Source organism: Topomyia yanbarensis, chromosome 2, assembly GCF_030247195.1.
Source record: "Topomyia yanbarensis strain Yona2022 chromosome 2, ASM3024719v1, whole genome shotgun sequence".
Taxonomy (NCBI): Eukaryota; Metazoa; Arthropoda; class Insecta; order Diptera; family Culicidae; genus Topomyia; species Topomyia yanbarensis.
This window is the reverse complement of record NC_080671.1, coordinates 304,544,655-304,675,963: the sequence shown is the minus strand read 5'-3', so window position 1 is coordinate 304,675,963 and position 131,309 is coordinate 304,544,655. Positions and strand designations below refer to the sequence as shown.

Here is a 131,309-nt window from a genome sequence, read left to right as displayed (position 1 = left end):
CTTTTATACTAATACCTCTGAGAACAGAACATGACGATGTTTTGACTTTGAATTCTTGTGTTCACTGTGATCGTCCGATAGAAAGGAGCTCCGATAGAAAAAGTGTTCAGCAGTTTTTGCTTCAGGCGAAATGTAGGGTAGACGTTCTCTAATCCATCCTAGTTCTTTTATTTACCTTATTTTCTGATGGCAGAGTTTAATTAAAGTGTCTGCAATCACCACATTGCTCAGTAGGTAATTATTCGACAACAAAGTACGCTTGAGATTTTTGAAAAAAAATGGATCGATTGAAACCAAAGTTTTGTGAAATTAAAAAAAAATAACATCTTTTAGGTGAAAATGAGCATTTTTGGTAATCGAATTTTCCCAACGAACTGGGCTTGGGAGCAGAACAAATTCAAATGATGGGAAGGATTTAGGGTTCCACTTAAATCGATGTGAAGAAGTTTTTGAAAAAAATGGCTGTAAACTTCACAGTTTAAAACCAAAGTTTCAAGAAATAAAAAAAAAATTCCAGGTGAAAATGAATATAAACTTAGCGTTGGAATGAGTCATTTAAAAAATATTCAGTCAACTCAAGCGAAGTGCTTTAAACTCGTTTTTCTCGAAATCAATAAATTATCACTTAGTTCGGTCTGACTTAACACCGACCATATCAAACATGACAAAAATAGTTAAGTAGGTCAAAATCCATTACGCGTAATATTTTCTTAACATAAGCCATCGCCTATCACCGTGCAAACAAGCAAAGCGCACATGGTGTCAACGCTGCATGCCCAACCGATAGACAGATAGATGAATGTTTGCATTCTGCTTTGTTGTTAACATGAACATTTAGACTAATTTTTTTCAAAAATTTCTTCACCAGGAGTAGGTCATTGCAAATTAAATTCTCAAAGGCCTCCCTTCTCATATTGTGACAAAAGTAAGCTCAGATGCCAAATTTAACATCATTTGGACATTTCTAGACCCCCGCCCACTTCGCTTGAAATTTTTGAAATTGGAGCTATGGGAAAGTATGGAGGAAAAGTATATTAAATGCTATAACTTTTGAAGTGACACTTAGAAAATTACATTTCATACGTCTTTTTAAAGAAAATAACCATAGTATTTGAATGGAGATATTTATGTTTCTCGAAAAATACGGGAAATTGAGGTACTGGGTCAGTTTGTCCTCAAAGTCCCCTATTTTTATTAATTTTTCTGCTCCGTGATGGAAATTACACATATTTTGCGGTTTTTCTAATGTGAAAAAATCCCAAAAATCGAACGGAACCTTTTTGACATTTGTTCGAATACGAGAAGTTTGGATTATGGGGCCTTTTGTTATTCATCTCTATATCTCTATTATTCTTTACTAAATTTTAATAGACTTGTTGAACGTGAAAAATGTTCAGGAACACAATAAAAATAGATACGTTACCAGAAAAATTCATTCTTCAAAAGTTATAGCATTTAATATATTTTTCTTCCGAATTTTTCCATACTACCAAGCTCAAAAATTTCGACCAAAGTGGGCGGGGATCTAGAATTGTCCAAATGATGTGAAATATGGCATCTGGGCTTACTTTGACGTTTGTCACAATATAAGGGGGGCTTTTCAGAACTAAAAAAAAATTGCGATGCCCTAACCCTAACCCTAACCTGAGACCCCAAACATTCGCCAGTTTTTTTCGTTCTGCTCCCCGATCTGGCGTTGAACAGTAATTAACGATTCGAATCCAAAAAGTCTTTTCCCATTATTGGTTCTCTTGCAATTCATCCTGAAAAAAAGTATCTAGAGGACAGTCAAGGTAGGATTTTTCGGGAAAGGATTTTTATATTTCCTGAATCCCGGGAAACTGTAAGTTCTAAATAGAATGCAGCAGTGTACCATATTTAGTATATTTCCAATAATTATTCCGTCCTAGTTTGAATAATTAAAAACTGGGTAAATGATACGAGCTGTATCTGTACCAACACCAGGATTCAGGTACACGTAAATTTAAAAATTTCAGTGATATTTGTCAGTTAACAGTATTACGGTCCATTTATCACGTACACATTAATTATGAATCCATCTATCGTCTTATATTAAAGGTTAGCTAGTCTGTCGGTATAACACGAAGTGATTATGGAATGTGTTGTCGATTTCCAGGACCAACGGAGAACAATGACCATGCAGGCTTGTGCTGAGTGGTTCATGTACTATCAACAGCTCATCGTCTGATCCGGTAGTGTACTCATCTCTAGGAAACAAGCTTATCTGCAATTGCAGCAAATAGACCGATTATCACCGCTCTGAATTTCGGTCGTTTAAATGAACATGTTTTCCTTTCGAGACAAACAAATAGGTATTTGCACATCATCAGTCCTTGTTCCTCTTCTATTCCATCGTGCCATCGTTCGGTGACTAACTATAATTAATATGTGACTAAGTTAAGCACGCATATTATCCGCAACGCAACAATGTCTTGACGCATGAATTGTTTCAAATAAAATTCGAACGTCAAGTTTGCGTGAACGACACTACTTCTAAACGCATTTAAACACAAACATGAGTAGACGCTAGATGGCGACTATTTGATGGACAAGTGTTATCTCCCCAAGACCGGCTAAATATGTTGACGCTAAATCTCCTAGACTGACTGCGCAGATGAAAGAAAATTATCAGCACGCCTGTTACTACAGCCTGCTTCACATGGCCATTGTTGTACAATTGATGGATCAGTTTCTAATCCTAACGTAAATTTTAACTTTTCACAGCATGGCAACAAGAAAATAAATAACCATCATTTCTATTCTTATGCTACAGAAAATATATAAGTTTTGTTGAAGTTTTAAGTTGCAGTGTTTAAAAATTTAATACATATAAGCGAAAGTTAATTCTTTACTGGTCCGTTTATAGATAGGGTAAGGTGGGGCAAATCCGACCGTTGGGTAAACCCGACCCCCCTCTGTTACCAAAAATCAGAAGCACTACGCGAACTAATATCAATGTTGTCGTGTAGAGCATCGAAAATAACCATAATGGTGGTGTGACAGCATTTTATTAGTCTTTATTGAGATGCTCATACGACAAAAAGCGTGTTTTTACAACTTTTGATTTGACTTTTGTGCATCATTGACTACAGGATATTTCTGATTGTTAAAGTGATTGCATAATAAATGTAAGTGGATTTAAATTCTTTGATTTGAGTCCTACAAAGTGCATAGATGAATTTAGTTCAAGCTTTTTCATATATTTTTTAATTGCATCGTAATGAAAAATGACGCGGTGGGGCAAATCCGACCTCCAAATATTGGGGTAAATCCGACCGCTTTTTTACTAAGAATATTTTTATTTATCAAATTGAAATATGTTTTTATTGTCATTATTTATTTTTTTTATGCAAAATGGTTCATAATTACAAACGAAAGACACAAAAACGTGATGATTATAGTATTCGTCGAGCAATTGCTCCAATGCAAATGGGAATATCATTACGTGCTACTGCTCGTGATTTTAGCATTCCAAGATTTATATTGAGCTCCATTCTCTCCATGTTACACTTCAATAACACAACATTGATTGATTTATCATTGAAAAACCATAAAATTTGAGTAATATCTGCACTAAATCAACCAAAAACATAGGGGGTCGGGTTTACCCCACCATTTTTAAAAACAGCAAAAATGAACATTTTTGTAAAACGCTTGCATCTCAAGATATTCCGAAGATCCAAATAAAATGCTATATACAGAAAGTTGACCAGGTGTCTAGCCTTTAATTTGGTATATAAAACGATTCGATTCGATGTAAAATGAGCATTTTACAGCCAAAACCATTTACTAGGTCGGATTTGCCCCACCTTACCCTATATAATTCATGGGATATAAATTGACTTAACAAATAAAACTGAAAACTAAAACAAATTATCACGAATAACAACACGGAAAACGTCGAGTAACCGTCGATGAGAGACGTTAGATTATACAATTATCAAACTGATTTGATTTATTTTTTCTGCGTCCATATGTATCGTTCCAGTCATTAAAGTAACTGCGATCCATTTGGTAAATGTACATTACTATGTAGCACATAATGCATTTAGAAGTATCTCTCTTTTTGAAGAATTAATCTGCACAATGGTTACAGAATATGTTCTAAGCTCTCGGGCCCGTAGTTACAAAATCGACATTTGTTATGCTGATTTATTTTTTCGGGTGATACTAAGCAGGACAATGTTCTGTAAGAAGCCGTTCATATTGGATGCGAAAAGTAATTTTTTTAACCACTACTTCCGTCTCCGTAATGTTCAAGTGGATTTTTACGAATTTTCTTGGTAGGTAATTGAACAAAAGTGCATTTTTCTTGTTTCTTTACTAGAATGTCTTTTCAAATGAGTACATACCATTACACATTGTTAAGTATGTTCAGGGTGACAACTATTTTTGCGATATTGTAATTTTGACCATCGCCGGTCAAAAAATTAATCAAAGAATCAGTAAAAAGTTTGGGCAAAGCGCTTGAATTTTTTATGGGAAATGTATGTATTTCTTGGAATAATTTTTTTAAACCCTTAACTTTTTTCAAAATGTATGAAAAATTTTGTAACTCGGTATATTTCCAACACAACGCAAAAATACAACGAGAGAATATATTCGTAAACCTACTACGAATAGATTTCATGCAGAAAACTGTCTTTACGAATTTTTCGTAAATATAATGAATCATTCGTAGTTCTATGGATTTTTTTTTATTTTTATTTTCGTTTCGTAAAAACTATGAAGCAAATTTCGTAGGCTTATTGCAAATCGGTTTCATTAATCAAACAGATTTTTTGATAACGTACACGAAAGTTTTTCTAATACTAATACATCTTTCGTAATATGAACGATTTTTTCCGAATTTTTGAACAAAAAATTCATATCGCTGAACGAAATTGGGCTGAAATTTTCGTATTTTAAATATTTAGTGTACGTTGCACGAAATTTATCGTCGAAGACGAAACTATTTTTCATGATTGAAAGGAAATGTTTTGTCATTTTACTAAATGTGTGTGTATAGCTCCAATATTTCGTTAGCCACACGGTACATCACTACAAAAGATGCCTATAAAAATTCTCGCTTTTTTGAAATAGATTCGTAATCAACTTAAGAAGTTTGTTCTGCGCTAATCACGGTTTTTGTTGAAGAATCCCGCAATATTTATTCACAAAAAATAGTTACTACGAGAATGCATGCTAATTTCGTAAACAATTTCTGTAAATGTCAGGAAACAAAAAATATCACAATCATTTTAGTAATCAATAGTTCGGAGCACTTTGAAATGAAATCGCCATTGCCAGATCTGCCCCTTTCATATAAAAACAACAATCTAAACAAACAACGATCCTAAAAGATCGGATAAAGACTTTTAGTAGCATAACGAAACATTTCGTTTCTATCACGAAAATTAGTTTTGTTTTTGACGATAAATTTCATGCTGTGTACACTAAATATTCAAAATAACGAAAATTTTCGTTATCCATGTCGCGATTTTTTCAGTTCGTGAAATAAACGAAACCAACTATTTACAATGCCCGAAAATGCTTCGTTGCAGATAACGACGAACCAATTTGTGCATTGTATAATTATGTTCGTTCTATTCACGAATTTATTTGATACGTGTAACTGCTAATTTTGCATTAAACTTATAAGTATTTCTGTGATTGATTTGGAATCAAAACAGCAGAACCACACGAATCTGTAAATGAGAGCGGCTTGACTCATTTTTGCATCCTTTGTTTGTGAAACACGCAGGAGAAGACAACAAATACTATAGTGTTGGATAATAATTTGACATTACATTTGTCTGGATGCATAGTTAATTATAATGAGTTTTTCAGAATAAGATATCAGCTTAGCATTTTTAATACTGGTGTGCTGCGATACCAGAAAATTATCCGCTGGAGCAAGGCTGATCAGTTCGTTCAGTATTCCTTCATCCTTTTAGACACACTTTACATTACAGGACGTTAAAATTAACATCCCCTTATATATTTACAGTGATTCTATGAAGTTCGCTTACATTATTTTTCCCTTCGCACTCCTGACGTCCTGATGAAAAGATCTATGTCAAGATATGGAGAAGCTGATACTTGGAGGAACTTCTTTCCGGGTGTTCCAATAAATGTTCATGTGATGAGAATGCGACCCAGTACATTAATCTTTTCATACGTGACTATTTTATGCAGATCAACCGAAAATCAGAAAACGCTAGTCAAGCACCCATAGCAGATTCCTACGCGTCAATTTTGCAATGAGACACTGTGCCACGAACAACCCTGCGCAAACGCCGCTATGGAAATTCGCCTACTACAACCAAAAACAATACACGATCATCTTATGCTAAACTACAAACGACTGCAAAACCAATATCTAAGGAATTGACAGGATGCGTTGCGTTGTAACGATGGTTTTGGCGGATTGCAAACTAACTTCATCGTGTTTGATTATTTAATAAGAGTTGCTTAGGGTATGGTAAGTAGGAATTCATACCAATCCGACCCACATTAAAACCTCAACAGCATTATAGCCTCCATTACCGGTCGCTCTAATCTCCATCGTTCACGGGGAAGGTTAAAGAAGAAGGTAGACGGGAAGAATTGGTGCTTCATTTAATTAGCGACGACGATTCATTACACTCTTTCACAGGTTTCGCGTAGTTGGAGCTTAAGGAAGGTGTAAGGTCTTGGATTCGCTCCAGGCAAGCGATCCGACAGGTAAAGCATAGTTTATAATGTAGTTGTTCACTTCTTAGACTTAGACTTCGAGTACACGATTACTTGAGAAAATTGTTTAGATTTTGAGGTGTTTTTTTAACTCTGAGCAGCCGGCTACTGACAGTATCCTATGATTTCTAAACAAAAGCAACTTGTACTCCAAACAGCCGGCCGTGGAAGTATTGCCTAGAAAAGCTAATATTATCTGCGTAATTTACCGGATCACCGTTTTGGCAACATGTACCTACAAAGTGTTTGAAGGATTTATCAACATTTTCATCATAACAGCAAATTGCGCCCAAAAAAAGCATATTTCATGACGAATATAGCGTTGATAGTTTGGTTTTGAATTTTATATACCATGGAGAATGAAGAGAAGTTTTCTCAATTCACAATCCTGCAGCTGCCAATGATTCTAAGAAGCATGCTGTCGTATCCTCGCTAAAATTTCTAAAAGCTGAACGCAAAATTTTAGCAACCGTCGCTCTCGGAAATCGTTCATTGAATGAAGCAATATCCCTCCTTTACCAAGCTACCCGACTTCCGGCTAGGACTTTGCGTTTTATGTTGCGTTTCCCCTGCTCTTTTTCTGCCCTTCAGAAATATTTCATGTATGACAAAAACACGCAAATAGATTCAGCGTAGTACACTGTACACGTTAATCAAATAATATAATTTCTTGGGATATACACATATAATATTTTTACTGTCAATAAATTGCTAATATAGTTTTGAGTTATATGCCCACGAAAAGAAATTTAATTTTTTTTTAATGCTGATTTTGGAGTAACTACCCTGATACTTGTTAATGTTATTTTCCTTAGTGTTTCTAATGAATGCCTTTTCACATGACACCGAAGATTTATTAGAACGCTATCATTATAATTGTTAAATAAGTTTATTTATGTTAAATAATATTCAATAATATTTTCATTAATACTTTTTTTATTATTCTTTAATGCCAATGGATTCACTACATCCTTTCCCATCTGTACTCTCTGTGTGATATTTTGTAATCGGTAAACGGTAAAGTATAGGCCAGGCGTTGAGTTTGATGATATCACACCTTTATTGACTCTTCTAATTTGCGAATTAAAAAAACAAAGTAGTTCAGTTTTTTTTTTTCCAACATTTATTCCTTAGATAAATTTTCTCGCTACGGTTTCCATAGCATTCTCAAACAAGTTATAATATCATACCAGGGTGAAAAAAAATCATTTTGCGTTCAGAAGTCTAGTGGAACACACGGTACACGAAGTTATCGTTAAATCTGGAAGGACGTTTCATAGATTTCCGGCTACGAAGTGATCGTGGTTCATTCGACTGCTGGATTAAAATAGACTCGCCATCCTCTGAAGCTCCTGCAACGTTTTCCAAAGCTGGAAATCCGCCCTCATCTATTTGGTTATCAAGTTCCTCGTCGGCCAGCTCTGCAGCTGTTTCAAGAACAGGATCTTTTTTAACCTCCTGTACATTCCTTGCATATTGTACGCCTGTGCGACTAATTACCACCACTTTTGCTCCTTCTCTAGCCACTACCCTGAAGCGCTCTGAAGAATAAGTTGCATCTGTTTTGGTACGTTTAGGGCGAGCCAACAGGACCACGTCACCAATTTTGATGTCGGACTCTTAAGCACCCCGAACTGAATCAGCATACGTTTTACTCGAAAATTTCGATTCCGTATCTCGTTCTCGAATTTCATCACGGTCAAGTTTCTTGTTGGATGGACTACCCCATAGGCTGGGAAACGTACCACGATGCTTCCAGCCCACCATCAAATCGAAAGGTGTCACTGAAAGTCGAGAGTGAGGAACCAGTGTATTATGCCGGTGGACATATTCTTGCAGAGCATGACGCCAATTTCTACCATCCAACCTGGAAGCTGCCAGAGCTTTTGTGATACCCTGGTTTTGTCTTTCGACTGCTCCATTGGATTGAGGACTGAGAGGTATCGCCTTGCGTATGTCAATCCCTTTATCTTTCCAGAACTCGATGAAAGCTGCGCTTTGAAACGGCGGGCCGTTGTCGCTTTGCATTATAATAGGCAGCCCCCAGGTCTGAAATACTTCACATAAGGCGGAATTCGTGCTCTCTGCATCCATAGATTTCATCTCGATATCTTCACGTTATGTGTCAATTACAATCAAGAACTCTCCCGAACCAAAACTAGGAACCGATAAGAAATCAATCTGTAAAATTTCCCATGGTCCTTCTGGGAGCTCTCTTGATGTAAGTGGCACAGGAGGGTTGCGTTTGGACAACAACAAACACGTTTCGCAGTCCTTAACAAAACGAGATACTTCAGCCGACATTTTTGGCCACCAAAAAAATTGGCGCATAATGCGTTTCATAGCCACTTCACCCACGTGACCTCCATGAGCGGATTCAAGAGCTTTTCTGCGAAGGGCTCGAGGCAGAATTACACGCTCATCCTTGAACACTAAAAATCCGAGGCAGTGCATTTTTTTCTTGTGAGCTTCGTATGCACGTACTTCATGAGACCATATCTTTTTCTCTAGCGCCTCCCGTACAAATTGTAGCTCTTCATCACTTTCTGACATGCTTTCTATTTCGTTCCATGTAAGCTCCATATATCCAGAATCCAGCGCATACAGAAAATGTTTCTCTTCATCTTCTACAAACGTTTCGATTTTCTGCGTTTCGGGTATAAGCCTGGATAGTGCATCAGCAACATTTTCGTTGCCGGGTATGCGCTTAACAGTAAAATCATATGGCTGTAACCTCAAGGCCCAGCCTTCAGCACGCGTCACAGCTCTCCTGCCCAATCGGTGGTTGGTGTTGAATATATATTCGTTGGCCTCAGCATCGGTTCGAATAACAAACGATGTAGTTAGCAGATAATAACTGAATCGCTCCACTCCCCAAACGACAGCAAGGGCTTCTTTTTGTGTTTGAGGATAACGTTGCTCGGTCTGTGAAAGGACTTTCGAAGCGCAAGCAATGATTCGAGGATGCTCATCACCATCATATTGCGTTAGCACAGCTCCAAGGCCTGTGGGCGATGCATCGACAAACAGCTCGATGCGGTCCGATGGATTATAGTATCCTAAACGCCTAATAGTCTTTAACGCCTCGTCCTTAAGATATTTGAATTCTCTATCTTCATTCTCAATCCAATAGAATCTGTCCGAAACTGCTAATGATCTTAAGTGCTCTGTTTTGGTTGCTCTGTGTATGATAAATTTATCCACAAACGTTATTAAACCGAGGAAGCTTTTAACTTCAGAACAAGTGACAGGAGTCCGGAATTGCCTGATTGCAGAAATTTTCTCCTCCTCAACCATCCATCCCTTTGGTGTCAAAGTAAAACCCAAAAATCCTACAATCTGGCTACCGAAGACACATTTGCTTTCATTCAGTTTAACGTTGTGATTTCTTAGGCATGCAAGGACTGTTGCCAAATTCTGGTCATGCTCCTCTTTCGTCGATCCGAACACCAGAATGTAATCCAGGTAATTTTTGCATCCTTTGCATCCTCCCAGTATCTTTCTTTGCAACGTTTCTTGGAACAAATCCGGAGCATTGCATAGTCCAAATGGTAGTCGCACACATCGGAACATCCCAAATTCGGTGAAGAAGTTGGTTAGGTGCCTTGAGTCTTCATCCAATTCGATGTGGAAAAATGCATTAGAAATATCGATAACAGAAAACCAAGTAGCTCCTTTTAGTTCGGCTAAAATCTGCTCCAAAGTTGGCATTGAAAATGGAGTTCGGTAGATATACCGGTTAGGGCCTCTCAGGTCAATAACCAACCTGATGTCTTCTTTCCCTTTAGGCACAACCAACATGGAAGAACAAAAGGATGTGTCCATTCCATCGACTACTGGTTCTATAATATTTGCTCTTATCAGTTCTTGGATCCGTCTTTCCACTAGAGGTTTTACGGCCAGTGGCATATTTAAAAAAATATTTCGGCAGGGCGGTTTCGATTTATCATAATGGATCTTCACAGGTGGAACATTGAATTTTGGGAAAATCTCGTCCTTAGAGAGTACAGCGATCTCACCAGCAGACAACGATTGCTGGAGCCCAAGGCTCTGGGATTGCACAGGTACCTTCAGTCCAAGCATTAGAATACTGTAACGCGATGCCGTCGACCTACTTAGCAGAGCACGTACTTCTTTAACCACATAAAATTTTTCTAACATTACCGGTCTATCATCGGAGATGTACAGATATGCCAGAAAAGTCGCAGATACCTCAATATCTTCAGCGGATGCGTATGCTTTCAGTGGCCTATCCGTCTGACTGGTTACCTCGTATACTTGGTTTCTATGCTTTGGGTCTGAGATTAACTTTTGAAACAATTCCTCCGTGAATGTATTCACCTGTGCTCCAGAATCAATCAAGAATGCACAACGCAATCCACCCACAACTGCAAATATTACACCTTCATCTGATTTCTCAATCTGTGAATTCAGCGAATACAAAGCTGCGTCAACTGGTTTTGGAAATGAGCGGTCCAGCTGGTAAAGTATAAGTATCATACCATTAAACAATGAACATTATTTATATTGTACCAATACTCACAATATTAATACTTTTAGCATCAAATTCAGCGGAAATTGAAGATGATTGATGGGGATCTTGATTATATACGGTTTGTTTTGGTACCACTAAAGAAAGACCAATCGTAGAGGTTTGACAAGGACTAGTGTGAATTGCCAGCTCGTTGTTGCAATACGCTTCCTGTACGATAAAACAACAACTTAAAATGTTTATAATCTTTAATTCATTTATTTTTCTCTTCAGGGTCGATTACAACGAGATCTAATGAATGATTTCAGCATTTTCATTTTGTTTTGAAGCTAGTCTTCTTTTATTTGACTTACCGTATCTTCGGCGACCAAAACCTCCTCGATCTTCTCAACAGCAGCGATTTTGGCTGGAGCTGTTTCTATGCCTTCTTGAGCGATACGCTTGTGCGCACCGGCTGTACACGCTCGCTGAATGTGCCCAATGACTCCACACCTGTTGCAAGTTTTGTCCTTAATATTGCAGGTGTTCGCCGAATGGTAAACACTGTAGCATCGCCAACACCTTTCTCCAGAATGATAATGCAGTTGAGATTGAAGATGTGCTCTTGAGAATGATTGTCTGCCTCTTGGAGCACGCCAGCTGCCTCGACGAGCCGGATATCCACGGGAATTCATATTGCCACGAGTAAAACGATTAGCTTCCCATTCCTGTGGCGATCTAACCGGAGCAATCAATGCACGTGGTGGTGGTTTCTCAGGGTGCTTTCCATATTTCTGCATTACATACTCTTCATTTAATCTTATTGCTTCCAGTTCACGAACTTTGTCGACAAGGTCAGTGAAGTTACCTTTACGACTGAGCATTTTCAAAGCCGTAGTTCGAACGTCTCGGTTACTAGCGTGTTCTGCCACTGTAGCTACTATTTCTTCGAATTCTTTCACGTCGTCAAATTCACACAAACGCGCTGTTGAGCCGACTCTTATTATGAAGTTGAGATCGGATTCTTCGGGCTTCTGTACCATTAGTGCCAGCCGCCGCCTCATCAACATTATATCAGATCCAGAGCCAAAATAGGTTTTCAAGCGATGCATAGCGTTAGAAAAGGGCAACATATTCGCATCAGGTGTATCCGCATGAGACTTGGTATTTCTAAAAATCTCCAGCAGGCGTGGTCCAGCCTTGACCTTGAAAACCGTGAACATAGTCGCTTCATCTCCGATACCTGCCAATTTCATTGAGTCTATAAGCAAATCTTTCCACAGCTCAAAAGTTTGACGATGGATTTGTTCGTCGTCGGCTGTCTTGCACTCTGGTACATCGATCGACGCTACTGATAATTGAATCATCGAGGACAGAAATCTGGTTTCTTCCAGACTCCGAGATGTACTGGGAACGAATGCTGTATGCTGAGTGCTGCTAAACCCGGTCCGGACATCGAAGTCAAGATTCGGGATATCAGGATTACTCCCAGTGTCTTGAGCATTAAGACCAGCCCTCAGCTCTTCGTTTTCTTTGCGTGATTTCTCCAACTCGTTAGCCAAAAGCACTCTCATAGATCTTTCTTCGGCCAGTTGCTTGGCCAACTCGGTCGACAAATTATCTTCCTCCGTATCTTTCGGTGCACGCACGTATTTTCCTACAACCAACAAAAAAAAACATTTTTTGTAGATTATAGCATTACAAACTAGGGGCCCATTTCACAAGCTACGAATATGCTTATCTATTTACGTATTACGAAGGGTGTAATAAAATCGAAAGCTACCTCTATCTATTGTGTAACCATGTTGTACTGCATTAGAAAAAAAATTACACTATAAGTAGACAGAACCAAACCAATTTTAGCTTCCTTTATAGTCTTGCACTGTGCTACGGCGATGTAGCGTATAAGAGACAGACTGAGTACACCCTAGTTTGAAGTAGTGTAGCACGGACTACCCCGGAGCAGTACTATTTTAAAAATGCCATTAACGACTTGCATACATCGGTTTTGAACAGCTAGCTTCTTTTATTTTCATAGAGCCTCGCTCGTTTTTTTTTATTACGGCGATTTGTTTGCTACAGACTTAGAGACCTACTCGCTCTATACATATATTGCAAATACAGAGGCCTGCTCGCTCTGATTTTTTTTTATTTATGATTGCAAGAGTCCTGCGCGCTCTTGATTTAGTTTTTATTGCTGTCCATCGACATTCAGATATCAACTCACTCATTTTTATAATTTGTAGAGACCTGCTCGCTCTACTTTTTTGCGACATAATTTTTTTTTGTTTTCTACTCACCTGCCGACTGCGCCATGTCGTATCCTCGCTAAAATTTCTAAAAGCTGAACGCAAAATTTTAGCAACCGTCGCTCTCGAAAATCGTTCATTGAATGAAGCAATATCCCTCCTTTACCAAGCTACCCGACTTCCGGCTAGGACTTTGCGTTTTATGTTGCGTTTCCCCTGCTCTTTTTCTGCCCTTCAGAAATATTTCATGTATGACAAAAACACGCAAATAGATTCAGCGTAGTACACTGTACACGTTAATCAAATAATATAATTTCTTGGGATATACACATATAATATTTTTACTGTCAATAAATTGCTAATATAGTTTTTAGTTATATGCCCACGAAAAGAAATTTAATTTTTTTTTTAATGCTGATTTTGGAGTAACTACCCTGATACTTGTTAATGTTATTTTCCTTAGTGTTTCTAATGAATGCCTTTTCACATGACACCGAAGATTTATTAGAACGCTATCATTATAATTGTTAAATAAGTTTATTTATGTTAAATAATATTCAATAATATTTTCATTAATACTTTTTTTATTATTCTTTAATGCCAATGGATTCACTACACATGCGTTCAACTAAATTACTAAATTTGTTTTGGTTGAGTCCGATGAGAAAATATAATTCAGCTATCAAACTAAGCCTACTAGTTAGAAAAATTAACTAACTAATGTAGCAAGTTAAATCCACATACTAAACTTTTTCGTTTTTTTTGCTATCTTGCAATCACGCGAATCGAAAAACTTACCACATAAAAATCCGCGTGAAAAGTAACTTCTGTGAGAATAAATTCATTTATTTTAGGAATGAAGGAACATTAAATTGTTTTCTCTAATCAATGGGTTTTGAAGCCCGTCAAAAACGATCAAACTTAATGCTACGTTGCACAACTTCTTACCGTCACCCTCCCCATCATCGCACTTCGTCACAAATTTGGTGTACCCCCCTACCCCCCAAATGCTGCGTCATTTATACATGACCCCAAATCGACCCGGTATCATCCATAGGGGAAGATGGGGTAAAACGCACTCCCTAAGGAAATATGATCATAACTCAGCTATAGAACATCATTTGGTAGAATTTAATTAATGATATCGTCTAGCCAACATATTTCTCTATACGGGGCATAATGCACTACAACAACGAGGCAGCATGCACCGCAACAACGGGGCAGAATGCTCGGTGAACAAGCAAGTAGTTTTGTTTTCTGGCGGGAATTCACAAAAGTATGCCATTAAATAGGTTATGCAATTAGCATGTTTTCAGAACGATTTTTCTGTTTTTGATTAAAAAATCATCAAAATCAAAGAAGAGGGCATTTTGCCCCCGATGGAGCAGAGATATGAATTTAGCAAAAAGTGAACTATTTAGTAGACTTTCTATATATAGTGCGACATAATAATGCAACGGTATAAATAGAACTGGAATGAACTGATATAATAATAAAACAGTATTTATAAGAGCTGAAAATCCTTGTTGCACGAGCCACAATAATTACATGAAAAGAGCACGTTACTGATTTTTTGTTTATTTCTGGAGTTGCTATTGATGTACGGTTATCAAACTTTGATAGTGTAAGTTAACTATGACGGACTTCCGACTGGTGTTACCCCTTTTTAGAAATTTTCACCAGTTTTCGATATAAACAAGGGGTGCATTTTGCCCCGGGGTGCGTTTTACTCCATCTTTACCTACTAGTCAGATTAAAGTCGTATTGGAACTGATCGCAGATCAACTGTTCGTTTTTACGGTAGTGCTTTACGCCTATTATCTGTGTAATGCGTTCGCACCTTCTCATTCATATCGACAGAAGGTTGATAGCACCTAGTCGTAGCCGGTCTAAGGACCAAATGTCATATATAGACTAAGACTCGCGTAATGGCATGAGATAGGAGACTTAAACTATGTTATCTCACCATTTGACGACCCGATTTCTACGGAACTGACAGGATCAAATATTAACTCCAAAACAACTGTGCCCAATATCTTCAAGCCAATCATTAGTATCACCAACGAAGAAGCGAGCGCCGAAGAGGACGAAGTCACAATAGCAACCATTAAGAACAAAAAATAGTCAATTACATTCGACCGCAAACAGCAGTAGTAGCGATCACGGAATTGAGGTGAAAGATATCGCTGTAGAAGGCAAACTTATTAATCTCCAGTGCAATGCAACTTCACAGTCACGAAAAAATATCCCAACACACGGCAGTAAACTGTGTCAACAGGAAGTTTTTGAGCTGTAACTTATTCTTTTGTTTGTTTTTTTTTTGTGAAAATATAAGATCCGCAGCTCAGTTGTGCTAACGCGTTGGGCGGTGTCAAATAAACACGAAAAAAAATTAAATTACCGTTTAATGTTGTGTCCACAAGCTAAATCGATTATTACTTTGACGTAATTTCGTAAGCGTTCATTTTTTTTTTAAACAATTAGGTCACCATTTGTTACTTCTGGCGACACCGGATGGGTGCCGCTTAACGACCTCGATCCCTGGTCAAAGCCACGGGGATCTAGTGAGGGTGGGCTCTACAACAGCCTCTTTTAGGGTGGCTAGCCCGGCCGTGAGTAGCGTTCTCGCTCTCAGGGTCGGCTTTTACAGGGATGAACCGATCAAGAGATCAATAATCGCGGACGAAGTTCAATTGGACAGATTTTTATTAATTAAACTAACTTACAATGGGTGTGTGTCGTGTGTGGTGTGCCGGCCGGCGGGTGACGGGATGCTGATGCTGCTGCTGCTGCTTCTGCTGGCGATTAGACGGACGATGCTGATGCTGCCGACGTGTTTGTAGGTGACGCCGATGCAGTCACGGTTCCTGCTCTCGAGATTGGCTGTCCGAATGCGGACGCCGATACTGCCGACGCTTCGGCGGACGATGCTGGCGATGATGATCAGCAAACAGCTGCCCGTGCGGGGTGTTTTGCTGGTCTCAAACGATGCACCGGCGATGTGCTTGCGAATGGTGACGATTTCTCCGATCGTTCTTGCCACGTGCGGGGACCTTCGGGTAGCGCACTGTGTGCTATTGTGCAAACGCTCCAACGATACCTCTGCGGACAGGCGGGTGGAATCGTAGCGTCTCTGTTCGTGGGTATTGGGAAGCCTCATCCACGGTCATTTAACCACTTGCACGTGGTTACAGCGGTATACTGCGGCTTAGTTGTAGCTCAAAACTACGGGTCCTGGTAATAAAATGAAGCGAATTTCGGGGAAGGTGATATTAGAGGGCTACTGGGTCTTTATTCATAAGTTAAATTCGAGGAATTAAATCGTTAACCACGTATGGTTTTCGCTTGCGTTCATACCTGATTCGGGATACCTATAGGCACAAACTATTCTCTTCTCGGGATCACTATTGAACACTTTAAACTTTATCGTGTGGTTTACTTGACGTCTCAAATGTGAAAGAACTTTTACTTTCCCTCGACCCAGTAGCTTAACCTCTTTGCTCTTTTCCTCTCTTTTGATTTCCCTTTTTTTATCCTCGCGACAATAATCTCTTTTGGTAGCAGCATCAGAGTAGTGTGCAGTGTGATGTGTAGGATATAACAAATTTTGTTCTTGAAATTACTAATTTTAATCTGTCTTGGAGTGTATCTATTATTTATTAATTATTTTTAACCTAAGCTAAGCTCTTTTTAACGTATTTGTCTATTCAATATATTTATTTAAACCTTTTTTAAATATCATTCCTTAAACATGAGAGTTGTGCCACAACGGTAACACATTGCAGCTATTCAGCTTCAATTAAAATGATGGCGATTATTGATTACAGCTTTTTCTTTCCCGATTGTCTTAATGTTGACTGCACTGTTTACGTTCTACTTTCCGTTCTCATAAACTAGTTCACATGAATAATCTGGTTTATAGATGAAGCATTTCTGATTAGGTTCATAATCGAACTATTTTACAAAGTCCACAGGGTTAACATGAACTGATCTCACACAATATGAGAAAAAAATTATTTCTATACCTAGCAAGTAGGTACGTAACGATAAGAATTGCCCGTTGACCGTTGTTAGCGTTTGCATTAGCAGCATTTTAAAAATAATGTTGTTCGAAGACTTGCTACAAATGGTTCAACATGTACTGGAAATAATCTATTCCGACAAAAAGTTAGTGTCGGTTTCTGATGAGGCGAAGCCGAAACGCACCCATGTAATAAGTACTACTTACTTGATGGGCAACAATTCGCTACGTTGAATCTACGCCGAGTGAAGAATTCTCCTCCACTGGACCCGGTCCTGGGCCAATCTCTTCCAGTCACCCGGGACATTGAGTGCTTTAAGGTCCTTTTCCACTGCAAACAGCCATCGTCTACGCGGCCTGCCACGGAGTCGTCGGCCTCTTTCCGGTTCTCTACTGAATATTATTTTAGCCTGTCGTTCTTCCGGCATTCGTGCCACATGATAAGCCCATCGCAGCCTGCCGTTTTTTATTAGCTTGACAATATCCACTCCTTTATATACTTGGTTTAACTCGTGATTTATGCGACGCCGCCAGATGCCATTTTCTTCTTTACCGCCGAGTATTGTTCGCAGCACCTTACGTTCGAAGACACCGAACGCTCTACGATCAACTTCCTTTATCGTCCACGTTTCATGGCCGTATAAGGCGACCGGAACTATCAATGTCTTGTACAACGCGAATTTTGTCTTCGTCTGCAAACTACGGGACTTCAGCTGGCTGCGAAGTCCGTAAAAAGTCCTATTTGCAGCTGCAAGACACCTTTTCACCTGTAATAAGTAATGTACTGGAAATTGTGTTCAACATAAGTTTGAACCAAGTTTCAGCGCATCAAAATCATTTTGATTTTAATACAGATCAGGTTTATATCAATCTAATATTGGAACCATTGCACAATGGGAAAAAAACGAAGAAAAAAATACATTTAAATCAGTAACTTTGAAACATCTCATCGGAACATCATCACTTGTACCATTTTAGGAAGAACAAAATCTGAGAATTCAAATGGCTTTATTCTTACATTGGGCAAAATAAGGGAAGTTTGGGTTTTGGGGTATTTAAACCCCAAAATCTCCTATTTTTTAATAAAAAACATTATATCTCTGATCCACGCTGGAAATCGTACATGAATTGTACTGATTGTTACTTAAAAAACCTCAGGAAGCTAATGAAAGTATTTCCATCTTGGGCAGAATACGGGAAGTTGGGGATTTGGGACCTTTCGATTCAGAAATCTTATTGCATTAATAAATTTCTGAATCGCTATTATTTACTAACGAAGTCGTATGTAAAATATCACCTTAATTGAAAAAAAATCTCAAATTAACTGAGGTGGTTTGGGTTTAAATATAAAACAGGAAATTAGGGTTTTGTGACACTTGAACCCGAATTCACTTATTTTTTTATAAAACAGGTTACATCTCTGGAAATCCGATTATTACGTAAACAAACCTCAGAAAGCTAATAAAAGTATTTTCATCTTGGGCAGAATACGGGAAGTTGGGGTTTTGGGACATTTTGTCGTTCGTGTTACAGTATTTCAACTATTCTTGGTATTATCTCGACTATTCTTCAATAAATGTACATGCAATGCAATATTATTAGTGTTGAAACACTCAGTAACTGATCCAGAAGTTGTTTCATTATTAGTAAAATACAGGAAGTTTGGGATTTGGGACCTTTCGATTCAGAAATCTTATTGTATTAATGAATACCTGAATCGCTATTATTTACTAACGAAGTCGTATGTAAAATATCACCTTAATTGAAAAAAATCTCAGAAATTAACTGAGGTGGTTTGAGTTTAAATATAAAACAGGAAATTAGGGTTTTGTGACACTTGAGCCCCAAAATTACCTATTTTTTACATCTCTGATTCACGCTGGAAATCATACATGAATTGTACCGATTATTGCGTAAACAAACCTCAGGAAGCTAATAAAAGTATTTTCATCTTGGGCAGAATACGGGAAGTAGGGGTTTTGGGACATTATAAACTAAGGAAAGTATATTACATTGTATTTATATTCTTTGGAAAATAGCAGAGATATTTACACGAACAAATTAATAAACAAATTTCTGTGATATCGATGACAAAATCTTTCTAAACCCCGACATCCCGTATTTTTCCGAGAAAAAATAATTTCATTAAATTCCTGAGATTTTCAAAGTAAGAAATAAAACAACATATGTAAGATAAAGAGCGTGAATAAGTTTTATTTATGTTTTAAAAATTAAGTGACTGTTGAGGCAAAATGTCTCGAAAACCTAGCTTCTCATATTGTTTTTAAAATTAAACTATCCCATAACATGTACTATTTTCCCATTATATAGTTTTACATAATTCAATTGTGAGTAGAAGAAACCGACCAACCGATTCTCCCGCCTGGTCCAACTGAGATTTCTTTCCATTGTGGGCAATATTTTAGATATAATTTTGTTAACAGATGGTAGAGATTGAAGTATTGCGCAAACTAATGAGATTTGTGAATTTGTTAACCTATTTTTATTTCAGTTCTTGAGTGTTCCCACATTAAATAGTCCAGATGATAGCAAGAATACTATACTATCAACAGCTAATTGTCGCAAAATCTCCACTTCACCTATTGTGCCCAAGATGAAAATACTTCCATTCGCTTCCTAATTGTTTTACGTAATAATAGTTACAATTCAGGTTTTTTTTTACTTAATAGTCAGTAAAAGTCATGTATGATTTCCAGCGTGAATCAGAGAAATAAACTGTTTTATAAAAAAAAATTGGTGATTTTGGAGCTCAAGTGTCACGAAGCCCTAACTTCCCGTTTTAAATTAAAAATCAAACTACCTCCGTTAATTTACTTTTTTTCATTATAGATGATATTTTACATACGACTTCATAAGCAAATTATAGAAATTCAGGTATTTATTAATGCCATAAGATTTCTGAATCAAAAGGTCCCAAATCCCAAACTTCCTGTATTTCACCAATAATGAAACAACTTCTGGGGCCCTATTCTCACAGTCACGTCACTTAGTGATTAGAAGGAAATTTTGTTCTAGTCACTAGGTGACGTGACTGTGAGAATAGGGCCCCTGGATCAGTTACTGAGTGTTGCAACATTAATAATATTGCATTGCATGTACATTTATTGACGAATAGTCGAGATAATATCAAGAATATTTGAAATACTGTAATACGAACGACAAAATGTCCCAAAAATTTTGGGGTTCCGGTGTCACAAAACCCTAATTTCCTGTTTTATATTTAAACTCAAACCACCTCAGCTAATTTCTGAGATTTTTTTTCAATTAAGGAGATATTTTACATACGACTTCGTTAGTAAATAATAGCGATTCAGAAATTTATTAATGCAATAAGATTTCTGAATCGAAAGGTCCCAAATCCCCAACTTCCCGTATTCTGCCCAAGATGGAAATACTTTCATTAGCTTTCTGAGGTTTTTCTACGTAATAATCAGTACAATTCATGTACGATTTCCAGCGTGGATCAGAGATGTAAGATTTTTTTATTAAAAATAGGTGTTTTTGGGGTTTAAATACCCCAAAACCCAAACTTCCCTTATTTTGCCCAATGTAAGAATAAAGCCATTTGAACTCTCAGATTTTGTTCTTCCTAAAATGGTACAAGTGATGATGTTCCGATGAGGTGTTTCAAAGTTACTGATTTAAATGTATTTTTTTCTTTGTTTTTTCCCATTGTGCATTGTTATGGAGACCATGTACACCTTAGCATTTCCACGTTTGCCATGCGAGTTTTGTTAGTGGGGTGAAGTAAGGTGAAATAATTTTTGAAGGTTTCGAATTCTTATAATAGATATAAGACAAACAATGAAACATTATTTATATAGTATTTGCTAACAAAGATACCGAACATATAGGTTTTTATACTTATAAAACCGGTTTTTCGGTATTGAATATTAGGACGGTTTGACCGGTTTTCGGTAACGATTAAACCGGTACTATCAACCCTACTAATGACATCATCGTTTTAGACACAATTTTTTTGGTTGCATTGTACGCGATTTGAAAATCACGAGAATGCGACTAGTTTTTTCTTGTATGTAATTATAACACCAATGCACTAATCACGCTGCTATAATTATATGGAGCATGTTAGTGATAGTGGGTTAGCGTCATTGGTAAAATATCTTATTTAAAATTAAGGCAATTTAGCAATATTATGACTTCAGTTTTGTTCTAGGGTTACTGCACCTAAATACATCTTATGGCGTTTTCGTTTTCTACTTTGCACTACACCGGTGTATTCGGTGCTACACTCATTCAAATTTGGGTGTAATCAGGCTATCTCTTTTTTTTGCACTACACCGGTGTAGCACCAAATAAAAACGAAAACGGCATTAGCTCCTGTATTCATCCCACCCATTTAAACACATTAGTTAGAGCAGTGTCTGCTATCTCTATTGAACGCATTAGTTCAAATGGTAGCAGGCTTGTTATTTACTCATACATTGTGCACAAAGAGTGAAATACACTGATTAAAAATAGAGCAGCACCAAAACATCGCGGTCTGTAGACCAAAGAGAAACTTGAAAACGAAAAAGAGGAAAATCTGTACACCAAGAGGTGTACAATTTTGCCATGTTTTATGCCTCCCCTTGCTGGTAAATAGGGACGAAGGTGAATCAAGCTACAATTCATAAAAAGTTTGATTGGACGAACGTTTTTAAATAGTTTTTTTGGTTTCCTTCACTACTTTCGTGCGCGTGGGACCAAAATGCACACTATGAACCTCTTTATTTCTACTCTTTGTGTTGTGCAGCCACGGAGTAAAATGCACACATGGAAGCAACACACATCGGAGTGAAGAGGTATATTGGGAAAGAGAAGCGCAGCGGTTCGCATGCGAAGTGCAAAGAGCGTTTTTATTCTTCTCTTTATTTGCTCTAATGTGCATTCCATCCCTGAATGGTAGCATGAATAAGGGTACGTTGTACTCGACTTTTCGATTCGTTCAAACGCGAGCATTTTACATTTTCCAGGTAAAAACTGTATTGTTTCTTAGGAACGAAGCGAAATTTAAGCGAAATACAGTTTCTCTAAGTCGAGTTATCAACGAAATAGTGTGACTTTCTGACTAATGAGATGAATAAGGGCTCGTCTACCCTAGATGCTATACAACTGATCCCGATCCATTCCATCTGTCTTTCTGCTGCAAAGTTCTTTGTTTTGACAATTGTGATATTTTTTAAAGAAGATACTTGTACTCCTAGTATGTAGATAAAATATTCCCAAAGTTGAAATCTGATGATTTTTACATTCAAAAATTATTTAGAGAAATATTAAGACACTTATATTCCATAGCCTGTTTAGATGGCACACATTGAGATGCTATGCCACGGTGTTATTAACCTTCCGGAAGTCGCGCTAGTGCACTGAGTGCACGCTGCTTTGAAAATTCTGCGAAATCGTCTTAGAGCACCAGCGGCTGCTCGTTTAGTGGGCCATTTGCGCGACTTCCGGAGGGTTAACAAATAAAAATGACCATCGATTCGGCATACGATATTCGAAAGATACAGTATCCAAGCATCTTCTCAGTGGATTTCAAAATGATCCATCGAGAGATTCGAGAGATATGGCAATTTGAAGTTTTATGGCTCGTGTGTATTGTCGCACATGCGCATAATTTACTGTGGGCCTGCCGTACTTCAACATAACAAAAAAAGGCCGCCAAACACGGTCGAAACGTCGGGCAGTTTTAAAAACAACTCGTTTGCTCAAGCTAAATTGACTGAGAAAGCCGTAAATATTCACAGAAAATTTTAGTTCCAATCGGTACAATACTCGAAGATAACCTCAACATAACTTTTATTGCCACGTAGCAAGTACTCGATACCAGATCATGAAGCTATACCTCGATGTTCTCATTATCCGATATCGTGCTTTTTACGCTGTTACACACAACCACGGGTTTCAGATTCATATCTCAAATTAATTCTTTGGCTGGGTCGATTTTATGAACGTTGTCAATACTGTGTCCCTAACATGATGGTACTGGATAAAGACTTCCGTAAACCTATGCTTCATGTGCACCCCTCAGATCTGTTCCACATTGTGAATACTTGGTCTTATACGAAAGGATCAGAAGTCGATAGCCACCATGTTGAATTCTTTCAAAATACTGATGCCACGTTTCCAATAACAATTATTTTTAGTGTTTCGGATTATCCTCGTCAGTAACTAGCACCAACTGGGTGTCTAGTTAGACGATGTATCTAAACTAGTACCCAAATTAGCACTAGTTAGACACTAAAATTCAAAAAGTCACATGTTTTGCGTGAACACTAAACAACTGGCTTATACCGAGTGATGTCTCGATAGTAAGCACAGAAGTTCTGTTTACCAACGAGGAATATGAACCGAAACTGTCTTTTGGTTTGAAGAACTAAACGCCTGGAACTGTGTAAATTCCCAAATGGGAAAATTTTGGACAATGCCAATTTTTTGTGCATAAGGATACTTTACAAAAACCATACTTTATGTGAGGTCTTGTGTCCTTATGCACAACAAATTTGGCATTGTCCAAAATGTTCCCCATTTGGGAATTTGCATAACAATTATTTATCAATCTATTATATGTTACCAAATACTCAAGATATTTTTGAGCAATCGATTAATTGTGGTCAATTAATCGAACTAATCGATCAGCACGAAAATAAGATTCCATTATTGATTAATTGATTATTCTAAATCATCCCTAACTGACAAATCATACATCCCCAACTGGAAGAGATGAAATTAACTATAACAGCCAATAGAAGCTGTCCCCAGGGAGGTGTGTTACCACATCTACACTGGAACACCGATTACCTGCCTATAGAAAACAAATATTCTTCATTTACACTTTAAAGAGAGTACATTTTTGCATATCGCGTTCGAAGTGTTTTAAGTTACACACAGAAAAAAATGTTGGTAAAAATAAGAGTTTTTCACTCTTACAAAAAAAAACAACCAACGCATACTCTTAGTTTGAAAAAAGAAGTTTTATTTTGATTACTATTCTTCATTGGTTTAAAGTAAAAAGTATTTGATTTTTATTCATGATTGATTTAAAGGTTTACTTTCAACCTAACAGTAGGCGTTGATTGTTTTTGCTAAGAGCGGAACACTCTTACTTTTACCAATATTTTTTTTGTGTGTGTAGCTCGTGCGTTGGACATGGCTACAGTCTGGGCAGTGCGTTCATCAAATCCATTTTAGTGTATATTTCAAGTCTGTGAAGAGCCAGAAAAGTTTATGCTAAATTAATCCTACGTTTACCAAGCGCTTGTCTATTGAGGTGAATATAGTAACAAACACCCTATACATTTCATAGGAGTTGGGCCATGTTTTGAAATCTCTAGTGATCAGTTCATTGTCTCCATGGCACTGAAATTTCGTTTTCGAACAGTTTCGGTTGGTTCATGGTCAATCTGCACATTTTCTTATTACGCCCTATCTGGTATTTTTTGCAGTTCACAGGAGGAGCCCCTCGCCGCGCGTCAGCGAAGCGAGCAAGAGGTTATTGCGAATTATTTAATTGCTTATTTTTTGTTCAAGGTATTTATTTGACACAGCAATCAATTTATTAATTTATAGCACAAGAAAGCGACTTCTGTGGCTAACCATAAAGTGTTACGAATTAATCATACCGTCGCGGGTCGTGTATTGAATTAGTCAACCCAGTGCGCGTAGGTATGTTAGTGACTCAAATTCAGCTAGAAAATGTCCGCAAACCGATCAATACGGGTTCTACAATTAAAACTATATACAGTGTTTCCGGGTACGAATATTAGCCACCATTTCTTGCTTCTCATCGCTATTCGGTGTTTTCTGTATTTTGTAGGTATGTAATCTTGAGCATACCATGGTTCATGGAAACGGATAAGTATCCTTAAGGGGGCATACCGAGTATATTTTCACGCGCCCAATTTCACAACCATCAAAAGGTCTCAGCAATCCATAAATATACCAAAATAGTTTTATATATGAGATCTTCCGGACCATAGCGATGATATTTTTATGGGTGGAACCTATTTCAAACACTATTAAAATAAAATGTAGTGGGCACATATTTGGACCACGAGCATGGGGGTATTATAGGCTTTTCCTTTGCTCGGGATAGGAGTTTTCTTTTTATAAAAGGATCGATTTCTTTCTTTTCACATATAAAACATTTTAAAAATATATTTTTAAAATAGCCCCAGCTAGGCCTCCCTCATGAAGTAATAAAAGTACAGAAATTTTGGTTTAAACTCTTGCGAACATTTTAATCGTATAACGTGTGTTCCTCGAAACAATATCTTTAACTGTTATGTGTCCGACGCGGTACCCGCGTACCTTTTTAGGTTTCAATTAATGAAATTCCCATGTTTTATCCATAGCTGGAAATTGAAACCTTTGATTGAACTTTGAATTGAACTTCACTAAGCCAAGCTTTTGAGTTAATAATATTGTAGATATAGTAAAGGGGGGGGGGGGGGGGGGTAGTGAGGAGGAGCTCCTGTACACACAAAAAAAATAATTAAAATTAAACGACACGTAAATTAATACGAATGTAAACATACAAAGATTGAATCAAAACTTTGATTGAAAATTTCGTTAAAATCAATGCATTCAATTGGAGCATCAAAAAGCATACAATTTTACACTTTCATTCGTGTAATATGTAAAATGAATGATTTTACAGCAATCTGAGTATAAAAATACATTGAAGTGCATTGGTTTTCCGTTCAAAGAAACTGTAAATATATGTGTAAAATTATAATAAAATTCGTGTGGATTTTTGGTGAAACTTAATTTGACATTTGGGTCATTCCACGCGAAGTGATAAAAAAAGGTGCAAACTTGAAATCGACCTTCGCGGATTTGAACCAAATTTGGTGGAATTGTTCATCTAGGGCCAATATATAAAAACCCAAATTTTTGTGTTAATTGAACCACCACTCGGGTCATGAGGGTGCTCCTCCTTTTTGACAAATTGCCAAAACCCGTGATTTTCTTTTAATCATATCTCCGGTTCTATTGACTCTAGAATCAAACCGCAAGATGGCTTTTGAAGAAAATTATTCAAGGAGTTATGGGAAATTGTGATTTTTTCCCTTCAAGACGGTGTATCTTAGGATCTGATCAAATTATATTGAGATTATAAGTGTTTCTTATGCAAAATTGTCTGAGGAACATGATGGCATTAGAAATTTCAACATTAAAATATTTATATTGGGAGAAAAATTAATTTTTAATATTTAACTGAAAAAATCGCATAGTTGGCATCATTGCCGCCAAAAATCAATATTTTTTCTAGACACCTTGAATAATTTTCTTCAAAATCCATCTTGCCGTTTGATTCTAGAGTAAATAAAACTAGAACTATGATCAAAAGAAAATCAAGAGTTTTGGTAAATTGTCAAAATGGGGGGTGCTCCCATGTCCCAATGAGGGGAGGTTCTATTGACACAAAAATTTGAGTTTTTATATATTGGCCTTAGATGAACAATTCCTCAAAATTTGGTTCAAATCCGTGAAAGTCGATTACACGCAGTATCGAATGCTTAAGTGCAGAGGATATGTAAATTCCTTCATCAACCAAAGCATTCATTTGTTATTATGTGGACAGTTTGAAGGTAGAAGTTGGCATCTTCCACATTTTCGAACATAAGTGAACAGCGTAATCTATATCTGCTGCACTTTTGCTTAATAATCTCTCTCAAAGCTAGCATAGTAATAAAATTCAGTTTGCTTCTGAAACCGAACCGAACTGATCGAGTTCGTCCAGATCGCAAAATGTTGGTGTGTATGTACGTGTGTGTCAAAAAATGTCACTCAATTTCCTCAGAGATGGCTGGACTTTGGACTTAGTTTCAAATAAACGGTATAACGCTCACGTAAGATGCTATTGAATTTTTAGTTAATCGGACGTCCAGTTCTGGAGTTACGGGTTGGAGAGTGCGGTAACACAGCAAAATCCCATATATAAACTGGTAGCCCGATGATGTCCGAATTATATAATACATATTCAAATGGGTTCAATATTACTTGGATTTGCGGGTCGGGGAATTTGCCAAGTTCCTGAGCTAATGACACACCTATTTCCAAAGCAAACTCTTAACTTATTTTTACAAACTTGATTTTAAATGAAAGATATAATACTTCCATTGACTGCTATTGAATTTCATTCAGATCTGATTATTGGCTCCGCAGTTACAGGTTGGTAGGTACACTTACATAGAAATTTGCCATATAAACCGATACAATCGTAATATTTCAAAGGTTAGAAATCTATTGAAATGAGCATCAAATTACTGCAATTTGCAGGCCTAGATCAAAGAATATATTGTCCACTATCGATGATTCCAGAAGTCCCGATTTCCAACATATACCAGAACAAGCCACTTCGGTGATGACAACCAATTTTCACTAACCTAGTCGCAAAAGGAAGGTGTTATATGAAGTTGGGTGTTGGACCCGCATTTACCCCTCCACTCCTTTCTCTCACCTCCCCCCCCCCCTCATCAGACCAACCTCACACATGCTGACATGCTTTCCCTTCATCCCTCCCGTATAACAGAATAAGTTAGGTAGATCCTGACGCATCCTCCCGGAGCCAGACGCTATTGACTGATTCCCAATAATTATACCCCTTCCCTTTCTCACCACCCCGCATTTAAAAATATGGTAATATGAAGGCAACATTGAATTCACGCTGATTGAGAAAATTAAATATTATATTTTTGTTTCAAGTGTGTCAGCGTCGACATGGTGCTTATCAGGTTCGTGACAGTAGAGCAGTTGCTTAGCAAGTGTAATAAGAAGGTAATACAGTGAAAACCAGATTTTATCAGACCCCGATTTTGTCTACCCCCGATTTCATCAGCTTTTTGACCCGATTTTGTCAGCTTCATATGATATTAATAGTTAGTATTTTGATGGGCTCTAGACGACGAACCAAGTTGAATTCTAGTGAATCCTTTCGTGAGCATATTTTATTTATTTTAGAGATCTAAAATATGCAAAAATAAAAATTTTAAATTTTTATTCAAAGGGGGAAATTTAAACAAAATAATTAGAAAAGGTTAGGAGGCTATATCGTGGGACTAAAGAAGAATATTTTTTCGGCTACCTAAAAAGAAAAAAAATATATGTCACGATTTTGTCAATGTCCCCGTTTTATCAGTCTAAAGGGGCTGATAAAAACGGGTTTTAACTGTAGACATTTTCACAATGTTATATTGAAAGTAAACTGGTATTAAATCATAGTTTGAATAAATGAGAAAGACACATTCACACCACTAGGTTGATTAAAACGGGTTTTTTTCTATTTTTTTCCCAAAGTTTCAATATGTGCACTGTTTGGTCTACTTTGAGCGCTCCAAACTCTTTATTGAAACGGAAATATGTGTGCTTAAAAAGGCTTCTATGATTTTTTATTTACACGCAAAGATAAAAACAATCACAGACATTTTAAAAATATATTACAGATGTTCTTCAAAATCACTTGACACATCACCAAGAAATATTCTACACTCAAAAGTAAAAGTGCTTCAGTTAGTTGGGCCAACCATTAACTGTAAGAATTTTAATACTTCAACCCATTTGATTTAGTACCAGTACTATTTGATCGCAATTGTATAAATGCAGCCAAACAAGGGCACTGGAAGAAATCATCACATTATGGCATTACCATTGCCGATTGAATTGAAACGCATCTGAGATCGAAGCACTGTTGCGTTTTATTTGTTCCACCACGCAAAACAAACACACGTTATCAAAGGCAAAGGAACTCATCCGTTTCCTTGCGTGAGTTATTTTTAAAACGACATTCTTCGAGCATACATGACACTTGTATACGGTCCGGTTTGCATCCCAGCAATGTTTGTGTGCGTCTTGAACTTATGCAAAGCCGTGCTCACAGCATAAAGTCGCACACCCGAACCGGCAAGTTGTCAAGTCAGTTGCATAGGTACGAACTCCTTTCGTGCAAAAATTGTTATAAATAAATACATTGAATTAAGAGTGCAGACAAATTCTTTTGGCTTGTTCAACCAGTTTCGTTGTTAGTCTGTGCAGTTCGTGCGTAGTTCATACAGAAAAACCATTGAGAAAAAGTCTAATTATGTGGATTTTAGGTTGGGATGGGCTTGCACTGGATTGGAATCAAATTATGCAGATTCGTTAGGATGGGATTATACTGTATTTCAATTTAGCTGTTCTGTTGATAGCGTTTGAAAGGCCTTTGCGACCTTCGTTTGTGATAACCAACCATAACAAGGCAATTTGCGAACGAAAATAGCAAAGTAAATACAAATAGAAACCATGTTTAATAAATTAAGGGTAGTTAAATACATCGTATCACATGTAGCCTCGAAGCATCATTTTAAACTTTACACTAAATACATGATCATATCGTTAAATTCTATATTGTCTATATACACCGAGTAATAGTCGGTGTTGGTGTTGATTAGAATGATGAAGGTGATAATAATCTCTGTTATTTTTCCTTCACAGTCATTTTAAAATGGTTATAGATGAGATTTAAAAGAACACAATTGTGAAACAAAAACCACTAATACATTTTCAATAGTAAATAATTTATATTCATAAATCGATGTAATCCGCGTAATGAAGCATCTACGAAATTGTCGAACAGTAGTACGTAAAAACAAAACCATTTTTGAGGGTCAAGTGGGTACTGAAATACTTGATTAGATAGCCCAAGATTATGATGTCAATAGGCAACCGACGTTCGACTGTGTCGATTACCATAATATTAATCAATTTGCAATTGTAATAAAACCATATTGTGTTTCTATTTTGCTTTATTTCCGCACATCATTCAAACTCTTGGAAAAGATTAGCGCGCTCAAATCCCGGTCCACTCAATCATCCCATTGAAACCTACTGATAATGATGGAGTGCCAAAAATCATTGCTGAGACGGCCAATAAATCTGATACTGATAAGAATGTGGAGTATTGGCCCCCGGAACACGAAAATGCAACTAGCCATAAGATGCACAAATATGTGCATACTCATCGTGACCTAGGCCTGAGGGCATCTAGCGAGTGATCTTAATGCCACTCTCACGTGCATCGATTCAATGTTCGGAAAACGAAACCAACGGAAAGTTACCGAATCGATGAAAAACATGAAACGAAAGCGGATTCAAAAGCCCACGTGCATCTTCGGATTCTCTCAAAGAGAGAATGTTGAAAAGCGAGAATTATGATGCATAAATGTTGCATTCTCACATGAATTAAATAACAAAAAATAACGCCGAACCAAACCGATTGACCAAAGAACTACATAGATCGAGAACACACTGGGAACCGCACTCAGGAGTAACCGTGGTCGAATAATAATTTATTGCTACTATTGTTGGTATTATGGCCCTTTTAAAAACATAAAAGAGACAATGATTTTTTTGTGTTCTTTCAAGTACTTTTGTACAAATTTGATCTGTATGATCTGTATAAATATGTCTACTCAGTGGCAGCCAGTGGGGGAGAAGGAAGTGAAAGAAAACGTGTAACAATGATATCCGCGATCATAACAACCGAATATAAGCCTCAAATTGCTTCAACGGAATTTCGCGAATTTTATTAGCAATAAATTAAAACAATCTCAAAACCTAATGCGTTTACTTTTGAAGTTTTGAGGAGATGTTAGATGGATGTTTATGGCCAACTAATTTTGTATGCATATTTTCTCACTTATTACCGCATTCTTCATTGATAGGAAATATCCATAAATAGCTTTAAAAAATCTATTATTTATCACATTGTTTGCACTTCTTTATTTTTGAACAAAACTAGACTTTCTCTTAAAGTTGCCTCGATATGCTTTCACGTACAAGCGGAAGATATGCTTCCAGGTATGGTAGAAAATACAAAAATATCAAAAATAACATGTTTTGATTTTGGTGTTTTGGCCAAAAATCTGTTCTAGTTATACCTATGTGCGACACTAACTCGGTAAGCCTCTGTTACGCTATGCTCGTAAGAAGACCTTGCACAGTTTCCCGCCAGATCTCATTTCTCAGGAAACAAGATTTTTCCCTGGTTTATTTTGTCATACTTTAAAGTGATCTGGCGTCTTCGAAACGAAGCGATAAACTGGTACTGGCGGAATGCGCAGAAGCAGTAAAAAACGACCGTGAGGTTCGTTCACGATCGAGAACCAAAGTGAAATAGAGTGTACAAGAAAGACAAAAAAGAGCAACATGTTCGATCGCCAACCATTGCATACTCAACACATGCTCGGATTTATTTTGCGGCCTTCAGAGCACGGTTCCTGTCGTGGTTCATGAGTTCTAAACAGGAATATGCTTTCATTAGGCGGGTATTTTTTCTATTGAGATTAACGTTAATCTTCGTCAGATTGGTCAGTTTAAGGACTACAACTGAGAAAATTTATAAACAAAACTTTTGTGATGAGTCGTCTAACCTGTAGATTCAAATTTTTTAGTCTCCACTCAGTAGTGAGATAGTGATAGCACTGGATAAAGCATTTCTTCAGCTACAATCGACTTTTACCAAATTTGCCATATGTTGTTATAGTCAAGAATTCTAGCTTTAAACTTGTTTTTCTCGAAATCAATGAATTTTTCCTTAGTCCGGTCAGACTTAACACCGTCCAAATAAACGCGGTTGATTGTAGTTGTTACGTTGACGGTGAAAATATACCAATGCTGATAAGAACAAAATTAACAATATTGAGGAAAAACAAGTCGCAATCAATTTTGTATTCGTAATTTTATATTGCATAACCCAATAATCGTTAGATATGAATCAGGAATACAACTGCCGTGGGTTACAAGCAGCTAGATGCCACCAGCGAACGATTTGATCACCAAGCGCTAGTGGATGCCTTTGCTCCCAGGAAAAAGACGTTCGCAAGCAAACTGCGCGCGCAGGGCACATGTAATCACAGAAAAGATAAACTTCTCTCGGATCTAAAGTATATGTAGGTTATTAGTTATTGGATTCAATTCAGTTCGTCGAACTCGTGTGTCTATATGTATGAAAGTTAACCGCTTCAACACCATGTTCTATAGGCAAAAACGTTTTTAAACATCTATATCTGGTTGTGTAGAGCAGAACAATTTACAAAAATAAGTAAACCTAATAACTATAATTATTACCTGTCATTGGAGCGCTAACAGTTATAATTCTTATCCATAGAACTGATAGTTATTTCAATTAGGGTAGACGAGCCCTAATCATTAGTCATGGTATCAAACTATTTCGTTGATTACTTGGCTAACTGTAACTGGTATGCGCCTAAATAGGTTACAATATTTTTGCTTCGTTCCTAAAAAGTAATACAATGAAAAGTCTGGCCTGGAAAATGTAAAATATTCGCGTTTCAGCGAAGTGAAAAGTTAAGTACAATTGTTAACGCGTTAACAATTGATTTACGTTGGAGCAGTGCTCTCAGGGCCAGCTTTATTTTATGGTAAAAAATAGCGAATTGTATTGAACATTGAAAGGCGAAATTGTGTTGTGCATTGCTTGTGTCTTGATTCATACTGTTTTAAGGAAAAATAGTTTGCATTTGTATTTTGTATTTGTCTATGCATGAATTGTGATTTTATGGTCTTAATGAAAACTTAAAACTAAAAACTATAACTTAATTAGATGAATCACATTAGGTGACACATTATAATCGAAGAAATCAGCAAATTCGTTGAATCGCGAGCAAACGAATCGAAGCGGGTCAAGCTGACCGTATTGTGTATTCCATGCTTCCAGGAACAGGAAGTTTCGACGGCGAAGTGGTCTCTCAAGGTTCGTATAAATTCAAATGGCACGTTCCCCGTAGGTAGTCGGGGATTTGTGCCTTGCCGTGTCTTTTCACCGTATATTGGATTCCAAACTGAATAGGTCTGCTCATCTCTTGTGCAACTGCTCAGTAGTACCGCGATTGCGATTTCGAGTTTTTGGCCGTTCTTACATAGAGGACACCGCGTTTGGACGACTGAAACTCAGAGACATACTAAAGTTTCTTATCCAATGCGATAAAGAGCTTTCGGCTTATACTACGTTCACACTACGAGTTAAAACGTGTTTTAACGCTATCTGGATGACATTTTTCTTGTTGCTAATTATTACAACGTATTTTAACTGTGTAGTATGAACATAGTATTACTCGCAGGTGATTTGAGCTACTTGTGAATTCAACTTTCTTGTTGTTTGTTTTTGTGTTGTTATTTTTCCAACTCTTCCAATTCTACTTCCACCCTTCTCCTTCCTTCCTTCCTTCCGCTCATGAAATGGTGAAAAGACACGGCAAGGCAGAAACCCCCGACTACCTACGAGGAACGTGCCATTTGAGCCATTATTATGATTCCGATGGAAATAAATTATGGTGTATTTTGTGATACTTAAGCACTTAAAGTTCTTTGTACACGAGTCCTCAAAGAGATGCAACATTCTTCGTAGCTCCAAGCAGTCAAGCAGGCATTAAACTTTCGTATCGTCCGCATAAACTAGACGACAGCCCGATGGTAGCAGTTAGGGTTGTGGTACCGGTAATACCGGTACCGAAAATCCCGGGAATACCGACCCATTTTTGGTACCGTAATACCGGTACTGAATAAAAGCCAGTACTGGTATTTTCGGTACTATACAATTTTTCATGACAAATATGTTAACTCTGCAGGGGGATCTGTTTCAAAATATCGGTCTGCAAGATAAAGTTTAATTATATTAATTTGCCTTCTAGATAAATCATTGAGATAACACCTTTGTGTGGGAATGAGGTGGGGCCATCATCATAATAATTCTAGAAGTTAAAGTTTTATTAGCGACATTCCGATTGGTTTCCATTATTCACTGGGTGGCGCGTAATAAGACTATGGTCTAAGTCATGTCTGTATTTGGTTTGCTCTTAAACCTTTATCTATAATAGAACGAACAGCGTTTAGACTTGGTGAACTGCTTCAAATGGGTCGATTTGTAATGATTGGTGATCGAAAAATTAAGCAAAACTCCATAGTTTACAGGAAAGCAAGAAGCCTTGATATGCATTAGAGAATAGTGGGCAAACGACATAAAGATCGGAACCAATTTTCAGAAAAGCAAGAGAGGAAATGCGATTAACCTGCTCGGATTTACTGCCATTCTCGCTTTGATTTACTGTTGTTAATAGGGTTTCATACATTTACCTTTACCTATCATCTGAGAATAAGATCATCAGTTTGAGCATTCAATTTCAGTTTGAAGCTTTTTTCGATTTTTTTAAAAAAATATTCGAGTACCGGTACTGAGGGCTTCAGTACCGTAGTACCGGTTCTCGCTAAAAAGGGTCGGTACTGCGAACCCTAGTAGCAGTGAAGAGACATCGTTTATAAAAATTTAGAAAACTAGCTGGCAAAGTTTACTGCCTTGCGGCCTCCGGACTGGTTTCCGGTGTTATCGAGCCGATTAGGGCCTGTTCACAACGGTTCATCAGATAAGCTTTGACCCATGCCACACCCGACGCTGAGACGGAATTTTGTGTTGAAAATACTTGACAATTTTATTTACATAAGAACGGCACCGATGCCGCATTGTGTTTAGTTGTTCTGGATCACGTAGGAAGGAATATAATCCAGAATATGAAGGCATATAATCCAGAATAACAAGAACAGTAACTTGCTAGGATTTTCTTTTATAAAAATGTTATTACGATTTAAAATTTTAAACTTATCGCGGAAATTTATTTCTTTCTGTCAAAATTGCAAATGTACAAGTAACAGTTACATTTCAACCCTTAATATCACAGTAAAGAGTATGTTAATAGCAGAAATTTGAAATCTTCGAAAGGATTTTCCAGAATGATTATCTGAATTACAAAAACATAGCTGAGAAGTCAAAAAAAATCATATACTTTACGTAATAGTCAGCAGAAACGATGTATTGTAGTGAACTCGTGGTGACCCAAAATTCGTTTTAAATCATTCTGGGAATTGAAAAAGTTATCAGAAAAAATGTCTTTCAACAAAATTTTAAGAAGGAAGCTAAAACAATTAATGGGCTAATCATTTTTATGCAAACTTTCAATGTTTCTGCTAATGCTTAAAATCCTTTCTCTTCGAGATTCTACCAAATGACAGCTTCTTTACGTGTCACCAGCCAATTGATTGAGCAAATGCAAAAAACACTTATAACAAGTTATAGAGGAACCCGGGGCTACTAGGACCGTGGGGGTAATTTAAACATTTTCTCAGAAAATTGTAAGGCTTTCTATTCGTTGATGCGCCATTCTGCAGCTTTTTTAGAAAGGAGGATGACGTGTTTAATTTTTTGTCATCCTCAAAACAAAAATCATTGTAACAGCTAAATCGTGATTACAATAAAAGTGAAAAAAAAAATAAAAGATTAGTATTTCGGAAAGCTTGAGGCTCCTACTTTATGGAATGATTTTTGTTTGGGTGAAAACACAGATATTTCCAAAACGCTCACCACTTTTGTGCGAAATGAGCGTACGAGGCTATTCGGACCGCTAATTCCACCAATTACCCTTCAGTGACTTGCGTCTGTGTACACGATTGCACACGACATGGTAAACAAAATACATGATGCGCCAATCGACAGACAACCCAGATTAATTTTTAAACTCAATTTATTTTTTTGCTTCTTGGTGAGTTTATTCAACAGAGACTTTATAGGTAAATTTAATTCCATAATAAAAATGACGGTCTGAATTGCCCCGTGGGGAGATCTGAATTACTCCTACATTGTAAAAGGATGGAAAAACGTCAAATTTCACAAATCGTCGCCTAGCGCTACTATGGAATAGTGCAAATAGTTTGTATGGCTCTAAAATATACACACCTAGAAAAAATAGTGTAAATTTACGTCTCCTGACCCTGACATATACGAGCATCAAAAATGACTTAGTTTTACGTTTGATTTTAATTTTACATGACGTTGAATTTCGTAAATCATGTAATTTTACTGTGTCGTTGTTTTCCTTACCCCTAACCTTACCACTTCCCCAATCTTTCCCATCAGGAAAATGATGAAAAGACGATTCTTGGCAAGGCACAAATCTCCGATCAACATGGGGAACGTGCCATTTGAGACAGACGCTACTGAAAGTATATGTTTCATGTAAAATTAAACGGAACACGGTAATGTTCCGTCATTTCGTAAATTACGGTTTGTTGAATTGTGTCATGTTTGCAATTACGTCACCGATAAAATTCAGATTTTTTTGGTGTGTAGCTGAGGTTTCAAACTAACAATTAGGATCTTTGGCCGACAAATTCTTTCGTATCTTCCCACCCAAAAGGGCTATTTACTTAGGTAGGTCCGAATAACCCCGTGTTCCCATTGGTGCAATCTCACTGTTAGGTGAATTTAATCGTTTTTGATCCAAGAGATTCAGAGAATTATTCTGGACAATTCCTTTGAAGACACCAAGTTTCGGCCATGAACATGAGGTATTCACAACATTAGTTTACGTTTACGATTACGTTTGAAATACATGGCGTTGCCGGCGTCGGCGGTAAAACATGATGATGAGTTATGTTCTACCATAGACCATGCGGTAGACTTGGGTGGAACGCCCAACTCCTACTATGCAGAAGGCAAAAAATTCTTCACATTTCCTTTCGATCATGCCCATATGAGTCTGCCTAGTTCTAGTTTTCCGTTCTAAGTTTATAACTGATTCGCTCTAGAATACCTATCCGTCTTTCAATTTCATTGCTTTCGTTTCTCTTAGTCTCAAATTTGCCGAAAATAGCCAACAAAATCGATACAGTAGAACCTTGCGGCAATTAAAACATAGTAACACATAAACTATTTTTGTGAATAACTTTAACAGATATTCAGAGTGCATATAATTCACAGGATTAACACCATGCTCCTTGATCGTTCATTTTCGCCCAGAGAACAGAATTCTCACAGAATAATCTACTGTCTTCTTAAAAAATCGATGCCATAACAAAAGTTAAGCTTAAGCACAGCATGAACATCCAATATTTTCGGTCTCTTCTTCGCTCCAATTCGATACCCATCTTATGTACCTACCATTCGATCCGTCGCCGGTTCGCCCGGTCATTGTGCAACATACCAGTGATCGGCAGGTAAAAGTGGCAAACGCGAATCAACGCCCACAGTTTTTTTTTCGCTGTGCACATTCCACGTCTCGTGGATGGCGCTGCGGATGTGTTGAGCGGCGTTGAACATATTTATTTTTCCGAAACTTTATTTTCAGAACATTCGTTCGGACCCGACTTCGGCGCTCAGTTATGCTTTGATAGTCGCCCAGAGAAGTTGTCTTTCGGTGGGACTCTCGACTTAAACCTCGCGCGCGCATTTCTTGCTTTTCCCTTTATTGACTTTCAACTTCTTGCGGTTGCCGGTTCCTGTTGGAACATCGAATCACGAAGTTTTGCCCTAGTGAGATATTCGAAATTATTTGGTAGTGTGCTTGCTATCTTTCTATATATATGTAGTGATGAGCGTGTGCAATTTTTTTATTCAAACGCAAACTTGTTTTTGGTGATAGTGAATGAGCAAAAAATAATCATTTTTACGCTAAAGATTTGCGGTATATGTGAAAATTTGGTAATGTGTTCCAGAAGCTACGTTCAATATCACTAAAAGTAAATATGTAAGTGAACTCGTGCTTGGGCGAACAAGTACGAAATTTGGAGCCTTGCGCAACACGCTTCCGCTGGTCGAAAACAGAATAAACTGAAAAACCTACATATTCATTAGTTCGGCATTTCAATCCAAACGCTACCGACGAAAACGTGTTAGTTGGGTAACGTGTGAGTGGATTCGAATGATAAAACGTCACCAGCGGCGCCAGTTTACGCACATGTGCTTATACGCAAGTGAAAAGATTCATTCATAAAAAACTACCAAACATCAATCGGACTGCCCGGTTGGAAGCATTCTACGCAGAGAAAAGGTCCCAGAAAGGTAATATGCCTGAACTCACACTTATCGTTATTTGCCAACACAATTTTCGATCGCTCATTCTCTTTTACCCACACTTGACTCACTTGAGTTGACTTGGCACTAAGTTACCAATAATAGCTCTTTTGGAAAGCAATAACATAGGAAGGCTAATAAACCAAAATTTGAAACTAGTTTCTGTTCGTTTTCGCCCCGTTTTTGCAGTTTTTTCGTCGTGGCTCGTAATAAGAGCAACTCACACTGAGTGAAAATTGAATTAATTATCTGTAGGTGTCTTAGCCTTTTGCACATGGGCGATCGTTGTACAGATATTGGGCGATGGTTCAGTTTATTAGTGAATGGGCTCATCGTAGCTCTGTCGCAATGATCAATCAATTGGAACCATATATATTGAAGGAATAAAAGAAGAGTTGGAGGTCATCAAATTGCACAATTTATATCTAACTTGTATGTTTTAAAGATTTGCCATATCTTCAACGTTGTATTATAAAAAGTTTAGAACGTAATTTTATAAGAAGAAAAAAACTATAAACAAACTATAATCATTGATTGGTAAACCATTACTTGACCCGACGTACATATTTCCCACAAATTCGTTTTAAAAACACCAATTGTTTCTTGGGTATATTGCTATCGATAATATTCCGTCGCATAATTATTCAATTGAGGTTTTATGAGATGCCAGAAGGTTGATATTACACTATTTTGACCTGATCGGGTTTCAGTTGTCATGTTGGTTATTCATTGCCTATGCAAGGCGTACCACCTCACATATCCAGCATTTCTGACATATCTAATTTACGATTGAGAAATTTAGGAAAGTTTAAGTGCCGAATTTTGCAAACTCATTTCATAACATGGTCCATTTGTCAAGAAGTGCGAATAGTTGGACAAGATGCACCCTTCTTAAAACAATAACTATAGCTTAGTCTCTTCGAATATTTAAAGAATCGATTTCATCTATAATTGTGTTTGCTACGAACAATGCTTGGTGCATTTCTTTGTGTTGTACCAATTTATCACTGCTGTGATATTTTTCAACAAACACCATTTAGCACTTCTCAAGACAAGCGAATTAAAAGGTTTAAATATTTTCTAATTTATAAATGTTTGGAAGCTTTTGGAACAATCGATGCTTCTATTTTGTCTACAGTAATCAGGGCCGTAGCATGGTCTTCTGGCGCCCTTGTATAGGTCTTAGTTTTGCGCCCCTTTAGTGTTTACATTGCATTACATTTTCATTTGTTTTTCAATTCATCTTCCTAACAATAATTTAATATGTATATGGAAATGGAACATTTAGCTTGATTAATACAACAATACAACAAGATGAATAACATTCCATTGAAAGAAACTGGAGACTGGATGTTTGTCTCGAATCAAAACTCATCGAATGAAAGCAAAGTTCAAAATGGAGCGTTCACTGATCATTTATATTTTCAGTTAACTATAAAATACCGATTCTGGAACATTTGTCCAAGGTTTCCCAGTAGATACGGCTTAGTCGCATAACCGATGCCTAGGAACCAATGCTGCGCAAAACCGCTGACGATCCGTCGGACTAGGTGACCGCCGACCCAATGTCGGAAGCGGCGGTCTACAAAGCCTAAGAAACCCGCCTCTGATCTTAATAATTCTAGATCAAACGAGGCGCTTCCAGGAACACCAGAAATCTCTACTTTTCAACCGGAGATTCAACTTTGCGCTGGACTGGTTTAGCTTAGGATGGCCTTCGGCCACCTTGTTTTTTTTTCGATTATAGATGTTTTAACCTTAAGGCCATTCGCCTCTTCGGGTTAGAAAAATCTCTTATGAAAAATTTCTAACCCTATGTGCGGGGTTGGGATTCGAACCCAGGTGTGCGCTGCGTACAAGGCAATTGATTTACCAACTATGGTACGCCCACCCCCAGGCCACTTTGTGTTATTACGGAGCTCCTCCCGATACCAACGAGACTTAGTTTCTCATATGATATGGAGTTGTCATCTCGATTTTTCATTTCGATTATAGTAGTTTGAGCTTTAGAGTCAATCGTCTCTTTTTTCGACTTAAAAAAATCTCTAGAAAAATTTCTAACCTGATTTTCTATTTGAATAAATCTGGATGGGACGGACTTAGGCCCCTTCGATTTTTACATTGGCTTCCGTTTTCAGTTCGACTTGCGAACAATAATTTAATGTGTACTCAGCGCCCTGGGTGGGGGCAACTCGGCCAACTGCACGCTACGGGCCTGACGGAAATCTCTCGATTTATGCGAAACTCGCTTGATTATAATGAGATTTTTACTTGAAATGTAAAATTACCTATCTAGTTAGTATTTTTCGGCGCAACGGAATATAAGGCATTCCGTTTGAACCGTAGTTTTTTTATGCTGTGATAGAATGCACAGAATGGAACATTTATGTTCGTTTATGCTGAAAAGTGCGAAGCTAAATAAATATTATTTGGATGTTTAAGAAACAGTACCAAATCTAAAATGAAACTTTTTAACGAGATAGTCATTCAACTTGGAAATTCACTTTCAGATCCTTTCGACATCACATCACATGAACCTCAAAGGAGTCACCTCGTGCCTTTCCTTTTCGTGCTTTTCGTGAATGATCTTTGCAGCGATTTGACGTTATGTAATGTGATGTATGCAGATAATTTATTGCATCCTAGTAACCCTGCTAGATAATTGTGCATTTTAAGTAGAAATGACTGCTAGGCCCCGTGCAAAACTGACTTAGACATCACTTCTCTAAAAGTTTAATATTTTCTTTTAACAAAGCCAGATTGATTAGCAATCTTCTACAAAGTTGTAGACAGTTAAATTATCTTTCTTAATTTCACTTACAATGATAATACGACGCATACAGTGCCGTCTAGCGGCGAAAATGCAAGCTAGTGGGTTTTGTCCATGCAAATTGTCGAAAAATCCCACAAAAAACTTCAGGCACAGTGGTCCGATAGCTTGACTTATCCGATTTGCTTCAAATTTGATACAAGTACTCCTGGTGGGACTAGGGTGGGCCGATGGATTTTCAAAAATTAATTCTTTTTCTAGGCAATTAATTCTTTCTTCTACTTTGCAAGCTAATAGTCAGAACCACCAGCAATGAAACAAACGCCAATGAAGACGAGAACACTATCATAATTCGCAATAGTAAGAAGCAAATAGAAACATGTCAGTAGTGATAGTAACTGTTACGAATGGCACGACAACGATGGAGATTAAGAAGACAGTCTCAAATACGATACATTCAGCAAAGTTGCTTTAAAATCGTTGTGCTACAATTATGCTGAATACTGGATTACTCTATCTCATCTTATTTCGAAAATAATTTTCGGATCATATAAAAAATTAGGATCGCCCTAATGTCATCCATCTCAAAAGATGCATCAGTTAACACAGACTTTTTGTTCCGAAAATATAAAAGCTCTAGAATCAATAGTTTAGTCACAAATATTCTTGTCATCCTGAATTCTGGATTCGGACCATTACACAGAGGAGTAACTAGAGCAAATTCTTGGCCAAAAACCAAAATATTTTTTTTTCGATTTTTTTGTTTCGTTATATTTTTTTACATACCTAAGAACCTACTGTATAACGTGGCAACATTAGGAGTATATCAAACATTGTTAAAGAATGTTTGCATGTATGCCCAATGGTGATACGTTAAGGGATATTTTAATCGTTTTCGTTATATATTCAGCAAAATCGCTTTCTAGTGAGACAATATTATTACAAACGTAGTTCAGCACAGCCGTTTGTTTAACTACAGCTTAAAACTAACTAAAAAAGTAGACTTGCTGTGTATTGCACCAACTTTAAAAAATACCTTTTTTAAACATTTTATTCCAAATTTTAATGATAAAAAAGTTACATTATACTGCTAGATCCGGCAAAGTTGCAAGATTTGCAAGAAAACAAGATTTCAGCTATACAAAAAATATTCGAAGTCTTCCGATCTTGTCCGATCCACCAATCCCAAGCGATTTGAAAATATTGAAATTTTTACTAATTTGAGGTACACCGAAATGCTGTAGGGCCAAATATTATGTTTGCCAAAATGTATCTATGAAAATATGTGCAGGCGTCCCTTTTGTTCTCCCATTCCCACTGATCAAATGTTTATGCAACTGGAAAAACAAATGTATTCACAATGATCACCTAGAAAATACTAGTATTCGAAAGGATGTAGAAAATTGGCCTCTGCACTGGTAGGTGGGTAGATGCCAAATTGTCCCAAAACTAGTAATTATCTATTTTTAGTTCATATTAAGGCATAATAACAATAATTACAGCAGCAAATAATTTTGGCTAGGATTCGACCCTTATTACTCCTCTGTGGCATTGTGCAATGTTCGAAGGTACTTTTATCATTACAAATTACGCAACTTTTCCAAAGAAACCAAATAGTTGTAATACTTTGTGAAGAGTTTTGGCTGATTTAGATTTTTTTGTCTTGTTGTGGGCCCATATAACTATGCTATGGGCAAAAATTGTAATTATGTTATAAATTATTCTCATAGGACTGGATTTAACCAACAAAACGAAGGTGAACAGATTGTCCGTTAGAACCCGTTCAGAAGTTATACGTTGTTGAAATCTTTATATCTGGCCCTCCTGTAGTCGCGTGAACGAGTAGGCGCTGGTGTTCAAAGACAGTTTCTCTTGATTTACTAATGGCGTTTTTCATTGAAAAACCCCGGGGCGGTGGATTGCACTGGTGTTGCATTTTCTAGCAGAAGAGCAGACAACTAGACGTGTTTCATTCCCACTTCTGCTAGAAAGTGCAAAACCAGTGCAATCTACTGCCCCGGTGTTTTTCAATGAAAAACGACATAAGTGGCGCGTACTCTGTGTACTAGCGCTTCTGCCGGAACGTTAACAATCAAGCAACGTATCATATCTAACTCAGTTTATCCCAAAATAGTTCGATCTCATTGTTAGGTGAATTAACACAACACAGGGTACGAAATTTCATACGCAAAAACAACACTGAATTATTATTTTTATTATTCATTTCGTTTATTTGATAGGCACAAATGCGTTAGCTTGGCGGTGCCAAATTCTTTTGTTTTTACATTTTGGATATTTTAAAACCAGGAGGTTACAATGTTGAAATATTTTTTTTATAAATGAGAAAAATTTTACAGCTATCATAAGACTAGAAATAAGATTCTATAACTGGCTGTGGTCCACTAGGAGGTTGATAACTCTATTATCTTTCTCCGGACAAAACCAGCCTAGAGGCCGCGTGGCATCCGGCGGGTCGAAGTATGTCAGTTATGCAGATAACTGTCAAATTCATTCCCAAAGGTGGCCGCGTCACGTATGAGGAGGCAAAGAGCTTTAGACCGATCAGTCTGACCTCCTTCCTTCTCAAATCAGTGGAACGTTTAATCGACCACTACATTCGGGATGGTAGCTTGGGCGAGCACCCGCTGCATGCAATGCAACATGCATATCAGCGGTGGAAGTCTACTACCACCCTGTTACACAATGTTGTATACAACATTGAAAAAGCTTTTTCACAAAGCAATCAAGTTTAGGAGTTTTTCTCGATATTGAAAGTGCTTTTGACAACGTGTCTTTCGAATCCATTTTGGAAGCAGCACGAGATCATGGAGTACCTTCATATATCATGAACTGGATACACGCAATGCTTAGCAACCGACATCTGTGCTCATCGTTAAGACAAGTAGAGATGAGGAAACTGAGTGTCTGCGGATGTCCTCAAGGTGGTGTGGTGTCACCACTTCTATGGAACCTTGTCGCCGATAGCTTGTTGAGAAAACTAAATGAGCTTGGGTTTCCGACGTATGGTTTCGCCGATGGTTATCATATAATGATCACCGGTATTTGCATTAACACACTTTTTGATTTGATGCAACAAGCCTTATGTGTTGTTGAGCGGTGGTGTCTTCATGTTGGACTATCAGTTAATCCAAATAAAACCTCAATGGTGTTTTTCACGCAACTTAGGATTACAACCGGAGCTCGTCCATTGCAGTTTTTTGACTCTGAAATTATTGTCGAAGATCAAGTTAAGTACGTTGGGGTAATTCTCGACTCAAAACTTAATTGGACAGCTCACATCGATTTCAGGATCAAAAAAGCTTGCATGGCCTTTGGCCAATGTAGACGGGCTTTCGGAAAATCTTGGGGACTCAAACCCAAGTACATTCAGTGGATCTACACAACAATTGTTAGACCAATACTGGCATACGGGTGCCTTGTTTGGTGGCAGAAGGGAGAAGTCATGACAATCCAATCAAAGTTAAACCATCTTCAGAGGATGGTCTTGATGGCGATGACTGGTGCGTTCTCGACAACACCTACTGCTGCTCTCGAGGCACTCTTGAATATAAAACCACTATATGTGTTTCTGAAACAAGAAGCACTTTCTTGTGCATACCGTCTTAAGGTTACTGGGCTCTGGAACAGTAACCCAATAGATCGTGTAACTAGCCACACAAGACTGCGGCCCCAAATGGTTACTTGGGATAAATATACACTTGCTCCCAGTGACCTTACACTCACATGTAGTTTTCCTTCTAAAACTTCCAATGTGAGAATTCCTCTTCGTGAGGAATGGCTGTCTGGCTGGATGGAGCAACAACTTGAAGAATACGTAGATTGTTATACGGACGGTTCTTTGTTTGAGGGCCGAGCCGGTGCTGATGTCTATTGTCATGAGATGAGATTAAACCATTCGCTTGGTAAATACTGTATTGTATTCCAAGCAGAAATCTTTGCGATTCTGTGTGGCGTACAATCCGCACTTCAACAGGGAATTTACGGTAAAAGAATCTATTTTTGCTCTGACAGTCAGGCTGCCCTGAAAGCACTGGAAATGAATGGGCGGACGAATTGGCTAGAGCTGGCGCTGCGACTGATTTCGTTGGTCCAGAATCAGTTCTACCACTGTCAATAAGTTGGATAAAGCACAAGATTCGCTCTTGGGCTGCATTCGAACATGCTAACCATTGGCGTAGCTTGCAAACTTGCGTTCAAACAAAGGCTTTTCTGCCGGATGTGAGTCCGAAAATGTCATGAAATTTGTTGCATTTTTCCAAGCACAACTGTAGTATTCTGGTCAGGGCACTGACTGGACATTGCAAACTCAATTATCACATGGCTACTATTCAGCGCGCTGAGTATTATTCATGTGATCTTTGTGAATCCGATTACGGAACATCATATCATTTGATATGCAATTGCCCTGTATTAATGCAATTGCGCATCCGGATTTTTGGTTCTCCATACATAGATGAACCTATGTACAGAGAGCTGAAATTTAAGGATATGCTTTTGTTCCTAACCCAGTGTGGTAAAGAGCTATAGTTTTTTAGCCGTATTTGAATGACAATATCTCTTCGGGAGTGTTGTCGTTCTGTTATCTCAATATCCCCTCGGGGGTGTTGATATATCCACTCACTGTTTGAGTAGAGGTTCTAAATCCCTCCGGGGATTGGAAGTTTTATTTCTGCTGTTGTAGCACCTGCAGATCGTTCAGCATCACTCCGGGGGTGCAGAATGCTCTGTTTTAATTGTTCTGTGTCGTTGTTTTCCTTACCCCTAACCTTACCACTTCCCCAATCCTTCCCATCAGGAAAATGATGAAAAGACGATTCTTGGCAAGGCATAAATCTCCTATCAACATGGGGAACGTGCCATTTGAGCCAGACGCTACTGATTCCTGATACAATGTTGAAATATTTTTTTACAAATGAGAAAAATTTTACAGCTATCTTAAGACTAGAAATAAGATTCTATATACAAGAGAGGGCGCAAAAGATTTTTTATGAAATATTTTAAAACAAGGAATTCAATAGTAATAGTTTTTTAGGAAATATTTACAGTTATCTTAAAAGTAACAATATAGTTTGGTACACAAAAGGGGGAACAAATATTTATGAAAAATTTCACAGGTGTTTTAAAACTAGGGATACAATTCTATTTACAAGATGGGGGACAATAGTTTTAACAAAGAGGTAAAAATACAACTATCTTAAAACTAGGAATACGGAATACAAATTTGATTTTTTATCGGAGACTTATGCTTGGTCAAGATATTCAGAGGGGGGCTTATTTCCTAAATCGGTGTAGAAGCAGTTGTATCAAGGACAGAGGAGAGAAGGCGTAGATGGTGACCGGAATAAAAGAGCAAAACTTGCAACTTTCGGGCAAACGGGAGATCAGCGAAACAAATTAGCGCCTCAGTCTAGTAGGTCGGATTGGCGGATGGTATTCTTCGGACCCGCGGCGAATCCTTTGAATCATCGGACCTCGAGTCGCTCTCGCTTCAGTTTCCGTAGTGGTAAAGGCGGCGGCGGTTACGTAGTGGCAGTCTGGAGCTGATCGGTTCCACAAGGCAGGAGGAAACTTCTAAAAGAAATAAAAAGAGAGGGGCTAAATTGGGATATTTATCGTTTTTATAAAAGTATAAATAAGGGACACATAGGGGAAATCACGATTTGCCAGCATATTTCGGACATTGGGTGGTCTACCTCGGGCCTACACTGAATTATATTTTTATACAATAAAAGCATCTTGAAACTTTGTGTTTTCCTTGAACGTTAATTAATACCTAATAATTTGTAATGTGTTTGCTCAATCACCTTTTTTACAAAATTTAACATTTTTCGAATGTCAAAGCTGGACAAGATGGATACCCAAATATGATCAATTCATTTTATTGTATTTCTCTTATAAAATACTAATTCTTGTTACGGATTTGAAACTAATAGTCACATGAGATGTTTCTCAGGACCCAAAAATGGAAGAAATTGGCGACTGCGAAAGCTTCTCGTGGTAGTTCATGGTATGAAATTCACTACGCTGCACCGATATCCTCTTTAGAATCCGAAGGGATTTTACTTGAATCAGTACACTCAGAGTTAAAAAATGCAACATATAATGCAATTAATGCGTAAATGAGTAATATCTCGTACACAAATACCACGAGCTAAGAGGAGAGTATTAATAATCTACATGCTTTCTAATATATATTTATACCATAATGAACAAAATTTGTTCATTTAATTTAATAGTTTATTGAACACTCTTCGGTAATAATGTATTTTTCACCGTCAAAATTATTGCTTTCTTTTTATTTGCCGATCTGGTCAATTGTGGCAATACTATTTTTCGGTGAGCTGGTCCGGCATATTCCTTCCTATCTGATCTATCGTAGAATGAAGAATGATGAATTATAGGTCTAGAAGTTATGCAACAGAGTAAATAGTACGTTCGCCTTATGATCACCTATCAATAACAATGTTCTAGCTGCTGAGTCTATAATCAGAAGGCCCACTACGGAAAACTATGCACTTATCCCGCTTATCAAAATTTATGCATGACCATAAAATCCGACACACCGTCTTCAATATTATCAGATAAAAAACCGTGAACGGTTTTCAATACGGGTGAAAATTTGGTAAAGACACTTCCAAATCTACAACCATCACCACCAAAGTAGAACAAAAATATGAGCGTGCGTTTAGCAAGTAGGGTAAAGTGCCTATTTTCACCATACTAAGCAGAGTGTCTCACTAATCCATTAATGTCTTGGCCTACAATCAATGGATTGCTTAAAAATATACATCAACAGCTTCGCTTCGTTGTTAAGAACCAAGATAATAATACTAATGCGCTGAAAACAGTGAAATTCTCGTGTTTGAGCGCAACGAAAACTCAAATCGAGTGCCCCTATTGTTGCGCTACCATTTGACTCAATGCGGTGAACAAAAATGGCAGATACTGCTCTAACCAACCGCTTCAAATAGGTAGCGCAATAATAGAAAAATGGCGAAAATGGGCTCGTCACCCTAATAACATGCATGTACCAAGACAGCATCAGTGATAACAATAGTCTACGACAATATGATATAAGGAAGACCGGCACGAAAAAGGATCTGCCCTCACAATTAACTTCCTTTTTCATTTTTTTGCAAATTGTAAATATATATATATATATATATATATATATATATATATATATATATATATATATATATATATATATATATATATATATATATATATATATATATATATATATATATATATATATATATATATATATATATATATATATATATATATATATATATATATATATATATATATATATATATATATAAAAGACCCACGGCTCCGCAAAGCTAACTTGAGTGGTAGTGTTTTGAGAGGAACCCACAATCTAGCATCCATTAATTTCACATTTTCTCATGTTTTCATCAACCACCACAAGTGGATACAATTTAAACCCGCGCTTGCACAGATTTGCTTCTTCGCGAATTTGGTTTTGATTTTCTGCTGTGAACTGCCTGGTATTGAATGACAGCATGAGTGGTTATCAATGGAAGCAGCATCCCTGTCGATCAGTTTGATGAAATGACAGCCTATTTGTCAATCGCATAGTGATTCTAGATTTGAAACAGTGATAACTGGATACGCTATCAAATATCAATTAGTATGATTTCAGTTATCTGTATACACTACTAGAATTGATCAGCTTCAAACAAGACTAACACTAAAACAACGAAAATATCACTGAAATTACCAACATTTTTATTACTAAAATCCTACAATGCTGAATAACTTCATCATGTTAGCACAACCTCAACACTAAGACAGTTGCAAGACCATTTTTTTGGCGAAGTCACGGAACCAACGAAACGCTGAAGCAGCTGCCGAAATAATTGACGCTGTAATTATTCAAGTTGTTCGACCAGTGTATTGTGTTGAAGGTGTGTCCAATGACGTCGATGGTAAGGTTAGTATAGTTAAAAATTTAAATAGCGCGCCTACCGGTGTGTAGTCTATAATGACTGTTTGACCATTATATTATATACGCAGTTCTGGTACATCGAAGAGAATTACAACGATAGTGTCAGTAGCAGCAGTGTGTAGGTTTATCATTTGATTTATCAGCAGTAAAATCTTACTTACCACGAAGACTGATAAGATTGGATAAATATTCGTGTGCCAGGCCATGTTGTAAAAACTAAAAGCAGTTGCCGAATCCGGTTAACCCAAAGAGTACTGGTGCTGGCGCAAGATAAGGATTCTATTTTATTAGTTTCTTGATATGCCAGGAACCTGAATTTTGGAGGTAAACGCCCGCTTCCCACTTACGATTCCATGCACGTGATACAGAGATTCGTCATTTGTGTATCGTACGGTTGTTTTTGCGCTGCAGTTTCTGGCTCGACCAGAACTAATCAGGTTACTTGTAGACATCTCATCTCCAGTGAAGAGGTTTTACACAGTCAGGCTTAGACTTTTTTTGGTTTCATTATCATGATTATCATGACAATTCGACAAACATTACCAGTATGTTTGTAAAGTCATCCCGGGCGTATGTACCTGAGTGAGAATAGGGTCTTACGATCAAGTTGGACGTGCTGCAGTGGCATTGCGCATCTCGATTCCACCTTGTTTCACATTATAGATTCCGATCCGAGTTCGAAAATTAATTTTCGTTCGAGTTTGTTCGAAGAAGTACTAGATTATCGAGAAGCGCTGGCATTTTGAAACGACAACAATTGAACTCGAGAACGACTCGAGTCGAACGTAATTGCTCGATAGTTTTATTGCTGTCGACTTTCACCGTTCGAGATTATGATTCGGTGTATTTATTTATTGTCATTCCTCCAATAGTTATTTTTGGTTAACAATCGGGACTCCTAGAGGATAAAAAAATAAAGGGTTGTATAGAGGAAACGACCACGGTGACATTAACCCTAGAACGTTGCACTGGGGTAGAAATGTACCCCACGCTTTCTTTGGAGCCTTGCGAAGACGAGAATTCGGCATTTATCGACCTGGGACCCTAACCATAATTCAAATTAGTGTTCATAGCAAGAGTAGGAAAAGATGGTAAAGCCAATTTACTTTTGGCCTTCGTGGAAGCAGGAGTCAAAGTTGGCGTGGGGTACATTTGTTGTCGTTAGTGTTTCGTTCTGTCAGTGGAACTGTGACTCGGGACAATTTCAGTTTAAATACTGGTTGATTTACTACGTAAGTAACAATTAGAATTATATAATCGTTTTTAATCATATATTCAATGAATTTAATTTAATTTTCAAGTAGAAAAAAAATCGATCTCATTTTCGCTGATTTTTATTGATTTATTGTTTATTTTTTATATTTTTTCAAACAATGGCTCACAAGCATAATTTGTGCACAGTAACTGCTAAAAAAGTAGCGTTGCGTGTTACTAATGTATTACTAATCAGAAATATTTTTTTCATTTCAGTTTCCACCCCATTTCGTGGTACTTTCCAAAACCCGATTTTTAAACTTTTCAGGAATCAGGAATCAGTAGCGTCTGGCTCAAATGGCACGTTCCCCATGTTGATCGGAGATTTGTGCCTTGCCAAGAATCGTCTTTTCATCATTTTCCTGATGGGAAGGATTGGGGAAGTGGTAAGGTTAGGGGTAAGGAAAACAACGACACATAACAATTAAAACAGAGCATTCTGCACCCCCGGAGTGATGCTGAACGATCTGCAGGTGCTACAACAGCAGGAATAAAACGTCCAACCCCCGGGATTTAGAACCTCTACTCAAACAGTGAGCGGATATATCAACATCCCCGAGGGGATATTGAGATAACAGAACGACAACACCCCCGAAGAGATATTGTCATTCAAATACGGCTAAAAAACTATAGCTCTTTACCACACTGGGTTAGGAACAAAAGCATATCCTTAAATTTCAGCTCTCTGTACATTCATCTATGTATGGAGAACCAAAAATCCGGATGCGCAATTGCATTAATACAGGGCAATTGTATATCAAATGATATGATGTTCCGTAATCGGATTCACAAAGATCACATGAATAATACTCACCGCGCTGAATAGTAGCCATGTGATAATTGAGTTTGCAATGTCCAGTCAGTGCCCTGACCAGAATACTGCAGTTGTGCTTGGAAAAATGCAACAAATTTCTTGACATTTTCGAACTCACATCCGGCAGAAAAGCCTTTGTTTGAACGCAAGTTTGCAAGCTACGCCAATGGTTGGCATGTTCGAATGCAGCCCAAGAGCGAATCTTGTGCTTTATCCAACTTATTGACAGTGTCTACCACTGGTTCTGGACCAACGAAATCAGTCGCAGCGCCAGCTCTAGCCAATTCGTCCGCCCATTTATTTCCAGTAATACCGGAATGACCGGGTACCCATAGAAGGTAGATAGCATTTGAAATGCTAAGTTCTTCGATTTGAGTTCGACATGCGATTACTAATTTCGATCTCGAATCTGCCGAACTAAGTGCTTTCAGGGCAGCCTGACTGTCAGAGCAAAAATAGATTCTTTTACCGCAAATTCCCTGTTGAAGTGCGGATTGTACGCCACACAGAATCGCAAAGATTTCTGCTTGGAATACGGTACCAAGCGAATGAGATTGGTTCTCATGACAATAGACACCAGCACCGGCTCGGCCCTCCAACAAAGAACCGTCCGTATAACAAACTACGTATTCTTCAAGTTGTCCAAGCCATTCCTCACAAAGAGGAATTCTCACATTGAAAGTTTTAGAAGGAAAACTACATGTGAGTGTAAGGTCACTGGGAGCAAGTGTATATTCATCCCAAGTAACCATTTGGGGCCACAGTCTTGTGTGGCTAGTTACACGATCTATTGGGTTACTGTTCCAGAGTACAGTAACCTTAAGACGGTATGCACAAGAAAGTGCTTCTTGTTTCAGAAACACATGTAGTGGTTTTATGTTCAAGAGTGCCTCGAGAGCAGCAGTAGGTGTTGTCGAGAACGCACCAGTCATCGCCATCAAGACCATCCTCTGAAGATGGTTTAACTTTGATTGGATTGTCATGACTTCTCCCTTCTGCCACCAAACAAGGCACCCGTATGCCAGTATTGGTCTAACAATTGTTGTGTAGATCCACTGAATGTACTTGGGTTTGAGTCCCCAAGATTTGCCGAAAGCCCGTCTACATTAGCCAAAGGCCATGCAAGCTTTCTTGATCCTGAAATCGATGTGAGCTGTCCAATTAAGTTTTGAGTCGAATTACGGAATTACCCCAACGTACTTAACTTGATCTTCGACAATAATTTCAGAGTCAAAAAACTGCAATGGACGAGCTCCGGTTGTAATCCTAAGTTGCGTGAAAAACACCATTGAGGTTTTATTTGGATTAACTGATAGTCCAACATGAAGACACCACCGCTCAACAACACATAAGGCTTGTTGCATCAAATCAAAAAGTGTGTTAATGCAAATACCGGTGATCATTATATGATAATCATCGGCGAAACCATACGTCGGAAACCCAAGCTCATTTAGTTTTCTCAACAAGCTATCGGCGACAAGGTTCCATAGAAGTGGTGACAGCACACCACCTTGAGGACATCCGCAGACACTCAGTTTCCTCATCTCTACTTGTCTTAACGATGAGCACAGATGTCGGTTGCTAAGCATTGCGTGTATCCAGCTCGTGATATATGAAGGTACTCCATGATCTCGTGCTGCTTCCAAAATGGATTCGAAAGACACGTTGTCAAAAGCCCCTTCAATATCGAGAAAAACTCCTAAACTTGCTTTTGTGAAAAAGCTTTTTCAATGTTGTAGACAACATTGTGTAACAGGGTGGTAGTAGGTCCCCCGCTGATATCCATGTTGCATTGCATGCAGCGGGTGCTCGCCCAAGCTATCATCCCGAATGTAGTGGTCGATTAAACGTTCCACTGATTTGAGAAGGAAGGAGGTCAGACTGATCGGTCTAAAGCTCTCTGCCTCCTCATAAGTGACGCGGCCACCTTTGGGAATGAATTTGACAGTTATTTCCATAACTGACATACTTCAACCCGCCGGATGCCACGCGGACTCTAGGCTGGTTTTGTCCGGAGAAAGATAATAGAGTTATCAACCTCCTAGTGGACCACAGCCAGTTACTGGGGAGTTCGCCCGGCTCTTCCCAGGCTTCGTTCGCCATTGAGAATATTTTAAACCCCCTCAACAATTTTACCCATAGCACGGGTCGCATGACACTATGGAATTGGGGTTCCCTGTTTGGTGTTACCACCGGAACAGGTAGTCCGTAGTGTAATTCTTAGCCGGTTGAAACAACCGCTACCGACACTACACGGCTTATCTAGGCTGTTCGGAGAAAGAAGCTGACATTGATGCATGCGTGTTACTAATGTATTACTAATCAGAAATATTTTTTTCATTTCAGTTTCCACCCCATTTCGTGGTACTTTCCAAAACCCGATTTTTAAACTTTTACTCTTCCAAATAATTGCACTTTTTCAAAAATATCGTAATTCCATTTTGTTTTGTTTCTAGACAATTTTTTCAACTTTTAGAATCATTCGATGTTTTTTAAATCGGTTGAAAATTCGCAAAGTTATAGTAATTTTTGTGAAAAGGGCAAAGCTGCGATTTTTTTTCACTTTTTTGTGCAAACCAATTTATGTATCATTGATTCTATAAATTCCATATTTTCACTTACACTGCTTTTTTCGCAATTAAAAATCGAAGAAAATGGTATATTATACATTGCTTTTGTTTGCATTTTTTCCTGTGAAAATTGCGGTCAAGCGCGTGGGGTGGAAAACGCAAGTGCAAAGTTCTAGGGTTAAAAAGATAGCTTCTTTCAAGAGCGTGCAATATAATTCGCGAATGAATTTGAATCTACCGAAACTATCGACTCATTTCAGGGCTGAAGACTTATAGTCTTCACTAGAAACATGCTACGTCTCGTTATAGCTTCCTCTCCTGCTCCCATAGGCCATATGTTACAATTTGCTATACAACAAAATTCCAAAGCTAAGTATAACACCATGCATTCTGCTATACTTTTAAACTAATTGGTTATTTCAATTAATCAATTATCCCTTCCTCTTGGCATTCATCGATTACAATTAACAACTTCGTGAAAAATAAGCAGAAATACTAGACTGGATAAACTGAAGAAAAATAATTTTGAGTTCAGTAACGCTTAAGGGTTTACACCAATGTGGAATTAAAAAAAAATAATTTATTGGTCTAAAATTTGCTTTAGTATTCTAAAAATCATATCCCAAGAAATGGAAGACGAAGACATTATATAAATGTTCAAATTTTCAATACTGCCACAACGTCTCTTATGTATAGCCAGGGGCGGCGAAACACTTTACGCCCGAGTGGGTAGAAAGCATAGGGTGAGGGGTCCATTAGTAAGAATTGTTTCCCTTTTCGCAATGCACACGTTTACATCATATTTACATTAAATCATGTTCGTTTATGCAAACGGAATTGTGGTACATCGATGTTTTCAAATATGTGTAGTGCAAGATACATGCGTTTCGCATCTAAATTTTTTGAAATGGTTAAAAATTTCGAGTGGGTAATTACCCACTCGGTTATTTTCGAGTGGGTAGTACTACCCACGCTTTCCGCCGGCCCTGTGTATAGCCCGAGTGTATTGAAAACTTCACCGCATTTTCCTCGAAACTATTTTTTTGGGGCTGGTAGGAAATGTTCCTCGAACAAATGCTTTTTTATCGTTTTGAAATTTTCACAGTATATTTAAAATGGATTTCTGCAGCAACACACGTGTAAGATTTTATTTTTTTATTGCTTAATTTTTTGAATAAACAATTTTGTGTCGATTATTTTGATATTTTTAGGGCTTTGTCAAACAAAAATATGCCATTTCGCGAAAAATTGAAATGCAAAAAAAATTCTGCGTATGTCGCTTGCTATTGTCACAAGGAATCAGAAAAATTTTAGTTTTGGGCTCTACGTTAAAAATTACGGGAGATACATTTCCGGCCGTGGACCTCTTCCAAAAAAAATACGCGCATGTGGGAAAATGCTACACAGCCGCCATCTTGTGATGAAACTACTTGAAAAATATATTTTCTGTGATTCATTATATATTATATATCTATAGTGGTGTAACCCCTTAAGACACGACACCGCATGAATTTTAAACTTAAAAGAAAACCCGTTGCTGCAGTGAAGAATTCTTTTCAGTTTTATGTTATAGATTTATCTAAATTATGAATCTAAAATTGAACCACAACAGAACGCGTTCTTAGGTCGTTATTTGACTTCAAATTATTTTCCCCAATCAATCGAACTCGAGTGTAGGTACTGAATACTATTTATATATTCAAAGCACAGTTCTAAAAGAGTTTCGAATGAAGCAACAAAGAGAACAACAACGCACTCCAGTTTTTAAATTCGAAACAAAATTATTCATAATAATTAATCTAAACGATCTGTTGGGGATGTGATTGTCTTCGTTACGTTCCCTTTTTCAAACTTCTATGTTTAACATCGCGCCGCTAAATATACCCTAAGAAATTTGTTTGATATGAAATACTAATGCTTGCAAACCTGTGGTAGCAATAAAACCAATCAAACCAATCGCTATAGATTAGCTTCGTAAAATTTTGAAACAAACTGAAAGTGCTCTAACATAACTCAATCTGCTCGCCAACTAAAATCTTCAACTAACATCCATCTTTCAGTAGGCGTAAATCCAGTTCAGTCCGACTGTGCTTTCGAAATATGAAAACTATGTTGTTTCAATAGGTTCATTACCCAACGTACCTACAACATTTTACCAAGAATTCTATCCGTATCACCCACAGGCAAGCAGGAAAATCAATTAATTTATCCCAACGCAATTCACACGTTGTGTTGAATTCAATCCAAACCCACCTACATTGCAAATCATAGTGTGTACACGACTCAAATCGATCGTAGGGTGAAGAGTGCACGATAAATTTTGCACAGACCAAAAAACCGACTCAAGGTTTAACTGTGGCGAGTTAATGCCACCAGTACCGAAAATCCATAGCGCCTGCTTCCTCAAAGTCAAACCGTGCAAAACTTGCACCCGTTTCCTTTCTGTGTGCAATATTTATTGTGCGCTTTGCACCCTGCTCGATTTGAAAAAGGGGCATGTTCACGAACGATTGTGCCGTCCGGACGATGTAATTAGCATGTGGCTCGTTTGGCAAGCGAGCGACGAATGATAGAACGGATGCGTGGAACCTCTATCTATAAAGTACCCGTATTAGATTTAGTTACTTCGGCGCGCGTGCGTACAAATGCTAACGTTGTCGAAAATTCATAGCACTTATTGCTTCGCAAATTTTACCTTTTTACATTTCTTAGAAAAGAAATGTACAGAATTCGCTCAAACTTTCAATATTTTTTCCGAGGCCTGGAGGGCCGAGACTTATATACCAATCGACTCAGTTCGACGATTTGGGACAATGTCTGTGTGTGTATGTGTGTGTAACGGAAAAACTCTCATTCGTGTTTCTCAGCAATGTCTGAACCGATCTTATCCAAACCAATTTTAAATGAAAGGACTATCAGCCAGACAGAACGCGTATTGAATGGTTTTTGATTCTTATGTTTGGTTTCCAAGATATGAATGTTTGAAGGTGCAAACATCGAGTTTTTTGCAGTTTTTTGAAATTTTCGGCCGAAATTGAAGACGTAACTAAACAATTTATATATTTTTAGAAAGCTTATACGAATACGAACTATAGATTGTTGAAATCTGACAAATATCAAATGATATATTTAGCATAAGGTTCAAGTTACCTTTTTTGAGCATGTGTTAGATTTGAACGATGGGTAGTATGGGTAGGAAAAATTGTGTTCAGCTTTGCCACCAGATTATCCATTTAAACCTTTTCAAAATTCTAAAAAAAGAATATCAGCCGATTTATTAGATCACAACGATTCAAATCATACAAAGTAGCTGCTGGAAAAACTATCGGTTTCGCTAAATGGTGCTTTTTAAAAAGTGGCTGTGATTTTTTTCACACTACCATACTGTGCTGGGGTACGCAACACAACAGCGCAATGAAAAAATCACAGCCACTTTTTCAAAAGCACCATTCAGCTAAGCCAATGATTTTTTCAGTAGGTATTTTGCATGAATTGAATCGTGATGATCTAATAAATCGACTGATATTCTTCTTTTAGAGTCTTGAAAAGGTTTAAATGGATAATTTGGTGGCAAAACTGAACACAATTTTTCTTACGCACACTACCAAGCCTTGAGGTAACTTGAGCGGACGAAAGATTTTTATCATTTCCCATAGCCAGAAATAAGACCAAAACATTCAATGTATTATTAGCGCCAAAACGAATAATTTTAGGTCAATAATATCTTCGGAGAATTTAAAGCATCCAATATGCCTTTTTGGTGTTGTGATTTTACTGATTAATCCCCCTAAGAATGAGATATTTTCATAAATTTTCTTGGAAGTGATTGTATTGAAATAATGCCTTCAGCAAATTTGTAGCTCTTATTTTTGCGAATAACTTTACTGAAGACATCAAATGCATATTTCGAATACTTTAAAAGTTATGGCTTGTTGTTTGTTTATTACCCTTTGTCGCATATTTATTGTTCAATATAGTAATAATTAATTTAAATGATCCAAATATTATTTCGATAACACGTATTTCGTATTTCATTTTTCTATCTACAACCGCTAGAATAACCACCGACCAATTCCAAGTTGTCTAGATGGAACTTGATCACTTATCGGTGCAAAAATTTTCATTTGCGTGAACCTTCTGACTTATAACCATCGGATTGATCTGAAACATAGCTCGGAAAACGAAAAGCGTAATGAATAACTCCAAGCAGAGGTGCAGAGGATGCTTTGGGGTTTAACCACACCTTCCCCCCCCCCTCACCACAAAATTGAAGTTGAAAATTTATTGGTGCTGACTGATTTAATTCAATGTTACAATGATAATTATCTGATCAGTACATTGATAACCTATTGTTTGAAACATCATGAGGGCCTTTGAAAAATTTTGGGAATGCGATCCTGATCTGTAACTGATCTATTGGTCTTGATCTCACAGTTGTCTAATATCTTCAATATCTAATACTTGCCTAAAAACATTCCAATAGAAACTCATTCCAGAGTTCTGAAATCAATCATAATCATAATCATAATTTCCTATCACATCGAGTTCAGTTTTGAAGGGGTGTACTGTAATATGGATTAGGGTCTTTTTAATAGGAAGCGAAACTGGAATTGCTTTAATGTCTATGAAACTTAGAACTGCTCACCGAAAAATTACATAACTTCCAATATTTGCTGAAAATGTTTTTATTTTGGTAATGCGTCGAGTTGAAACGAGAACGTTATATACGATTTTATCTACCCCCGATTTTATCAGCTTTTTGACACAATTTTATCAGCTTCATAAGAAAATTGATAGTTGGTAGTTTGATGGGCTCTAGTAGACGAACCAAGTTGAATTCGAGTAAATCCTTTCTTGGTCATATATTTCTTATCTTAGAGATCCGACAAATGCAAAAATAACAATATTATTTTTTTTTAAATTTTGCACTGTCAGACCCCCTTAAGGGGAACTTAAAGTAAATAATCAGAAAAGGTTCAAAGGCTATATCTAAGGAACAAAGAAGAATATTTGAAGAGTTTCGTTTTATTAAAAACGTAAAAATATATGTCCCGATTTGATCAATGTCCCTGTTTTATCAGTTTAAAATTCGCCAAGGGGCTGATAAAAACGGGTCTTTACTGGATATCCTAGAAGTATTTATGGCGAATTTACTCTTCAATCAAATTTAGTTCCCGACTTAATGTCTTCAGCAAAATTTTGGGGATTGCTATTACAAACCACTTTGTTGAAGACGTGAAGGCTCCATGTGTTCAAGGTATTAACATATCTTACACACTTAATTTGAATTACTGGGTACAGTAAAATTTTGCTGGGATTTTGAACAGCAAACCGTTCGGAAATCAATTCAGTAAAACAATTCGGTTACCGAACTCTCCGCAATCCGTTCTATCCAAACGTCAAAAAATACTGGTCAGTCAGCAGTTTCCTCTCAAAATGGCGACTTGACAGATGATTTGCAGTACCTGTTTTGTAAGTTTTGACGAGGTTCGGTAATGTTGGTACAATTTTGCCGAACAATCAGTCAGTATTTTACTGGATAATGTTCACATACCGCAAAGAACAGAAGTTCTGATAAGTTCAGTTAAAATATTGCGGGTTTCAGCAAATTATTCGCAAAATTACTGAAAATCGTTAAAAAAATGAAAACTTTACTGCAATTTTTTAAACAATTTGCTGACAGCTCAGTAAAAATTTAACTTTACTGTGCAAGTCGTCAAAAGAAATTACTGAACAACTTTTGGCTGGCTTAGTGTGTAGACTATTTCTATTTAATTTAATTTTATCTCAGGCGAATGACCAAGTTGGTTAAAGCCTGCAATTAAATCAATAAATAAATAAATAAATATTTAATTTTAAATTAAATTATTATGATTTTACTGTTTATGATAAATCTCTTCTATTGTTTATAAATGATAAAATTTTCCTAGTCAGATTGTGTAAATTATAAAGTATTTGAAAATTTTTAACTGTTCCTAGTCAGATTGTGTAAATTATAAAGTATTTGAAAATTTTTAATAGAACTGTTCCTAGTCAGATTGTGTAAATTATAAAGTATTTGAAAATTTTTAATAGAACTGACGGAAGGTTATCGAAAAGTTTCGTGGAAAAGAAAGTTCCAGTAATGATAATGATTTTTCCTAACGAGTTTTATTTGTTCTTTGGCATTAGGATTAGGGATAATAATTCAGATCAAAGATACTACTGGGACGTCATTTTTAGAAAAAGTCGATATAGAAGTAAAGTTTGAACTATGCACGCATGTACTTCAGAGGTAGCGAGATAACAAGAGCTGAAATTTCAGTGCTTAGTTCTCAGCCGCGTTGGGAATTTGAGTAAACGCTATTGAGAGTATGAACTTCATATCCATTCGAAAATTTGTTTTTCGAATTTTTTTGACTCAGTAGGAAAATTCAGTTTTCCCTACACAATGGATTGATTGAAGAATTTATATATGTTATTAACGGAGCATTAGCAATAATTCGTTTGTATTTCTATTTTATGGCCCATTTTTCCGCTTTTCCATTAAATTGGTTTAACCTTTGAGATTTCTTGCACTGATATTGTCCTATACTAATTTGAGCGATTCTCTGAGTCCTGCCACTATCCCATGTAGTATGTGTTATCAAAAACATCGCGAAGCATCAAGTTCTAAATTTTCTCAATCGATATAATACCCGAAGAAAGCGATAAGAGTTATAAGAAATGTATCATCACACTAAGAAATGTATCATCACATTTTTAAATTTTACCAATGTTCAATAGACTGCTTTTATTGCACAGATATGAAATTATCACCAATATTAGTTAGGTGTTTCTCAATCGGCTGATGTATAAATCTTTAAAACCCATCTAGTAATAGCGGAATTATAAGCGTGCAAACCATACATAGTTTCTTTACAAAGGTGATATTTTAGGTTTTAGAATGACCTAGCCCCAGACAGTGGAGTAATAATTTCCAATGTCAAAAGTTCACGTACTTTGAGCTAGTCGATATTATATTCTATTTCCACCCCTTTTTTGTAAAAAGCTACACAAAATATTGACAATAAATTGTCCAACACAAATTAATCATATAAAGTGTTAAAACAAATCGGCGAAATAAAGTGGAGACGCTGTGACTTGCTTAATCGCTATTAGTAGAATTTTTAGTCTAACATTTTATGATGCCAGTTACAATTTCTGGAGGAACTAAATTTTATAATTTTCGTTTAGGAGACCATTTATAAATTACGTAACGCAAAAATTGCTTAAAAATGTCTAATTGTTAATAATTAAATAACAAGTACACAGAAAATCATGCAATCACAAAAAACGAATAATGCAATGTTTGATTTTTGTCTTGATTATTTTGATTAAAAATGACTAATTCAACTACTAGATGTTCAATGTTAGTAAAAAAGTAACTGATATGGCCAATGGTATATTTAATTAACAATTTCCAATTTTTGCAGTTTTCTTTTCTATAGCTTTCTTTATGACAGTAGCAAAAACGATACTTGAAAATACACAATTTGCTTTTACTCTATAATAAGACCCCAAAACATAGTTTTTCACCTCGAATTACACATACATATGAAGAAGTACAATCTATTCAAAAACATACCTTACAAAAACGAATTATTTTGCGGATTGGTCACCATATCCAGAACCTGCTCGTCTTTCCCACACCCTGTGACCGTTTCACCAGCAGTCAGAAAAAATACACATATTTATACTTTTGTTTTTCTCGCAAAAAAGACCTAGTCATTTATTGTAGCACAATTCACATGGACATTCGAAAAACAATTCATGAAACTATAACATACAGTATTCCCGAATAGAAATTTACAGTAGCATTTCCCTTACAAACAACCATTAAACAGTAGATATATGATACTATGTTGCGTTTTTTACCAAATTTTCCTCCTTAGGGTGAAATATAGCACAGTAGATATATGGTTATTACTGTTTCAACATCGTTCGATTCCAGTAGATTTACAATAAAACTTCATGTGACAATTAATTGTACTGTTCAGCGAGAAAATGATATAGTAAATTCAAATTAAATGTATGAAAAATCGGTTTTTTAATGATAAGATACATAACCACCCCTCTTTGTACTGTAGAAGTAACATTTTCATTTAAATTTTCTGTACAACGTTACAGTTCGTTGTTTTAATATTGTAGCCTAACATGAAACTTTACTATAAATTATTGTAAAATTACTGTACTGTCATAGTGAAAATTATGGTTTTGTTACTGTACATTTCTATTCGGGTTGGCTTTTGAAAAAAACTAAACTTTTTCAGAATAATATTTACGTTTATCCTTCATATGTCCATGTTACCCCCAGTTCCCCTACTTTGACATGTATGTACCCGGGCAATAAATGCTAAATCAATAGACCTATCATATGTAAAAGCGAAACAACAATAACTTTCTGCTGGAACGCATTTGTGCAAAGCCGAAACTCAGATTTATTGTCAAAACTGAATCTATATACTGATTGCTGGACCACCACAGCTAAACGTAAACAGGTCATTACCCAACGATCGTTCTGCAAAAGGGAAACGATCCTCTGGTAACGAATACCACCACACACACATCGATCCAGTTGACGTCATTATTTAACGCAGCAGTAGTAGGCGTAGTCTGATGACAAAGCAACATTTGTTTTTTGCAGAAGTAGCAAATCTTAAGCACAGACGAAACATTGATCATGCTACAATTGTTGATATTTCCCCAATTCGATTTATTATCGAAACGCCTTCATTCGTCGGTCACGTGTCCACTTGTTCCGCATTTCCATGAAATGTTTTGTTGTGAGTATTTGGCATTCTATGGTACTCACTTACTGGAAGAGCAAAATACTGAAGGTTATGAAAACAGTTATTCGATTTGTGTGAATAACCTTACTATGATTAAGTATGATCACGCAAGTTTCGAAGAAGTATGCGATTATTCATAACACCTACATAAAAACCAATGTGTTAAGCTGTTTCCATTCACTTCGACCTTGACTTTCAGCCATGTCCGTGTCTACCGATAAGCATTCACTATCGTAATTTTCAGAAGAAAAGCACCAATGAGCAACATGTAATATTCAATCAAATCAAGTGTTAACATCCAAACAATGCAAAGTTACCAGTCGTTGGTTGCAGCCGGCGATGTCGGTATATAGCTACTCGGTAATAGGTCTAATCTATAGGGTAAAGTGAGGCATGGTTATATTTATTTTTTGTTTACTTTAAATATACATAATTCCAATCTTGGGTTTAGCTTACATTTTGGTCCGATAATACTCTCCATTGATACGATATATTTCCCGCTTTAATCTTTGCAGGGCTTTAAAATTCGTGCAGTGGTACCGCACCACCATTGGGAAATCTATATCTTTTCTTTCATCAGACCTACCCTGACGATTTCCAGTGCTTCAATCGTACTGGCACTTTGAATTTTCCGGGGCATAACCTTATAGGGCTGTCTTCGGATCATTCCTGCCCGTGGGAACACGGAAAAAAAATTGTCCCAAAATCATGAAGTATCATTGTGCCATGAATTCTGGATCAATCACGTTTTTACGTTACGAAAACAGGACCTTGAACAAAAATCAGGTGCTTTAAAATTATGTTCAATTTCCCTTCAGTAACGCCCGCTTAATGCTTTTATTAGTGAAACAATTTTTTTGTTTTGTTTTTGTTTTGTGAACTTTCCCGCTAATTAGTCACACTTTTATCTTCTATATTGTCACAATACTCCGAGTACAAAAACCGAAAAATAACCAAACATAACATCGCGATAAGGCGTAAGGAAATTATGAATATTATAATAAAACAACTGATGTCATGAACATGAGTCACATAACTCCTCGTTCAAATTCGATAGTAAGCTCTACAATAAAATATCAAGATAACGTGCAAATAAATTAAGAAAATTGTGATTTAGATCTTAAAATCAAGAATATAAATTATACTATTCGTGACAAAAATATCAAAAATCATGACTTAGATCCTGAAGTCATGAACATAAATCCCTCTACTCGTGACTAAAATATAATGATAATGTGAATAGAAATTACTAAAATCGTAGCTCAGATCCTGAAAACATGAATAGAAACCACATTACTCGGGATTAAAATTTCAAAAAATTGTGACTAAGGTCCTGAATTGATATCACGATAGCGTGAATAGAAATTATTAAAATCGTGATAAAGATTCTCAAATCATGAATATAAATCCAGAAATCATGAGCGTGGATCACTCTACTCATGACTAAATACCACGAAATAGAAATTACGAATATCACGACTGAGACGCTGCAATCATGAACATAAATCACGCTACTCTGACAGAGAAATCCAATAGCAAACTCATGAATAAAATATCACGGTAACTTGATCAGAAATCACAAAAATCGCGCATAAGCTTCTGCAATCATGAACATCGTTTAACTGTCTGCTATGTATTCCCAAATTATGAACAAGGATCACAACAAAAACTAAACATGTCCAGGGAACAACCACAGTAACCCTACCAAACATTGAATTGTAACGTCAAACATATATTCGACGCGAACTAGTTTTTGGAAACACAAATAGTTTCATAAATACGAGGTTAATTATTCATAATTTCAGGAACTTAGTCACGGTTTTCGTAAATCCTTCAGTTCATGAAATCGTGATCTTGTTTTCATGAATTTTTTGAACTGTTTTTTTTTTTCGTATACAAATGATCAAAATATTTGATTTGGCTGATTTGTACGCCATAAAAATAGTAAAATATCACGTTCTACAAAAAGCTTCGTCACCAAGTCGCTTGAGAATATTGTTGCATAGAAAAATTACATTGGCATGTAGCAATCTTATCTGGGTACGCGACCACTGTTCATTGAGAATTTGAAATACCTTGAGCTGATTGGCATGGGACGGTCCAGTAGGAAAGAATAGGTTTTGTAGGACGCATTCTCACCACACGAACGCTTTGCAAAGTCCTGAGGAGAAGTGCATTCAAGTATCTTCCTGAATACTATCCACCTCTCCTTATTTTGATATGAGTTGTTTGATAGCGGATAGTAATACGTGGTGCCAGGTAATGTAGCTTCATTTCAATAATGTCTTTATCTATATATGTTGGGATGCTGCATAAAATGTCATTAGATTCGACGACGCATTGTAAGTTTTTCTATGAAGCAAATAATTCTGGCTGACTAATGTTTCTGAACATAATCAGTATCGCATGACGTAGATGGTGGAATTGCACAGCACTGCTACGTTGAGCCTCATGTTCTTCAACAATTGCTATTGGAAATTTCGAGAAGTCCACAGCAACACAGTTTGCCCCTAATGGGGTATAAACTTGCTTTGCATTGTCACTAATTATTTGTTCACGTTGCACACATTAGGTAGAAGGAATCAATTTTTACTTTTGTTTGCTAATAGACAAAGCGGCGCACGGGTAAATTTGATTACATACTCTTTTATAGCAGCGGAGCGATTTCTAGCTTCTGACTTGAGCAAAATGAGAAACCCGACTGATCTCTCTTTATCTTAAAAGTACGTACTACAGCAACCGGTGCTGCGTTATGCTCGTTGATTGATCCGTTGTGTAAATCGTTCACTGGAAGACCAAATCGAATTCACGCGTGCACGCATATGCAATGTGGAAATCAAACATTTTCCAACAGCAACTGATTTAATACTTTTACACAACCGGCATGTTATGTACATTAGACTGGTTAAATTTTTGACTTTTAGCACCACCAGGCTCTACTGATTCCTTTTATAATCCTTAGTAATTGTGCAAATTTTGGTACCGATTGGTTGTGTCTACGGACCCTCCAAAAATTTGAAAGTTTATATGGATGTTTGTATGGAAAATCGGTTAACATTGAAAATAAATTCGTAAAAAATCACCTCATCAATCAAATAATCAGAACACTATATATTTCTAAAGGTAATCTTCTACTGAACACTTTCGTGGAACATTAAAAGTTTATGAAAATTCGCTGAGAAAATTCATTAACTAAAGAAGCAGTATGACTTCAAAACAAGTAGATTTTATTAGTAACCATAGCAACCCTGTTTGAATAGTAGCATCGTTATACAAGTGTAAACTAGACTGGCCACCCACCGCTCGCGTATGGCAGATACAGCTATTCAAACAGGGTTACTAATAAAATGCACTTGTTTTGAAGCCATGCTGCTTCTTTAGTCAATGAATTTTCTCAGCGAATTTTCATAAACTTTTAATGTTCCACGAAAGTGTTCAGTAGAAGATTACCTTTAGAAATATATAGTGTTCTGATTATTTGATTGATGAGGTGTTTTTTTAAGAATTTATTTTCAATGTTAACCGATTTTCCATACAAACTTCCATATAAACTTTTAAATTACTAAGGGCCATAAAAGGAATCAGTAGAGCCTAGTAGAGCTAAAAGTCAAACATTGAACCAGTCTAATGTACATGTTATGAAGAATTTTGAATATCTTTATCAATGTTTTTGGAATCAACCCGAGCACCTAAGCGAAAAAAATGTTTTCAGCGAGCTGTTGATGAACAGCAGGTGCCTTCAATTTCCCCGATTGATAGTATAAGATTCTGTTTGTACAAATTCCTAACAGATTATCGTTATCTTGTTGTCCTCTCGTTTGAAGGGTGATCCCGCATGCAATGTCAAGAAAGAATTATATCTTCGCTACGCAAGTTTTATAAACATTTAAAAATTAAATAATAAAATTCGCATCGATAATAGCTCCGAATAGGGTTGCCACCCCTCCGATCTCCGGGCCTCCGGGTTTCACAACAATTTCTCCCGGTTTGGTGGGAAGAATAATAGAAAAATAATTTCATTTTTTTAAATTAATTGTTCCTTTACAAAATATTTATAAAGTCTAAGTTAACTATTACTCTGGTTCAGATTTATTTTGCCCGACTAACACTTCGTTTCAAGGTGGCGAAGATGAGTTCACCAAATATTGCTGATTTCTTTCACAAAGCAATGAATATGAAATACAAATTATGAAAAGTAATATTTCGCTATATGCTACAATTGAAATGTAGCATCCCACTAAGTCCACCAAATCACTTCACTGTTAGTGGTGCTTATCACCAGCTCCACCAAGGTATGGCAGATAAGCTCGAATCCAACTGACTCGGTCAACATCAAACGAGTTTTTCCCGTGTTGTTGCTACTCCTGCAGCGACCCTTAACTTTTGGCTAGGGAGGTGAGTTTTACCCCTTTGTTGCGACCTCTGGTGATGAATAACCGACACCACATAGTGCTTCCCATGTGATGCCACAGCCTCCTTTGCTCTCGTTTTTCTGTTAGTTATGGAGGAGAGCAATGCTCGTTCGACTCATCCTCCACAGCGAGAGTAGCTGGTGCTTTTGTATTCTTGGCACCTAGTCGGGGAAGTGAAATGCTGTACCAGATTAAACCGACAAAACCGTTCTCAAATGTGAAAAATTTACAGCTTTACTGTAACGTAGTAATAAAAAGCGATTAAAGCGCTCTAAAATGCCGAGCAATCGCTTTGATTCCAATTTCCGTCTAGTTCCACTCAAAATCCACCACCCCCTAGGACAGTGAAAATCTCTGGGTCAAAGCCTTTCCAGAGGTGGGAATCCTAGCTCCGAACCATTTCAGAAAGAAATGCTTCCGTTTCAGCGCGTGTTGGAAGTACTATTGGATTGAGATATTTTCATAAAATATAAACCGTTTGAAATTTGCTGTCTCAAATATGAGCAGTTCAACCTGTAGGGCATCACCCTTTTTCCAGTTAGAAAATTATCGAACCTAGAAGAACTGCGTACAAGTCAATATATATTCCATTTCCTTAACTAACCATGAGGATTCATTTTTTTTCTTTTTTACCCTTGTTTGCGCCAGCTTTTGAATTATATACAAGAAAGGCATAGAAACCGCACAAATTTTAACATTTTTTCGAGACCCGGAGGATCGAGTGTTCAAGGGAAAATGTCTGTGTGTATATGTGTGGCAGACTCTCTTTCGTATTTCTCAAGAATGGCTGATTCGGACTCAAGAATGGCTGATTCGGACTTATGCTAATTCCACGACGAAGTGCCAATCAAATAGCTAAACAAATAAAAGTATCCAACTGCAGCATCCGATGCATATCGAAAAAAGAGCTCAGGGTCAAGCCTTACAAGTACCAAAATGGCCACTATCTCACACCGAAGCAGCAACAAGTTAGACTTGAGAGAGCGAAGAAGTGCCTCGCTTGGCCGACAGCGACCAAATTCCGGATATCACGTTTTCTAACGAAAGCATTCTCAAATTGAGCATTTCGTAAACTCTCAAAACGATAGGGCTTACTTGACCGACCGTTCATATGTGAATTTGAGTCATCGGTTGGCCCCTAGGAGGCAGAACCCGCCACAAATAATCGTTTGAGCCACCGCAACCGCATCTAGGCGCTCTCCAATCGTTTTCATCCAGGATGGCGTCAAAGCAAATGCGATATATAATCGAGAAAGTATTCTAAAGACTAAAACCTTCATTCCGTGGACAGACAACCCGAGCAGAGCCTGACAACAAATTGACAACTCTACTTGATGCTGTGATGTTCGGCGAATGATTACTCAGGTTGTTGTCGTTTTGGTCGTTTTAACGGTTTAAAGATCAAAATGGAGAGCAGCAAAATTGTCCTATGACATCAAACAGAAAATTAATTCTGCTATCAGTGAGAATAAATTAAAAGCTCATTGAGATGTTGAAATTTTTTTTGATAGCAAAATATGTATTCACTTTGATGTTTTACCAACGAAATATAAGCATAGAAAATTATTCTAAAAAACAAGGCCAGCAAAATAAAATCAAAATTTGATGTCATATTTAAAAACCAAAAACTATTAGCAAAATAAGATTTCAATTTGATGCTATTATCAAAATATGAATTATACTTGTTGTAATTTTGATGTTCGACTTTGCTCGGGAAATATTTCAGTCACAGACCATGGATGTTTCAACAAGACTTGGTACCAGCTAACAAAGCACGAGCGAACCATGAATGGCTGAAAACCAACATTTTGAACTTCATTGCAACCACACAATAGCTCTCATATTTACCAGACACGAATCCAATGAATTATTCTTTTTGAACCATGTTGGAGAGCAAGATTCGAAGCAAAAAATACACCAGCCTCGAGACGCTGGAGAAAGCTACTGACCGTAATTGGGTCAAAATACTGGTAAGTCCCATTCGGGCAACTTGTGATTCGTGTTTTGTCCGCCGCAAAGCCATAGTCAAGGTAAATGTTGGTCATATCAAGTAAAAGTGGAATGATCCCGAATTTTTAAATATTTTCACACCTTTTGTACTTTGAAGTCAACAATAATATTCCAAGCCGAATTTATGACCTTTTTAATTGGTTACACTTCGAGTTCCGAACCCTGTATAAATAACAAAACCTTTTTTTTCTCGATTTTGGCAGTATTTCAACTTGTTTTTTGAGTGGGGGTCTTCTGAAACTGACTTCAGGTTCGCAATCAGCGATGTCCAAAACCCATAATTACAGTATTTGTTACAAAATATTGACATTCCACCACGAATAGTGTTCTCAAAACATTAAACGTGTTCATTACAAAACATGATTTTTTCGAAACTGCGTAAAGATGAGATTCTTTAAACGGTCCAATTTAAATATTTCATTATTTAATCTCTTGAAAGAAACCCTTTTCATTGGAGGAATCGTACTCGTATGTTTGGCACTGCGTGGCTGAAAATATTTTTTTTGTGCGCAATTAATATATAAATAAATCTTAATAATACACATGATCCATTGTTGCCTTGCTTTCAAAATCGTAAAATAAAATAACTATAGGTTTGAGCACATTAGGGTCCGTACACAAATGACGTAGCTTTTTTTTCGGCGATTTTTGACCCCTCCCTCCCCTTCGTAGCATTTGGTCACAAAATTCTAACCTCCTCCTCGTAAAAAACGTAGCATTTACCTACCCCCTCCCCTTCGTCCCATGCAAAGCGCCCGGGAGATGAAAAAAAATTACAGATGTTTTTCAATTATTTTAAATACATGTCCTATCAAAATGTTTGACGACTTTTATCAACATTTTCATTATAACAGCAAATTGCGTGCAAAATAAGCCCATTTCATGACAAATTTAGTGTTGATAGTTTTGTTTTGAATTTTTTATTTCAAGGAAAGCATGAAGACAAGTTCTCTCAGTTCACAATCGTGCAGCTGCCAATGATTCCAAGAATTATTCGATCACCTAAATTACTAAATTTTGCTTGGTTGAATGCGAAGTGAAAATTTAATTCAGCTTCCAAACTAAGTCTACTAATTAGCAACATTAACTAACTAATGTAGCAAGTTAAATCTTTTTCGTATTTTTGCGATCTTGTAATTCCGCGAATCGTAAAATTTACCTCATGAAAAGCCGCATCAAAAGTAACTTGTTTGAAGTTAAATTCATTTCTCTAGGGAATGGAGGATAATTAAATTGTTTTTTCTAAACAATGGGTTTTAAACTTAATGCTACGTCGCACAACTTCTGACCCTACCCTCCCCCTCGTCACACTTCGTCACAAATTTGGTATACCCTCCCTACCCCCCAAAAGGCTACGTCATTTATGCATGGTCCCATTATATTTAGCGTTTCTTAGATAGGTTTTGCGTGAAATCGACAATTGAAATGTTATAGGACAACGACTAATTCGTAGCGGAGCACTCTACGTCTCTAAACAATTTCCAATTCAGAATGAAAGTAACTAGGGCGACAATTGGCAGAGAAAAATCATGTTAATTTATACTGGGTTCCAGAACATTGTGGAGTTGCAGAGAATGAAAAAGCCGATGAGCGAGCAAGAAGAGGGTCTTTCACCAATTTTATCGGCCCAGAACCATTCTGTAGAGTATCATCGAGTGCCCTCAAAATGGAATTGAAAAAGTGGCAAATCACAGTTATAAAGAATAATTGGAGTACTACGCCTGGACTACGACAATCGAAGAAATTTATCTCATCTAACGAAAAAAAGCCGGGAGTTGCTTAGACTAAACAAAAAAACTACGCATCATGACAGGACTTACCTGACACGGTCCGAGTAAATATCATCTTAACAAAATTGGTAAGCTTACAAACGATACATGCCGCGTCTGCGGATCTGAAAGTGAAACATCAGAGCATCTGCTCTACGAATGCAGTGCATTGATACAACGCAGACTAAGAGTCCTCGGTAAAGGACCATTGGAGCCTTTTGATATTTGGACTGCAAATCCCAAGCAGGTAATAAACTTCATACGAAGTGGTGTGCCTAACTGGGAAGAGTGTGTATGTCAATAACGACAATCACTCATCAATAGTGATATGTCATAGTAGATAGTACACTTGGATTAAGGAAGAGACACACCACAATAGATCTAAATACTGGTCGCAGTGGTTCGTTAAAAAAAACTAGGGTTACTGTGCCCTAATTCATCTTAGCACCTCTATTTATCCCACCCATTTGAACACATTAGCTCAAATGGTAGGACGTGCTTTGTACTCAACTTTTCGTTTAGCTCAAACGCGAGTATTTCACATTTTCCAAGCGAGATGTTTTATTGTACTGCTTCTTAGGAACGAAGCGTAGATGTTGATACCAATTTAAGAGCAATCCAATCGCTGAAAGCCGAGTTATCACCGAAATAGTGTGACATCCCGACTAATAAGATGAATAAGGGCTCGTCTACCCTAAATACAATTTTAAATTAGTTTCAATTTTAAATTAGTTTCAAACTCAAAATCATTGCAAATCAACTTTTTCACTGATTTTCAGTAAATGGTGTTATTACGTATGATGACGTAATGTACAATGTTCATTTTGAAATAGATCCCCCCATTTTTCTGGTACCTCCTCTGCATTCGCTCTTGTGGTCTATATACAGGGTGTTTGGTTCATGATTAAGAACCTCTCGGGTGATGATCGACTGTCATATTTGAGGAAAAAAATATTCTACACATACCATCAAATCTCAACCGTTACCGAGTTATTGAATTTTTTGTGTAAAAAAACTTATTTGTCTTAAAATACCTCCAACTTTAAAAGTATACTTTGTATTTTAAATCTTTTTGTTCCATTCGAACATTTCCTATTGAATGGTGTTCTCATATCTTTTTTTTATTAATTAGTTATAATTGCCTTTTAGCTGCAAAGTAGTTAAAAGTTAGTGTTTTTGAGGAGGTTTTCGCTAATTTTCTCGAAATAATGCAGTATGATTGTAGCAATATAACATTATCCAAAAGTTAGGTTTTAAGACGATTCATAATTTGTTCTTGGACATCATATTCCTATCTCTTCTCATTTCTTTGTAATTTCATTACTATACCTTTCCTGTAACCGACTTGCAAGTGCTTAAAAGACTCTAATCTAAAAAATATGCTTTATATCGTTATTTACATTATGATTTTTTACTAACGAAATAACTCAAAATTTGCGTTTTTTATTTGACACTTTGTCTATATCTCTTTTCATTTTGCTGCTATTTAATAGTTAACACAGCATGACCTCACCACAATTGTAGTGGGTTCGAAATCGTTATTTTTGCATATGAAACAATGTGATAAAAACGATTTTGCGAAAAGAATACTAAATTCACTTAACTGAAAGTTATTAATACTTTTTTCTCTGTAAAATTTTCCTGGCTTTCGAACAAAAAGAAAAAAAAGTACAATAAGTGCCATACTTTTTCAATTAGAGCTGGTATTAGTGAAAATGAGATAAAAATATCTAAGTTAAATAACCCAAACTCACGAAAATAAGAAAAGGCAAGTGTATCATGTCAAAGAACGAATTATGCAGCTCTTCAAAACTAACAATCTGGATTATTAAAATGATGAGGTTAACTATTAGGATTTTCACGAAACGAACGAAAAATCGATTAAAATTGTTCAATTTTCAATAAATTACTTTGAAAAGGTTTGCGAAAATGGTAAGTTGGCGAAATTCAATTTATTCATGCGAAATCTACACTTCCATCTGAATAGATAAGATTGAGGGCGATTAGTAACGAAAACCACAGTGCCTTGCGAAAGTCAATTTCCGAGCTGCGCTAGCGATAGAATACAAACACTTATGATGGTATCCATATTGCGGTTCTGCTTAAGTTTAGAGCCAATAGAACAGTATTGAAGTTTGCGGCATTCTCTATGACCGGGCCGCTCTTTGATATCTCCGACGGAACGAGAATGAACTTACACATAGTACTATACTATACTCAACACATTGTATTAAGGCGGAGTAAAATTCTATTATGCTGTCCAGTTAGGAACTAAGTCAAATAAAATCAAGATACAGGAAAGATCGCTTTGTGAGATGCTTCCTGTGCACAGCGAAGTGATGAAGAGAACGTAACTCACCGTTAATCGTCCAATTTAAGATACGCTGACTATCGCTGATATTACGAATTTGTCAATTACAATGATGTACCACAATAAATACTGTAGAAAACCATTTTCAACCGGTTTGATTTCCAAGAATAATGCGACAAAAGTACGATTCCATTCGTCATATTTGGCGAATCAATTGATAAGATCGACTTAGGGTGTTAATCTAAAAGTATGCTAATCTGTCCGACATACACATTCGCGCGCAAAATCGCATACAATCTAGATCACACCAAGATTGATTAACTCATGCAATATTGACATTTCGCAGATGCCACCTCAGAATTCGATCGAGCTGACATCGAAGCCGGACACCGAGAACGCCACCAAAAAGGTTCAAAATGGCAACGCAAATACCGCTGCGAAGCTCACGAAGAATGCGGAGCCGCCGACGACATCGGTCATCGTTCCACCGGACGGCGGATGGGGATGGGTTGTGATGGTTGCGTCATTCCTGTGCAACACTGTCGTCGATGGTATTGTGTTTAGCGCCGGTATGTTCCAAGATCCCATTCGACTTGATTTTGGTGTTGGAAAAGCTGAGGTAGGTGTGGAAGATTAGTTTCCATTGTTAATTTGATTTCATAGGTGTGAATTTCAGGTCGCATTAGTAAGCTCCTTGCTCAGTGGATTTTATTTGCTCACTGGACCATTTGTCAGCGCTCTGGCGAATCGGTGGGGATTCCGGCCTGTGACTATTCTTGGTGCTGTAATAGCATCAGTTGGTTTCGGTTTGTCGTACTTTGGAAACAGTCTAGGATATTTGTATATCACCTATGGAGTTATTGGTGGTATTGGTTTCTGCTTCATATATGTACCATCTGTGATTACCGTTGGATATTACTTTGAAAAGTGGCGAGCATTGGCAACCGGAATTGCTCTTTGCGGATCCGGAGTCGGTACATTTGTATTTGCACCTCTCAGCTCGATTCTTATAAATGAACTTGGATGGAGAGGAGCCCTTCTGGCACAATCTGCTATTATTCTTTTGTGTGCTGTATTTGGATGCATGTTCAGGCCACTGCAACCTGTACAGGTCACTATCACTAAGGATGAAGATACTCCAGCTGAGAAAGGAACCTTATTAGGCGAAGGGCTTCCCATAGTTTATACTAAACCATTGCCAGAGGGTCGATTCGCTTATTCCGTACCAAACAGCTCCCATAGCACGTGGATGGGTGCAAGTCCTAATACCCTATATCCCACAGCTGCTGAGGTCTTTCGAGGTAGTGGCCATAACTTAGAACGGAGGCCATCGAATCACTCTGGTCTGCTGACGAATGAAAACATCCAAACCACAACGAAGAAATTAGAGCAACTGTCCAAAATGCAAAAGAAACTTTCTGGACAGGTGACGCCTGAAGACACAATACAAGCTCCTAGATTCCCGCTCCCTCATCACGAATTGAATACTGTTGGTGAGGCCGCTGAGGAAGAAGAAACCGAAAATGGAACATTGCTCACTGGCGACCATAAGCCAGTCCCATCTGTCGCTTCAACAGCAGCACGGCAGCGAAGTCACACGATATCTGGACGTAGACCTAACGAATCGGGATCTCGTCAAGGTAGCCGTCGTGGTACACTGACCGACGGAACCCGCCCGATGTATCGAGATGACATCTTCTTCACCGGATCACTAGTACGCATACCGCAATACCAATCGCAGACATCACTGGGATATCACATGTCCGTTACCCGTCTACCAACGCAAAATGATGTTGAAGAAGCAGAGGAGCAGACGTGTAAAATATGCCCAGAGGCAGTCAGGCGTACGTTGGCCACTATGTTAGACATGACATTATTAAGATCTCCTTCTTTCATGCTGCTTGCCATTAGCGGATTTTTCACCATGATGGGATTCTTCGTGCCGTTCATGTACATCACTCAAAGGGCCGTTTCGGGTGGAATGGATCCGCAGATTTCGCTATTTATCGTTTCAGCAATTGGTATGTAGATATTTTATAGCAATCGTGCACCACTAAAGGTAACCGAGAATAAACTCTTTTTTTCAGGTATTTCGAATACAATTGCCAGGATTGTTTGTGGATTTCTCAGCTCATTTAAAAGTGTTAACGCATTACATCTTAACAATGTTGCTATCACTATGGGAGGAATCGCAACGATGCTTAGTGGGGTTTACATTACGGAAGCTATGCAGTTTACTTATGCTGGTATCTTCGGTATCGCGATAGGTAAGCAAAAGTGTTTATATGTATATTATTTATTGTTTTATGTGTTTTATTATCAAGCTTCAATTTCCTGGGATTTTTTGAAAACTTGTTTTTTGGTAGAAAGTATTAATTTTTTAATTTGTTTTGGCGATACAGAGAATGTTAGTATATTAAGTTAATTTCTATAAAATAATGCAAAACAGAAGAAATTTTCGTTGCAAAATACTGTAAATTGAGCAAGTGACAATGAATCTTCAGAGGCGCTTCGAAAAAAAAATCCAGATAATTCTACAGTTTTTTCATTTCCACATAGTTTTCTTTGAATTTCGCATAGTCCAATAGGTTTTGAGTTATGATGTACACGGCATTTTTTCGAGGTACCTCAAAAGATACACTGTCACTTGTTCAATTTTCAATATTTTGCAATGAAAATCGGGAAAATATTGTTCAAATATTACATTATTGTATGAAAAATGACTGAATAGACTAAGACTATCCTTATCATAAAAAACCTGTTTTAAACCACCTAGTGGTACAATTGTGCCTTCTCATTTCTCCAAACTCCATGGCTGATTATTTTCATTTCAATTGTGAAAATGTCTAGTACATTCTTAGTACACTATGCACCTACACACAATGTCTCACCAGCCACGAACTTGATGAGCTATGTGTCGACGGTGAAACACTTGAAGCAAAAAACATCATACTTAATTAGACTAATCAGCTTTAGATCAATCTTGTCTTGCTACTAACTATTTTTGTCATGCGGGTGTGAATGTGTGAGAAGAGTGAAAAACCCACGAATGACCCACTCCCCGCTTAATTTCGGATGCCTTGTGATATAGTGGTAGTATAAAGATGATGTGGTTGAAAGGGGGTGTATGAGGGATGGATGGGGCGGTGGTCTGAGGGGGGTACTCCGTACAGTCTCAGCTACGTCACTGTTAAAATCCAGAAACCCTATGTTAGCCGAAAAAATTTTTTGGACGCGATTAGGTTGGCGATTTTCAGAGTTATTGCATAACCTGCATTTCTAAATTAGGAGGACCTGGGTCTATTAAGACCGTGGGGCTAACTAGGACCCCCTCAATTTCTCAGAAAATCGTAAGACTTTCTGATTGTCGTACATATTCGTTGAACCGCTACACTTAAACATTAATTTTGACAGCTGAATCTAATTCTTTGGTTTTTTTAGAGAGGAGATACAACGTGTTTCATTTTTTGTAATCCTCAAAATAAAAATCAATAAAATTTTTTTTGCTTCTTAAGCAGTATCTCTAACAAATCTTGCATAGGTAAACATAATTCCATTGTAAAAAAATGATTGTCTGATCTGCCCCGTAGGGAGATCCGAATTACCCCTACATTTTAAAAGCATGGAACAAATTTAGAGTTGTGCAAATCGTCGCCTAGGGCTGCCATGGAGTGGGGCAAATGAACATTAGTGGTACCAAAATGTAGCTGTGATTTCAAACTAACGATTAGGAACTTTGACCGAAAAAAATTTTCACCAAAAAGGCGATTTGCCCAGGTAGGTCCGAATAGCCCCAGGTTCCCTTACGTCAAATCTAGACGTTTCATGCAATGTAAAGGTATTTGGAATCAAAAATAAACAGTGAACATCCAGATGCGCCTCGCAAAAAAAATGCTTTGATTCGTTTGGAATGACACTGACAAATCATCATTCTTCCATTTTCAACAGTGTTGTCTTAACTCTCTTTCTATACATTCAGATAATAATTATTGTATAGTTTTTTTTCATTTTCACATAGTTTTTTTAAATTTCACATTCTTCGCAGCACTTTGAGGACAAAAATGCAATACTCGCTCGTTTTTCAAAGTGCTGTTACTATTAATTTATTAAAACAAACTTTCGTATTTACCTGGGTAATAATATAAAGAACACGGCATTTATTCGAGGTGTCTCAAAAGATTCACTGTCACTTGTTCAATTTTCAATCGATTTTAAAAATTTTCCTTTAGTTCCCCATTTGAACATTGTTCAATTCCTGCTTCTATAGGATCAAGAACCGTCGTAGGTGGCCAATTTGGTCAAAGCGACTTTAGTTAGTCACTATTGATCTAGACTGGCAAATCCAAGTAATTTTGCACCCATTTTTTATTTTTTGGTATCATTTTGATACACTGAAACCTCCATTTACGAACTCTTTTTTTACGTAATATTCGATTTACGTAACTTTTTTTACGAACTAAATTCGAAATAACGAACCAAGTTCGTAAAAAAAGTTTGAGTCCGTGCGGTACAGTAAGAAGTTGTATACAATTACGATTTGAATAAATTCTATATAACCTCAACAATATGGGTATTAGACCGGCAACAATTTTAACTTTTTTCGGAACACTGTTTAATTAAACGGTAATTGGCTTCGCCTATCATTTGTCAAATATGAGCTTTTTCCGAAAACTCAAATTCACTCACAAGAGTTTTCAAGTTTGTATGCGAAAATATATGAAAAATAGGCAAAAGAAACAATAAATTCAGTAACAATGCCAGTGTCATCTTGTCTATCTCAAAATCTGCAGATATATAGCTTAAGGTAGAAGGATCAACATTGCCGAAGACTGCAAATTGATCCGATTTTGCAGTAAAAGATATTCTCATATAAAGTTATGTGTTGCCTCTCTTTCTCGCACATGCTTAGGATAGGAAATTTCAAAGAAAATCGGTTGGTCTTCAAAATTAAAAAACGGCGCCTTGCCGCACACCTCTAGAATCGACTTCTGAAGTAATTTTGAAATCCAAAATGGCGACATTCGATTTAGATAAAATCACTTATGGTTATAGTCAGTCTTCCCATGAACCTCAAACTTTCTTTGCCTTTGTGTACAGGTTCGCCTCCAACACCGAACCCAAGCGAACGTTGTGCAAACTTAGGTTTAAACACCGTGTACGTACACCGTGTGCGTACACAAGAAAGGCACCCACAAAACAGAATGAGTCAACTCTAGTGATGATCAGTGATAGAAAGAGAAAACTAGTGCCAAGAACCTGTGTGTACGAACACCGCGTAAGTACATGGTTGCAGACGAACATGTGTACGTGTTTTAGTACACATTAGCGCGTTCGAGTTTGCCAACGAAATGTGGGTTTAAGATGAGCACAGAACTAGAGCGAACATGGTGTTCGATGTTCATTTGGGAAATCTGGTTATAGTTGTCGAGAATATTGCTGAACCGGAAGTTGCCATCTTGGATTTCAAAAAGGTTCCATTTGTCTATTTTAATCGTCTAATTGTCAAGCCCGTCCCAAAAATATCCATTTGTTAGAGTTATCGAGAATATTGCACAACCGTAAGTCGCCATCTTGGATTTCAGAAGCTTCCAATTGTCCATTTTCATCATCTACTTGTCAAGCCCGTTCCAAAAATACCCATATTGTTAGGGTTTTCGAGAATATTGCTGAACCGGAAGTTGCCATCTTGGATTTCAAAAAGGTTCCATTTATCCATTTTCATCATCTACTTGTCAAACCCGTTTCAAAAATACCCATAGGGTTATCAAGAATATTGCGAACGAATTTTAATAGGAATGTGAAGCAAGCTTTTTTTACTAACTAAATCCCAAATAACGAATTCTTTTTTACGAACTAATTCAATTTACGAACTCCCGGATTAGTTCGTAAATAGAGGTTCCAGTGTATCATAGTATATGGTAAATTTCTGTGTGGTTGCACTCTTAAACACGTCACTCCAGAACTAGAAGTCGGATCAACATCAACTAAAGTAGCTTATGGGAGCATTATACCGTTCATTTGAAACTAAGTTTGAGTAATTTGGTTCAGCCATCTTGGGTAAAATGAGTGAAATTAGAAAATACACACACACACACACATATATATATATATATATATATATATATATATATATATATATATATATATATATATATATATATATATATATATATATATATATATATATATATATATATATATATATATATATATATATATATATATATATATATATATATATATATATATATATATATATATATATATATATATATATATATATATATATATATATATATATATATATATATATATATATATATATATATATATATATATATATATATATATATATATATATATATATATATATATATATATATATATATATATATATATATATATACAACACATACATACAGACGTACATACTAAACGCGATCGAGAGCTGAATGAGCGGGGTCAAGCTGCAAATAACTCACCACAAACCGAAGGTGTTATTGGTCAGCAACTGCAAAGCGGTTCAGCGGATGCAGATCGACGTTGGAGGGCACATCATTGTATCGAAGCGTGCACTAAAGCAATTGGGAGTGATAATTGACAACCGGTTGAGCTTCAACAACCACGTCGTCCATGCCAAACGTCGGCGGTCCGAGAAGTAGCACGTGACGTCTGCTATCTACTGCTTCGTCATCGATACTCCGATATTGGGTTCCTGACTGGGGTGCTGCGCTGAAAACCAAGCGGAACCGTGCCTAAAGCTGAACAGGACATTTCGGCTGATGGCCGCACGAGTCGCGAGTGTTTCAAGAGGAATATCGTCGGAGGCACCAGCGGAGAAATGCACGTAATGCAACGAGACTGGTCCGATCGGACTCGTTGGCTAAATGGCAGCAGGAATCTGGACTACGCGAAGAAAGGAAGATGGACCCACCGACTCATCCCAAATGTGTCGGCTTAAGTGTGCAAACGTGTAAGAGACACCGGAACACGTGGTCTTCGAATGCCCTAAGTTCGTAGAAGTTGGTAGGGGTATGTTTGGTTTGACAGTTAACAATATCATTGCAGATATGTGCCACGATGAGCTTACCTGGGACGCTGTCAACAGAGTTATTACGAGTATACACTCCGATCTGCAGAGAAAGTGGTGAAGGGACCAACAAAGTAGCGCCATTGGCCACCGTGACACTGCTTATGTTTCGAGAGAAATTCCGCCGTCAGAAACTCCGTCGGTGTAGACTAGATCCACCGCCGGAGACCAATTGAGTAGTACGCGACGTAGCAGCGGGTTTGGGTCGTAGGGACCGGACGTCATGTTTCACTGGTATCGTCGGGCCGGCCTCGACAAACTATCGGCTAGCTTGTGAGCAGACTAGATCCGCCGCCGGGGATTAGACCGAGTAGACCTCTTCGAATAGCTCGCAGTGTGCCATTAGGGTGCCAGTGAACCGGAAGCTGCGCTCCGTCCGGAATTGCGGGATGGATCTCAGCGCCTACTGGCTGGCCCGTTGAGTAGACTAGGTCCACCGTCGAGGAGTAGATGGAGTAGATCGGGACGAATCGGGGAGCTGTATGGCTCTCGGAAATGAACATCGGTATCGGGAGAAATCTACCGCTCGGTTTCGGGAGAACCTCTCTCGCCAGGGAATTCTCTGTCGGAGTAGGCTAAATCCATCGTCGGGGACTAGACCGAGTATTTCACGAACAAGATTTTAGTAATGTCGGAAGCTGAATGGCTCATCGGGGAAGTGGGGCGAAATGGAACGAGAGAGGAATCAAACGGTGTAAAGGAGTTGCGATGCTAAATGGCACCAGACAGGGAGCCAAACCCAAGTAGCAATTAAAGTTTTATAGCATGCTACAAGTACAATCTAAGTTTTATTAGCGGCTATAAAACTACCATAAAACCTCAATTGTTACTAGGAAAGGGCTCAAGAAGTTGTGGTGCTAAAACCAAGTATCGGTATCGGGAGATCCTGGGCAAGAGCAGTGATTTTTAGCGGGTCGGGTGGTGGCAGCCCAAACGCATTCCCTGAGACGTTAGGGTTTTGTACATTTTTCTTGCAGTGCACAGTGGTCCAGGAAGCGAAATTAGCGGGAAACAATTGTTAACGCATTCATCTTTAGGTTTAGAGATTTGGTGTCTTAGAAACATTTATTGTGCGTGACAAACTGCATCTTTTGGCTGAAACGGTTTTAGGGTGGTCCTTAAAATGTCAAAGTTGTAGATATTATTTCAAATTATAGTTCAGAGAGAATGATACTTTCTTCTGCAATATTCTAGAACAATCAATTCTGAGCAACTTTGTTGAAGATACTAACTTTGTATCTCAAACCGTTTTCATTTTATAGTGAGTTCCATGTCATAACTTAGGGTGTCTCTCAAAAAAGCAGTTTTCTCCGTACAGTTTTTTAATATGATTTTTCTCACAAAAATACTCTTCAGTGTACTTTTAGAGCATGAATGGAGGCAACTTTTGCTGAAGAAAGAAAAATTTTATCTTGTCTAGTTCAAAAGTTATACTTAATTTTCACTTAAAAATACGCCCTTTTCAAATGTCGATATCTCGAAAAGGGGGCAAACGAAAATTGATAATTTTGATTGTATTTGAAAGGCTGTACTTTTGCCTACAATATATTGAAAAATTGGAGAACGCTTTTTTGTCTTTCTCAAATAAATCAAATTTTAGTAAAAGCATTTTTGCGTATAATTCTACAGCGCTCATATTAAAAAATATTTGTTTTACGCGGATTCTGTGAATTCTTGTCAAGACTTTTCAAGGATCACATACATTTGCAGGCTTTTCATATTGCAAATAGGGTGATGACCCTATTTTGGGCTCGCTCGTTAGGGTGGCGCACTCTATCATTAATTACTCGACCTATGTACAATCGTTGAAATGCATATAAATTATGATCAATGCGTTGGGGTCAATATATTTGCTTTATTCTTGAGAACCAGTATATTAAATAACTTGTATGCGAGTGCAATAGAAACTAGAATCGCTTTCCTCTTACTTCCACCCTACCATACCACCAACAATAATGGAGCTATCGAAAATGCAAATATACACTGAAGTCTTTTTAGGCGGTTTTTTATGCGCGCATCCCCTACATAAAGAAGCCTAAGTGTACAGTATGTAAAATACTTAAAGACACCCTCGTTCTTTTCTATTTAATCCCATTACCACTACTAGACTGCCACACATTATTACGACGACTAACTTATTCAGTTTTTTTTTTGTTGGCTGTGAAACGGTAAATCAAAAATTTTAAAAGAATTCTCGTGGTACAATACAACAAACCTTTCCTATGACCAAAACTACTGAAGCGATAAAGGGGTGTCTTTAATTTTTTACATACTGTATATAGGAATTGTTGCATTCGCGCAATTCTCTGTTTTCATCTTCGTCGATGAATCTTTGATCATACCCATTAATTTTTGTAGTAGAAGATTAGTTTGATGATTTGAAAACCACAATAAGCGCGTCTTTTAAAGATTACTGCTAGTGTGTGTAATACTGGGAATCGTTACCAAACATCTTAGCTGCAATGAGTCGAACTCTCATCAGTTCCCCATTTGATAATCAAAATCATGCTTAGTTTCTGGGTTTCAGTATTGCACTTGATGTACTCAATTAAGCGCTTTGCAGAGTGGTCTACCAAATCTACGAGAGTCGTTTTAAAGTACTTGAATGATTCTACTGTTATATGAAGGTCAATTTTGTTTTTTGGTTTGTGGTTAGTAGATTGCAGATCTTGATACTGCTACCTGCTAAAACTGTTCCTGCAAATGAACGAAATCGATTGTAAATTTGTGTAGATTTTGGGAAATCTTGGCAATAATTGGAAGCAAATTATAGGTCAAGTCATTGGTGATTATGAAAAGCCTGCAAATGTATGTGATCCTTGAAAAGTCTTTATAAGAATTCACAGAATCAGCGTAAAACAAATATTTTTTAATATGAGCGCTGTAGGATTATACGCAAAAATGCTTTTACTAAAATTTGATTTATTTGGGAAAGACAAAAAAGCGTTCTCCAATTTTTCAATAAAATTGTAGGCAAAAGTACAGCCTTTCAAATGCAATCAAAATTATCAATTTTCGTTTTCCCCCTTTTGAGATATCGACATTTGAAAAGGGCGTATTTTTAAGTGAAAATTAAGTATAACTTTTGAACCAGACAAGATAAAATTTTTCTTTCTTCAGCAAAAGTTGCCTCTAATCATGCTCTAAAAGTGCACTGAAGAGTACTTTTGTGAGAAAAATCATATTAAAAAACTGTACGGAGAAAACTGCTTTTTTGAGAGACACCCTAAGTTATGACATGGAACTCACTATAAAATGAAAACGGTTTGAGATACAAAGTTAGTACCTTCAACAAAGTTGCTCAGAATTGATTGTTCTAGAATATTGCAGAAGAAAGTATCATTCTCTCTGAACTATAATTTGAAATAATATCTACAACTTTGACATTTTAAGGACCACCCTAAAACCGTTTCAGCCAAAAGATGCAGTTTGTCACGCACAATAAATGTTTCTAAGACACCAAATCTCTAAACCTAAAGATGAATGCGTTAACAATTGTTTCCCGCTAATTTCGCTTCCTGGACCACTGTGCAGTGCTTTTTTGAAATTTTTTAATTATCTCTAAAAACACGCACACACATACAGACATTTGCGGATCTCCTCGAACTAAGTCGAATGGGATATGACGGCGATTTTTAGAGTGATTACATAACCTTTCTTTAAGAGAAAGACAAAAATTATATACGAGTGTACTGGATAATTGCAGGGCTATTGCTATGATCATAGTGACCTCTAAGTATCCTTCCTAGTTGAGACTCGAACAAATGACGAATGACTTGAGACCAGCGCCTTCCCTTCGATCGAGTAGTTTTTCCAAAATTGATCTAGATTTGAGTTCAAAAACGGTTCGCGTTCCTTTCATTAGTAGATGGCAGCCGTCGTGACCACCGTATGTCTTATGCTGATGAGCGGAACACGAAATGTTCTACCCAACTTATTGAATTAAGTTTTGTGCCCTTATGCACAAATCTTGTTTAAATGGTATTAAATGGAATTTTTTCCTGAATCTTTCATTTATTTTATTTTTATTTATTTTATTTACTATCTTTATGAAAGGTAAAAAGCACTAGGATTGAGGTTGAACTTATTGTTTACCTAATTCCTCCTAGAAAAAGAAAAAAAACAAAGTGGTTTAGACTGTTAAAGCAGGCTGTCTTTTTCCTGCTCTTTATAAAAAAAATATAACTTAACATGATAAGACCCATAAAGTGGTTTTCGTGATCTTGGGTACTCTTCCTGCATTTCTACATGCGACGATGAAGACGCGATTTCAATGTTCACATATTTCATATTTAGCGTTATTTGTACAAATCATACATACTTTGTAATTCAATACAATATTCATGTAACTATTCTCTAGCATAATAATCTAGAAAAATGCATAATAATCCTTTTATTCTTCATAACAGGTGCAATTCGCGTTCAATAGCTTATTGGACAAAATATTGAAATGAGGACTCTTTATTAAAAGTTTAAATTCTACATTAAAAAAGCCAAGCCTGTGGCAGTACAATATCTTTGCGGAATTTTCTCATTTTGTTCCGACAGACTTCGCCATGGATTCTTAGCATGTGTATATATATATAGATTATACTTATTATATCTGTTACTATAAAAAAACAAAAACTAAAAAACTTATTTACAAAGGCGTTTAAAAAACTCAAACAATAATTTCAGCTATCTATGTGTTACGAGAATGATATTTATTATATGGCTATATCATATTAATGCATCGAACATTGGTGAGTGCAGCTTCAGACTTTTTTAATTCCATACGGATAGCGAACATGTTTATTCAAATCTTTTAAGAACGCTTGATTCCAAAAGCTACTAGCCATACATCATTCCTAATCTTTTGATGATACAAGTTTTTGTTAATAACCATTGCCATAAACCAAACCTATTCACAGCGCAATTTTCCTGTAGGAATCAAAAAACGGATGTCTACCTATCTGATACTGATACTTATGAAGCAAACATTTAATCATTGTCTTTGTGTAATAATGCAGCATTCAGTTTGGCTTGTGCCCGCATATTTTATGCAACTTGTTAGAAGGTTAGATTTTTTGTTATGTCAAAGACATGTCGTTCAAAATAATAATAGTTTGGCAAGTTTTTTTTACTACGGATGTTATTAGATATTTGTTGTCAATCAAATGTTTTAAAAAATGTTTGAATGACACCATACCTGTTTCGATTTGACATTTGCATATTTGCACACTTGCCTATACGCATGTTTTAAAACTACCACGTACAGCGAATCAGAGATTTGATCATAAGTTATATACAGATATTGTTTTGTCGATTAAAAAAAGAAAATCACTTAAGACAATAATTTTACTACAAATCGTATTGAAAAGTCCATAACACCGACTGAATGAGATTTGAAGACAATTTTTCTACTGAATATGCATCATGCCGCCAGATAAATTAAGCCATGAAATTCAATCATAAGAGTATTTTATAGTAGGTTTCTATTCAATATTTTTACAATAAAAAACAATAAAATCTGTATCTGTATTATTACTTATTCCATACTGTACTAATAAATATTTCAAAGGTATCCAGAATAATGTCACTTCAAGGCATTTGAGATTCCCCAGCAGATCTGCCCAAGAAAACCGTGGGGATCAATTGATTAAAATTGGGCCACAATTCGCGTCACTCTCACTGCACAACTTTATCAAGACGTCCGTTTTCTCGAATTGTATGTATATTTTGTCGTGTTGTTATTGGGTGTAGTTGACGTGTGTAACCACGGTGTCTCTAGTAGAACAATATGTAGACAAAAAAAATCAAAATCGTTGAAGTACTCACTAATCAAAAGCTCAGAAACTCCTCTTTCATCTGAGACTAAATTTGAAATGTTCTATTTGGGGGTCCAGAACAATACTTTTTTAACTTTTTGATCTCAGAAGATATGTCACTTATAGGGGGATGATTTTTTTCACATACAGCATCAGAAGGAGGGATTTGTTATGTTAATAAATACCGCCGAAGACTTAGATCATTTAGCCAATTTCGCGTTAATTCCAATTTTAAATTTGAATAATATTTTTACACGGGGTATTATCTAAAAGTGCACTGAAGAGTACTTTTGTGAGAAAAATCATATTAAAAAACTGTACGGAGAAAACTGCTTTTTTGAGAGACACCCTAAGTTATGACATGGAACTCACTATAAAATGAAAACGGTTTGAGATACAAAGTTAGTACCTTCAACAAAGTTGCTCAGAATTGATTGTTCTAGAATATTGCAGAAGAAAGTATCATTCTCTCTGAACTATAATTTGAAATAATATCTACAACTTTGACATTTTAAGGACCACCCTAAAACCGTTTCAGCCAAAAGATGCAGTTTGTCACGCACAATAAATGTTTCTAAGACACCAAATCTCTAAACCTAAAGATGAATGCGTTAACAATTGTTTCCCGCTAATTTCGCTTCCTGGACCACTGTGCAGTGCTTTTTTGAAATTTTTTAATTATCTCTAAAAACACGCACACACATACAGACATTTGCGGATCTCCTCGAACTAAGTCGAATGGGATATGACGGCGATTTTTAGAGTGATTACATAACCTTTCTTTAAGAGAAAGACAAAAATTATATACGAGTGTACTGGATAATTGCAGGGCTATTGCTATGATCATAGTGACCTCTAAGTATCCTTCCTAGTTGAGACTCGAACAAATGACGAATGACTTGAGACCAGCGCCTTCCCTTCGATCGAGTAGTTTTTCCAAAATTGATCTAGATTTGAGTTCAAAAACGGTTCGCGTTCCTTTCATTAGTAGATGGCAGCCGTCGTGACCACCGTATGTCTTATGCTGATGAGCGGAACACGAAATGTTCTACCCAACTTATTGAATTAAGTTTTGTGCCCTTATGCACAAATCTTGTTTAAATGGTAGTAAACTGAACTATAAATTTGTATTTGAAACATACTAGAAATTAGATGCTAATTCAAGCATCAAACGTGGAACTAGGTATCGTATTTAACAAATAATACCCATATTTGTATGTTAAATAAATACACTAGAGGTGTAAAAATTCGAATTTGATTCATTGTATCTTCAATCTATAGAATTCGATTGCTAACACAATCAGTGAAAAAATGTCAATTTTGCTAAGTTTCAGCGAATCAAACGTAAATTTTAACAGCTTCAAATTTAATAAAATTTCATTTCATTTTTAGGTAAAAATTTAGTGTATGAGTATGTTCCAGGTTTGGTAGTTTCGATTCATTTTCGCTGAATAATCAGATAGTAGTTTACTGAATAATTTTCTTCTACCGAAAAAATTAAATAGTTATAAGTGCAATAAAAAAAAACTATGGAAAAATTACTAACAGTCCATGAAACACAAAATCTCATCCGCAATGATTAATTCAATGCCTGAAATCACCGATAGAGTTTCAATTTACTATACAAAACCTAAAAACAACGACTACACAATTTATGACCAGGGTTAATGTGGCGTTTGAATCGCATGTAGGACGAGTTTAAGAATCGTTACGAAAGTCGCAAAAAGTTATTTTTCGGAATTTTTAGAGTGAATTACACATTTTATCTCTTCATTTCCAGCATGCTTTTCGGCTCTTCGTTCCATACTTGTCGTTGATTTAATGGGCTTGGAAAAGCTTACCAACGCATTCGGGATCCTGTGTTTGTTCCAAGGCTTAGCAGCAGTTATTGGTGCACCTATTGCCGGTATAGTGCGAAAAATAATCTGTATCCATACATTCACACTAATTACATTTAAATTACAGGTTTCTTCACCGACCTTACTGGAAGTTATAACGTATCGTTCTACATCAGTGGAGCCTTGATTACGATCTCGGCAGTACTGTGCTACCCACTGAGCTACGTAAATAAATGGGAGAAAAACCGGGCCGCGAAAAAGACTTTGGCAGCAGTGTAGATAAAAAGTCTAGCTCATCGAACTATGGGCGTGATTGTTCTGATGAAAAGGAAAATCTGCAATGGCCACGGGTTGGCTAGAATTCATCACTACAATCAGCAGGATGGGGATCAGTTCATTTGATGTAAACCAAGGAATAAGACTATGTCCGAAGTACTTATGGAGTGCAACACGAATGTCAGTTATACAGGAGAACGCATCCGTACAGTATCGTACAGAGAAAGACCGACAGTGGCTTAGAGTAGTAGTTATTTTACACAAGCTAAGAAAAATTGCTTTAAATTTAGTAGACTGTTACGTAGAATAAAAATGTACGTAATTCGAATCATAAAGTTAGTATAACTGATCGGTGCAAGCCCAACCATTGGTCGCGGCTAAAAAAAAGTTCTTGTAAAGCAAATCAGACGCTGAAACTTTGTTGTTTGAGATATCCTATTTATTCAAGAGCTTGAAAGCATACGTTTTTCATCTGGGTTAACACAAATACGTTTGTAACTAGCACTTTAAAATGAGAAATGATTCCATTCATCTGGTATGAATGGCTTTCAGTTAACATTTTGATTCTGCGTCATGTTTCATGAGTAAGGCGCTGTTTACTAAAATTCCAAGTCTGAATGTTTTGAAAGCGTTTACTTTAAGAAACATTATTAAGACTCGATTATTCGTTCAATAATAATATTTTGGTTGCAGTTAAAAATCTAAATAGTAAACCTGTGCCTTGCGTTTTGTCTCCTATTTCCAGAGTGCGCAGCTAGTAACTACATATTATGCGTATGATGATGCGCTTCAGTGTACACGAAATGCGCATTAGTTTCGTACTCTGATAATAGGACAAAAAACGAAAGATGCCAATTCCAATTTTCGATTTTCAACTGTAACCAGAATACAAAATTTTAAGAACAGTTCCTAACCTTAATTAAGTCATTTTTGGTATGCCACTTAAACAACTTATTAAAAGAATTTGGGGTTTTCAAACTGATTCAAATTATTGCGATCCTCATTCAGAAGCTACAACTTTAGCGCCTGTGAATACTGTGATGTCAGCATGTGTATATATATAGATTATACTTATTATATCTGTTACTATAAAAAAACAAAAACTAAAAAACTTATTTACAAAGGCGTTTAAAAAACTCAAACAATAATTTCAGCTATCTATGTGTTACGAGAATGATATTTATTATATGGCTATATCATATTAATGCATCGAACATTGGTGAGTGCAGCTTCAGACTTTTTTAATTCCATACGGATAGCGAACATGTTTATTCAAATCTTTTAAGAACGCTTGATTCCAAAAGCTACTAGCCATACATCATTCCTAATCTTTTGATGATACAAGTTTTTGTTAATAACCATTGCCATAAACCAAACCTATTCACAGCGCAATTTTCCTGTAGGAATCAAAAAACGGATGTCTACCTATCTGATACTGATACTTATGAAGCAAACATTTAATCATTGTCTTTGTGTAATAATGCAGCATTCAGTTTGGCTTGTGCCCGCATATTTTATGCAACTTGTTAGAAGGTTAGATTTTTTGTTATGTCAAAGACATGTCGTTCAAAATAATAATAGTTTGGCAAGTTTTTTTTACTACGGATGTTATTAGATATTTGTTGTCAATCAAATGTTTTAAAAAATGTTTGAATGACACCATACCTGTTTCGATTTGACATTTGCATATTTGCACACTTGCCTATACGCATGTTTTAAAACTACCACGTACAGCGAATCAGAGATTTGATCATAAGTTATATACAGATATTGTTTTGTCGATTAAAAAAAGAAAATCACTTAAGACAATAATTTTACTACAAATCGTATTGAAAAGTCCATAACACCGACTGAATGAGATTTGAAGACAATTTTTCTACTGAATATGCATCATGCCGCCAGATAAATTAAGCCATGAAATTCAATCATAAGAGTATTTTATAGTAGGTTTCTATTCAATATTTTTACAATAAAAAACAATAAAATCTGTATCTGTATTATTACTTATTCCATACTGTACTAATAAATATTTCAAAGGTATCCAGAATAATGTCACTTCAAGGCATTTGAGATTCCCCAGCAGATCTGCCCAAGAAAACCGTGGGGATCAATTGATTAAAATTGGGCCACAATTCGCGTCACTCTCACTGCACAACTTTATCAAGACGTCCGTTTTCTCGAATTGTATGTATATTTTGTCGTGTTGTTATTGGGTGTAGTTGACGTGTGTAACCACGGTGTCTCTAGTAGAACAATATGTAGACAAAAAAAATCAAAATCGTTGAAGTACTCACTAATCAAAAGCTCAGAAACTCCTCTTTCATCTGAGACTAAATTTGAAATGTTCTATTTGGGGGTCCAGAACAATACTTTTTTAACTTTTTGATCTCAGAAGATATGTCACTTATAGGGGGATGATTTTTTTTACATACAGCATCAGAAGGAGGGATTTGTTATGTTAATAAATACCGCCGAAGACTTAGATCATTTAGCCAATTTCGCGTTAATTCCAATTTTAAATTTGAATAATATTTTTACACGGGGTATTATTTTGTCTCTGGTAAAACAGTATTAGCACAAACGAATCAATATCACTGATGTACTCACTATCCGGAGACATGTTTTGAATTGTTCTTCCTAAGGGTCTATAATTGTTCTTTTTTGGAAACATAACGATCTAGGAAACTAACTTTTTCACATTTAAATTGTTATGTGTATGAATTGTTTAATATTTAAATTTAGAGAAGTTTTTTTCACCAACTAGCATCCCTTTGATCGGGAAGTCATTTTTATGTATATCGACTTCAATGATTACAGTCCTTGTTTCGCATCTATCGAGCTGTATGTTATAAGAACATTCACACTAAGCCAGTCAAAATTTGTTCAGTAATTTCTTTCGACGACTTGCACAGTAAAGTGATATTTTTACGGAGCTATCATCAAATTGAAAAAAAAATGCGGTAAAGTTTTTATTTTTTAGCGATTTTCAGTAATTTTTCGAATAATTTGCTGAAACCCGCAATATTTTTCAGCACTTCTGTTTTTTCGGTACATAAGCATTATCCAGTAAAATACTAACTGATTGTTCGGCAAAATTGTACCAACATTACCGGACCTCGTCAAAACTTACAAAACAGGTACAGCAAATAATCTGTCAAGTCGCCATTTTCAGAGGAAACTGCTGACTGACCAGTATTTTTTGACGTTTAGATAGAACGGATTGGGGAGAGTTCGGTAACCGAATTGTTTTACTAATCTCATTACCGAACGGTTTGCTGCCCAAAACCCCAGTAAAATTTTACTGTACATACTTACTTCAATGGTATGTGATGTAAAATTATCTTTGTGAAATAACCTTCCAAAATTTGTGGAAATTTTGAATAGTTTCTCTTTGGATTTGCGATCAATACACTAAAATATTATATTTTACCTTGAAAATACTACTATATAAAAACGTTATAATTTTTCGCATCTATCGAGTTGTGAAAAGACTTAAACAGATGAGTTTTTGGCCCAACATAGGGTTTTAAACCTGTTATAATAAGTTTTTAGGAATTCTTCCGCGAAACAATACCCCTTTGTTTATATTTTAAGTTTTTAGAATTTGTTTGCTCGGGATTCTTTTCCGACCCTTTTCTTATTCAAAATTATACCATTTTCGGATTTCTCAGACCATTTTACCTTTGATATATTTAGATCCTTTATTTCGTCGATTAATTAAATCGAAATACTTGAAAAAGCGCACTTTTAGATTTTAACTTTCCCATATTTGCTATAATTGAATTGCTACTTTGTACAAATCAGCGATGCCACATGTTTTTGTGAAATGTCTGTACTGTCCATGATCGCATATCAGTCCCATAAAGATAGGAAATCCCATAGAAAACGGGACAAATATGCGATCATGGGCAGTGTAGAAGAGTAATTAAAATGTCTATAAAAGTCTGTAAATCCCAGTTACACTAGAATATTACTTTAAAAGTATATTAGAAATAGAATACTCTTGTGAATAAATCGCTCGTATTTGAATACAGTTATTCTATTGCAATTTTGCTAAACATTTTTATTTATTAACAGATTAAGGCCGAAGTGGCCTGTGCCGTATACAAAAGATTCCTCCATTCCACTCGGTCCATGGCCGCGCGTCGCCAGCCACGCAGTCTGCGAAGGGTCCGCAAATCGTCTTCCACCTGGTCGATCCATCGTGCTCGTTGCGCGCCACGTCTTCTTGTACCGGTCGGATTGCAATTGAGAACCGTTTTCACCGGGCTATTGTCCGACATTCTGGCTACGTGCCCGGCCCACCGTAGATGTCCGATTTTCGCGGTATGACAGATGGGCGGCTCCCCCAACAGCTGATGCAACTCATGGTTCATTCGCCGTCTCCATGTGCCGTCTTCCATCTGCACTCCACCGTAGATGGTACGCAGCACTTTCCGTTCGAAGACACCAAGTGCGCGTTGGTCCTCCACGAGCATGGCCCAGGTCTCGTGCCCGTAGAAAACTACCGGTCTAATCAGCGTCTTGTAGATGGTCAACTTCGTACGACGGCGAACTCTGTTCGACCGAAGTGTCTTGCGGAGGCCAAAGTAAGCACGATTTCCTGCCACGATGCGTCTACGAATCTCTCTGCTGGTATCATTGTCGGCGGTCACCAGTGAGCCCAAGTACACGAACTCTTCAACCACCTCGATTTCGTCGCCACCGATGCAAACTCGAAGCGGGCGGTTCTCATTCTCTTCTCGTGAACCTCTTCCTATCATGTACTTTGTCTTCGACGTGTTGATGGCAAGTCCGACGCGCTTGGCTTCTCTTTTCAGTCTGATGTAGGCTTCCTCCATCTTCTCAAAGTTTCGTGCAATAATATCAACGTCATCGGCGAAGCCAAGTAGCTGAACGGACTTTGTGAAAATCGTACCACTCGTGTCGATCCCTGCTCTTCTTATTACACCTTCCAGCGCGATGTTGAATAACAGACACGAGAGACCATCACCTTGCCGTAACCCTCTGCGTGATTCAAAGGGACTCGAGAGCGTCCCTGAGACACGTACTACGCACATCACCCGATCCATCGTCGCCTTCACTAATCGCGTCAGTTTGTCCGGGAATCCGTACTCGTGCATAATCTGCCATAGCTGATCTCGATCGATAGTGTCGTATGCGGCTTTGAAGTCGATGAACGAATGATGTGTGGGCACATTGTACTCGCGGCATTTCTGCAGTACTTGACGAAGAGCGAACACCTGGTCCGTGGTAGATCGTTCGCTCATGAAACCCGCCTGGTACTGCCCCACGAACTCTCTTGCAATTGGTGATAGTCGACGGCATAGTATTTGGGAGAGTACCTTGTAGGCGGCGTTCAGCAGGGTGATTGCTCGGTAATTACAGCAATCCAGCTTGTCGCCCTTTTTGTAGATAGGACACACGACACCTTCCATCCACTCCTCCGGTAAAATCTCCTCCTCCCAAATCTTGGTAATCACCCAGTGCAGCGCTTTAGCCAGTGGCTCGCCACCGTGTTTTAGTAGCTCGCTTGGTATTTGGTCAACCCCAGCGGCTTAATTATTTTTGAGCCGGCTAATCTCCTCCTGGATTTCTTGGAGATCTGGAGCCGGTAGTGTAATGTCTTCCGCGCGTGCTCCCAGGTGCGTTAACGTGCCATCCTCGTCGTCTGCTGCATCGCCGTTCAGGTGTTCTTCGTAGTGCTGCCGCCACCTCTGGATCACCTCACACTGGTCCGTGAGAAGATTGCCGTTTGTATCACTGCACATGTCGGCCTGTGGTACGTGGCCCCTGCGCGAGCGGTGCAACTTCTCGTAGAATTTCCGTGTGTCTTTAGCGCGGTACAGCTGCTCCATCGCTTCGCGATCTCGGTCTTCCTGCTGGCGCTTTTTGGTCCGGAAAACCGAGTTCTGCCTGTTCCGTGCCTGTTTATATCGCGCCTCGTTCGCCCTCGTGCGGTGTTGCAGCATTCTCGCCCATGCTGCATTCTTCTCTTCGACTAACTGCTCGCATTCGCCGTCGTATCAGTCGCTTCTTCGGTCCGGGCCCACCGTACCTAGTGCAGTGGCTGCGGTGCTACCTATGGCGGATCGGATATCTCTCCAGCCATCTTCAAGGGCAACTGCGCCTAGCTGCTCTTCCGTTGGTAGTGCCACTTCCAACTACTGCGCGTATTCTTGAGCCACTCTGCCATCTTGTAGCCGCTCGATGTTTAGCCGCGGCGTTCGGCTTCGACGAGAGCTATGCACTGTCGGAAGTTTTGAGCGCAAGCATACTGCAACCAGGAGGTGGTCCGAATCTATATTCGCACTGCGATAAGTGCGGACGTTTGTGATGTCCGAGATGAATCTACCGTCGATTAGATTGGTCGATTTGATTTTTTGTTATTTGGTCCGGTGATCTCCAGGTGACTTTGTGGATATCTTTGCGATGGAAGAAGGTGCTTCGGATTACCATTCCACTGGAGGCTGCGAAGTTCACACATCGTTGGCCGTTGTCATTTGATACGGAATGCAGGCTGTTAGGCCCGATCACCGGTCTGTACATTGCCTCCCTTCCTACCTGTGCGTTCATGTCGCCGATGACAATTTTCACGTCTCGCAGAGGGCAACCGTCATATGTCTGCTCCAGCTGCATGTAGAACGCTTCTTTCTCGTCGTCGGGTCTCCCTTCGTGTGGGTAGTGCACGTTGATGATGCTGTAGTTGAAGAAACGGCCTTTGATCCTCAACTTGCACATCCTTGCGTTGATCGGCTGCCACCCGATCACACGTTGGCGCATCTTGACCAGCACTATGAAGCCGGTTCCCAGCTCGTTGGTTGTACCACAGCTCTGGTAGAAGGTAGCCGCTCGATGCCCGCTTTTCCACACCTTCTGTCCCGTCCAGCAAAGTTCCTGCAGCGCCACGATATCGAAGTTGCGGGGGTGTAGCTCGTCGTAGATTATCCTGTCACATCCTGCGAAGCCGAGCGATCTGCAGTTCCATGTTCCGAGTTTCCAATCGTGATCCTTTATTCGTCGCCTGGGTCATTGCCGATTGTTCTGGGTCGTATTCTCTTCTGTATTGTTCGTTATGTGGGTTTTTTAAGGGGCGGCTTATAGGGCCTACGCCAACCACCTGTCTCGCCGGTGGGCCATCGTGCCAGGACTGCTTAAGGTCCCACCTGGACACCAGGACAGGTTTACACCTTCCGAAGAAGGGTAATCCCCCCTTCCCTGCCAGCATACGACCAAAGTTCCCACCGGGGTTGGTTACCCGATCTTCACTAAGGTTACTCGTATCCCAGTCGACGCCACGAGGAGGCCAGGGCTAGGAGTTACTCTGCAGGAAGCTAAGGACCGCAAGTGGGGTCTATTTTATGCCTTCAGGTACAAGAGGCTTACGCACTGCCCAGTCATTGCCGACCAATTTTGCTAAACACTATTGCTCTTTTGGATATCTGTAGATGTCTGGCAATGTCTGTAGTCTTTCGATCGTGTAAAACTCTTAGTTTTCAACGAAGCTAAAAACAAAAACAAATTTAGTTGAGATAAAGTTGTTCAAAGAATCCATTGAATAATGATAGTATTTTGAATTTAACATCAGTTACATAGGAACCACGAGCAAAAATGTATTTCAAAGAAAAATAAATTAAAGGAAACGTTTTGTTTTGCGAATTTCAAGATACCTAATTACCAACGCGAAACTGGCTAAATTGTGTCTTCCAAGGTTTTCAACAGCACAATTTTCTGGGAACGGGCATAGCGTAGTTGGTAAATCGATTGCCTTGGACGCAGGTCACCTGGGTTCGAATCCCAACCCCGTACATAGGGTTAAAGATTTTTCTTAAGAGTTTTTTCTAACCCGAAAAGGCTTAAGGTTAAAACCTCTATAATCGAAAAAAAATAAATAAAAAAAGAACAGTCCAATTAGCGAACCCCCAACTAACGAATATGAGCTGTATATGTATTTCGCCGACGTCTTGGCGACTTCATCAGTGTTTGAACTGTACACACACTAAAGAAGTCAAGACGTATATGTTCAATTTAATAAATACCTGGTGAAATTAAAAGGAAAACATTTCTTCTTTTTATATTTTTTTTCTTACACTGTTTTTTACCAGATAGGGGAAGATGGGGTAAAACGCACCCTCGGGGCAAAATCCACCCCTTGATTATATCGAAAACAGCTGAAAATTTCTAGAAAACGGTAACACCAGTCGGAAGTCCGTCATAGTAAACATATACTGTCAAAGTTTGATAACCGTACATCAATAGCAGCATGAGAAATAAACAAAAAACAATAACGTGCTCTTCTCATGTAATTATTGTGGCTCGTGCAACAAGGATTTTTCGCTCTTATAAATACTGTTTTACTATTATATTAGAGGATACCTGTTCTATTTATACCGTTGTTCATTATTTTGTCGCACTACATATGAAAAATCTACTACAAAATTCACTTTTTGCTAAATTTATATCTTTGCTACATCGGGGGCAAAATGCCCTCTTTTCTGAACTTGCTGGTTTTTAATCGAAAACAGAAAAATCTTTCTGAAAACCTACTAATTACATAACCTAAGGCTATTTAATGGCACACTTTTGTGAAATCTCGTTAGAAAACAAAACTACTTGCTTGTTCGCCGAGATTTATGCCCCGTTGTTGCGGAGCATTCTACCCCGTTGTTGTAGTGCATTATGCCCCGTTGTTGTGGTGCATTTTGCCCCCGCACAGGTGCGTTTTGCCCCGCCCCGGAAAATTGAATTATTTTCATGTTTTTGAATATTTTGCAAAGCGTTTTGATTTTGATTAGGGAGGAAAATATTGGCTACACGATATCATTAATCAAATTTTCCCAATTAATGTTCTATAGCCTAGTTATGATCATACTTCCTTAACGGGTGCGTTTTACCCCACCTCCCCCTAAATGAGAGCTCTTCGTTATGTTATTTTAAATGCAGCAACGCAACTCACTGATGCATTCAGGTGGAGTTATTTTAAGTGTTTCCAAAAAAAATGGTCGCCAAAATAAAATTAAAAACATTCAAATCAGTGCTGCCATTCCTCGATGCGTAATATTGTGTAAGCGCGACAATGAACTAAATCGATAAAAGTGGTGAATATAATTGTCATCGCAGCTCACGGTGAACGACTGTTTCCGAATGCTCGAGAGCTGGGACGGGACTCGCGAATACGAAAAAACTTAACGTGCATTTACCCAGGGGACTACTCCGTCTGTTTAAGCTCGAGAGTATTCTGAAAAGTTTCTGTGGTATTAAGAGGGGGTGGATAAGGGTTTCAGCGTTGAAAAAAACTTTTTGCATAAAAATCTATAGGCCATCCCTTTGAATATTTACCAACTAAATTAAATTTATGACTATTTTTTGAGAAAATATAAAAATTGATCTTTTTAAAATTGTAGGTGAAATCAATTACAATCTATTGGTATATAAAAAGGAATAGATCAACCCTTCGAATTCGACGATATCTGCCAACTAAATGAAAATCTGTAGTGCTACGCACTTTTGTCAATTTTTTTAGAAAATATAAGTATTTGTTCATTCAGAAATCGTAGCCGTCATCAATTATAATCGATTGGTATATTAAAAAGTATGCGTCATAGTTTAAAATTTAAAGCAAAAAATTCTGAACTTCTTCCCTTTTTCTGATTTTTTTCCTATTGCTCACTATTATTTTGTAACTTACATAGGGTTACTGTGCCCTAATTCATCTTAGCACCTCTATTTTTGATTTTGCAACGTTTATTTTAAACGAAACGCACAGAAACCCTCAAACTGAAGATTTTTTCAGAGGCCTGGACCTAGTCCTGTGAACCAAACGACTCAGCTCAACAAATTGGGTAAATGTTTGTTATTCAGAAGGAGTCATCAAAATACACCGCTGCATAGTGGTCGGAAACCCCAAAAACGTGAACCTAATTCACTAGAGGCCAAACCATCAAATAAATTCACAGGGTACCTTTGGACGAATTGTTCGTAAGAATATTCCCCACAATCTGATAAATATTAACATTAGACATGGCTTATTACGATCAAACTAAAAAATAACTTTTTATGCTGACGAGGTAGAAAGTTGGTGTCTTCGACAAAGTTTTAGAAATGCTCGTATGAAGAATTTTGTTGAACAACTTGAACATGTAGTATTTAAAATTATCGATGCATAAAGCGTTTTCTATGGCAACACTCTTAAATTTAGTTTTTTTTTGTATAACTTTTTACACTGTGACTTTTCGTGAAAACTATGTTTTAAACAAATATGGTGGCATTAAAACCACATAATATTGTTGAAGACTGTAAGTAAAAATACTCATTCGTTTCAAAGTTATTGAAGATTTTAACATTTTTTTACCATTAATTACAACATTTGACAAAAAAAAAACCGAAAATCATTTTTTCGTTGATTTTTATATGGAAAAAGTAAAAAAACATTACAAAGTGAGCTTACCATATTCATAGGATTCTAGAGTGCCACGCATCAAACCTTCTTACCTTTGTTATGTGTCGTCTGGATATTGAAAATAGTGCCTGCTCGTCCATTTTGGTTTGCACGTTTTCTCTTACGCACTTGAAGTTGGTGTAAAAAAAATAAAATTCTTCAATAACTCTAAAACGAATGAGTATTTTTACAAGAGGTGTCCGCCGCGCCGCCGATTTCAGGTAAAATTTTAACATGCAGTCTTCAACAATAATTTAATTTTACAAACAGTCTTCAATAATATTATGTGGTTTTAACACCTCAACATTTGTCTAGAATATCGTTTGCACGAAAACTCACAGTGAAAAAAGTTAAATTAAAAAACTAAATTTAAGGGGTTTGCCTTAGAAAACGCTTTATAAATCGATAACCTTAAGTCCTACAAGTTCAAGTTGTTCAACAAAATTCTTTATTATGAATATTTCTAAAACTTTGACAAAGATACCACTCTACCTCGTCAGCATAAAAAGTTTATTTTTCTAATTCAATCGTAGTAAGCCATGCCTCAATTTAATTTTTATCAGATTGTGGGGAATATTCATACGAACAATTCCTCCAAAGACACCCTGAGAATATATTCGATGGTTTGGCCTCTAGAGAATTAAGTTCACGTTTTTGGCATTTCCGACCACTCTGCGCTGCCTGCTGGCTCTTGGTGGATTCGGATTGGTTTGTAGTGGTTGTTAAGCCAACCGACTGAACCTACACCTCTTGTATCTCGCAATCCTCATCCATCCGGGACAACCGTTAAGTACTTTAGTAGGGATTGTTTTCTTGCTTATTTTGTTTTGTGTTAATCGTCATGTTTTTACCCATAGCTACTTTTCCTTATTTGCTGTCCAACCTTCGCGATGTATCTGACCTGCTCAGGTCTGTTGCAAATATCGTCACCTGTTGAGACATGAAACGATCCGGAGGTGTCGACCATAAGGATTTACATCTGTTTACAACCACCTTCGCCGGGCTTCTTATCCTTCTTGGTGCTAGTCGTTCCTATTTATCTGCTAGCTGGTGCTGAGAACTTCTCGGCGGCGGTATATCACCCTATACCGATGCCCTTTTTCGCGATCCTTTTCACTGCCACTCCAACGGAATAATCATCGGCGGTAAAATTTATCTAGACAACGATATCCCGATTTTCTCCAGCTTCGTGTTTCTCCTGCTTAGCTGCCGTTGCTAGCCCGCTGACCGGCATCTGCTGTCTACTCACTACTGTTGCTAATATCGAAGCTTGTCGAAACGTGAACCGATCCTTTAGAGAAGCCGTCCAACTTGACATACATCCCTTTCCAGCCACCCTCGCAAAGTTTCGTCCTTGGTTTCTTTATTGACTTGACACATTCCGCGGGCTTGTACACCAGAAGGATGTTTTTGTTTTGTCTTATTTTGGTATCACAATTTTTTTTTTCTCGTTTCGGTAGTGTTTAAATCATCGAAAAATTATGTAATCAAATTTTTGACATTTCTACAAATAGTTGAAAAATATATAGAGAAGTTGAATTTCACGGAAGAATGGTTTCTGAATTATTGACTTCTAAAAAAAAGTTCTATTTCATGAAACTATTATTGAAATTTTAACCTGTTTAAAGGAATTTGTTCGTTATTGAGTGTAGAATAATAAAACTAGAAAGATTTTCACTCATATTTGACTACTACATTTTTTTGAACTAATAGAAGTTTTGATTGTTTCTGTGTTGTAACGTCACGAAAAATGCATATTTATTCAGTTTATCAAAAAATTACAATTTTGTTCAAATTTATATTCCGGGTTCTCCTTGTATTCAAAAATACTTTTCCAAAAAGCCTCCAATTTCTTTTATTGGATGTGCGGAACAAAAGTTACAACAGGATACACTTTGCGTTGTAACGTCACGTAAATCAACTTTTATCATACGCTTTAACGATTTTTCAGATATAGTGTTAAAGCTTACTTGTAATGGTTTATTAAAACGCTTTCAATTTGTTTCATAAACAGGAAATTATACTAGCGTGATATTTATAAATTCAGAATGTACACCTTCAAGTCTTACACAGTTGCGTTTCGGCTTCGCCTCAGCAGAAACCAACACTAACTTTTTGTCGGAATAGATTAGCGCCGCCTTGACGCAAATCCCTTAAAACAAAAACACACTTTGTGTTTCAATCGAACGACTGATCAAACGTGATGTCCCGTCCGAGCAGAAGTTCTGTTTATGCCGATGAGACCCAGTGAAGCCGAAACTTGTCTTGCCTTAGCAGGCCTATGCAAAAACACTTCAAGTGCTTAAGCGGTTATATACCATCAACACACGCGACGTTACAACGGTTTGACCTTCATTGTATAAATCTGTTATAACTTTTTCAAATGAAATCTTTCAGAAGATTATAGATTCAGGAAAATAACATTTTTATATAAGATTCGATCTACAAAACTCGAATGCACTGGGCGAGTTATGTTCAATAAACGATTGTACAGCGTCACATTATATTTCATTAACCATCCGGCACTCGCGCGAATGGCTCCCCGAATGAGCAACCGCTGGTGCTGGAAGAAGATTTCGCTAGAGTTTCGGATGGTGTTGCACAAAAGACAACGGCGCGAGTGCCGGAGGGTTAAAGTTCACCTCCGCTGTATTCTCCTCGACGCTGGCTGGTCATATGATACGTTTCGATGCAATCGCGCTAACAGCAACGTAGTCCAGGACATGCGTTGGAATGTTGTGAGGAAATTTTCGAGTTTTGTACTTGGGGTAGTAGTTAGGCATGAATATTAATTCGTTCCCTGAATACTTCTTTCCCCCCAGCAATCAACCATTTCACACTTCGCTATCTTCGACGAGCCGCCTGTTATAAGGTTGTCCGCGACCACAGTTGTAGCCGCACGTGCTGTCAGTCAGGTACCAACCAATTCTTCCGTTACAAACCGAAATACATCGTTGAAGCAGCTACATCATCGAATTGCCTGTGGTATTATATCCGTTATGGACAATTATTTATTCGAATTAACGGGAGATTGCAACGCAATAGTTGGGGCTACAGAGACCTTTCTGGTTGACCACGCTAAATCGTCTCAATTGCTTAGAGTCGGATAAAAAGGTTTTGGCTGTGGTCATGGTCTCAAATGAGCACGAAAAAGGTAGATGGAGAGTGTTTGTTGGAGTTTGCCGACATTTTAAATCCCGTCGAATCAACGACTGGATGTAACATACCCTTTCGTAACATCACGGTGATGTGACGCGTTCTTTTTCCCTGAATATTTGTAACTATAACTTTTTTTATAAGATCTTCATCCGGTCGTCTCCCCAAGTAAAAAGTAACTAACATATACAATACTTCAGTGTACCGAGCCCTATCGATTGTCTGGCGCTTAAATTGTGCTCGCTTCCTCATATAAATCCACTTGTGTAAGTCTAACAATACAAATATCATACTATAAACTCGGATCGGGAACCTGATTCCAAATTAAGCAAAGCAATACTGCCAGTTTATTTTCTTTTGTGAAATATGTTATAAAACCTACTTTTCCGACTCCGTTAAACTATCATATTGAGCCGTATAAAATAAATAAATGTGTCAAATGGCTCAAATCTTTCTATAATAGATATGAGAGAAAAAATCTTTGTTTGATCGATTATTTCTACCACAATTTAAAAAATAAACTGCGTCGTGGTTTTTGGACACCCCATATGTTTATTCGAGTAAAATATCATTAACATGTCTATATGTAATAAAACTCAAAACAATAATACCAGCGTGATTTACAGAGTTATAGAAAAGTTGAAGATTTTCGTGACGTTACAACGCAATGATATATCGCTTTTCCTGAGAAAGGAGCGTTGTAACGTCACGAAAGTAAAAGATGATTAAAAAGAAACGAAACAATAAACTTTATATTCAATGACACGTAATTATTCGTAAGTTATTTAGAAATACTTCATAGAAGATTGTTTCTTGATAAAAAAATCATGTAGAGCAGATATTGGTCATAAAATAACCCTCTTCCAGTTTATTCAGTTTATGCCGATTGAATCTTTCGTGTAATTTTGTCTACTTTCTGAATATGTAATAAGTTTTGATGTGGGCGTTCATTTGATAAAGTTATAACATATTTATGGAATGAAGATTTGTCAAATCGTTGTAACGTCACGAAAGAATGTGTCACTTGTTTCTAGAGTGACCGAACTCAAATATTTTATGTGTCAAAACGGTTTGCAGTATATTTTTTCCTGAACAGGACGTTAATAAATTTTTTTAAGTAATTCGAAACCCTCATGGGGGGGGGGGGGGTTGAACTACCAACCCCCCTCCCCTTGCGCACGGGCCTGTGCTCATTATTATCACAATAATTAACTTTCATCCAATCTCCATAGACGAAACGAATGCGCTGCCAATGCATGCTTAATTGAAAACCGTTTAATATCCCTCATATGATTTTATTAAATAAAACTGTTTCTATGAATTTGGTTTTAAATACAGTTGGCGAAAACTGCCTTCAATCTCGAAACATGCTGTCAACCATTGATAACGGTTGGAATTCGGTGGACATGCGCACACGAAACGATAACTTTGGAAGGATTTTATCGATTTCGAAAAGCTTTTTCATGTACATATTGTGCTTATTGATCCTGTGCGATTCGAGTGAAGGTCTACTTTTGCACTCAGTAAAATGAAACCAGTTTTCTCAATATTAACTCACTCATAAGTTTCTTTTGTACGAAAAGGTCCTTTCTAATCGTAACACCTGCATCGCCTTGGTAAAACTGTACCAGTAAGATTTAATTTGATTTACTAAAAACACACAAAGATTCTTTCCGTAAGAAACCTACAACTCTGTGTTATGTCATTGTGGAGGTTGGTTAGAAGTGATATTTTTACAATTAAAGTAACTTGAAAGTGTTGTGTAGTACAAAGGACAATGATAATAGGGTTGTAACGAATAATAGTGAGTAAAGTGAACAATACGCTATTACAAATTATCATTCTTAGTATCGGGTCTAAGTGAATATCTAGTGACAGTGATTATTGATTGATCCAAGTCAAAATGCAGCAGTTTTCCAACAACGACTATGGTGGAAATGAATATGGAAACTATGAACAACATCAGCAAATTCCGATGCAACCGCAGGGTGGCGCCAGACCGATGGTTGACCCTGAGGCGATGGGGGAGGTCGATCCAACGCTGTACGTATTCTCCATCGTCATTTATTGACTGATAGTTGAAGAATAGAAAATTGATCTAATTACGGTCTCATTTGCTTCTGTCATCTTCAACAGCTATCCGCAAGCGAAAGAATCAACGCATAAAATAAGAGGAAAATCCGATATACTGGAAATGTTGTGTGGTTCCGTGGACCAAGAATTGCTGCCAGTGAAAACATTTTACTTCTTTTTCTACGCCGCCTTTGGATCACTCTTTCCACTGATGGGAGTATATTTCAAACAAATGGGAATGAATCCCGGTCAATGTGGTCTGCTTATTGGCACCAGACCGTTTGTGGAATTTTTGTCTGCTCCGTTTTGGGGAAGCTACGCTGATCGGTAAGTAGTACGAAGTAGTTCATCTAGTTTTATAACACGATAGTATATGAAGATTCCTCAACCTTAGTATTCTTATTACAAGGAAATGATGTCACTTGTAATGTTGGTATGAAGCAAGATATGTTGGAATTCCTACGCGAGACAAAAAAAATATGTTCTTAGTGATTATACTTCCAATGCTCATGAAAACAGCCACTTTTGGCGACTGTTTGGTCAATCTAGGCATCATCATCGTTGAGAAATTTCTGATTTTCTATTCTAAAGAAAATTTCGTGCTTATTATCATGCCCTGAAAACGATCCCAACTATAAATGTATAAGAAAGGCAGAACGTCTCGGGCTCTTAAATCGTTCCTGATTTGAAAAGTGCCGAAAGTATGCCGTGATCGAGCTTCCGTTTTCCTGAACCCTAAATTAACAAGTCGAAGCATATAAAATTCTCCGGACCCTTTTTGAACCCGATAGTTGCAAGTAATCTTCGATATAACGCACACTACTTATAAAAACTGTGCGTTATATCAAAATGGTTTACGAAACAGATGTTATCAAAACGTACAATTTTTTCGAATGCGATTGAATTCGCATCGCTTATCTTTATTTGTTCTTTTGATCTTCGTGTACAAATCAAACACTGCATATTTAATAATTTTCGATAGACTAAGTATGTACTGCAAAGAAATTTTGTTAAAAAAGCACATAAAATAGAAGCCAAAAATTATCAGTACAGCTTTCGTTCATATTCAAAATATTGAAATGAGTATCGTGTATGGCCTCCCTTCACAGTAAGGATACATTACACTTTCTTTTTCATCAATGGAATCAATTTCCAGGTTGTCTCTGTCGGAAATTTTTCCCATTCCTCTAAAATGACTGTTTTTAGTTATTTCTTGCTAGTAATTGTATGCTCCTAAGTTTTTGCTCGAAATAGTCCCATAAATGATCCACATAGTCCCACAAATTCTCAATTGGGTTTAAATCCGGACAATGGTAAGGATGAGGAAGCGTCGATTTAACGTTGTACAGCAACCATTTCTTTGCCTTCCTCGAATTATGCTTCGTATTGTTATCACGCACAAAACGAGTACCGTAAACCGGGGTGACATTGATCACTTTTTGAAGTAATCATTACATATTTTTGGACGCAATACATTTTTTCAAGTTTAATATTTTTAAACCATGTACTGATGTATGGAGAAAAGATTGGATGGTTTTACCTAAAATTCTCCGCTTCCGGCTATTTTTCCAAAAATTATTTCAAATTGAAGTATTCCGGGGTGACTTTGATAACCTACATGTTCACCCACATTAAGTTAAATGAAATGGGGGTTGGGGACTTAAGAGTTAATGTCAATGTTTTTCATTCAAATGTTTGTTTAAACTAATTCTGGAAAGATACTCATTGTTAAATAGATGATAATTGGTATTATACAAAGTGTTTCATTATACTGTAAAATTCGAGTAAACCAAATTCGTATAATTTGTGTCCAACTAGAATGAAAGATTCTGAAAACCTTTAAAACTGCTAAAATTGTTTAATTCAGTGCTTTATCAATGTACAAAAAGTTTCATACATTTTAACACGTTAGACATTAAACAATAAAAAATATTGCGATTTTTAGCTTAAAATAATTTGAAATAATTGCCAACTAGTTGCACAAAAATCTGTATTGAAAATAAGCAAACTCTTAAAAATAAATTTTGCACATCCCACTCTAAAGGAAAATAAAAATTCGTTTGTAATTTATTACTCTTGCTCAAATCTGAGATTTATTTGTTTTATAAAAAATAGACACTTTACGAAGCTTCATAAAAATAACGTAAAGTCAAATTTCGATTTTTTGTAGTTTTTGTACCCAAAAACCGAACAATATACTCAAAAAGCACAACAAATCAGTATTTTATAAGTTTAGAGTAAAACTCATTTCAAATGATTCTGTAGACTATTCTGGTTTAATAAGCGATCTACGAAAAAAGTTTCAAGTGATCAAAGTCACCCCGATGATCAAAGTCACCCCGGTTTACGGTAATCTCTGCCATAGCCTATTTTTTCCGCGCTAGCCTCAAAATTCGACTTCAAAATGTTCAAACGAAACATCGTTATATCAAGTTACCAACTCCAGAGACTCCAAATGCACCCAAAGCCATTACATTATACTCAACATGATTACCATGCATTTAATCTGGTCAGTAAAAATAGATTTTCGTAGAACTGTTCTAGTCCCAATCCGTCTTTTGGAGCTTATTCCACGCGTTTGTGGATATTATTTGCGAGATTAAAAGCTTCTTCGGGGAAACTTTTCCATGGTATATTTTCGTATGAAAATAAATGCGTATGATTTGGAGGAAAATCGTCACATTTTCAAATTTAGAAAAATTTGCAAATAATGTGCGAGGTTTGCCGATGCATCTCTACGAGCATATGGTGCATTCGTGTACTTCAGAGCTGTGTCTGCATCGGGTGGTGTATCAATACGTCTCATGACAGCAAAATCTCGTGTTGCTCCTCCGGAACGAAGACGACCTACGCTAGCTCGGTTGGAGCTGTGTGCAGCTCTTCTTCTGGTCAATCAGCAGAAAAAGGCGCTAGAAAGTGTGGAAGTGCACTGCCCTCGTTAGTTTTGGTCGGATTCCACGATCGTCTTACACTGGCCAGCAAAGGAACCGTCAACATGAAAAATATTCATTGCAAATAGAGTTGCAGAAATACAACAGCTGACACAAGGCGGAATTTGGAACTATGTTTCGACCAATGATAACCCAGCCGATCGTATATCACGCGGTTTGAATCCCAACGACATCATTTGCAATTCGTTGTGGTGGGATGCTCCCCAATGGCTTATGAATCCTGTACAAAATTGGCCGAAGTCTTCACATTCGTGGAAAAATGTCTCTCCTCCCCATGGAGATCTCGAATTGCGTGCGACAGTATTGGTTACTATCGAAAAGGAAAGAGGGCACGAGAATTGGCTAAAATACGCGTTTGAAAATTATGATTCTTTTCACGACGTTTTGCGTGTGATGGCTTACTGTAGACGCTTTGTCGCAAATTGTATACGTAAATCAGTTCAAACCAACCCCATAACTGTTCCGCTGACATTAACAGAAATCAAAACAGCAGAGATGCTTTTCATTCGCCAAGTGCAAATGGAAACGTTTCCGACAGAAAACCGGCAATTATTTGCAGGTTTGCCTATTAACAGAAAATCATCCTTACTGGCAATGAATCCTTTCATACGAAACGGTGAGGACCTAATTCGAGTTGGCGGACGTTTAAAAAACGCTTGTATACCATTCGGTCAGAAACACCCTGTCCTACTTCCAAAGCATCACTTTGCCGTCGAATTGCTCTTTCTTGATGCTCACCGGGAAACTTTGCACTCGGGTCCCTCACACTTGCTAGCATCAGTTCGCAGCAGATTTTGGCCCATAGATGGACGGAATAAAGCCCGAGCAACCGTACGCAGCTGTATTACCTGCTTTTGCTATAACCCAAGAGTAGCCGAACAAATTTTGGCTTACCTACCATCTGTACGTGTAAATCAATACAGGGTTATCCGCAATGACGGGATTGATTATTGCGGCCCAATCGTCATTCAAGGCAAACGCAACCAACCGCCAATTAAGTGCTACATATGTATTTTTGTGTGCATGACAACAAAGGCTGCACATCTCGAGCTCGTTACCAACTTAACAACAGAGGCTTTCATCGGTGCGTTAAAAAGGTTTTGGGCAAAACGTGGTTTTCCCCAGAACATCTATTGCGACAACGCAACAAATTTCACGGGTGCCGATCGTGAATTGAAGCAGTTGAAACATCAGTTCGAGTCTCAACAACATAAAGCTGCAGTTATCAACGAGTCATCTCGCATTGGCATTCGATTTCATTTCATTCCTCCACGATCACCGTCATTTGGAGGGCTTTGGGAAGCGTGCGTCAAGTCGACAAAGGAAATTCTGAATAAGGTGTCTATGGATGTACGGCTCACTTACGAAGAGATGCTAACCACACTAGCCCAGGTGGAAGCCTGCCTAAATTCGCGACCTCTAACGCAAATGTCTAGCGATCCTAATGACATGCAGCCTCTAACTCCAGGCCACTTCCTCATTGGTGGTCCGCTTGAAGCTATACCTGAACCCGATCTTCAGCATATTCCTTGCAACCGCTTGTCACGGTGGCAGAGAATGCAACGCATGTTCCAAGAATTTTGGTCCCGATGGTACAAGGAGTACTTGCCAATTCTTCAAAAACGTTACAAATGGCCAAGCCTTAGGTCTAACTTATCAGTTGGAGACATGGTGCTGTTACACGAGGACAATCAACCTCCATTCAAAGGTCATTACAGGAGAAGATGGAAAAGTACGAGTTGCTGATGTGATGCTCGACGGAAATGTCACTTCCCGTCGCGACATCCACAAACTATGCCCGTTACCTAAGCCACAGGTGGATGAACCCTACACAGCGTCTAGTCCACTATCCACTGAGTCATCATAAAATCCGAACTCAATCGCATCTGTAAGCAACCACGCCACGCCGCTACAGTCGTTTTCTGCATCAACGGTTTGAAAATTGGTGGCGGCCAGATAGAGAATCGAACGACGACCTCGTCAACGGTTCGAACGGCTTCGCTACGTGGGACTGAAGGATGTCAACCCGATCGCCCGAAAATCCAGCGCCTCATCAACACCTTTCTACTATGTTGAAACCGGTTGTTTCAAGGGGAGCGGCATATACGAGCACAGAAGAAGAAACATTTGAAATCAAATTATTTAATTAAATGAAATGTAAACTATTACACTTAGGTTAAGCACACCCCTACACCTAGCACTCACACTGAGCTCAATTCCACAAAACTAGGCCCACCTAACATCACATTTACCTACCGTTACGATCGAAAGTGAACTAATAGATAATAGTGTGATATGTACTTATACGGATAAAGTGAAATAAACGGCAGTTAAAACCTATTCAACATACCGAGCACCTACGTTGTCGCTCTGGTTTAATCGCGTCGTTCACCGAGAGCCCGCCATCATCTCGTCGTCCACCTTTCTTCGCATCGTCTGGATCAGCTTCGAGTGGAATCTGGAACCTATTCCAACCAAGGGACTACCGACGGCGACACGCAGAACAAGCACAGGCTCGTACACCCCCGAAAAATTTTCACACTACGCCACTGACTACTGTCCTCTAAATATTATTATACTTGCCGTATCAGAAAAGCGTATACAAAAAGCCAAATTTCTTTCGGATTGCCACGGGAAGCTTACTAAATTTTCACCAGACAGCGTTTAGCTATTGTGAACGACAAGAATGTTTTCCAATAAAGTGTATCAGTCTAGCATTGTAATCGTGTTTATACAGATATAATAAAATAAACATATACTAAAAGACCATGATTCGTAATTGGCCACACGTGTTGCATGAATTAATTAGATGTTCGGTGATGGCCGGTGGATCCCATGTGCTTGAGAAACTAATAATCCCACTCATTTTCATTGGTCTTATATACGCATTTTCATGAACCAATTAATGAAACTTATCCATATCATCCGTGCGCTTTCAGATGCAAAAAAGGAAAGATGCTACTCATGGCTTCGCTTGCGGCATGGATTATCTTCACATTGCCACTAGGCTTCATTCAACCTCCGGCGACCAGCTGTATCGAAAGAAAGAATGCAACCGACTTCGAGCTACGAACACCGCAGGTTCCTCGAATCCTCAAACGATCCATCGACCAGAGCCTTCTCGAGGAAATCTCTTTCGGAAAGTACACTGAACCAGAAACTCAGTTTTCTAGGTAATGAAATTGTGTCAACGTATGCTATATGATAATGGAAAAGAAATTCTCAACTGATAAATGTTTCTACAGAGTTGAACGCGCTGCACGACCATTTGCTGCAGCAGGACAATCGCCACTTGGAGTCAGCTATGCTAACAACTTCAACGAGAGATTGCATAGCGATTGGGTTTCGCCCTTGTTTTCCTCTATCGTGTACAGAACTGCGGTACGGCAGGACTTTTTCTTAGATACAACGAGAATATTCATCTATTGATTATTTGCAGGACATTCAAAAAGCCTTTTTTCTGCTTTTGCTTCTTGTTGTCATCGGAGAATTCTTCAGTGCTCCTGCGATAACATTAGCTGATTCAGCTGTTATTACCATTCTCGGCGAAGATGCCGATCGATACGGACATCAACGAATGTTCGGATCGCTTGGATGGGGGTTGGCGATGTTCTTCGTTGGCATAGCTTTGGATCATTCGACGGCTTTCCCGGATCATCCATGTGGACCAGAGAAGCAGGAGAAAAACTACTCTATTTGCTTTGCAACGTTTTCAGTACTAATGGGAGCAGCACTTATCTCCGCCTCTCAAATAACGTTTAAATATGACTATTCAGTAAGTTTGAGGAAACCTATTTGATGAAATTCTGTATGACCAGCATAAACTTTCAGGAGCCTCAAGAGCCTCAGGTACAAAAAGTTAGTCAGGAACCAACTCACGAGGAAAGAATGCAACACCAACTAGCAGAACAGTTGCAACTTCCAGCATTGGCTGCCTCCGCAGGCGGTGTGGGTTGTGCAGCTCCGACTCCACAAGCTCTGGGTGCTAAGGTAAGTAACATCAAAAACATGCCAGATTTGGAATCAGCTCAGCTATTCATTTTTTTAGACCGAGATATTCGCACAGACAACCCGAGAAATGCCGGAATGGGTCACTGTACTGAAACAGTTCAAAGACGTCAAATGTGCTTCGTTTCTCTTCGTGGCGTGGTTCATGGGATTTGGCATTGGGTTAATCTTTACCTTCCTCTTCTGGCACCTGCAGGATTATGGTGGATCTCCGACTTTGTTCGGCGTTGCATCTGTCATTAACCATATTTCGGAAATATTTGCCTACTTTTTCAGTTTTCGTTTAATTACCCAGATCGGTCATGTCAAGGTAAGTTTTCGTCAAGTTAACCTAATTCAACCAGCTTTTGCATAATGTAGTTTGATTTCAATATATCGGTATTCTACAGTTCGGTGAAAAGTAAGCTAAACACGGCTTATTTCGTTATCAAAGATCAACAACAAAACAAATTGCATCGTTGAAAACGAAAAAAGCTAGAAAGGAAAATACAATTGGCTAAATCTACGGCAATAAGTAAGCTTATTCAGAATTAAGTTTGATTTTTAAATTTCGAATTCATCTCGTCAGTAACTAGCACCAACTGGGTGTCTAGTTAGACGATGTATCTAAACTAGTACCCAAATTAGCACTAGTTAGACACACAAGTCCAAACAGTTCTCACGACACATATGAATGCCTAAAGCAACTGGTTTGTCCCGAATAATGTCCCGGGAAGCACATACAGAAGCTCTGGTTTGCTGACGAGAAAGCAATGCTAAATGCTAACTTACTTGGTAATAATCAGCACAATGCGTCGCTATTGTGCTATCTACTGAGTTAGATATGCCACATTACTTGTCTGAAAAATCTCTACAATGTGGCGTTTTCAGAATTTTGAAATTCTACTTGGTTGCTTAGATATAGAGAGAAATATGATGAGAAATTGTGAATTTTTTGTTTCAAGTCACTGTATCTAGAGATTTGCTCTAGTTATATTGAAGTTTTAGATGTTTTTATGTGTTAAAATGTCTGAGGAACACAATGGCATAAAAATTTTCAAAAGCAAAATACACGAGTTGTGAGAAAAACACAGTTTAAGGTTTAAACTGGAAATATAGCATATTTGGCAACACTGTAACCAAAAATAACTATTTTTCCTAGATTCCCTGACTCATTTTCTTCAAAATGCATCTCATCGATTGTTTGTAGACCAAATGAACCCAAAGATATGAATAAAAGTTAAAAATTGATGATTTTTTTTCTATGGAAAATTTGCCATGCACGATTATGACACGTCATACAAATTTTGTCATCAGTACACGCCTATGACAAGTGTGAGTGCGACTTTTGTTTACATTCATAGTAAAAAATCGCAACATAGTCAAGCGATTCGTAATATTTGAGAGATTAATACAGAATAGATAGAAGCATCAATTGTCTTCTTTGTACTGTTTATACCATTTATAAGTTTCAAGATATTCAATCTCAAACTTTAAAAATCGTTTTTCTCGTAATGAGTTAAATGGCGCTTGTCATAAGATAGCACAACAGCGACGAATGGTCAAAACTGTCTAAAATGGCCATTTTATGCTAATTTTGAGTTTTCATCACAAACAAAATCTTAAATGAAAACACCCATCATTTTACACAAAACATGAATTTCACCCATCGATATGCTTCATAAATGTTCATATGATAGGTAAAACTTCTTCAATCGTAGATATATTTTTTTCTAATGGTTTATTAGACACGACTCAATGCGTTAGCACAACAGCTTTGGATCTTTTAAGTTTTTACAATAAGTAAAAATAAAAAAAAAATACTAAGAATGTCTGTCTGTTAGATCTTGCTGACGCAGTTTTCTACCGCATGTTGAAATGCTTTTCCTTGGCGGTGAAGCATTGGATTTGATTATTTGTCACAGCTTGGAGGTCATTCAGTTTGCCTTCTCTCGCGTTATCGTTCACGTCCATGTCATCATCAGTACTTCACGGTCACGGTGTTCACGGTCAGATATTCTTATTTGTTTCTTGTTCATAGGGGTTGCTGTTGTAAAGCCGTCTTCATCGGTATTTGCTTCTATTTTCTGTGATACTAGTTGTTGGTTTGGGAGTGGTTGTCGTGGTCGTTGTCCAGTCATTATTGGTTAATTGGGTTGTAGTTTTTGGATTATCTGTAAGTGTCGGTAACTGCTTAATAGATTTGGCTGTAGTAGATGCGTTTTGAATAGTTGCTTCGGAACATGTTTGTCCGTAGTGGGCTGTCTGGTTACAGATTTGGCATGTTAGGGTCTGCCCGGGATATGTGATCAGCGTTGTTTGCTTATAGATTGTGCCATTATTGGGTGATTTGCATTTGATAGTTATGTAAGAAGATTTAGTCACTCGCATCCTCACAATACGAACGCCGTTAGGAATACCGGTGAAAAACCTTCTTCAAGTGTCATTCGTAATAGATTCCATTACTCCGTATTACGACATAATTGATGTAATCTTCCTTAGTGCGCGGTGCCAAATCATGGATACGAATGTATACCATGTCATTTTCCATATACGCGGGGATAATGATTCTGGTGTTCTTAAATTCGACCACGTGTTGCATGTTGTTCTTTGCAATGATGTTTTCTGCCTGTACTAAACTTCTAATCGTAATCAAAACACAGTTTTTGGTTTGGTGTAGCTAAATGTACGACACCTCCTGAACTGTGGGTCTAATATGAGTTTTATTCAAGTCGATCGCAATCGTGTTAGCCCACAGCACGGGCACTGTTGTTTCCTTTGGCAGACTCATATCACTGCGGAACGATGCAATGTTGTGTGTGCACAGGATATAGAACAAAGCGCTAGCTTGCTTCATTGGCGCCTATAGTGTGGCGATTTGTTTGCTTAGGCTTTGTACTAGGTCTTAAAATAGACTAATCATAGATATTTAATACACCCAGAAAATAGTCATTTTCAGAAAAAATAATCAACTTTATATTACCACAGTTGATAATTTATAAACAATTTAGTGAAAAATCATGCAATTCTTATGGCAACCAAATTGTATAACCAAAATATGCATAACTGCCTTTCTTATGTAGAAATTGTCCTTCACTTTTTATTTGAGTTTTAATTGAGTAATTTCATGGTTTTCCACTACATAATGTTTATAAATTACCAACAGTTATAATATATAGTTGAAAACTTTTTTGTTTCGAAATGTCTACTTTTTGGGAGTATTAAGGATCCGTCATAGATAAAGTTTGACCTCCAATATGAACATTTCTGATGCATATTGTGGTTAACACTGGAAATTAGCAAAAATAGCGAAAAAACAAGATAGCGATAAGATTGCGAAACCGCCATTTTTAAGATTTAACCGCTTCAATTCCGCAATGCTACAAGAACATAATTTGTTTTGTTTTTTATATGAAGCGTTTGAGCGGCTATTGGTCTTGAACCAAGGAAAAACTTAGGAGGATGCAAAGGAATCGAGCTAGGAATCAAAAAGGCACACTAAACAATAAATTAAATGGGTGCCAAAAAATAGTACCAAATAATTTCCCATTTTCGCTCCACAGGTAGTGAAGGGGTGAATAAATCCATGAACTGTCAATTCATGACCGTCCGAATCCTGACCAACAGGTCCTATATATTGCTTGATGTTTGTTCTAAACTGGGCGGATGGAGCTAACAGGGTATATTTTCTATTCTTTCGCTATTTTGAATTGATTCCGTCGCATGCTAATCTTCGATGAAAAGCACAATATCAGTTATAGATACCAAAGAGAATAGTGAAAGAGACGCAGAGTGAAAATCAGTCAAAACCGCAACACTCCCTTTACGATGATTTCAACACTAGAATTTGGCAACCGTTTCCAAAGGCAGCACTTTAAAAACTCCTATTATATTTTGAAAACAAACCTTTTGTCGATCGTTGAATTTGTTTATCAAACGATGTGCATTTCGAAACAAAGAGATGAAATAATTCTAAAACTTGTTTTTACTCATACATAGACTCTAGAATGCGCCTTACAATCACGATTGCACTAAATTCTGACGAAAATTCAAATTTTTTTTTTTGATAGATTTACAATACTTATCTCCTCCAACTCAGGCATGAGTAATGTTTATTTACATTGCACGATTGGTCTGCTCAATAAGGTATTTTTGGCTTCACACTATTCGTCTCTTTTCCTATTCTCTTTGATAGATACTATATTCATAGTTAGGCGGACACAAAAGCTGGAAAACTGGCAGCTCTTATTTCAGGAAGAAAACACTGGCATCCCATGCAAATGTTCAAGCTCTAGCTTAACAGTTTTATTGTTGACGTCATTAGTAAGAACTTTGCATGTACGAATAGCAAAACGAATTTGAAGATATGACGTGGTGTTATATTTGTGTGAATATCTCCTGGTGATTCAGAAAAGAATACTGTTTATTTTTGTTTCTACACGCTCCAAAACACAAGGAAAGAGTAAAATAATCATCACCATAATCACAATATCTTTTCCATATACATCCGAAAAGATATGGTTACCAAATGGACTGAGAGCAAATTAAGGACATCCCTGCCAAATCTATTCGGAATTGGTGCTTGAATCAGTTGTCGTTTGAGCCAGAATTTTGAAAAAGTCGGGATTCCGGCTTATTTTCCAGCAGTTGAACTGGGACGTTGAATCTTGATCGAGACAAATTGGAATGGTGTAGTGTCAATATAACCACTTTGGTCAAACCTCATATCGAGCTATCCAACAAATTTTGATTATTGATGTGAAATTCATGGCATGGCGTGAAATACGAAGTTCAGATAGTCAATCCGCCTACTGGACTAGCTTTCGTCAAATCAAGGTAAAATCACAGATAACAGACATTTAGGCTAGAACAAAAAAATTTCAAAAACCTGTGTAAACTTTCAAAATAATAAACGTTGGAAATCCGTGTTTCACTATTGTCATCTGCGCAACTGTTTGCTATACGTGTTTGACAGCTGCACTCTAACTGCATTGTATCGATCACTGCGCCATCTACAAACGTTTGCCAAAAGTGTTTCAGACGTCTGATTTATTCGGAATCTCAGTAGCGGGTATTTACACACGATTCAAATCGAGCCTAAACGTCTGTTATCTGCAGTAAAATATTCTCCGACAAAGTATTTCGCTAACTCTAACTTCAATTACATTCTTTCCAGCGGCCTTACCGTTTTCAGTTTTTAAATTATCTTTCTTATTTGGTCTAGCGTGTGTTGATATACCCATAAACCTCAATCCTTTGATTGCGTCCAAAAAAGCAAACCTAGGCCGTGGTAAAACATAACGTTGCGGGGTTGTAGCAAATCAGTTTAGGAATTTAGGATTTATAAGCCATCCAGAGCCGGCGAATATATCCGAAAGGGTATTATATCCGAGAGGGTAATTACCCACTCTAAACGTTAGAACAAACTTAAAATTTGAAGCCTGACAAGCATGTGTCACACAATGCTCGTGTCAGAAATCCTCTATGTACTAAAATTTCATTTGCCACAGACGCACCGCGGGTGATTTTATTAGATTGTTATGCTAGTATGAGTATTGCAAAAACCGGCATTTCTTTAGTCCTACCTATGCTACCCACTTGAGCTAAAAGCATGACGCCGGCCCTGACGCCATTAGCTAGCATCATTGGTTCTTGTAGCATAGGAACGGTCACGTAATAAACAGGATTCGCGGATAGGTGTTTTCTTTTTTTCTGTCCATTTGATAATTGGTCTCGTATAGCCTCACATTCTGCCTTACATATTTTAAACGGACTGGCAGCACTTAGCAGTTCCCCCTGGCTGCATTAGTTGTTATTTTTTACGTGTCCACGAGTCTCGTCCCACGGGTAGATGAGTCCTTATCCATTTCATCAGACAGGATGTCACACTATTTAGCTGAAAACTCGACTCAAAATGATTGGATTGAGCTTAAATTTGAACACATTAGTTAAGGAGTTATATACAAAGTTGGTACTCAAAAAAACGAAAAAAATGTATTAAATATTCTGAAAGTACATACTTTTGAAAATATATGTGCGAAATTTCATCCAGATCGTATTACCAGATTTCAAACTGCAGCCGTTCGCAGCGGGCTGGTTCTTCCGCGCATGAAGTTAACACAAAACTTTAAACGCAATTATCACGGACCTAAGTTTTTCGAAAACTACCGTTGCGGTGAACGTGATATCTCAAGAACTATTCATCCGATCTTCATCAAATTTTTTTAATTGTTTTTATTTATATTACCGTATACTTAAACGGTTGCTCATCCAAAAATTCTTTGCAATTAATTTTTGTATAAAATTTTGCACACCAAGAAACTCAATTTTTCGGTCAAATTGTTTTTTTTTGTTGAAAAAAAAATTCATTGGGAAATTTATCCTTTCAATTACACCACAATACATTTTTCTTCAATGATCTTTTGACTTTTTTGATTTCTGTTGAGCGGTTCGGCTTGGAGAGCGTTCACCACAAACCTCCGCCAAAAAACACGCTTCGGGGGATAGACCATAACTCCACCAAACTTGAATATTTTTTTTTAAATTCAACTTGTTTTTTCAAACTTAGATAGCACTACTAACAAACTGTCTTTCGCTTTTTCAAATTAAATTTACATAAAACACTAAAAAATCACGAACTTAACTCACTTTTTCGCCACAACCTTGTATATAATTTTTTTTATTGATCTAAAATGTGCTTTAGGATCCTGAAAATGGTATACCAAAAAGCCACAGGCGACAATAATTGCTAAATGTTCAAATTTTCAATTCTGCCAAAAGGCCTCTAAAGTATACTCCGAGCATACTGAAAACTTTATCCGCGTTTTTGTCGAAACCACATTTTTTGAGCTGGCCGGTAACGTAACTCGAACGGATGATTTTTGAACGTTTTTAAATTTTCACAGTATATCCAAAATTGATTTCTCCAGCGACGTAAGTAGGATCTTATTTTTTATTGTTTTTTTAATCAGCAATTTTGTGTCGATTTTTATGACATTTTCAGCGTTTTTTTTTTCAACTAAAAAGAGCGCCATTTCGCGAAAAAAACAAAATATCGAAAAAATACTACGTGCGATGCTTGCTATTGTTAGAAGAAATCGAAAAACATGTAGTTTTAATCTGTAGGTTTAAAATTACCAGAGATAGGTTTCCGGCCATGGACCCCTACCAAAAAGAGGCATCTACGGGAAAAGGCTGCATAGCCGCCATCTTGTGACAAAACCACTTGAAACAATTCTTATTTGTACTTCACAACTAGTACAATAAATCCCATTTGACAGGATCTCGATTCACTTCGTTATTGCGTATATAAAATTTCCTGAAATATTCCTAATTTTTAGCTCAAGTGGCAGGATGAATAAAGGCATGTTGTACTCCACTTTTTACTTCGCTCAAACTCTAGTACTTTACATTTTTCTTGGCCAGATTTTTATTTCACTACTTCTTCGGAACGAAACAAAGATGTTGATATCTATTTAAGCGCAATCCAATCCCTATAAGCCGAGTAATCAAGGAAGTAATGTGACTAATGAGATGGATATGGGTTCGTCTACCCTACAATAAAAAAATCTGACCTGGAAAATGTAAAATAATCGCGTTTGAGCGAAGCGAGGGGAAATTAAATGCATTAAATGTGTTAGGTGACAGCTGCGATTGTGTGTGATCTCGCTTTAGAGGCAGGGGACGATCTCTGTCGCCAGTGCGATAATCATGTGTTCTTTCTGGGATGTCCTCATATCCCAGGAATAGCATAAGGGTTTGTGCATTGGGCAGGAGTCCCGAGGGTTGCAAGTTCGAATCTTGCATCTGGGGAGAATTTTTTTTCGCACAATTGCTTTCGCTTAACTCACCGTTTCGATCCCCGTCGGATAATATCATACATCTCACGTACTATTTCTGTCAACTATAGTTAGCACACTTTCGAACTTTTTACAGAATTAAATGATTTATATGTATACTTATTTAACCCCATTCACCATTACTTTGTTTGTAGGTACTATGCCTTGGACTTGTAGGAAATATTTTGCGATTCTTATATATTTCTTACCTGAAGAATCCTTGGTGGGTTCTACCATTTGAGTTTATGCAAGGTAAATACAATAAAACAATCCCGACTCAATAGGTATTAAGTTTTTTTAATTATTACAGGAATCACACATGCTGCTGTTTGGGCTGCGTGCTGCTCGTACATTGCACATAATACTCCGCAGCACTTAAGATCATCGGCTCAAGGTCAATACCTATATTTTTTTATTATTATCATTAAATACTTACAACAATTTTTTGTTCATAAGGTGTCCTCCAAGGACTGCATCATGGGCTTGGAAGAGGTTGTGGTGCCGTGATTGGCGGAATGTTCGTCAACTATTTTGGAACGACTGCCACATTCCGTGGATATGGAGTCATTTGCATTTTTGTTCTTGCCGCTTTTGTGTTCATCAATTTCTATCGAAAGGAGCAGGGCTTTATTTCAGAAATTCCAACCACGGAAGATCCACATCAGGTATTAATAACATGGCTAAATTCCGAAAAATCTAATTAATTAACTTTCGGAACCACCTTTCAGGTTGCGGAAGAGACGGCGCATCTTGCTCCGCATGGTGTTCCTAGTAACCCCATACCAAGAGCATTATCCAGTACACGATTAAATGAAATAGGCAATCAAAATTCCGACAATGGTTACGGTACTTACCAAACTACAGGTGGAGCCCTCGATGTTCCTGGCGGTGTGCCAAATAATCCATTCGCTGCTCCCCAGAATATCAGCCAAGGTGGACACCAGTATTAAATGATGATACTTATACATAATCCAACAGTACGACTACTTGGTAGGATAGGTTTACGTGTAACACGTCATTTCAGCAACAAACACGCATACATTCAAACCGAAACACAGTCATTAGTATAAATATTGATTATTTAATCTGGTTCTAGTTATGACATACGTTCAAGAGTGCATCCATAAGTTAGTTAACATTTCGAGAAGATTTATTTTGCTGTCGTAATTTATGGAGTATCTTTGATCGTGCATTCAATTTGAATGAAATCAAAATCTATATAATCTAAATTGCAATCTCTAGCTAATACGAAAGTCCCAACAAAACAAATTAAACGACAGCCGGTTCAAATACATATCGGTTGTTCAAGATATTATTCCTAAATGTTGGGAAGCTGAATTAGGATATGAACATATGAAGAACTCAACATAAATGTGTCGCTTACCTATGCAGCATTTCACAAGATACAAATCACAGTATTCGACTTTTGTTTGTGACAAACAAACTCGATTTATTTAAACCTGATTGTATTTTCTTTGTATATTACCCTTACTTGAAAACATAAATTAAACAATTAAGAAAAAATAAGCACCTAGTAAAATTGTTATAATTACTCTATGAATACTCATACTCACAGGATATCAATCCTGTATGCCTAGTACATTACCTTTGCTACTTATTGGATTAATAAATAGAAAAACGTTTCTAATATTACCACATAATGATTGAATAATTATTTTATGTTTCACCAAATCGCCATTGATTTTTTTATGAATGCAACCTTTTGTTCACTTGCACAACGAAAACTGTCGTCCACACGGAAGTTTAAATCAGGTATCAATTCTATAAATACAAGCAAAGTTTTATTCCTACATCAAAAGTTGAAGTTTGTTTGAATATAAATTCTTGTTAAAATGCAATGCCAGCAAAAGCTTTATTGAAACATCGTGTCGCATATCAGTTTTCAACTACAAATTTTAAATAAGAGCGTTCAAATATTTAAAATGAATGATAGAATGTACTATTTACCGTATTTACAACACGTTTCTCATGGCCACAAGAAGGCAGTTTTATAGACAACCAGTGCTCCGATAATATCCTCCACCTTCTGTAAAACTAAGCATTAAAAAATTCGATACATTGTGCAATGCAAAACAATCATGTGTTCTATTCTCAATATTTGATCGTTAAAATCAACAATCTAAATTTGACTTTGCTGTTGTTAACCAGTCAGGTACGACCCTCGATGTAGTCTCGAATGTTCATAATACCAGTACCAGCATTGAATTACATGTGCCGTTGTCATCTTTTGTTGTATAAAACCATACTTGACTGATAGAAACGGAAGGTTTAAGTACCATGAACTAGCTGTAATCGATAGAGAATAATCACAGTATGTTACCAAAAAAACAGGAAGTATAGATGTTGAAAAGTACTCGTGATAAAATTAGAAAAAATACAGTGAGCTCGCAATTAAATAATGAATGAAAAATAACATTATGTATCTGAACATGTACAGCACTGATACTATAATAAAGTTATATAGTTTTCGACTGTACAAAATGCACTTCTAAAATGTACTAACATGAAATAAATGCGAAAGTCGTTACAATGACAAAGTGGAAGTGTTACAAAAATATTCATTATTGTTCACCCTCCCTGATAGAATTAAATCCATAAACACGGCCTAATAGACTTACATACATAACACATAGAACAAGTTATCTAGTTTTTGATACATCGATGAAGGTACTGGCACACCACATACGGTAGAGACATTGCGCTATTACAGCGGCTCTCAACTTTTTTCGGACCACGGGCCCCTTGGAAATCACCTTGGGTTGCTATCATTTTCAGTCTGTTGGGAAACAAGACTGGAAATTTCTATATCCACTCGGAAAAAATATTTTTCTTCGCGAACCACCAGCAACGATTTCACAGCTCCCTAGGGATCCGCCAGAGCCGTAACGTGCGGTTAGTTGGCCAGGTTGGCCCTCGCCAAAGGCGCTAACCTTAGGGGGACTGTAATATCTTGATCTGATTTTCAAAATGAGTGAGGTTAAGTCATGAAATTAGTCAGGTACACACAAAATTATTGTTTGAAAGTCGCGGTGAAAAAGAAAGCCAAAGCAGACAGCAAAAAGGCGCATAACAGAGACTCAATCAAAGGCATCAGAAGTCGTAGACGGTCCTGTTAGTCCAGAATAAGCTAGAAACAAGACAAAGACTTCAAATTTCAACGAAAATAGCGTAAAATATTGTAAACTTTTTCCGTACGTTTTCTCAGTTGCATAGGAACAAGGAGGGGGGTAATGTGGTCATGGCCAGTAACGCTAGATCAATTATCATCGAGAAGATAACCCCATGCCGTACCATGAAAATTGAAGTCTCTTCGATGTCGGGAGGAGTTCCGTAATATCATAAAGTTGCCGGTTCCAAACCTAGGTCTAACCAATCCTGCACAAAGTTGAATCACTGTTTGAAATATCACATAGTTTTTGGTGTTCCTGGAAGCTTTGGAAAATCTTTGTTTCTTCTGAATTGACCAAATGCTGTTTGCTTCGGATTTGTGGCAGACCTTTTTTGTTGATATATTTAGCGGCCTTTCAAAAGAGAAAAAAAATTGTTACGAGGACTCATTTTCTTGTAATTAGTGCAATATTGCATGGATGACGCTCGGAATAAACAACCGATCATGCAGACAATCCTTGTTGAAGAAGACGCAAAGCAAGCACTTAATCTTCAATACGACGCAGTGCCAAATGTCGTACTTAATTAGTTACTTTAAGCACCTTTAATTACCATTAAGTACTATAAAGTACATTAAATACCGTCAATATTAAAAAAACGTGTCAAATTCATTGTACTTTAATTACAGAAAAGATTTTAAGTACAACGCATTCGTACTTTAAATATGCAAAATATTGTAATTACCACCAATATGTACTTTAAATACTGTAAGTACTTGCACATCGACATAAAGTACCTTATTAAGTACAACAGAAGTATTTTTAAATACTTTCGTAAATTACTTTGGTTACATTCAAAATATGTTAGTATTTTCAATACAACGCATTCAAATTTGCTAGTGCTTGACCCTCGCGCAAAGCAGTCTAGCCAAAAAGTCACTCGACACTAGTTTGAAGTTCCGGTGCGATTGTCACTCAAAATGTCTGCTCATATGCCAAGTTCAAAACGATAACTACACCATCGATCTCAACTTTGTGAGCGGGCATGTCAACGCCTTGGTTCTTCATAAAAGTCTTGTCGCCAGTAACGTCATTTGTTTGCTTTAGACAAACTTGTTTGAAAGTTGGACTTGAGTTTGGAAATGCAGTTTTTTATATGCCAAAAGTTTTAGAAATCAATAAAATGTCGAAATCTGGTGTCAATTCAAAAAAAAAACAAGTTTTTTGATTTTTATTTGAAAATCTCAGTTTAAAAATTAAAAGTACCCGAGAGGCAACATTTGTCAAAACAACTTTTTTAATGAGAATATACCAGCAGCTTATTCAAACCCCAGTATCAACTCAAATCCAGAAGTTAAGGCTAGTTTACAGTTTGGGAAATGGATCACAGGATTTCGCCCAGGATTTGTGCTGGGATTTGATTAGGGAAAATTTTCCGCCGAGATCTCTCCAAACAGTCAAACCAAAAACTCTGCTATTTCTAAAAAAATACCAGCAGTATCAAATTTGCACCGAATTTCAAGCCTTATCAAAATACAATTTTCCCCGTCGGAAGCAATTTGTTTTGAATTTAACATCCTGGCAACCCTATACCAACATATGGAGTTTGAAAGCGACCTACATATATTAGGTTTGTTCCAGTACCAGGAGAAACTGGAAGTACTCCGGAGCAAACAGGGAGAAAATCGTTCCTGTACTATCTTCTTCTCTTTTTTCTTCTTCTGGTGGCAAACCGGAGTGAAAAGGAGCAAGAATTTTTTGCTCCGGAGCAACAGGGAGTAACTTCCATGTACAGGAACAAATCTATTGAGTTCTTGTCGCCAGGTCTCACGAACACTTCTGCAGCTTCCTGGTTGAAAACAATCCCATTTGCTTTTGCCGTCTCTGTTTATTATTTTACACCAGCTAGTGATGTAGTATTGGTGCCATGTGACGTGTACGTACATGAGCCGTAGAAAAGTCTATAGAGTTCTATGCAAATCATTTCACTCACACTAATTGGGGGTTTGTTTTTCTCCAGCAGTCATATTTAAAACTGTCAACCAATTTGAACATTTGAAATAGCTCGTCTAAAGTATTTATAATGATGTTGAAATGCTCTATGTCGCTGTAAAACTTATTGCGGAGACGTACATTATCGGTTGGTCAGGTTCCATCATGAAAAGAATTCGACCGAAAAGCTATTTTTGAACAAACTAATACAGTTACAGATTGTCAAGTACTCTACGGGGCGTTATAGCTATAAAACCCCAAACAAAGAATTATTTTCGGCGCCATGCACAATATTCAAGCATTCCACACGACGTTTTGCATCTTGCGTGATGTTTAGATACCATATCATTCAGAAAATCTACACTTAGAACCAAAATACAGCTTTTAATGATTGTATCAAAAATTGTTTTGATTTTAATGGATGTGATGCTGGCTGTACAGAGAAGCCATCCTTGACAGGGCGCTGGATGAATTGTTTTCGGTCGGATTTCTGTGTGGAGAGTTTTAAAATCCCGCGATGTTTCCCGCGCTCGGGTTTAAGGCTAGTTTACAGTTCGGGAAATGGATCACGGGATTTCGCACAGGATTTGTGTCGGGATTTGATCAGGGAAAATTTCCCGCCGAGATCTCTCCAAACTGTCAAACCAAAAACTCTGCTGCTTCTTAAAAATACAAACAGTATCCAACTTGCAGCAAATTGCAAACCTTCTAAAAAATACTATTTTCCCCGTCGGAAACAATTTATGTTGAATTGTTCCCGGCCGGATTTCTGTGTGGAGAGTTTTAAAATCCCGTGATGTTTCCCGCGGTTGGGTTTACACTTCAGGAAAACTGTCATTTTTGTGTAGACTCAATTCCCGTCACGGGATTTGAAATCCCGAGCTCCATTTACAATACACAAGGACCCAAATCCCGTGACACGTTTTCCGAACTGTAAACTAGCCTTTACACTTTAGGAATACTGTCACTTTTATGTGCACTCTTTTCCCGTGACGGGATTTGAAATCCCGAGCTCCATTTAAAATACAGTGACCCAAATTCCGTGACACGTTTTCCGAACTGTAAACAGCCTTCAACAATATTTTTGCTCGCGTAGGGTTCGTTTTATATCTTCAATTAATTGATCAATAATTGGTTTATTGACACTTTTGATCGTTATCCACTATTCAGCTTTTTGTTGGTGGCTGCGTTCCTAAATGCGCACCCCACTTTGACAAGTCTTTCGTCCATTGTCAATTTTGACAAATCATCAGTCGTGTCAATTTTGACAATCTGTTCTTCAGGCAGAATTTCCGCAACGCGGTAGGCGTTAATTTCTGTTCATAGTTCAAACTTTTAACGCCAAATTGAAACGTTGTAAGTTTTTCCGTCCAAAATAAAAATCGATTTCGGTACGGATCCGCACAGTAAACACTGGACTCATTCGATTGTAATCCAATTCAACAACGGCACTAAATTCAAAATGAAGATATAAAACATATATTTTTGGAAATTTGAAATACGCAATCTACCTGTACAATCGCACGAATAACCGCGCGCAAATTCTTCTTAATTTTTTTAATATTCTTAACATTGAAAAATTCGATTAGAAAGAATTCCAAATTTCACGTTTAACGTTTGAGAGAACCAAAATGAGTAGTAATGTGAGAGCTGTGAAACTTGAGGCTGAACAGATGGCTTGTCAAAATGTCAACCCCACTGATCATTTGTCAAAATTGACACTGGACGGACGACTTGTCAAAGTGGGGTGCGCATTTAGGAACGCAGCCACCAACAAAGAGCTGAATACACAGAAGAAAAAAATATTGGTAAAAATAAGTTTTTCACTCTTAGCAAAAAACAACCAACGCATAAAACTGTTAGGGACCATGCATGAATGACGTAGAATTTTGGAGGGCAGGAAGGGTATACCAAATTTGTGACGAAATGTGATGTGGGGGAGGGTAAGGTCAGAAGTTGTGCGACGTAACATTAAGTTTAAAACCCATTGTTTAGAGAAAACAATTTAATGATCCTCCATTGCCAAGAGAAATGAATTTAAATTCAAACAAGTTACTTTTGATGTAATTTTTCATGAGGAAAATTTTACGATTCGCGGAGTTACAAGTTCGCAAAAATACGAAAAGATTTTGTATGCGGATTTAACTTGCTACATTAGTTAGCTAATGTTGCTAACTAGTAGACTTAGTTTGGAAGCTGAATTAAATTTTCACTTCGGATTCAACCAAACAAAATTTATTATTTTAGATGAACGTATGGTTCTTAGAATCATTGGCAGCTGTACGATTGTGAAATGAGAGAACTTGTCTTCATGCTCTCCCTAACATATTGACGTATCCAACAGAAACGTATGCGCTCATGGTGACAAGAATTGGAACTGCCTGATGGTGAGTCATTTGACAAATTCGATACGTTTTTTTCCAATTGACGTATCCAACAGAAACGTATGCGCTCATGGTGACAAGAATTGGAACTGCCTGATGGTGAGTCATTTGACAAATTCGATACGTTTTTTTCCAATACAGCCACATTTTAATTCGATTGCGATTTGAAAAGATTTATATCTGTTACAACTATGAACGAAACAGGTAAAAAAATCGATAATCTTTAAGAAAAACTAGATCCGGCTAGTGAAACAGTCACACGCGATTAAATTTTTAGAAGGTAAAATACGAATCGATTTTGAAGGTTATGTTATTTATTTCAGATCTAGAACCGGTCGCAGAAGATATCGTCATTCGACTTGAGGATGTGCTGGAGTATGTTGGTGATTCTGTTAGACCAATAAGGGAAGGCCTAGCGGTGTTAAGTGCTAACCATATTGTATGCATAGGTTACACCAGCAGATCTGGTATGTATATCCATGCCAAAGGATATGTTTTACAAAGCTCTCATCCTGGAGGGATCCCACACGAAGTGTCACTCAAAATTTGTCAAAATCACCAGTTTTGGGACCTGAATTGCTCTTGTAAGGCTGGTACAAGACGGTGTAAACATATCGTGGCGTGTTTGTTGCGAATCAACCAGTAAGAGAAAATAATATTTTGTTAATTATCCAACTCAAAAACTTTTTACTATTTCAGATGCAACAGACTCGAAAAAATTTCCTGCACGGATTCTGCCCAGGCTTGGGGATATTCAAAAATTGAAAAAACAAGTCTTTGGGGTGCAAAACTGATTCAAGACTTATGTTGTGTGAGGCAACGTAAACCCAACATTTGCGTTGACGTTGGAACGAAGGAGCAACTACTTTCAGAATCTTTTCGAAAGATTATCGCTGGTAACATTCCTCATCATACTGCCGTGGTACTCATAACTGCCTTATATGCTATGGATTGCTTATGCAAATGGGACTCTAATGCGTGTCACGGCAGTATAGTTGCTCCTTAAAAATTGTTTCTTGATTTTACTTGATGCTTTATGTTTTACAGTATCATCTCAATCCGCAATTGCTAAGCATATGGTTGGACGTCACGAAAACATTATTCAATTTCGTACTGGTATAAGCTCTATTGCTCATGTACATACGGACATTTATTGTACAGAGCAGGAGTTGCAGTCTGTTCTTTTCAGTGGAAATGATGTGACAGAACTTGCTAAAACTCACTTCATTGATCATTCACACCAGGTTTTCTACGAAAAATTTGTATGTGTTACGCAGCAGCAGGTATGTCAGATTGCTAAAGAAACATGCGCTCAAAATAATAAGGCTTGGAAAATACAGCGATCTAGGCGTATTACTGCAAGTTCATGCTACGGTCTGTTCACCTACTCCAAAAATCCAAAACCTAACTGGGAGAAAAAAATATACCAATATTTAAAACCCAGTAACTTCCAAACCAAAAGTACGCGCTATGGGAAGCAAACTGAGGAGACGGCTTTCTTGTGTTATGCACAAAAAAGGAATCCTGCCATTAAAAAAACTGGTTTTGTTATTAAATACGAGGACCCATGGATCGGAGGTAGTCCAGATGGTTTGGACACCATGGCACGAATTGTCCTGGAGATAAAATGTCCTGCTGCAGGAGAAGAACATGATTTGCACTGGATAATGGCAAACTGCTCATCCACACAGCGATACGTGAAGATTGATGGAGATGCAAAATATTACTTAAATAAGAAACACTCATATTATGCACAATGTCAGGTTAATATGCATATTTTAAACTGTGAAACAACTGATTTCATTGTTTATTCAAAACAAGAGAACGATTTTATTGTCATAGAGGTCGGTTACGATAAAACCTTCGCAGAAGAACTGCTGCATGTCCTGAAAAAAATTTATTTTTCAGAAATTTTGCCAAAACTGTGTAGATAATTTGTTGTATCTCCAAAAAGTTAACAATAAACCGATTTTACCCTACAATTAGACTAATAAGACTAAACCATAAAGTCCTCTGATATATCAAGAAGTCGTTAAAAGATAAACAAGAATAATAAAGCAGTACAGGAAGACAATACAGCTTTGAAGACGCAAACCGTATAAACTTGCTCCGGTATTTCTTATATATCTAGATAAACATGTGAAAAGGGCCAAAGCGCAAATGAGAGCCCCTGTGTTTACTTTCTCTTTCGATAATAATGACGTCATCACAAAACTTCCCAACATTGTTTCAATAAATATCGAAGGCCTCTGATGTCTAGCATATTATGCTAAGAATTAAGGACCAAACGTAAAAGCGATCGATTTATTGACGGAAGATAAAGTAAACAAAGAGTTATGCTCCTTTCACGTGTTTGTCTAGATATGGTGGGAGGTTTTGTATTATCAGCTGAAAAGCACCATAGTCATAGGAAATTCTTTCGGACATTTTCCGGAATAACTCCCGGATTCATTGGCAACGATGATGATTATAAAGTTTAACGACGCTAAGCATTTCGGCGGCCGATTTCGGAAGATTTTTATCATTCAGCATCAACTCAAGTAGTGCATATAATTCATACAGGAAACAGCATATACTACCACGATACACATAACAGTCCTGTTTGCCATGGCTTTACTATCAAGGTAGAACTATTATATGTAACTCGGAAGTATAGTTGATATAGCAAAAGAACTCAGTAAGATGATTAGTATGTTTTTATTCGGTTACATCAAATATCTGTTAAATGTATTATTGCGGAACAGAAAAAAATATATGAATTGCTCAAAACTTATCGTCTCGTAATATCGGCGCTGATATATTAACGATCCCGCAGACAACATTCATTATTTCATCAACGTGTTTCAATGTACTGGCATCTAAATTTCGTTGCAATACACCAAATATTTTAATACGAGATATTGCGCGTTCTACGTGGATCCTCGCTTTTGCTATTGACTCGTTCAGCAATGCATCTTCTTCAGAATATCGCTCACTGTGCATTATTGGAGGTATGTGTAAGCGAATTCCGTTTTCTAAGCATTCTGATTCAATAGCAAATCCCTTGTCGACCATTATTTCATCCTGGTATCTCGTCAACTTTTCCATAAATTTCTCGTTGTTGAAAATATATTTATCAGAAGCTTTTCCCGAATACGCTCGACTGCAAAAACTTATTAATCCAGCGGGCGTAACGCCGATAAGAAATTTTGCCGTTCGCTTGTGCTTGTAATTAGAATAGCAAGCTATTCTACAATTCAAACAGTTAGGGCAGCCAATGCCCACTTCGGTGCAGTCGAGTACACATCGAACATTACCAAATTTTTGTTTGAAACAATGTGGCATATTTCTACGAATTTCCTCCATTGTCGGCCAGTAAATCATAGGACTAAATACTTCTGATAAGATTTGGATAATGTATGAAAAATAATATGATGCTGTAGTTGGTGAAATCCTGAAAAGTGCAGCTAACGCTGCAAATGATACATTTTGCTTCAGCTTAGACAGTGTGAGAATTATTCGGTCAGTGGTGTGCATTTTATACTTGTTCTTATACACATTGTCCTCTAGATTCTTAACTGTCGTACATACGATTTCCAATATGCACATTGATGGCATACCCGTCCACACGTTCAAATCCTTGTCCGTGACTAAAAGATCACTAAGAATAATTTTCCTTTTTTGCTGCAGTTCCCGAATAGTGCGGTCGATATCGATCTGTTCTGCAGTATTTGTGCAGTCAGTCACGTTATTGTTTTGATCGATAGGCCAACAATTCAGTTTCAAAGAGGACCGACATTGAATCCCTATCCAGTGGATGATTTACCACGGTCGACGATGCAAATGCACCCAACATCGGAGCGCTCGTCAACAGTTTTGTGTAAGGCGTGCCATTCTCAACATTCGTGTTTTCGACGACATTGACGCATTCCCTAGAAGAAGGAAATGATGAGGACACCGCAGTTTGCCAAGATTCGACGCCATTTGAACGACAACAAAAAGAGGTAATCTCGATTCCTCAAGTAGAGTCGTCAGTAGAAATTTTAATTTACTGTCAAAATTTTAATAGAATGAAAAGTGCATCGAAAATGAATGAAATTCACAAGAATATTTTAAGTAGCTCCTATACAATTATTTTGGCTACAGAAACTAGTTGGGACGAAAGTGTTAGAAGTGAAGAAGTTTTCGGGAACAGCTACAATGTGTTTAGAGCTGACCGAGACATTCATATGTCTGAAAAGAAGTCAGGAGGGGGAGTTTTAATAGCAATTACATCAAAATTTAATGCAGAAATCATTACTACAAGGAAATTTAAAGAATTTGAGCATGTGTGGGTTAAAACCCATCTGGCAGGTGAAACACATATATTTGCCTCTGTGTACTTCCCCCCAAATAATGCCCGCAAAGATACATTTGAAAAGTTTTTTCTTATTGCCGAAGACATTATAACCAAGCTCCCCCCAGAGGTAAAAGTTCATATTTATGGTGACTTCAATCAACGAAGCATTGACTTCTTTCCAGACACTGAAAATGAAAGCATTCTACTTCCAGTCGTTGGGGATAACGAAACTCTGCAGGCCATATTTGACAAAACTGCAAGTTTAGGACTTAACCAAATTAATCATGTTAGAAATCAGCAAAACTGTTATTTAGATTTATTATTCACAAACATTCTTGAAGACTTCTGTGTCACCGAATCATTAACTCCACTATGGAAAAATGAAGCGTTTCATACAGCAATAGAGTTTTCTGTATTTGTACATGATAACAAAAGACCCGATGACTGCGAGTACGAAGAGGCCTTTCAATTTCAATTGGCAAATTTTGACAACATAAAACAAAGACTAAGCAGTATAGATTGGCAAACGTTGTTTAGAAATGAAACAAGTATCGAAAATTCAGTAGACGTCTTTTACACAAAATTGTTTGATATAATAGTTGAACAAGTACCACTGAAAAAAATTAGGCGACAAGGCAACACAAAATATCCAGTTTGGTATAACGAGCAAATTAAAAATTTAAAAAATCGTAAACAGGAGGCCCACAAAAAGTATAAAAAAATCAGAAATGAAAGGAACTTATTTAACTATTTGGACATTTGCGATCAACTAAACCTATCCATTAAAATAGCATTTGAAGAGTATAACTCAAAAACCGAACTTCAAATAAAATCTTGCCCAAAAAATTTCTTTAATCATGTTAAAAATAATTTAAAATCGGAAAACTTCCCTTCAAAAATGAAACTTAAAGAAAA

General features: G+C 37.4%; 3 protein-coding genes across 5 annotated transcripts; all 3 read left to right on the top strand.

Moving 5' to 3' along the window:
- The first annotated feature begins 37,725 nt into the window (after nt 1–37,725).
- LOC131683448 (uncharacterized) lies at nt 37,726–90,118 on the top strand. Of its 3 annotated transcripts, none has more exons than XM_058965444.1 (6): nt 37,726–38,387; nt 73,465–73,737; nt 73,795–75,139; nt 75,206–75,385; nt 87,796–87,921; nt 87,981–90,118. In XM_058965444.1, the coding sequence occupies exons 2-6, from the start codon at nt 73,465–73,467 to the stop codon at nt 88,130–88,132; spliced, it is 2,076 nt and encodes a 691-aa protein (XP_058821427.1). In that variant the 5' UTR covers nt 37,726–38,387; the 3' UTR covers nt 88,133–90,118. The 3 variants fall into 3 exon arrangements, with proteins under 3 accessions (XP_058821427.1, XP_058821428.1, XP_058821429.1); XM_058965445.1 differs by lacking the exon at nt 37,726–38,387 and adding an exon at nt 48,999–49,153; XM_058965446.1 differs by lacking the exon at nt 37,726–38,387 and adding an exon at nt 70,740–71,054.
- Nucleotides 90,119–103,189: 13,071 nt separating this feature from the next.
- Nucleotides 103,190–121,130, top strand: LOC131683446 (major facilitator superfamily domain-containing protein 6). Its single transcript, XM_058965443.1, has 11 exons — nt 103,190–103,766; nt 103,860–104,123; nt 109,687–109,920; nt 109,993–110,128; nt 110,187–110,522; nt 110,579–110,737; nt 110,796–111,065; nt 118,728–118,824; nt 118,883–118,966; nt 119,029–119,237; nt 119,301–121,130. Exons 1-11 carry the CDS (start codon nt 103,627–103,629, stop codon nt 119,520–119,522), a joined length of 2,151 nt encoding a protein of 716 aa, XP_058821426.1. The 5' UTR covers nt 103,190–103,626; the 3' UTR covers nt 119,523–121,130.
- Nucleotides 121,131–126,145: 5,015 nt separating this feature from the next.
- LOC131680509 (uncharacterized) lies at nt 126,146–127,918 on the top strand. Its single transcript, XM_058961219.1, has 6 exons — nt 126,146–126,280; nt 126,400–126,718; nt 126,776–126,972; nt 127,124–127,359; nt 127,417–127,839; nt 127,898–127,918. The coding sequence occupies exons 1-6, from the start codon at nt 126,268–126,270 to the stop codon at nt 127,916–127,918; spliced, it is 1,209 nt and encodes a 402-aa protein (XP_058817202.1). The 5' UTR covers nt 126,146–126,267.
- Nucleotides 127,919–131,309: the final 3,391 nt, after the last annotated feature.

Bases quoted from the DNA above. Each gene is read 5' to 3' on its own strand.
- LOC131683448 (XM_058965444.1), top strand. From the start codon at position 73,465: ATGCCACCTCAGAATTCGATCGAGCTGACATCGAAGCCGGACACCGAG. The intron at 75,386-87,795 runs GTAAGCAAAAGT...CTTCATTTCCAG, and splicing joins TATCTTCGGTATCGCGATAG to CATGCTTTTCGGCTCTTCGT. The intron at 87,922-87,980 runs GTATAGTGCGAA...TTTAAATTACAG, and splicing joins TATTGGTGCACCTATTGCCG to GTTTCTTCACCGACCTTACT.
- LOC131683446 (XM_058965443.1), top strand. From the start codon at position 103,627: ATGCAGCAGTTTTCCAACAACGACTATGGTGGAAATGAATATGGAAAC. The intron at 111,066-118,727 runs GTAAGTTTTCGT...CTTTGTTTGTAG, and splicing joins CCCAGATCGGTCATGTCAAG to GTACTATGCCTTGGACTTGT. The intron at 119,238-119,300 runs GTATTAATAACA...ACCACCTTTCAG, and splicing joins CCACGGAAGATCCACATCAG to GTTGCGGAAGAGACGGCGCA.
- LOC131680509 (XM_058961219.1), top strand. The intron at 126,973-127,123 runs GTAACATTCCTC...TATGTTTTACAG, and splicing joins TTTTCGAAAGATTATCGCTG to TATCATCTCAATCCGCAATT. The intron at 127,840-127,897 runs GTTAATATGCAT...ATTCAAAACAAG, and splicing joins CATATTATGCACAATGTCAG to AGAACGATTTTATTGTCATA.